The sequence below is a fragment of the Barbatula barbatula genome (genome assembly GCF_947034865.1).
Source record: "Barbatula barbatula genome assembly, chromosome: 22".
Lineage (NCBI taxonomy): Eukaryota > Metazoa > Chordata > Actinopteri > Cypriniformes > Nemacheilidae > Barbatula > Barbatula barbatula.
The window spans coordinates 12,878,032-13,022,210 of record NC_136785.1 but is presented as its reverse complement, the minus strand read 5'-3'; the positions used below and the strand labels follow the sequence as shown (position 1 = coordinate 13,022,210).

Sequence of the window (144,179 nt, the reverse complement as noted above, 5' to 3'; positions counted from 1 at the left end):
GGAGCAAAGCGCTCGGGGAAACGCGAGCTCACGCCGGCTCGCCGTGCCTCGCCTTCCCCGCAGAGAGATGTTTCCCCGGTCTGTTTCACCCGAACAGATCAGCGTCCACTGGCGGCCGCCTGTGACATAATCTCGTTCGGTGGAAATGAACCGGAGGATGACGACGCCATGTCGTTAGCGGCTTCAGACGGGGAGGAGTTAGCGGGCTCGTTGGATGACCCCGCCCCCTCGCCGTCTCCAGAACCCAGCGGACACGGCCCCGGCGCGGACTCCGAGCTCTTCCGGGTCCTCACGAAGGCCGTCAACGAGCTGGGTTTAGAGTGGTCTCCCCCAGAGGAACCCACTCGCAGCCGCCTGGACGAGTGGTTTTTGCCGGGGCGCCGTCAGGCTCCTCGTCAACGTAACTCACCGTTCTTTCCGGAAGTTCACGGCGAACTCACGAAGTCATGGCGCGCCCCCTATTCGGCCCGTCTTCGACCTTCTTCCTCCTCTGCGCTCACCTCCGTGGACGGCGCTGAGGAAAAAGGGTACGAGAAGCTACCCCCCCTCGATGAGTCTGTGGCCGCACATCTGTGTCCGCCCGCCGCCATCGGATGGAGGGCTAAAGCGTCTCATCCTTCTAAGCCGTGCAGGACCACCTCGGCCCTCGCTGGACGCGCATACTCGTCCTCAGGCCAGGCGGCTTCAGCGCTTCACTCCATGGCAGTGCTCCAGGTCTACCAGGCGAAGCTCCTCCAAGGCATGGATGAGTCCGACCCTGACCCTGCGCTCTTCAGAGAGCTGCGGAGCGCGACGGATCTTGCTCTACGCGCCACCAAGGCCACGGCCCAGGCGATAGGCAGATCCATGGCCAGCTTGGTGGTGCTTGAACGTCATCTATGGCTGACGCTCACGGAGATCAAGGATGCGGATAAGGTCCCCTTCCTGGATGCTCCTATTTCCACGACCGGCCTCTTCGGACCGGCGGTGGAGGGTTTCGCAGAGCGTTTCACGGCAGCGCAGAAGTCTTCGCAAGCCATGAGACATTTTCTGCCTAAAAGACCCGGATCTCGGCCAGCGGCGACCCATCCTAAACCCGCCTCGACGCAACAGCCGGTGAGAACCCCTGCTGCTCAGAAGGCCTCGGGAGCTGACAGCCGTCAGCGCTCCCGTTCTGGACGGCGCTTCCCGCACCCTCAGCGACAGGGTCCCCGGCCTAAGATCACGCTGGACCCCGCGCCTCAGGCCCCGTCCTGAGCCCGCTGTCAGGAAGAGGAAGGCTACAGGGCCCGCTCCAGCCGGCCCTCCTTCAAAAACCTCTCTCATCTGCCTGGTCACCCCGTTCAGTTCCGGGTGCCGGCAAAAAGTGTTTAATAAAATGCAATGTTGTAAGTGCGGGGCCTTTTCTAACGCCCACACCACAGTCTGCAAAATGTTTAATAATACACAAATTTGGTCAAAAAGAGAGCAAGCTTCCTCTTCCATTATTCCTGGGAGTCAAGCCCCCAAAAGGCGGCGCATCTCCCCTTTACACACAAACCCTTGCCACCCGGGCCGAGGCCTGGAGAGCCATCCCCGGAGTGTCAGATTGGGTTCTGGAAATAATATCCCAAGGGTATTCTCTCCAGTTTGCTCGTCGACCCCCGCGCTTCCGCGGGGTCGTCCCCACCCGAGTGCAGGACTCGAATTCTCACGTTCTGCGCACGGAGTTGAGGAATTTACTGGGAAAAAGAGCCATAGAAATGGTTCCCCCAGACCAAACCGAGTCAGGCTTCTACAGCCGGTACTTCCTAGTACCAAAGAGGGACGGCGGCTTCCGCCCCATCCTCGATCTCAGGCATCTGAATCACGTCCTTATGAAACGGCGCTTCAGATTGCTCACGATGAAGCAGATCCTCTCGCAAATACGCCCAGAGGACTGGTTCTTCTCTCTGGACCTGGAAGATGCTTACTTCCACATTCAGATAGCCCCTCGTCACAGACGATTCTTGAGATTCGCCTACGAGGGAGGATGCGGCTCTCTCCCCTCTCAGACAGAAGGGAATCCGCATTCTGAATTACCTCGACGACTGGCTTGTTTTAGCCCAGTCGGAGGACGAGCTAAGGTCTCACAGATCCCTCCTCCTCAGCCACCTGGAGTGCCTGGGACTCAGGATCAATCTGGCCAAGAGCGCGCTGTCACCCAGCCAAAACATTTTGTTCCTGGGAACAGTCTTCGACTCGAAACGCATGACCGCCAGAATTTCGCCAGAACGAGCTCTGGTCATTCGACGGCTTGCGGCCTCATTCACACCCGGGGTTTCACGCCCCCTCAGGGTTTTTCAGAAAATGCTAGGTCTTATGGCCTCTGCATCTCAGGTACTGAGTCTGGGCATCCTCCGGATGCGCCCCCTACAGTACTGGCTGAAGCCCAGAGTTCCTCCACACGCTTGGCGTCTTGGACGTCTACGGGTTTGGGTGGACCAAACTTGCGTGACCGCCCTAGCCCCGTGGATAGATCCCCTTTGGCTAGAGCAGGGTGTGCCTCTGGGCTCCACGTCCAGCCGGAAAGTAGTCACGACGGACGCCTCCAACACGGGTTGGGGGGCTCTGTGCGATGGCGAACCGGCCTTCGGCCTCTGGTCGAAACCAGGAAAGAAGCCTCCATATCAACTACCTGGAAATGCAGGCAGTATGGTTGGCTCTCCGCTACTTCCTACCGGTGCTAAAAGATCGTCACGTCTTAGTCCGATCAGACAGCATGACGGTGGTATCTTACATAAATCACCAGGGAGGCCTCTCCTCAAGACGCCTTTTTTCCCTAGTTTCTCACCTCATGGAATGGGCCCAGTCCAATCTGTGCTCACTGAGGGCAACTCATCTTCCAGGCAAACTGAACCGGGGAGCAGATATGCTATCTCGGAACAACGTTCCTTCAGACGAATGGACGCTCCACCCCATGTCGGTTCAGCAAATCTGGCAAATCTTCGGCAAGGCGGAAGTCGACCTTTTCGCCTCAGAAGACAATACTCATTGCCCGACGTACTTCTCGAAGGGCAGGGACGCCTTGGCCCACGCTTGGCCCAACCGGCTCCTCTATGCTTTTCCCCCGATCGCGCTCTTACAGCAGACGATCAGGAGAATCAGGGATCAAGCTCACCGAGTGCTTCTGGTAGCCCCTCTGTGGACGAACCAGCCTTGGGTCGCAGATCTCTCCCAGCTGCTAATAGCAGCCCCGTGGCCCATTCCCCTGAGGCGGGACCTCCTCTCTCAGGCAGGGAACACGATATGGCACCCCCAGCCAGAGCTGTGGGCTCTGCACCTTTGGCCTCTCGACGGGAGCCTACGGACCTCCCAGAGAGCGTACTGAACACCATATCACAAGCTAGAGCTCCGTCTACTAGACGCCTCTACGCCCTCAAATGGTCTGTCTTGGCCTCCTGGTGTACAACACGCGGCGCTGACCCAGTGTCCTGTGACATATCACTGATACTGTCATTCTTACAAGAGTTGTTGGATAACGGCCGTGCCCCTTCCACACTCAAAGTCTATGTGGCGGCTATTTCAGCCTCACATACCCACGTCGGAGGACAAGGAGTGGGCAAGAACGATCTTATCGTTCGTTTCCTGAATGGCTCTAGGCGGATACACCCCCCTCGCCCTCTTACAGTTCCCTCTTGGGATCTGCCCACGGTCCTGAGGGCTCTAAGGGTCCTCCCTTTGAGCCGCTGCTATCTGCGGACCTCCGTCCCTTGACGCTCAAGACCGCTCTGCTTCTCGCTTTAGCATCGGTGAAGCGTGTGAGTGACTTACAGGCTCTCTCTGTGAGCTCATCCTGTCTGGAATTTGGGCCTAACGACGCCAGAGTCGTTCTCAAACCAAGACATGGCTATGTACCTAAGGTGCTCTCGACTCCGTTCAGAGCACAGGTCATTTCGCTCTCTGCGCTCCCCTCCTCAGAGCGGGATCCAGAGCTCAGTCTGCTCTGCCCAGTCAGAGCGTTAAGAATATACATCGAGCGCTCCGCCCTATTCAGACGGTCGGAACAGCTCTTTGTGTGCTTCGGCGACCGCACCAAGGGGTCTTCGGTCTCGAAACATAGACTATCGAAGTGGATAGTTGAGGCTATATCACTAGCTTACTCTTCCTTGGGCCTTCAATGCCCCACGGGAGTTAGAGCTCATTCCACGAGAGGCGTTGCCTCTTCCTGGGCATGGTATAGCGGTGTCTCTATAAGAGATATCTGTGCGGCGGCCTGCTGGGCTTCGCCTTCCACTTTTACAAGATTTTACAATCTGGACGTACCGGCCCTTCAGGCCCGGGTCCTTTCTGCTTGAATTAGGTCGCTGAGCCATGGCTATGGCCACGCCAGCACTTAATTACTTTGGGACGATAACCGGTCTAGGCCACCTTCTAGCTTGGCCTCTACTGTTTTCAGGGTTTCCCTGCTTTTCTCCGTCTCCGAGCCAGCCTCTGAGACTATTTACGTTTTTCGTTCCATCCGTAGCACGGCGTGATTATACTGGTTCCCCATAGCGTCCTGCTACGCAGTACGAGTGAAGTATCGATAGGGAACGTACTCGGTTACTTACGTAACCTCGGTTCCCTGAGATACGGGAACGAGTACTGCGTTCCTTGCCGTGCTACGAGCTGCTGTGTCGTCGCTTCAGTCGAAGTAACCTGAAGACCCTACGGCGATGTGTCTGCTTATATAGCCATAAGCCCCGCCCATTTTGGCGGGTGCCATCGCCATTGGTCCGGCAGCTCCGCTACGATTGGTTTAAAGCTCTGCTTTTTTCCAACCAATCACCGTGCAGTTATCACTGCGCTATTGAATTGCTTCAGTCATCGGAGAAAAAGGAGTTTTCCCCATAGCGTCCTGCTACGCAGTACTCGTTCCCGTATCTCAGGGAACCGAGGTTACGTAAGTAACTGAGTACGTTTTCAAATACCGTGCATTACCCGCCTTTCTGAAACGCCCAATTTTAACACTCATCGTTGTGAAAAGCGCCATGTGCTCTGATTGGCCAGCTACCTAGTGCGTTGTGATTGGTCAAATTTACTCAAGAATGTAGTGGAAATGTAATGCCATTTGCCATATTCGGAACATCAGCCGTCAAAGCATATTGACACCTGATAAAGTCACCGTTACCACCGGCCCAAATATGATCCATAAAATGCATTTGACAAAGCGGATTAATCAACTTTTCCAGCAGAGCGTAACAGGTTTTATTTTAAAAACGATTAGGTTTAACAATTAGCTAACTATAGCTAACTTCTTGAGCTGTCTTTGACGCTGTGTCTCGAAGCAACGGGACAAAGTCAATAAAACATATTATAACGAAGCATGTGTTGCATCCAGCGGGGACATAGTTACTGAAAATAATGATTTATATTGACTTTTTTCATACAGCATCACGCTACAGGGGAGAACAGCCAGAGGATACCAGGCTCCCAATGGATTCAGCCTCGTAAATATAAAACAATTTCTGCATTTGTGATCGTGGGACCGACAAAAAAGCGTATGTTTGAATAGTAAGTAGCAAGTTTTTTAATAATGAACGCGTACTTACAGGTGTTAATATGCTGCACACAACCTGACAGTGTGACTATTTATTTTTGTCTCAACTTAAATAAATGAGATAAAATAGATAAATGATTATACACCACTGAGTGGTGTACTATCTGTATTGTAATAACATCTGAAGATACGAACACCGTACACTGTATGCCGTGACAAATAGTCCAAGTATAATACTGTTACTAGAGAAGTGTAAAAGTCATTTTTGTACCTATAAAGATATATAGGGGTGAAACCAAAATCTTTGTTCTAAAACGCTCTATGTAACAAAAAAATAAATTTTATTATTACTAAGGTATTAACAGTATTTTAAGTAAAAATTTTATTTTATTTTAATGATGGCCACTGAGAAACATCGTGCTCTTGTTTGAGCTTCTTGTTGATCTGTGTCTTCGGATGTTTCTTCCACCTATAAACGGTAATCCATTAATGATGATAGGAGTTCCATTTCGCGATACATCATTAACGTGTTTGACCAATCACAACAGACTACACCATCTGACCAATCACATGACACTAGGATCCTGGATAGGAGGGGGATGAGGCGGATGAAACGCGGAACATAAAAGTGTGTTTTTACACCTTGTATGTAATTAAACTTGTTGTTGGACACTCCATAAACCAAAGTAGGACCTTAAAAATCCAATGTTACGTAATGTCAACGTCCAAATCCTATACAAGTGCCAAGAATTACTTATTTCTCCAAAAACCTGCAGCACTCGGACAAGCAAATGTGCGTACGTCTGCTTAGACCCTGATGTGGTGCTAAGCACTTTCCCACGTCAAAGACCTTTTTTATAATACGAATGAGGCCCCAGGTCTGCAGCCCCTCATCTTTGGTCTGAAAATTAGCGACGACTGATTGTTCCATCACAGAGAGGCACCAAATCGCTTGCAATAACCTTTACACATCCGGTTCCCCTGTGATGGAATGAACTGCCAGCATCCTTCACAACTTTCAAAAAACAACTCAAAACACACCTGTTCCGCATTTATATGACTAACCGATAACTATGTTTTATGTCTAATAAAAAAATATTTATTGTATTTCATTCTCTCCCTTGCTTACTCCAGCTTTAATCATAGCATGGCCTTGTAAACTAATGGTACTGTTAAAGCGTGTTGACAAAAAATTCACTTTGGATAAAAGTGTCTGCCAAATGAATGAATATAAATGTTAACGGCAAGTGTGTAGTTTGGTTGAAATTACTGATGCGCTTTTACTATGGCTAAAACAAATCTCTGTAGTCAGAAAGGGGCAATAACGTTTTTTAAATATTTAATCAGGTAGCTCTCTAGCTCTAAACACGACAACGTAAAAAAAGATCCTCTTCAAAATGTTGCTCTGTAGTTGATTTCAAAGAGGAAGCTCATCTTAGAAAAGGAGCATATTTAAAAGAGGTGAAAGAATCTGACTGTCAGACTCAATTCAGAACATCGGTCTGCTGTTTGTTAGGAATGAAAAGCGCTTCAATGCTCACGCAGTTTTGTTCATTACAATGGCAATGCAGTAGCTGAAGTGGGGATTCTTTTTTAATCTTTCCAAAACCAAAGCTAATGATTCCAGCGCAAGTACCAATGACAACGAACGCTTTCCACTAAATTTGCTTTTTGCTTTCCAAATCAATGACAGCTCGGGAAACAGAGCAGACTTTATTTAGCCTGTTTGGCTGTTTGAATAAAACCTGCAGTTAGAATAATTCTTTAAGAAGTGAAGGTGTAGTTCTTATACAATATACACCCTTGAACAAAATCTTAAGACCGGGGGAAACATTACAAGTATTCGCATATCTTGCTGGTGGATCGTGACCAGCAAGAAATCTTCTTCTCTTGAACCCAATCTTGTGTCACGTCTCTTTCATCTTGTGGGGGAAGTGTCTCGTAATACCAGCCATCAAATTAAGAGTGTCGCTCTATTTTGCATCTCTGTGTGATTCCAAACCCCCTCAGTGCCGGAAAAAGCTTGAAGAATCACAAACAAATACTGTATAAGTGGTAGGTATATGTTATTATGTTATCCATAAAAAGTATGTCATGATTCTGCCGCATCTTGTCAGGTTTTCTTAGTCTAGTGGCAGGATCATGACAGAACCTAATGTTTAATGTGGAGAGAGTGATTTTTGGCCCTTATGGCTTGCCATACACTCTCTCCGGTCTCATCTCTGTTCCCATCCTCTCGTTTCCTCATTATTGCTTGTTAATTAGTTCATGCCCTTCACCTGTTCCCCTCTTTATTTCTCCCCATTTAATTCCCTTGTGTCTTCTGTCCTGTGCTGTTTCATTGTGGTTGTTTGTTGTCTGTCTAGTCTAGTCTATGTTAAAAGTTAATTTTAGTCTTGTTTAAGTCCAGTCTTGTCTTGTTATCATATTCCCCTGTTCTGTTATGTTACCCCCTCGTGGTTTTTGTTTTGTTTTTGTATTATTAATATCTTGTGTTAACCCCCTGTCTGCCCCTGGGTCCTCTGTCCTCGTCTCACCACCCCGATCATGACAAAGTAACTGTAGTCTGATTAAGAGTATTTTTAAAATGTAGTTTACTGTAATAACAAGTACTTGATTTTTGGAGTCTGATTATGGACACCATGTAATCGGTTACTACCCAGCTCTGCTAATGTATTGTCTTATTCTTTTATTTGACCTGAAGGACGCACTTGCCTGAGACCCAAGCACGAGTCTGATGTAAGCAGGATGACACATACCATATGACTAACTTGTCCTGAATATGTAAAGCGCTGTTCACAATTACACCACAAAAATAAAGTAAACCACAAAAGAGCAAACAGAAGAAACCAGTGCTTTGTTGTTGTTTTTTGCAGTCTGCTGTTTTCTTTTCTTGTTTGTGCAAGTGTAAAGCTCTGCAACCTCCGCTAAGCTGTGGTTTGGAGCATAAAACTGATAAACAAATTGTGGACGAGACATTGACTTGCTGGGGAAACGCTTCCCTTAGGGTTTAATAGCGAAGTCGTCTTTCTTGTGAAATAAACACATTTTATAAATGTTCACCATTCTCTTACCATCCGCCAACGTCCAGGCTACATAACAGCTGTTTTATTCATTCCTGTGCATAAAGAACATCTGGCAAATGTATCTAGCAAATCTATGTTTCCTACCCGAAACCCAATAGAGGACGGAGGTTAAACTGCTAATGAGCAGCAGCAGATGTCAATGTACTTTTGTGTAATAAATCACAGATCTCTTAAGACAATCTCCCATCTCAGGGCTCTTCGATTACGATTCTTTTTCATTGCTCCCAAGAGTCGATTTTAAACTAATGTTCTCAATTCATAAAGACGTGCAACTTTAAAAAAAGCAAGGCTAATGTGACTAATAGCAATAGCATAGGATCTTTCGATTTTCTATGAATAAAACTAATAAATCTTAAGTCTTTCAGCCAAGTCCAAAAGTTCCCTAGAGGACAGTGAAAATGATTCATATACATATACATACAGTTGCTCTTTCTATAAAATGTTTTCAATTGATCTGTGAAGTGTTGAGGATGTTCTCTTTGACCCCTAAATGCAAACATTTTTTCACCAATAGAATAAACCCGTCCTTAATATTTCATTAGCAATTATACAATTATAAATAAGATATTGTTATACTTTGACATTTTAATTGAAACTTACACGCCCAAAATAGACAGATCACTGCAACAGAGTTATTATAGTTTTGATTTTAGTTTTACTTTTATTTGTGCTAATTTGACCAATTTTGGTATATGCTTGTATAATTCATTTGTTTATTTGTTAAGTTGCTTTATAGGATAAATTAATTTTTATTTTAGTTTTATTTAAGTTATTGTTTATTATTATAATTTTAGTGCTTCAAACATATTTCAGTTTATTTTTGAGCCAGCATTTCAATTTTTCCTTTGGTTAAGTTTTTCAAAAAATGTTAAGGTTAATATTTTATTGAATTTCAATGAAAAGAAATGTTAAAAATTTTTTGGAGTAAACTGAAATAACCTTGCACTGCAACCCTTGTTGAAATAAAATAGTAAAACATTTAAAAATAAATATTTCAGTCAATATATCCATCATACTTTTCCAGACCCACATATTATATGCAGGTAAGGGGAGGGTCAGAGTTTCTTTCTGTAAACAAAAGTCAGACACAATTCTCTCTATATACAGTATCTATAAGTTGTTAATTGTATAATCTGCTGTGGCTGTGCTGTGACAGCATAACTATTTACAGGTCATATTTTGTCCATCAGTTAACAGTAATATTATTTCAGCAGAAGATTTTTCCTCACTCGGGAAAGTGGAGTGCAGTTTGCCGTTGTTTGCTGTTATTTCATTACCCTCCCGATTGGAAACCCTGACCAGAGTGGCATTGGCTAATGGAATTGATTTGCCTGGGAATGCATATCTTCTTGGGTAGACAGGAGGCTTTTTTCCAAAGCAGAATGAGCAAGCCAGGAATGGATATTGCTTACACAAGAAGTGTTAATACACATGCTTCCTTATACAAGCAATACTTCATAGTTTGCAGCAAAGCTCAAAACTGATGTTTTTACTGTCGTTTGCAGATATTACAGAGTAAAAGCTGAGCCATCACACTACACTGCGGTTGACTTGTCAATCAATGCCGATTGCTCGCGGGCTTCTCTGGTCCTTAAAACTTCATGAAGGATTTGGGGAAAAGACATCTCAGAAATGCTCTGTGAAAAGAAGAAGCGTAGGCCAGTAACTTGGGCAGATCGCGCTTCTGTGGAAAAGTCTAGAAAATATCCCTTAAACACAGATATCATGTGTAAATATGTGTAAGTAATGTTAATATAAAACATATAAACATATAAAACACACTGTATAAACAACACGTAAGAGATTTAGATTGATAATATTAATTTTTTTTAGCGTTATAAAAACAAACAGAGTGAAACAAGATGAATGCTGACAAACCGTAGCGGAGGTGCTTCAGTAACCCGGTGAGTATTGGAATTAGCATTAAACTAGCTAATCCTTCATTATGGTGACAAGACAGTCAGTTTTAAACACTTCAACAACGTTTCATTAGCTAATTATCATCAAGTTATATAAGTTGGTTCCTAGTTCCATCTTCCCAATGACATCACACACTTTATTAAATAAGGCAAGCAATGGTTGGTCAGAAAGAAACATTTTGCCTGACATGTTTCTTATCCATGACTTGACAAAAAGAAAATCGCAAAATCGCATAATCTGACTTGCAGATAAAATTATTGTGTAGTTTGTTCCCGGCATAGTACGTTTTTGCTACAAGCCCATTAGCGTGGTGAGCCCTCCATGTGGTTGTTGCTAAGAAACTGCATAGCGATGCTAGCCTGTACGCGTACTTCACGCGCATGGAATGGCTCCAGCGATGGTGTTAAATCGTTGACATCTGCACTCCATAAACTTCTACTCCATTCTGGCTTCTGGCTCTAACACACCCGATGTGCTCTTTCATTCGCTTAGCTGTCAGCACAGCGGGCCACTGGTGCTGTGGAGATTCACAGGCCATGTTCATAAGTAATTGAGACTTGTTTATTTTCCCCTTTTTGGATGGCGGGAAACAAGCCCCCTGATATCTTCTTCCGTTGTTCCTCTCAGCTAATCTGCCCGTTGTGCCAAAGCAAACAGCTTTTGTTTAATTTTCTGCATGAGATGAAATTTATTTATCCCGAGAGCGTGCAGATATTATTCACAATGGCCCTGCTTTCAACATCTGCGTGAAGACTGTGAATGTGCTCCTCACTGCTCATGGGTGAAATTTGATGTGCTAGGAAACACCCCATTATGCCGTGGCGCCACATGCACTTGTGTCCCTGCTGAACAACAAGATCCAGTAAGCATGCTTGCTAACAGCTCACTTTCTAACTTCGAACTGAGACTGACACTTTATAGTCATTTTATGAGGACAGACAATGTTTGGATAGCAGATGCAGAGGACACTGTACTTCACACACTTCAACACTGTATTGCCCGCATCGGATATCTTTGTCAGGTGGTTGAAAACAAAACGCAGTGATGCATGCATTAGCTACAATTTGGTTGCATGATGCGTTTATTTCAAACTAAAGATAACAATATTCACTGAATTCAGATGATAACATTATGTTTATTCTAAACTGGTGAGCTACAGTTTCACATTTTAAATATCAAAGCCTTTCATTTTAAGGCAACACATCGCTCAATGTTACAAGTGCTAAAAGCAGGCTTTTTCTCAAGATGTAGCCAGCCTTCATCCTTCACAGTATAGAAGAAACTTAACTGCAGGTAATTTGCGGCCCAAATCCATGAAAGGCTACTCATTCAGCCGGAACTAATTTACCCAGAATCACTTCTACCTTCCACGCGCAATAGCCCTGCCAAAAGTACTGAATGAGCGATGTCCTTATTATTAGCATCCACGTAATTATGCAAAACCGCGTAGTGGGGCAAAGCAGCCATGACAGACAAATCATTTCATATTTTTACATTTTTTACACATCCTTTCAAAATAATCCGTCTGCTCCATCTTCATGCTAGTGCCAGAGCGTGTGATGAAATGGGACGTGTGTGCGTTGCATGAAAGGTTACAGACTGACATTTTCCCACATGGCTGTTTCCATCATGTTGGATTATGAAGAAAAGGCTTTACCAGTTACCAGGGGTAAAACGAGACACTTATCCCACGAGACAAGATTTTTTGACTTTTTTTAAAGAAATCCTCAATCATGAAATATAAAGGGAAGATTAGTATTTTATTCACCTTAACACAAAATGCCATTATAAAATCAACTTTTAAAGTTGTGCTTTAAAAACTTCTTAACAGTTGTACCTTTTAGTAAAGAGCTGTGGTTGTTTTCTTGATATGCTTTTGCATAGTGCTTCAGTTAGCAGAGGTGGTGATCATATGACACTGTCAATCCTCCTTCCTCCACTGATAGCCTTCAGAGATACAGTTTAAACAACATAGACACATTACATTTTATGCAAACGTTGCACATATGGAATGAGAAAGATTATCTGTTTTTGAAGAGGTTTGCCTGTGAATGTATTTAAAATAACGTAATGTCAAGTCAAGTCAACTTTATTTATATAGCGCTTTTAAAAATTTTCATTGTTACAAAACATATAAGGTTATGCAAGTCAAAACAAAAAAAGGTAAAAACAGAGAAGACACACAAATTCAGACACACAGAAAACAGTCCACACAATACGCACCAACACACACAGACACACAAACAAACGCACACATAGACAGACACGCATAATACTACAAAATAATAATTTAGGCAAAAGTCAGAGAAAAAATCTGATCGTGATTAACCCTGAAGACAATGTCATAAAAACTAAACCAATTCATAAAGCTCGGCCTACTTAATATTTGATCACTAAATTCAAAGGCAGTTATTGTGAATTAAATCATCCCAAACAACAGTTTTGATATACTTTGTCTTACCGAAACCTGGCTTAAAACCAAATGACTATCTGGTCTAAATGAGTGTACCCCACCAAGCTACTGTTATATGCATGAGCCACGTCCGGTTGGTCGAGGTGGTGGTGTCGCAACAATCTTAAGAGACTTTCTTACTGTAACTCAGAGAACAGAGCATAAATTTAAATCATTTGAAGTGCTTGCGTTGAACATAATTGTTCCAAAGAAAAGTAAAAAACCATTGCTTTCTTTTACATTGGCTACTGTGTATAGACCCCCTGGTCCCTATACTGATTTTCTGAAAGAGTTCACAGACTTCTTATCGGGCCTTTTGGTTGATAAAATACTAATTGTCTCTAACGAGCAAATTGGGCACTATTTTCTCTAATACATTAGAAGCTGTCCCACCTATGAAGTCAAAAAAGAAAACATATGAGACAAAATAGTAAAAACTCAACCTCCAAGTCTGTCCTATGAATTAGTACCAAACATCACCCCAAAAGAAAGGCTACAGTGTTTTTCACCTATAAAACAGGAAGATTTAATTAAACATATTGCAACATCTAAACCTACAACTTGCTTATTAGACCCCATACCAACTAAATTATTAAAAGAGTTACTACCCATTGCAATTGAGCCCATTTATAACATTATCAACTCGTTAATTAAACATCCGTCAATAGTTAAGCAGTATTCTTGGTTGTTACGTATGGCGGTTTTCGGTCCAATAAGTAACACTTCTGTTTTGTCCGAGTTCAGTAACAAAACGTTGTTACTCATCAGATGTTTTAAATCGACTATACATTTCACTATTAGATGGAATTGCTGTGTTTCATGAGGCTTTGAGGAAATATAAAGTTGCATATCATCAGCATAACAGTGAAAGCTTACTTTGTGTCATTATTATATCTCCAAGAGGTAGCATGTATAAAGTGAAGAGCATAGGCCCCAAGATGAAGCCCTGTGGTACACCGTACTGGACTTGCGATTCGCATGACACCACATTGTTTATAGAGGGTTATTGAGATATCAGGATAAGTTAGCAATGACAGTGATAAGTAGCGATAATAAAATACACTAATATTAAAACAAACCGCCGGCAGCAATGAAGACAGGAACCGGAAGCAATACATAATGTGAGCTTGCAGTTGGTATACTGTTCTTGTGATACAGTCAGATCAGCTGCTGGCAGCACAAACCACCGTAAAAACTACTGCTTTTTTGTCAGTCTCTTCACAAAGGTAAATGTCAAGGCATTTAGGTTGTGTTATATTTTAGTTAATAAGTTCATGCTTGCTACATTACAATCATTGCGTAACATCATTGCGTCTCCTTATAGTCAATCAAAATGTTTTATATGGAAACTAAAATCACACAGGCTACTGATAAAAGACATGCATAGACTAAAAGGCCCCTGTAAGTCGCTTTGGATAAAAGTTTCTGCTAAATGCATAAATGTAAAATCTATTACTGTTCGTTCATCCTATTTATAGCATGAAATTCCACTGATGTGTGAGTTAAGGAGCAACAGTCAAGTGCAAGTCATTAACTGAATATTGATCAGGTTGATAAAAAATATCTCTCAATCCAGACTTTCCTTTTTTACTGACCACCCATTAAGTGCTGAAATATAAATATAAAAACTACCCAGCGACACAGATACAGACCAAGACCAACAATGTAAAAACTGTCCAGTGGTCCGAGAGGGCCTCGAACCGTCAAATGATTCCGTCAGCGCTGACAAATTCATCACGCTTAACACCAGGCTAACATACACAGTTCCAAGCAGTGTTAGAAATTAGCTTATACAATATTTCAAACGATTGCTTTTTTGCTTATACGTAAGCTATATGCTACATGTAATAAGCAGGATACATACAATGGAATTGGTTGACCTATATACAATTGCTGACTATGTCGTGTAACCTTCAATTACCAAAGAGAAGAAGTTGTTTCTTCAGAAAGCAAGTAATGTTTTGTTTAATGGTAGCAAACAATGCGCACATAATAAAATCCTGTAAGATGATCAGTGGTAAATTGGTCAGTTTATCAGTGATTGGTTGAGAACAGTTAAAATTTACTGGCTTTGGAAATCAGTGGGAGGGGCTCATTATAAAACAGACAAAATGCAGTAGATGACGAGCACTCTGTGAAACAAAAATGCTGTTTTTACGGCGTCATATGGCAAGACAGCGATGCAAAAGGCTGTGCTTTTCAGGCGCCTTAAAACGGCATTAAATACGCCGTTATGGACGGCTTTTCGCGTGGATTTTACGTCGTTTGGAATCGCAACGCCGTATTTTGAGGCGCAAACACTGTTTAAAATGCTGTCAAAAATGCCGTACGGAAATAAACGTGTTTAATCTATGGCCTAATTGTGACACCATCGGCTTGCCATACTGGTGGGAGTGTGCTGCTTACCTGTGTATATGCGGGCACGTATCTGTGTGTATATGTGTGCAAGCTTCGGTGTGGAACTAGATACGGAGAGCAGAGGAGAATTTTTAAACGTAGAGAGAGAAATTACATGTCGCCGTGTAAATAAGATACATACCATAATGAAATTTAGTTAGTTTAATACAAGATCAAGGTATTGACATGTTCTGTAGGAAAGGGAACCTTAAATGCTCTTCTTTTGTGAAATGCCGCTATATGGAAAATAAAATTAACATGACCTTCAAGGGAGGCTGGGGTGCCGTTGGAGGGGCTGGGCAGGGTGCCCCCTAAAGGTAACGGTAGGGGAAACACTGTAATGCACAGTCAGTTCATTAAAACGCTCCTATTTAACATTCATTTTTTTATTGCAAAGTCATTATATTACTTTAACATGATTCATTTTAGAAAATATTCTTTCTTGAACTTGAAATTTCACTTTTTTGCTTGTTTTTCTGAGTGCAAAAGGACACAACCACCTTCTCTTGTCATATGGGCCAGTGACAGCTGTCAAATCTCCAACAGCGCTGGCGGGGTGACAAACCGAGCAGCTGCGCTGGAACATGCTCGACAGCTGGACCGGCACCTTTACTAAATGGGAGGAGCCATTTTCAATGTCCACGGTGAGAGCGAAGTGCGTTAATCAAGATCTCCTTTTCTGACAAAGCCAGTTTGGATTGGACATCGGCACACGGGTCAAGTTTTAATTGGGCGACACATACTGTCTTGGTGTAGTGCAGTGTTTCCCAAACTTTTTTCTGCTGTGGCACAGCTTTAATAAGCAAAATGGTTTTCAGTTCATCCCTCAGTTCGCGACAAAAGTTTACCATGGGACAGCCATCGGACCTCAGAATGAAGCAATAAAGTTTTATGGTCTGCCACATCTCCTCACATAAGATGGCAAATAGTCGGCTTTTGAAAGGTCTTGTTTTTATAAATTTGACAATGCGCACTGCACTGTCGAACACATCAGACAGTTCCTTTGGTAACGTCTTGGCAACAAGTGCCTCACGATGCAAAAAAGGGGGGGGAAAGTGACATTCAGACTTTTTTCTTTGACTCTACTGATGAATCCCTTGGTAGCCCCAGTCATGGGTGCTGCTCCGTCGGTACACACACTTCTTATCCCATTTTAGTCCTCCTTGTTCAATGTAATCGGATGTCAGCCGAAATATTTCCTCTCCTGTTGTTTTTGATGTCAACACAAAGTGTACATTTGCTAATAGCTGAGCATTCCCACTTTTGTCTGATGATTCATCAATTTGAAGTGCATATTTACGCTAGTTTTTATTTTGTCCAGTACAACACTCTCAATGTCAGCGGACATATCATCAATGCGTCTGGCAATTGAATTGTTTGAAAGGGGCACTTTTGCAATTTTTTTGACAGCATTTGGACCCAACAAAGAAGCCTGTTTTTCCGTACGCACAAAATAGTTTATGTCTTTTTTTAACAAGTGATGGGTGTTTTGTTTGTAAATGGTGTTTAAGCTTTCTAGAGTTTTTCTTCACAGACTAAGCATAGGGGGTGTGCTGCCGAGCGATCCCCGGTGAAAGGGAACCCATATGACAGAAAACTGTCGCTGTATTGTCTCGAGCTCACCGTTTTTGCTTTTTTTCCTGTGTCTCCACTGCTAGAGGGTCCAGGTTCCGGATCAGTAGATTTTCTTTTCAAGAATTTATCCATGTTTTTCTGCAGGTTTTAGTAGCATGGTCGTAATTGTGTGGGACATGGGGTTACAGGGTCACGCATACGTAGCGTTGTTGGATACGCAATGAGGTCACAGGTACAGTTCTCACTGGGTTAAAAAAACTACTTTGCATTTACTTTTGATTGTAAAACATTAAACACCTAGCGACTTGTGTGCTGCTGCATAGCGGTTGGGAAACGCGAAATTCTTTTGTAGAAGTGGACGGGCAGTTAAACGTGAGAACAAGATATATGCCAATATATTACATGACCTCTAAACACAGCCCTTGAGGGAGAGAGGAGAGATGAGAGGACCCTGAGGGAGGAGGTTTTTGTCGAACGTTTATAATTTACACCGTGCCTTCTTATAGCGCATCTTTTGAGCAGCTTGGGTTTTTACGCAAAGTCTCACGTTAAGGTGAGAATGGCAGGCAGACGATGTTACATCCCATCTCACTTGGGCTGTTATTTCAAAATGACAACCTGTCCTTTTGTGAGTCAAGGGCATAAGCCAAGAGCCTGTGGTACTCATTGGTGTTGTGACCCACTGGCCCAGTGACTGCTGCCTTTATATTCCAAACTGTGTGTGTGGCTATGTCCCAAAACCTTCTGAGATAACCAACAAGACACATTTTAAAGACAAAAGAGATACGATCCTGATGCAAAAGCAGTTTCAAAAGGGTAGCTGGCAACATACACTGTCCAAATAATATTAAATGCTTTCCCAGTTACGCTCCTCTGTGTGCTGCCTTTGATATCACAGCTCAATAATAAAAAAGTCTGTTTGACTTCATGCAGCACTGTGCAGACTGATCGAAGTACGACATCAAAATACTGCGAGAAAGCATGAAGCAGTCTTCTCTCGAATACTCGGTACTTTGATGTTATACGGCAAAATGCCGCCATTTAACACCGCAATTTGTCTGTCCATACCCAGAGCCATTGATAGAGAGCTCTGCCAACGGATGTCCAAAACGCTTGAGCGTCACGTGATTCATGGGGGCTTCAGATAGTTCCAGGAAGTTATGTTTTCTCTTTAAATATTTTATTTATTTCATTTTATTATTCATTAAATGGCTTTCGTCTTAAAATGGGTTAAAAGTTTACCTCAGTTGGTCTGTTTAGTCCCAGCTCCATGCGTTACTAGTAACTTCTGGGAACTATTGAGATCCTCCATGAACCGCCACTGCTTTGAAAAAACTGTTCCATTAGAGTCAACGGAGTTGACGCGACTCTTGCTCTCATTGGCTCTGTCCATACAGAAAGGAAAACCAATCACAAAACACAGCCAATCAGAACGCGTACAGAGACAGACTGTTCTCGTGATGCCTCACCTGACGCTATGCTTTAACTTCAGAATTGAAAATGATGTATTCAAACGTATATAGCACGACCTCATCCATGTTTGGCGATTAATATTCATGAGGTGCAGAACTTACATCGAATGAGATGGTGTGTGGGCGGAGCTGTCAGCGCTGGTTAGGACAAAACCTCAACAGATTGTTTTGGAAGTCTCAGCAATGTCACAGACTACGCTCAGATTTGCCATGTCTGCCATCCAAAATCCACCTGCATAATATGCATGTATTTTATCAATCGGCTCTTTTGTTACTGTATTTATTTCTTCCAGCAATTTCAGTTGATACTTAAATGAAACGGCAGAGAAATCTATTAAAGAGTCTCCTCTGAACAATAACATTTTCATCTGGGATGCAACCTTCACTGACATTGGATCAGCACAAATAACATAGTGTTTTAACAAAAATACTTCATAAAATAATTAAAAAGTGGCACACGATTGACATTTTTGTCTTGTTTTGTCTGTGCATTTGTGGTCCACCACGCAAAAAGATAGTCCAGGTATCCGGTGAACTTTTGAACTTTGTCATTAAAAAGACAAGATGGCGGTAAGTGTGAAATATTTCCTCTTAATCTTGATACATTCACATTGTAATACTAATTCCCATTATATTCGCCTCTATTCCTCTTTATGTTTTATCTCTCTGTTCCAGTCATTACTCAGTCCAGGGGGCTTAACTGAGCGGCCACATCAGCGAATATGGAAGGCTATGTTTCTGCTCATGTCTTATGGAAAGCTTCACAGCACAAAGCACAGTGTCATGTTGAATTCAGGAGTTACAAATAAGCTGATATCCACAACATTTTGACAACTCAGCTGGTTTATAAAACAGTCCTCCCAAGGCTAAATGCATAACCCACTTCAGTTTTACACAGATTATTGGCACTGTTTGTTGACACATCATCTCGAACAGCAGAATGAGACGACACGACGAAATGAAACCATTTGTATTCGTTTCTGAGCTTGTTTTTCGACCTCCATACGTCTCCAAGTCATTAAATCCTCTCTTCTTCAGAGGCATCAGTCGCCACAGGGTGATAAACCATAGAAGCACCTCCAATCTATTAAAAGGTTGGAAAATCACAACGGTTGGCTCGATTGAAATGGTCCAGCAATAAAACTGTAGTCTTTTAGATGCTGCAGGACGGATATGATCGAATGAATCAATGCAGCACGGAAATGCAGCACCTTTCAATATTGATTTTATTATTATGATCGTGATGATTCTTATTCTAGTTATGGCTTTGACATTTTGCCTCCGGTGTGTTTGGAGACCGAAGTGTTTCCCATCTCATTCGAGAACATGGGCATGGAAAACGAATGTAAACCACAAGCAATTGAGATAATGGCATGCAATGCATGATAAACGCGTAGATATTTACATTATAAATGACTTTCACGCTCAGAAAAGTAATAGACTGGATGTTTTCAAAGCATTGATCTAAAGTACACATCAGTCTCTTTTTCCTTGTGCCTAATGGTTAATAAAATAAAATAAACGATAACTGCGGCGTATGAAAGGTTTCAGTAAATATTTATTGCTATGCGGTGACCTTGAGCTAAAAAATACAGAAAGATTTTTCATGCTACATGCAACGTTGATTTTACTGCAATAGAAAAACAAGTATAAATCATGCCTGGAGACTGTTGACTGCAGTTTGGAGGTACGCATTTTTATTTTATTTGAAGACCGAGTGTGTGTGTGTGTGTGCATGGCCTTATATTACCCCACCGTGCGGACTGCAGTCATTGAGTTTGGAGTAAATCTTTATTACATCGGAGTCGATCAAACTCTATAACCTTTTCTTCTCGTCTATTAATCCAATTCATCTGACACCCTCCCGCAGGCCAAAAGGGAGTGCGAGTGTATTTGTGAGTTTGTGCGTGTGAATGATCACTATCGTACGGTGTCTAGCATCAATAACTGATCAAGTTTCTGGAGAACTTATTAAAGCGAGGATTAACTTTGGGGCTACATCCATCTTTTTCTTAATACCCGTCACTGTGTTTCCATCTCTTTCACTGAGCAACGGCAATGACCGAGGTATTAGAGCTGCTATAGGCCGCAATATAGCTGTTGTTAATTATCTGGAAGATTGGCTATTGTTCTCAGACTTCGTGTTGAGGTAATGCCTTGAATAAATCACACTACAGTTAGGAAAAGAATGACGCAAGAGAGATTTTTTAACAGCTACCATATTTATAATGGCCAGATGGTGTGTGTTTTACTTGCAAATCCGTATTGATTTGGGAAAGGATAATAATTAAGCCAATATGATATGAAATATGAAGTCAGGTGTTCTTGTAGCCCAGTTGGTAAAGCATTGTGTTGTAGTGCAAGGGTTATGGGTTTGATTCCCAGGAAACACACAGTGTGTAGGTAAATGTATTAATGTAAACTTGGCATTATTGTGCATGAATGATCAGTGCACATTATTGCAAAGAATTGTTTGTCTGTAACACTTCATAAAAGCACCACAAATGACTCCATTCTCAGAAAAAAACGTGTAACTTAAGGTTAAGTTTCTACTGACAGCGTACTTAGAAAATCACGACCAAAATCAATGGCCAACGATGACCACTTTTTCGAAAGATGAGTCATCATTTTGAGATGTGAAGATGCTGTGACCTTCAGCTCACATTCATGAACTAATCCAATCCTGTTTCACTCAGAAATATGAAGGAAAACATTGATGACGGATGTTTTATCAGTTTGGAACTCTACCAGCGCTGGGGTAGCTTTTGACTAGTCCTGGTGATGTAAAGTACTGTACATTGGCAAAACCAAGGCCCTGGTATTAAGATGAGTTGTGGTTGTTCGGATCATTTTACCGGAGGTGTATACACTCACGTAAGACCTGCGCAGCTCACATTGCATAAAGACGCGCCTCACTTTATAACGCCCAGAGGAAAATGGTCGTCGTCCATCGCGATGTTTCACTGTAGACATCATCCGATGCAAATTACATAGACATCGCCCAACCCTACTGGCCTTATTTTGTCCATTAGATCAAAAGACCTGTAAAAGCTTATTTATTTACGCACCCACAAACTCTCCTCTCAAAGACATCAGGACAGAAGTAGTCAAAAGGAAACTAAATAGACGGGTTTAAAAACACCTGTAAAAGGGTATGTCTCTATGTATTGTCGATTTTATTTTTTATTCAAAAATCTTGCATGTCGCATTATGGAAGAAAATATCATTTCATTTTGACTTTAAAATGGAAATCTTGGTAAATGTCGAAGGCCAGACAGGTGACTGTAATTTACTTTTTCAGCTTCAATTTCCTGCATATATTTTTTTCAATTTGCAAGGAATGTGGACGGCGCAGTTGGTTTGTATCTCCGGATGAGCTGTAATTGATCCATGGTTTGATGTTTCCCATCGCCGGTACAATACTGAACAACAGGATGCCGTGTTTCACACCAGCTTGACCTTTACCTGCTGGGTGCTTGAAACCTTATCATCCCTCATCCATCCAGTATATGTGCGCCCGCTCGCTAAGCCTCGAGTCGAAAGGAAATCTGAGCTAATGTCACATTGATGTTCCCGGCCTTAGAGTCCCAGTGAATGTGTCCTGTCTAAAGCGGATGAATGCAATATGAAAGGAAATCCCAGTTCGGTGACCTACACTGAGTGCTTATATAACAGCGAGTCCTTTTGAAATGAGGCTGCCAGTGATCAACGCCAGCGGCCAGGAGGCAAATGAACCAACACACACAAGGGACTAGAAATATTATTTTCGTTGCAGATGCATTTTAGTACAGTTCAGAGTTGATCATTTACATTTGGCTGCAGTTGGTCTGTCTGCCATCTGATGTTAGCTGATGCATCCATTCAAATGATAAGGAGAAAATGTCAATATGCAATATGCTGAATTACAAAAATCTAATTCTAAATATATACACACGTCAGCGTTCGCATTAGATTTGATTTAAAGGAATAGTCCATTTATAACATCTGGGACATGCTGTTAATTACTGTACAGTAGAAAATAATACGTATTCTACGTATCAGTTTGAAAATCCGTCATAGACATTTCAATTATTTAAAGTGCAGAACATAATTTCAGCTTTAGATGCTGAGAAACGTATTCATGACTTTATGACGACAAGAGTAGATACTGTGCAAATCATCGTGTGTGTCCTGCAGGGCTCTCGAATAAGTTTCAGCTTGTTTAAAACAAAGAAGACAAATGATCAAACCAGCCTCATTTTACAGCAATTGCGCTGACAGTTTATTACGTTGTGTAAAATCATGCTTATATTTTATAAAGCGTCAATGGTTTGGACATCAGTATTTTCTTGAAAGTGATACAAAACATTTACTAATTTCATTCACGTTTGTCATGTCAAACCCGTATGACTCACTTTCTTCCGCAGAACACTGAAGAAGATATTTGGAAGAATGTTGTTAACTGGCCCCCGTTCACTTGCATTGGTTTGGTGTCCATACGATACAAGTGAATGGGGTCCAGTGCTCTTCGCTTACCAACTTTATTTAAAATATCTTCTTTTGTGTTCTGAGGAAGAAAGAAAGTCATACAGGTTTGAAGAAGGCGAGTAAATGATGGCAGAATTTTCTTTTTTTGGGTGAACTATCACTTTAATGATGTGCATGACAATGACGTGGTCTATGTGGCCTATAACTTTGCATCCGTAAAATGGCACATCACTTGTAAACATGAGAGAGTTCTCTCTATACTCTTACAGCTTGGTTAGCGTGGTTTCCTCCACTTTATTGGAGTTTGGGTTTCTGTCGCCTTTGGCGTGCTTACTGGGAGTTTGCTGAAATATATTAAGACACATACTTTAGAAAAATCACTTTTAATCTAACAGTCCAATTACAACAGTACGGACACTATGATTATTTTATCAGTTAATGCTAACGTACTTTTATAGTTTTATTGCAAATTTATCATAGATTTTTTACTTTTCCGGTTTGACACAAAGTATCATACTCTTAGTATGCATTGTTCTCTACTAAAGCAATGAGGTTGGAAAAGCCTTTACATGGATAACACGTATTTTTTCTTTTTAAATGTCATCAATGTAGCCATCTCATAAAATTTTGAAACATAGCATGCATGGAAATTGTCAGAAGTATGTGACCATACAGTACACAAAGACACATATACTTGCTATGAATATGACATCATGTTACAGTCCTATACACTTAGTAATGCTAATGCCATCTTATGAAAATGTGCAATAATACAATTTATTCTTATTTCTACACTGGTTTTGTCACTATTATTTGTTCAAAATATAATGGTGCTTTGGAACAATGCAACAACGTGGAAGGTGTATACATTGGAATAGAATCAGCTAGAATGTGGGCTAGGAAGCATGAACAATATAATGACAGAAGTCAAAATAGTCCAATATAATGTCTCATGTAAACACAAATAAATCCAGTGACTATACTTTTGAACTGTTCATTTTCCCCCGTAGATATCCGTTGGAAGTGGATTACTGTAAACACATATTTTTAAACAACAGAGACAAGATAATTTTTTACAATAGCAGTATGCATGTAACATGCTATCCACACAGCCGGATGAGTGAGTCATCCGAAAAATATTCTGATGTAAAATGACTACAGTAATATCTTGTAACCAAGTCCTCACATCCAGACAAACCACATTATTTCTTCTATTAAACGTAGAAGTGCTTCAGTGATATTCCGTACGTGTGTGGCTGTTTTTACCTCGTTTTCACAGAAAACATCAATCACATCAGGAAATAGCTCACCTCACATCACCCTGCATCACCAGGTATCGACAGCTCAATCACTGAAAGATGTTCATCTTCTCCTGTTTGTCCGTGCGTCATATTGATTTTCCAACATAATAAAGGATGGCAGGCCGATCGCTCGGAGGAACTCAACTGCCCTGTTGCTTTCATGTTAGCGGCGTGTTTTTGAACCCGGCATCACAGGGGAAGGAGCTGGCGAGTCTGTAGTCCTGTAAATGATGGATACGGTCTCCATGTGCATGTTGCCCCTTCACTCTCCATTCCCTGCCAGCATGTGGTGCTCAAAAAGAATAGAACATCACAATAATACATATTTCATGAAGGCAAGGCCGGCAGCAACATAACATAGCTGCAGCGGCAGGGAAGAGGGCTTGAGTGAGGCAGGGTGAACGACATTAGCCAGGTGCTTTCAACGGGTGGAGCTGGAAATTCAGAACAAGGAGATTATTTAACTTCGGGGATCTCAAAGGCTGCCAGAACGACGTTCAGAAAAGGTGAAAAGCGTCTTGAGATGAAAGTGGAGGAGGCTACAGGGAAGACTGGAAAGAACGTACGGGAAACCATGAGGTTGTGGGTTCAAACTCTGCAGTTGAAGGCATATCTTCTGGGAATAGTTCACTGAAAAATTCTGTCTTAATTCATTCATCGTCATTACTGGAATGTGTTTTTGCTGTTTTTTGAACAATGAACTGTCGGTTTCTCACTGAAGATCAGCTTAATGCATCCAAAACTAAGTTTGAGGGAGAGCAAGGTTATCAGTAGCTGCGTTTCCATTACCCTTGAAAATAAGCACAATGGAAACCCGCCAATTTCGCAGTCACGCGACATTCGCGGTATTTTTTGGCTGAACATTTGGAAAGATAGGATGTGAGGAATTCACATGAAGTAATATCTTTTATGATGGGCCAAATGCAGGAAAATGAGATTTATTAGAAACCAACTTACCAATGCAGTATGCAGATTTATTAGGAACCAACTTTGCTAATAGGAAAATGTATAAGGAAATAAAGACATTTCTCTTCACTCTTTCATCACAGTAGGTGACACTATGCACTAAAGTTGGTTTGCAACCTGCCATAAAACGTACAAAGAAGAAGTACGGCCAGAATTACACTTTAATCGAATAACATTGTTTAATGGAAACGCAGTCATTCTGCAATACTTTTCTAATAAACATTTAGAATATATCGTGTAAATCTATACACGACTTGGCTGATGAGAAGTTATTGTATTGTATGGCCTTAGAAAACATAGACTATACATAGAGGTTTGAGTCGTGTTTTACTGTAAAAGTATAATTGTTGTCTTTTTTATGGAGTTTGACAGTTTCATTGTATGGGAAATAGCAGCAATCTGCAAAACATCTTTTGTGTCTACAACAATGTGAACTCTTTCTTTGAATATATGAATACTATTTCATGTACGAAAACTTATTCAAATTTGAAATTGCATTTGTTTATTTTTTTGGGTAAAAATATTGAAAACTTCCTAAATGACGATACATTAACTTAAAAAGAAAAGTGACCTAAGATAATTAGTCATGTTTTATGAAAGAAAATGTAAGAAATAGGTAAGTTTATGTTGTAAATCTAAATTACAGTAAGTTACTGGTAAAGCTGCAGCAGTTTTACGGTGTGTTTTTAAGCTCGGTATGAGATAATCAGATCAATACGGCACCGTCTGATGAAATCAAATCATGTCGCATTCTCGAAAGAACGTCTTTGTTCAACTTACAGATGTTGAGATCTTTAACAGCATCTGTTAAAAAGTCTCATTACAAAAATGTCTGTTTTCAGTGCCTACAGTAGCAAAAAAAAGACGAAAAACAGTAGCAAGTGGTGCGAGACTGAAATATCTAAAGCCGGAATCAAGTCTGTAGGGTCCGTTCGCCATTCCATTTGTTAATGTATGTGTGATATTTGTGGAGTGTCCAGATGGAAAGAGTGTAAAGGAGAGGACCAAGGTCACACACAAACACTCTGCACCATCACGACTGAAACAAGAAAAACCACAAAGGCGAAGGGAATGAAAGGACCAAATCTTTATTCAACGTAAAGAACAGCAAACCGGAACACATAAGGATATTAAACAACACTAGGATACTGCTATTAGCCCAACAAACAAACTTCTACAACAAAAAGGAACACCTTGAATGTTGCAACATTTTTGACTTGTACTGTCTGTCTTACAGCTACAGAGTAGCAGAGAAAACAACGGATCAAATGAGCGAAACAAACTCTAGCATTCATGAAATTTGCTGGCCGTACATCAACACAATACTTTTTTACAATACTGTTAAGACACAGCAAAATGGTACACTTCAGAGAAATCTGCACACTTAAGCCAAGAACATTACCTTACAATCTAAAACATAATTTCCCAGGGTTCATTAAGTGTTGGCTTTCAGATGTGTTTGACAAGTTGACAACGGTTCGCTTTAAATTGCAACATGCATGCTAAACCTTTTGGGAATATTGTACAGTAGCTCTTCCTGTTTGTACAGTTCTAAGCACACGCACCCTTCTGACAAAGTTACTAAATGTGCGATAAAGCTGCAATCTGTAACTTTGGGGGGGGGGGTTAAAATAAACAAAAATCTTTTTGTTTGAAATGTTTCACAGGAACGTCAGATGCCATTTAACTTCAAACCATGTAAAGATAAGTGCATAAATACATTTTATATTTCAAACAATGATGACGATAGAGAGGCAAGTTACGGACTGTAGCTTTAAAAACAGGTAAGCAAGAAGCTTATAGACCCTTTCATCGGACACACGCCTGAACTTCTGGTCTGTGTTTTTTTATCGGTCTGGCAAGTGTCTAATAATATAACTATTTTTATATTATTTCTGTTAATATGAATTTATATTATTATTGTGTGGTATACCAATCGTATGAAATAAATGATTTTTTGAATTGTGTTCATTTTATTAAATAAACAATTTATTGAATGAGTCGCATTTTAAGAAACTTTGTGGTACATTGACATCTAGCAGTTAAGCTTGGTGTCAGAGTCTAAATTCTAAAGATCACAGAGTCAAGTTTAGCCAAGTAACGTTTTTCTTTTGCTTGGATTTAGAAAGAATCTACAGGCGCTCTATTGTTTGCAAATGTGTACCGGAAGTTAAGGGCAGTCCACGAACACTTATGTATGCAGTAACCTTAGTTTATGTTGTTGCTTTGAAACAGTCTATAGAAACAGCAACTATCAGCACAGCAAGAGAAACCTCATACTTAGAAACAGTCTGTACAAGACACAGATGCAAATCTTTGGCCATCTCAAGCATGCACCGATATGCATTCTGGCGTTGTGATCTCCGAAGGGCACTACACATACCTTATCATTCAGTTAATTTAGTTCTTCCAACTGTTGCTCAGCCATGACAATAGCTGACCTGAAAACTGACCACATAGAAATACGATTTTACGCTAGTGTCCTGTCTTTGCGCACCCAAAACACGTTACATGTTATTAATTGCGTTTTTGGCACATTTGGAACACAACACCAATTTGCCATCGAGCTCACATAGCTAGAACCATTTGTTTTTCATATAGTACCAGCTAAAGCAAGCAGTGTAGCTCAGAGTCTTGTTAATAATTGACAGAACATAGATTTCATTACAAAAAGCACAATCTAGCAAAAAGCAACCTCATTTCTACAGCTTCAACAAAAAATTTACACTTGGGTCAGTTTCAAAAATGCCATATTAGGATCTAAAACACAGATCTACCAAACTTCTGCGGTTTCTGCTGGGCAAAAAGAAATAAGATTTTACAAAAGGGGGCATTTGGGTCAATTCACTCAACTGTGTTTGACTCAATAGCATTGAGCTTGGCTGCCGATCTGAGAGCCTGAATCGGTAATGCAGTCAAACATATCAGATGTTTCACCGTTGGGGAAAGTCTCAATCGTTGCGGTCCGCCCCCAATGTGCTGGCAAATCACACGCTATGCAAATGCGACCTGTGTCATTAGCGCTTCTCAAATTGTCCAATCACAAATGCCCTCTTGACATTTTAGTGCAAGAAACTCAATTGCGGAGTAGCGACACAAGTATAAGTGTGTTGGTGTGTGAGTATACAATATACACCCACACGTGTCATGCAATATCCATGGGCAAATCATCCCCCCTTCACTTATCTCTAAAGGTCATTTGGCACAGCTGATAATTTGGCAATAATCATGATGTATGGCCCAGGCAGCAAGTCAAGTAAACGTAGCAGTTTGTTTTGAGGCAGGAGGCTTCATCAATTCACTTACGCTCCAGCACAGGATTTTTCTCGAGATTCCTTCTGACTTCTCCGACAGCCGCGGCGCGGCTTTGATTGCGAAGTTGTACTGTATTCACGGCGTAAATCTCAGCAACTGTGCATCTTATCTGAAAACCGCATCTATATCAAGGACATCGAATCAACCAGCGTGTCAGAGCAATTTCCACTGTTCAATATGACTCGAGTCACGAGCGGAGAAGTGTCGCACTAACAAGATTTAGAGAGACTTGAGTCGTTTCCTAGACACGTTCTAGGTCACTTGTCCTATCAGCCTTGTGGTATTAAATCACAGTGTAACACGACGAAACGTAATATCTAGCATGCGCCAGACTACATCTCACATGACGTGACCAACCACCAAGAGGCACGGAATTGATGTCGTCCAAACAAACCGACCGTCCTCAGTAGATAACGTTCATCTCGTGCCGTCTTTTACATTAACTGAAGTACTGCAACGTCCTCTGGGTTTCTCCACTGTTGTTTATTATAGCTTGTCAAGAATGAGGCTTCTCATAAAGAATTATTCGCTTATCAAAGCCAGACAGTGTGAAAGAAACCGGCAACTTTTAAAAGATAACATCTACCAGGAATCACTTGTCCATGAAACCGCAAGGTTGAGTCAGACATCTCGACGCTTTGGGACATGCAGTAAAATTGCTGAAGATTTTTTTTTTGATACAGTATGTACAGGGAGCCTGGCAGATTGAACATCTGCCTCTTCACAGTAAACCTTTGAAAAGTGCACACAAGGTGGTACATCTGGCAGAGTAGCGCTAGGCTAGACTTATTAGCCGATGCGATAAACATGATCCAGAATGATCCGGGTCGGTTCTGGAACAAGGGGGCAGTAAGATGCACGTTTAAAGCAAGACATGGAATAGATCAGTAAAGTTTACAGCAGTTTTTCAATTAGTATCCGGCAGTGATAAAATGACCAATTAGCATTTGTAGTCCATTTAGCTTCACTGAAATGATAGCGCTGAAAAACGTCGCTAATAAACGTTAACATCATTAAAATATTCTGTACATTTTACTGGCACCCTCTTGAACAAGTAATATTTCACTGATCTGTGTGTGAGAAATCCCACATAACTGACGAATACGTCGACGTTTACAGAACGATTACGGTAATCGACACGACTATGTTTCCCAAATCTCTGATTTCAAGTGGTCTGACGATATCTAAAATATTACAACTTGTTCCTATATTTCAATCGACTATCATGCCACTACATAGCTCTACCCATTATTGTTTTTGTACATTTGTACTGATGCTATAAAGGTTATATCTTATACGGTAAAAAACATAGATCATGTATGCTATTGTATATGCAGTTAGCATAAATAAATGCTTAAACTCCTATATAAATATACTTCTTAGATGTGGCTTTATTTATGATTCGCACTTATTGCGTGAACAATCAATGCTGAACCACTGTTTGATCTAGCCCTACCGTAGCTCATATAGGATGAAGAGGAGCCTACAGATGCGCACTCCAGATACACGGCTATTTAAGGGCCACTACAAGATACAAAAACATGAACCGTAATTCAGAAAGATAACACATTAGCGTGTGTGGAGGCGATGTAGCTAATGAGGAGATTGTCATGCATTAATTTATTCTTTATACATCCCATGTATTGTGTTATGGAAAAAAAACTTCTCATGTCTTATCTGTACTCAAAAAATAGATGGGTTGTTCCAACCCACTGTTGGGTCAAAAATGGACATTGAAGGTTTGAGTTTGCGCAAATTTACCCAACCATGGGTTGAAACAACTCCATTTTTTTAGAGTGTGGGATATTAAAAGAAACACAGGCCCTATTCTTTCTCCTGCTCTTAAATATTAATATTAAAAATGACGAGTGAGATTCTACGTAGTGTGTCTAAAGCTATCGATCAACAGCTACGTTAATGGTTTGTGAAATGAATGAAATGTTAAAGTTAATGCTTTTTTGCTTAATATAGCTTGCTGTCACATAAGTACATACTTTACGCAACTTTTTTTGTTTATCTACAAAAAATGTCTGGATTTTAAATTCACATGTAAACCTGGCACTTTCTACGTGAATGCAAAGGATATTTTTGTCCAAACTCAAGTTCCATAAGAAAGTCGATCACACCATGTGAAACAAATACATACATGAATAAATAATAAATATTAATAAATAAATAAATACATTGAAAGAGGACCACTTGTAACACATAAATATGTACACATCTGTACTGAGTATGTTCTCAGATTAACACATTAAAAAAACAATAAGAACACAACTCGCAAAACATCGACATACGGCGGTAAAACAACGATGGTGGCTTACTATTGCAAAAGTAATGACATTATACAATTAAAATACTAATAGCAATAAAAATAGTGCATTTCCAAAGATGAATACTGGATTGTTCGATAACGAAATGAAGAAATCGGTATGCGGATCAAAGCCAGCAACACTTCAGCATGAGGTAATGGAATTCGATGCATGAACCTCCATGTGTGGCACTGGCCCGGTTCTAAAGTCAGGCCTCGAAATTCCTCACAACTGAAATACTTTACAGCCGCCTACGGTGAAATAATTGAAACCGAACACTTTCTCCCATCCAGTCGGCCATGATCAAAACATTGCGTCCGGCCCAGCGCCTCACCGTTAGCCGTCAGCATTAAATCAACTCGCATGCAGCAGAACACCGAGTTTAATACCGACCTGTGAGAGTTCATTCAACGCTGACGTTTTTCATTAGGTAGGCGTACGCTCGAAGACAATGTCAGCATGTGCCAAACTATTCATCTCTGCGGGCGAGAGATTAAAAAGGCACAGTTTCTTTATCTCGCAGCCTGCTCAGGCTGTTTAAACAATAAGAGTCACTGCACAGGTAAATGCACAGAGAGAGAGAGAGAGCCGGGACAACATGATTCTAGATGATTTTGCTTTGCGGTGTGCTGGGAAAGGACGGTTATTAATGACGCTTACAGACATTGCTACTGGCTGCTGAGAGGCTGAAGGTGCTCGCAGGGACGGAGACAGCCAATAGCGACTGGAGTTGTCCTCCAGGTAATACACAGTGAGAAACAGTGGGTATGCAATGATCATCCGTACAAGACCGGTACTAAAACCGTAATCATACTTGAACTCATGCAACACAGGAAACGACAGTGGAAATCCAATTAAAAAAACATTAAACCAGGACTGTGTATCTGCACACAAACCTATGAATTGTAAAAAAAACAGTAAAGTGTGTTTTGAAAGCAGTAGCCTCATGTCGCCAGACTGGACTGGCAGTTTTTTGCAATTTGGTAGCTGCGTTCATTTTTGAGGGCTGGATCGATTGATGGTCGGCGTTCTGTTGACGTAAGTGGCCCAGTACCCCAGGTTGAATATGAAGAAGAGGACGGGAAAGATGATACGAGAGATCTTGTCCACTTTGCTGACGCGATTGTACGACTTACTCACTCCCTCCGGCACGTACTCGCCATCCATTTTGGGCAACCGCACCTCTCGGACCGGCTGGGACGGAGTGGACGTGGCGCTCTTGGCGACGGTGGTCAGTCCGGGGTCTTTGGCCACGCCCATGCTGTAGGTGGTTCCCACGATGTTGAAAGTGTTGTTGGTCTTTTTGGAGAAGGATGAAGACTCTCGTCTCTGTGGAAAAAATGAGGATGATGATGAGAAAAGGGAAAGTGCAGCGTGAGCTCTCTCGTGCAAAAGTTCAACATTGTTTGTCTAACTAATAGCTCGTTCTATTTTCCCCTTGCTGCACAAAATACAACAAATTAAACAATTTCTGGTAATGTTTGTACAATTTATCTACTTTATATTTGATTGGAGAGGGATTCGCGTTACTGCAGCAGAAGAAACAATTTATTCACGATAGCATCTGATCTGACAGGGAAATTCAACGTTTTATTCATTCTGCTGATAACTTATTTAAAGTGACATTTTGGGAATAAATCTGCGGCAAGATATAAACATGTATATTACTGATTTCGCCAAATTGTAGCATACACAATGGTTTAGTTGCGATGGTTTAACTTGCTTGCGTTATGCTATTATCCCTGCCCCGCGCCGGAGGCTTTGCGTGTTTGCTATTGCTTTACTGAGCATTTATATACTGTGTGGCAATACATTCAAGCTAAAATCACAACGCGCTCATACAGTTCTCCAATCAGGCAAAGATCTGGATACTGTTATGACTGCAGGCCGATAAAAGTACTTTTACAGTTCGCTTTTGACAACTGCTGTGATTCATTGGCCAAGGCTATAGAAACCCTGGGCATCCTCAAATTCCAGATAAAAGGCCTGAGATTTTGTGTAGGTAAATGTAAGTGGAAAATAACAGCAATCTCCCCCATGGTCTGTACATAAATCAAGTGCGAAGAATCCCAAAGCCATCACGGAGGCTTATAACAAGAGTACAGGTCAAAAGTTGACATGCGTCTTGACATGCTTTTCCATTCGGCTAAACACGGCCTGTATATGTCCACACCGTAGGCTAATTTAAGGACAAAACCTTGAGTAATTCTTCTTCTGTAAGCACCTGTAATCCAGTTTAGGCAAAAACTATCAGCGCTGACATAGTCCTGCCATGTCCATAGTCCACATATTAGCTTTATCAATTTGTAAACATCAATATTTCGGCTATGGCATAAAGAAGGCTCATATAACAAACATTTTTAAAGGATTGTTCACCCCAAAATAAAAATTCAGTCATAATTTATTCACCCTATATTGTTCAAAACCTGTTTTACGTCTTCTATTGTGACACAAAATGAAGAAATGTCTCAGTGGTTTTGTGTGCATACAATGGAAGTCAACGGGGGCCAATGTTTGGTTACCAACGTCCTTCAAAATATCTTCTTTTGTGTTCTCCAGAAGAATGAAACTCATACAGGTTTAGAATGGCATGAAAAAATGAGGGTGAAAAAATGATCATTTTCATTTTGGGTGAAGTATCCCTTTAACTGTGTGAATGTCTGCTGCATAATCCAATATTTAATCATAAAAACAAAATGAAATTTTTACACGATATAGTTACAATATAGTTAGACATGCATCTGAAAATATTAAAGTATTAAGCCCAAGAAGCCAAAGAGCTTATACAGAGGGCAGGTGCTGAATGAAATTTGGTTTAAAAGAGACATTTGTGTACATGTCCTATTGATTTTGGCAGTAAGAATTCATTAAAGGATGATTAAATAATGAAGAACAGTATTGTAACCGGGCATATATCCAGATGGGAGGTGTAGTCCAGCACACTTTCTGCATTTCAAAGATCTGATTCAGTTTTCTCAGAGCCGTTGAGAGAGAGAGAGAGTTTGAAGTTCACGCTTTTAGAGTGTCACATGATTCATGGAGCCTTCAGTTGGGCCTGGGCCTCTGGGGTGGAACCACGCTGCACGGTCGCATAAAGCTCCTGAGGGTCCGGTGACGCTATCAGCGGGTACGTTTAATTCTTAGTCAATTCCCAAAAGTGAATAATTTTTTTTGTTATTTCGCGTGTGATGATATTTCAAAGCGGGGGCGATTCAGACAGAAGGCACGACTCTAAGCTGACAGCTTGAGAGAGCTAAATGAATGCGTGTCCATTGTAAATCACGGAAGCTGTTTTTGCTGAAATATGACAATACGCTAAAGAAGCCCTGGAACATATCATACAGTTACACACACACACTCTGTGGTGGTCTGGGTAGTCGGTGCTCCCACGTCTCTGAGATTATCTAACCAAGCTTCAATTTTTGTGTCACGACCAGAGAAGACATTTGTATGGATTGCAGGGCAGGAAATGTGATATGCCAGTAAACAAACAAAGCCTTTATAAAGCAGACCTACAGGAGAAACAAACTGATGGACTTTCTCGTCTAACCATGGATGCCTAGTATTATATTTTGTGCTGCTTTTAATTGGCTCAAAGAATCTACAGTGTTTTTAAAGAAATAGTTTACAAAAATATATATTTATGCTTATTTTCTGTCTTTCATGAAAAGAAGGTATTTTCCAATCATTAACCCTTTTAATGCATATGTATTAAAGCCTCAGTCCGGATTTTGTCATCATGCATTCTTGTTGCTTTTAATGCATGAAAAAACAAGATTTGAACTTTTTTAAACACATATTTTCAACACTTGCACATATTTTCGAAATACAACAGCTTATAGGATGACGCACTAGAGTGTTTAAGATGTGCAACTACTGTATGCCATCAAGAACAAAGGTTATTTCTATTAAGTGATTATTTAAATTAATTTATTTTTATTGAAATCAAATAAAATATTGCCCTAAAAATGATTGGAAAAACTTAAAATTTAAATGTTGCCTAAGAAATAAACTGAAATAGTTAATTTAAAGTACTTAAATTATAATAATAAACAAAAACTAAAATAAAACTACAATAAAAAAGTATTAATCTTATATAGCAACATACGATTATTTTAAAGGAAATAATAAAATAACAAAAACATAAAACAAAATGGCTAACCATGTCACCCAAATTAACATGAAAAAGTAAAATCTAAAATTATAAGCTTATTTAAAATATTGATAAAACTAAACAAAACTAAAAACAAAACTATTGTAACTCTGATCAAAACCTATGCATATACATAAAATAGCTTATTGTATGGGTATTGACTGTATTGACCTCTATGTGCAGTATGAAAGGTTTAAGTTTATATGATGCCCTTTAAAAGGTTAAAGATAACCCAAATAAAAAATCTGTATTAAGTGAAAGTACTTTTCTAAAGCCACACATAAGGATGCTAGTTGTATATGGACTGTACTTTCATGGTGCGGTCTGAAGTCTCCATCCACTTTCATTGTGTGGAAGAGAACCGTGTGAGCACAAACAAATCACGTCATATGGGGTTGGATTGACATCAGGATGAATACATGATAACAGAATTTCCACTTTTGCAGAGCTATTCCTTTAATCTATAAAATAGCCTGGTGTGAATAGGCAAAATATCAGCTTCAAAGGCTGGTTTCACGGTTTCTCATGAGTACGACTCAAAAAGGATCTCCAAATGTGTCATTTAGTCACACACTTTGGACACAATAAAGGATTTTGTAGCCATTAAAGCGGCAGGAGAATCTGATGGTCGAGTATTTGAAATGCCAAAATCGTCCTCCATGGCACGGTAACTGCGTCCATACAGTTAAAATGCCTATTTAAGCCTCTGATCAGTTCAGAAATGAAACGGTAAAGCGCAGTGGATAACAGACGCTAAATCCAATGTGGCAAAGAGATTTAGTATGCAGAGATTAGCTATAGAGGACATGAGTGATTTGACAAAGTTACAAGAGCAGCTTGTTTGACCGTTATAAGAACAATCGCGTTATGCGACGTGATCTCACAGAAAACCGTAACTTTAAAAAACGCATTAAATTATCCATTGTGACCAAAGTCCAGATATTCCTCTTTGTAACACATTGTCAGTCCTTCCAGAACATGCAACACAAAGCGCTACGTCCACGGAAGAACAAAAAACAATAAATGTAAAAAACAATGTGTTGTGGCCCCAGTGGACCTCCAATAAGAGTCAAGAAACGCTTGACACCGACACAAATGGGAGACTGGAGAGAAACCGCTCAGCTCAGCATTCTGCAGTGGGAGATGCCAGAACCATTGGCTCTGTTTTCTAATGCCGATATCTGTGCGAGCGATCTCACAGTGAGGACTGGAGCACGCTGCTTCCACAATCACACGCCATCGATCCCTGCTGCTACATCAGCACCTGAGTCTCTAAATCACAGTCTTGGCTTATGTCAGCATTAGGAGAGGATCCCTGGTACACAAGCCGCACTGATACACACTCACTTTTGGCTTAGGTCTCATTTGCATTGTGTGTTGGCAAGATAAGCTCTCAGAGTACACCGAGAACATACTTTGATGAGAATTAGTACGTGTTCCACACTGCAAATGCTGCAATACAAGTGCTTTTGTTTTGGGAGAATCAACAGAGAGACAAAAGTAGAGAGAGAGAATTATGAATATAAGTGCTGAGATTGTTTCTTTCTATTGTAAAAATCCTAATAAAAATCGAATTAAAAGTATATAATGCCCAATGTAATGCACAAAACAGAAAATTACGTTTTATTAGCAAAGTTTTTTAGGAGCACATGCAGATAACTAACCCGGCCTGCTTTCTATAACCAATCTTACCAATTTTCTTTTAGCCCGGGAAAAAAAACCTACAGATAGACAAGACGCCTTACCCTCATTCTCTCTACATTTCCGCAGCATCCATCCTCCCCCCCAACTCCTCACCATCAGCCTATTTTTACCGCAGTAAGACCTGAGTCCGGGCACACACAAGGGGTGGGCGCTCCGAGGAACTACCAAGCTCTGAGCCCTCTCCCACTTATTATCTGCGAGACGAACTCGTGAAATGTAGATGCAAAGAAAGCTTGGATGTAAAAAAATAGATCTGAACAATTACAGTTAAAGGGACGGTTCACCATAAAATGAAAAATCTTTCATCATTTTTTCACCTTCTTGTCAATTCAAACCTGTATGACTTTCTTGCTTCCAAAGAACACAAAAGATGATGTTTTGAAGAAAGTAGGTAACCGAACGGCACTGCCCCACGTTCACTTCTATGGACACAAAACCAATGCAAGTGAAGAGGGGGCAGTTAAAGGGTCAGGTCACCCAAATATGACAATTCTGTCGTGAATAACTAGATGTTCCAGACCTGTATGCATTTCTTTGTTCGGTAGAACACAGAGAAAGATATTTGGACAAATGCTTGTAAACAAACATTGACTACCGTAGTCGGAAAAATTACAATGGTAGTCAAAAGTCCTACATTCTTCAAAATATCTTCTTTTGAGGTCAACAGAACAACAACAACAAACAATAACAATGATGACAGAATTATAATTGTTTGGTTAACAACACTTTAAAGCAAATGAACTATGGGAACTATAAATGAAGACAAAAGTTGCATTTTCACAACACTGTCATTTACAAAACAATAACGTTTTGGGGACAGAAAATGCAAACTTTTGAAACCGTCTCCTTGAAAACATACAAGTTAGAATGGTGATGTAATTCACATTTCAATCTACTTCCTGGCATACATAAAACATTGTTTTTAGTGTTTACATGGATGCGTATGAAAAGGGATAGTTTTGACCACATTGTTGTATGTAAAGCTAGTGTTCTGTTTAAGGGCATGTTTAGAGCAAAACATTATAAGTATATTTCTGTAAGCAGTGAGGTTGTGTTATACAGTATAATGAATATCTCCAGCACTAGCATCACCCATTTTAGCTGTAAGATAATTGACATATAGCTTTTACAACCACAGAAAAGCAATGGATCCCTACAGTTTGCATTTAATCATCTTTAATCAAGTTTTGTGGCAATTCCAGAACAATGTGTATTGAATTTAAAATTTCCAACAGCAATGTGAAAGAATTCAAGTAGTAAAAAATAGGCTTATTTCCAAATAAATGCAAAAATACATTTTTATTCTGCATTTGGCAGAAATTTTGTCAATAGTTCACAGAAAAAAATGAAATTTTACTGAAACGCGAACCAACAAATAGTGAAATCTTAAATAGAAATTAAATTACTTTTTATATATATGGCACAAGATGTGTTTATCTAAAATGAAATATAGTTGACTTTGTTTTTTATTTGTTAAGCAAACCATTCAGTCTTTTTGTGATACACAATGATCCCATATTCAGTTAGTGGTTCAGTTTCCCCGGGGCGATCTTGGATTAGTGGCTTGCTCAGGGCAAGATGGAGATGATTCCAATTGAACCTGCTTCCTATTGTGTACCAGGCCAGATTTTACAATACACTCCCCTAATAAAAAATGGATACGGTCCAATACAATAAGTGAATGCAGAAAAATAACTGGTTGGTGTTATATTAGCAATCCTTTAATGTCCCTCTTCGCTTCATCAAATAGCCAAAATGTTGTGTGTTTTCCTTCACGTCCTGACAGCATCTCTGGCTTTTCCTGAGGCCATGCTCAGATTAACGCAGGCAGACACTGCATTCCTGCTGTGCAAAGTAATATCCCCTACTTCCATGTGCATTTGTTAAATTTCTCATGTGGAGACACCATCTACAAGACCACTGGTAATAGGAGCTGAATATAATGCTGAAGATATCTGTAGGCGTGTAAATCTAATGACAAAACCCATAAGCGGTCACTGGGCAAATATCACATTTTCATATATTACCACTGTAATATGCTCCGGTCAATTTTAATTAAGTGAAGAACGTACCATCAGGGGTTTTCAACCCTGCCTTAACCTTGAGGAGGCCAAACATCTAAGAAAGAAATGATACTTTATGACACTGAGCCGGGCTACACACATACTTTATCTTTGATACCGGTTTATAGCATTTCATTTTTCCTGACAGCTTTGACAGCCATATTGGTGATTTTGATAGGCAGATCACTGTAAAACAGATTGCAATGTGCTGATTTCAAATCTTGATGGATTGCTAATAAAATCTGTATAATTTGATAACAGCACACGTGTCTGTAATAGAGTATCAACTATGTTTCTTCAATTCTTTGGATGACAAATAACAAACTATTGAGATGGGCTGAAAATACAGAAATCTTCCCACATTAATACGTTTTCATTTTAAAACACTAGCGTTTTCCAAACGCTGCAAATCCACACTGAACCACAAAAAAACGCTAACATCAATGTACTGCGCGCATGAGTAAAATGTAAGCCTGAGTCATTTCTGTCTTATTTGCTTTCTGCCTTTTTGTCGTGGCAATGTGGAGCAAGGCAAAGAATTTTCTTAATGGACGGGCAATGCGGTAGTGATGTTTCTGCGGGCAACACAAGACTATATAGCTGCGAAAGCTAAAGTGAAACTATCCTTGCACTCCGCGGCCAAACAAAATAGTAATTCAATATATTCAGTCTCCTTAAATGCAATCTGAAGTATGCACAAACTGAGCAAAACAACTGCATCACATGACGAAAAACTTCCTCAGTTTTTCTCATCCACAGTACATGTGTCAACCTTCGAGTGCGTTTAAAAAAGTCGTTGACGCAAATGCCATCTCTGTGTGGACGAAAGGCCAAAACCGAGAGAAAAAGATGTGTAGACAGGGTCTTACAAATGACTCCATACGTTTTAGAAGAGATCCCAACAATGTTACAAAAACATTGACTTTACAGCTCTATACTCTCATTTGTTTATATTTGTATTTCTTCTAAGCAATTTTAGGAAAAACATCTCAAGCCAAGTTGATACTTCAATGAAATGCAACTGAGAACTCAAATGTCATGAATTCTAAAAGAGCAACATTTGAGCAATAAAGTAAAGTTGGGATGTTGTTTATTGAAAATCTGTCAGCGTCACAGAACAGCTAGAAACCACATCGAGGGAGGACTTTACTAAATAATAAATGTAATAAAAGTCCAAAAGAAACCACAGGAATAAACACATGTATAACCCCCCCAACATGTAGGCGCACAGCAAGCAAAACAACATAAACAGTACGCAAGACAATGACGAGGCTCATGACGGCAGGTGCGATGACTACAAACCCGGGACAGGTGTGGGAGCGTGGGTCAACGGAGTCACATGGGACGGACGGAACCGTGACAATAAGACATACTGTATATCTTAGTTCATATTTAAATTATGATTTTTTACCAGAACACTTTTTGAGACAATGAGAGCTTTTTCACCATCGCGCCAAACAATTCTCGTTGCTTAATCGTTCCAGTTCGTGCTAAAAAAAAAAAGTCCTTTGCAATTTTTCTTTCCTTTGGGTGGCACCCATTAATTTTACAGTCATGCATTCAGCCTGCATATTAAATTAAAAAATGTGCCAAAGCACAGGCTCAACTATATGCTAAGACAGCTTCAGTGGGCGACTGGGATAACAATGTATCGTTTCCTTATTATGGGGCTCTGTGTAACATACTGTTTGTCAGGCAGAATGAATTAAACATGCTTTAAGTCTTTCATCTAGGTATCCGCTGTCTCTTCTGCACGGCTATTCCATTTAGTCCCCTTCTGCTGTCTCACACACACGCTTAACCTATTTTCAGTGTGTATTTGGGTAAGCATTAGCATAGATGCAACAATCGAAATTAGCATTTCCCATGTCACAATGCATCCAAATCCCTCTACCACTCCAAATTTAAACAACAAATGGAAACAATGGCACTCTTCTGATGGCTGATGGCATAATTTATGGGAACTAGCTTTAACTGTATATGTCCAGGCAGAGAGTTAAGCTATAACAATAATGTGTATTTAATTAAATATTTGTACTTTTAATCTATTTAATATGAATCTATATATCTATATACTAGTAATCTGATGGTTTATTCTAACCGGCTAGTAAAATTTTTGGTTTAATATTTTAATACACCGCCATTCATTAAGGGATGAAAATTATTTTATTATTTACTCAACCTCATGTCAATTCAAATTTAAGAATTACTTTCTTTCTTCCGCAGAACACAAAAAATATATTTTGAAGGACGTTGGTAACCAAACAGCATCGACTTCCGTTTTATGAACACAAATCCACAGACACATTTCTCAAAGTTTCTTCTTTTGTGGTCCACAGAAAGTACTGTAAGTTATAAAGGTTTTGAACGAGATGAGGGTCAAAATAATTTTTGGGTTCCTATAATTTTATGTGGGGCACAGTATATTGCGGGTAACTTTGCTTTGGTATGGTTGAAGTTGAGTCAATCCGTTGAATACTATCTGATCAATGTGAGGAACAATGTTAGCTATACTTTAAAAGACTAGCACGGCTAGTTCCTAGGGTAAATCACATTGAACCCAATCTGTAATGTCATTCTATGCCTTAAAGACGAGTGAACTCCATAGAGCACTGGGGTCATCAGTGTCAGACTCAAACCAGTGCTGGGAAAATACAGTCTGCTATGAGTGTAGTAAGCGGCCTCCAGTTAGTGTCAAGTTATGTTTAGTAACATTTGTAGTTACAAAGCTCTCACACACCAAGAAAAGGAACAAGTCACCTCGCTCCGATCACACCCTATTGCTCAGCGAAAACCATGCGACCTCATCAACCCTTCCCGTGAAGCGAAAGCCGGTTCGGTTTCTCATTACGGGGCCAACATTTGATACCAACCCATTTCTTGTTCTTTTCATCCTTCTCTTTGCTCTTTCCTGGAAACATATTCTTTTTCTTCCTGCTTGTCTCATCTAGTTCCTTCATCGCTTGCGCTGCCCTTTCTTTCTAACTATAGCAAATCAGTTTTCGGCTTTCTTTTTAGCCATAGACCCCAGTGAGCCTGTTTTCAATTTATCTTTCATCTGTGTGCTTTCTTCTGCTTTCTATCATTCTCTTTTTGGCTATAAATAGCCATTCAATTTTCCTCTATCGCAAAGGTCCAGCAATTTCAAACTGTCTCTTCCCATAGTTCTGTTTCGGGCGGACCACCGGCACAAGAGGCCCGGGGCCTGTCATTAGAGGAGCTTGCTGAAGCTTATCGCATGTAACCAATTATTACCAGCTTAACAGAGACCACACAGGCCTGTAACACAATAAGGAAAAAGAACCACTTTTTTTAAATAAATATAACTTTTTCTGAAAAACAGACGTCGTCTCTCTTTCTGTCATGCTAATTCCTTTCTGGGCAAAAATTTGCGTCCTGATCACCCTGCATCTTTGACGTGAGTAAATCATGACAGGATTTTCACTTTTGGGTGGAGTATCCCTTCAAAGGAATAGTTCATCAAAAAATGCTAAATTCCATTATTGATACATTGAAAACGTTACATGTCTTTAGTTGTTCAAGTGGCTTTTATTGTAATTTCAACAATATACAGTGCAGTACACAATGAAACGAAACAACGTTCCCCCAGGACCAAGGTAAACTATAAACACACAGACTACATAAAGATCACATGTAAAACAGACATTTAGTGCAAATAATTAGTGAAGCATTGTCCATGTAATCATACTGCTGTACATGTTCAATGAGTTCAATGAGGAACTAGCGCAGTTATGGGTGCAAAAGTGCAAACAGGGTGTTACAGTGTAAATGTGTTAGTCCTGAGTCGTTTTATTCAGGAGTCGAATGGCTTGAGGAAAGAAGCTGTTGCACAGTCTGGAGGTGAGGGCACGAATGGTGCGGTACCTTTTTCCAGAAAGCAGAAGGATGAAAAGTGCCTGAGAGGGGTGAGTGGGTTCAGCTACGATGCTGTTAGCTTTACGGATGCAGCGTGTGGTGTGTATGTCCATGATCTTCTTAGCTGTCCTTACTGTCCGTTGTAGGGTAGTGATGCAGCTACTCAGGATGTCCCTCTGTAGAACGTGGTCAGGATGGGGGAGGGAGGTAGTCTTTTCTGAACCTTAGTAGGAAGAAGAGATGCTGTTGGAGCTAGTGTTGAGGGACCAGGTGAGGTTCGCAGCCAGGTGGACACCAAGGAATTTGGTGCTCTTTACGATCTCCACTGAGGAGCCGTTGATGTATAGTGGAGAGTGATCACTTTTTGTCTTCCTGAAGACAAGAAGCATCTCTTTAGTTTTGTGAACATTCAGAGACAGGTTGTTGACACTAGACCAGTCCGTTAAGCCTCTGCACATCCTCTCTGTATGCTCACTCGTTGTTTCTACCAATGAGATCCACCATGGTTGTGTCATTGGCGAACTTGATGATGTGTTTCGAGCCGTGCGTTGCTGCACAGTCATGAGTCAGCAGTGTGAACAGAAGTGGACTGAGCATGCAGACCTGTGGGGCTCCAGTGCTCAGTGTGGTGGTGCTGGAGGTGTTGTTTCCGATCCGGACTGACTGAAGTCTCTCGGTCAGGAAGTCCAGGATCCAGTTACAGGGGAGGTGTTCAGACCCAACTGGTTCAACTTCCCAATCAGGTGCTGAGGGATAATGGTGTTAAATGCTGAACTGAAATCTATGAACAGCATTCCGACGTAAGTGCTTTTATTGTCCAGATGACTTAGGGCCAGATGCAGTGTGGTAAAGATGCCGTCGTCGGTGGAGCATTTTGGGCGATACGTGAACTGCAGCGGGTCCAGTGAGGGGGGCAGCATGGTCATGATGTGCCTACTTGTGGGTCTCATGACAGTATATTATATGACAACTGGTTATGAGACATGCAAGAACCAGATGAGATTTGAAGCTATCGGAAAGGCTCCATATTGAATTTTAGCATTAAAATGTGCGTGTTTTAATGTCAATATTGCTAAAACCGAATTATTTGCTTCAAAAGACATTTATTAACCCCCCAGAGTCATTTCTATTACTTTAATGCTGGATTTCATTTAAGATAACAAGACGTCATTGTTAATACAATATACATTAATATACATGTCACAATCACCATCTGTAGTGCCCTTTCAAGTCACAAGAGGGCACCCTCCACATCACCCGGACTTCCAGTGCACTACAATTCCCATAAGCCTTTGGACTCATTATTCAGTATTGCATTCACCTGTGTCTTGTTATCTGTCGCACCTCTGCTTATATTACTATAGTCATTTTAGTCACTCATTGCTAAGTCTTGATTGTTTTCAACTGCATTTCTGAGCATTTTATCCTTGTTGGATTACCGTGTTGTGGCCCTGGATTGTTCTTTGTTTTCTGTGAATGTCTGCTGACTGCCCTGACCATTGCCTTCCATCTCGCCTGTGTATGCCATCTACCTGTCCTGATTTTTCCAGTTATGTGGATTACTGCATTTACAGTAGATCCCTCAACCCGTATGTGTCTCGGCACAGTTGGTGTTCGAGTGAGTAAATTATGAGAGAATTTTCATTGGTGTGAAAATGTTCCTTTAAAAAATGAAATATCGACTTTGTGATGGAACATTTCACATAACTGGATTTAGAACTGAGTGAGGAAGATTTTTCACTGAATTTCAATAAGTTTGAAAAAGTTCCACTTCATTGCTATATTAAAACAACATTTAAATGCTACGTTTTTCCTGTCAGCTTTGACTTCAAAGTCCAAGTCTAGCCTTGTTATCAGTATTGTACTGTTCTCTCTCGTCTTTTGAGAGACACAGCAGCTGCTCACCAAACTTCCTGCAGGCACACAAAGTTTCTGTTCTATTGAACAGTTAATGAGTAAGTTAAGTGCTTCTCGACACTTACACATGGGTTACTACAGCGGGATGAAACGGGAATCTATATTACCGGTTCGCAGGTACAATATCTCCTCATCCTGCAAGCGATACAGCGCCTCATTCAGCTTTCTCTACTGCGATTCTCATCCATTAGCTCTAAGCACTTCATTTTTCTGAGGTTATCAGGGCCAGGAAAGAAGCTGGCAATAATCAAGAGTAAGCAATGACGCTGGAGAGAGAAAGATTGCTGGCAGCCTCCAACTTATTGAACAACCTCAATGAAAATTACAATGGTGACGAGCTTGCTAACAAGAAAGGCCGCTTTTGTTTGGGATTTATGGCTGAATGTTTATCTCTCGTTGTGATGTATGCTGTAAAACTAGCTGGAATATTAAACCGTGATTGATCACGTAACTGAAAGTACTCTAAAACTTGAGCTTTTTCGGATTCTGAAAGTCTGCAGTCCCCCGCAATCTCACTTTAGGCAAATTCACAGGAGGAAAATTATGCTCTTAGAAATAACAACCATTTTATTAGGCAGTGAATTTGTATTATTTTCTATTCTGCACCTCTGTTTTTTGCAAGATGCCGAGAGCTGCGTTTTAAAGCTGTCGTGTCAAGTTAGCAGTTCACCTTTAAAGCAGTTATGCGTTTTGCTCCATTCTGTTGCATTCAATCTAGTTTGAATGCGCTTGTGCGAACATGTCCTTTACTGAAGAGCTGTAATATCTAACAGCGGCCTGGATCAGGATTTGGTCTTGATGCAAACAAGAGTGCCGAATCCCGAGCAGGCGACAGCACAAACAATAGAACAATGGAGATTTTTTCAAAACAAGCATTAATTTCACTTGAATTACACACTTTATCTTTTTATTCATTTATTCATTTACTCATTATCTGGCACTAAATGCTACTTACCCTCTGCTCCTGGGCCTCTTTCTGACCATCCCAGGCCCAGCTTCGCTTGGTGAAGTAGTTGACCGTTGCAAACTCAATGAGGGCAGAGAAGACAAAGGCGTAACATACGGCCATAAACCAGTCCATGGCTGTGGCGTAGGCAACTTTTGGAAGTGAGTTCCTGGCACTTATACTCAGTGTTGTCATTGTCAGTACAGTTGTAACGCCTGAAACCAGAAAGAGGAAAGGTACCTTCAGATCAGTGATGCATCCGAAGATGCAACAAGACTTTTACATTTATGCATTTGGCAGATGCCAAAGCAACCAGTTAGAGCCACAGTACCGGTGGACTCTCTTACATACTGTATGCCAGGTGCTTTTTGATAGCGGATGTTGTCCACACACACCATTAATGTAACAAATGTTCCATGAGCGTGGAAACCATCAGACATCCGCATTTAGATTTTTCATGGAACACTGTAAGCTCTTCCCATAGGAGAGCTCCAAGATAAATTAAAGATAACCTCCGTATTGGTAACAGATAGAAAAAACATTGGTCTTTACAACGCATTAGGATGACGTGAGCCACAAGAGTGGTGTTTGAACATAGGTGTTGAATTGCATTTGATAATGTTGTTGGGACATTCAAGGACAGACACACTTAGGATATAAAGCTCTTTATTGTGTAAAGCATTGCAGTGGAGTTCGAAATAAGCTCTCAGTTCTGGGGTGAATGCCAATGTGCTTGAGGGTCAGAGGTTAAAAAGACGCATCCTGGTAATAGATGGGAGCTTTTAAAGGGAAGCAGGATAAACATTCCCCCTGGAATTGTTCTCCCCTGAAACCACAATGAGATTCATAAGCCTATACTGCACGGCACTTAAATCGAAACATGTTCTCATTAAACGTGGTGTGTCCTTGTGTACGAATCCATACATTTTATTTATTAGTATACATTCCATTTACTTTATATTTAGTTAACAGACAAGAGTGCTGATATAGTCCCAAACATATATTTTGTATCAGCCCATCGAAGTATCTGTTGAAACTATATTCGGACTATTCTAAACGCTTTACTATAGTAACAAAACCTGGGATGCACAAAACATCAAAGTATGACTTTCTTCCTGTTACGAACCAAGGTTATTCTAGACAGTTTTGCTAAATGTAAACAACAATGGTCCAGAAGCACTTCCTGTTTTAGTTTATTATTTTTTCACACATAAAATTTAATATAAGACCTGCTTCTTCACCAGTGATGTTCGTATTGGAAAATGATATATAGTTTACTAAAACTCTTCAAACTTCTTCTTTATTGAAATCAAATAAAATATTTGCTAAATAAATAAATGCATCATAAAATAAAAAATAATAAAATGGTTAAGTCACCTAACAAAAATGCTAACATTAACTAAAACTAATTTGAACTTAAATGATCAATTAAGAAAAATATATTTATATAAAAAAACCTCAAAACGCTGTTGCTATGTCTCTGTACTTAGAATCTTGATCTAAATGTGTTCATCTGCCATTTATTTGCAATAATATTTTCAGTTTAATCTTCAGTTTGATCATTCTTTGTGATTTATATACCTTTTTAAAATGTAACCTATTGTCTATATAAACAGGTGAATCTTGGCAAGAACAGACTTCACTGTGGACCACAATGTCTGGCTACTAGGGCCCTGGTGACGACACAAATCTAAACCTTAATAAAACACTTGAAAAAAGATATATCAGTCGTGCTATGAAATCATAATGTTCCACAGGCCCTGGAGTTCTGTTGCAAACAATTAGATACGCCAAAAGGAACTGGGGAAACCTCCTAAATGTTTGTCAATCAAAGCTGAAAAAATGTAAGTTTCAGTTTGTTTGTAACTATGTGCCCACTGGCAGATGACGCAATATAAAAATTACAATGAAACGCTACCAGGGGGACGTGTTTATTGAAGTGCAAACATACTGCAATTGTAGCGCACAAAATAAGAGCGCTATTTAAAACAAGGTAAGGTGTAATATACGGTGGGCTGCTGTTACAAATGAATAGCGAGCACCATTTGCTTCCATAAACGTCAGCGGAGAACAATTAAATTGGAATCTACAGCTGATGTGGAGCTGTAGAGTGTCAAAAAGTCAAATGGTAGTGAAGATTCTCATTAAACTTTTCATTATGCTTCATCTCCATCTGGAAATTGAGAGAAAAGCTTGAGGGACATTAGAAAGAATGGCACACGAGTTGCTATTGTCTCTGCAGAGACAGACGCCTATTGTGTGCCGCGTGTGTCGAAACCATAAATTGAGCATTACAGCGTGAAGCTATGATGAAAATGACAAAACAGGATTCTCTGTGTGAAATTTCATGTCGGAGCCATCATGAGAAATCACAGAAACTGGCAGCCATCCAAGACATAAGTGATTGATTAAATATCAGTCTCAAGGTCTCAAAGCGTGTGACAAGATCCATGAGACTTGAAATGGGATTCCACTTTTACAGAACGCATACGTTTTCCTTTCTAAATGATTTAAATAATTTTGGTGGCCAAAATCAGGGCAATTTAAAACAATAAAGGTTCTTCGTAGGTTCTTTGAAGCAAATAATCTTATCAAGAAGATTTTTTTGCTTCATTAAGTTCTTGAAATGGTCCTATGGTTCTATGCATAAATCTGATTACCCGCTTAAGGCAAGATTCCCAGATAGGATAGGTAGGTCTGTAAGATGTCTGCTAAAGATCTTGAAAACCTCTGCTTTGTAAAACATCTGCTTAACGTCTTAGACAGAGCCATTTTAATTTTGGTAATTTAGCAGATGCTTTTATCCAAAGCGACATACAAAGTAGGAGAAAACAATAGAAGCAATATGTGCCACAATAGAACAACAATGCATAGGTACAGTAATAGTGGTCTTAGCTAGCCTACCAAGATATATAAAGGTAAGAATATCCTTTTTTTGGAGGGGGTGATAGGAAAATAGAAAAGAAGTAGAAGATTATACTAATGGGTCAGATGTTGACGGAAGAAGCCCCACCAGGCTGTGCACTGTGCAGTGCACTGTATATTGTTGAAATTACAATAAAAGCCCCTTGATTGCAATAGTCCTGTCTGCACAGGACAAGAGCCTGGGCAAGAACTTGCGTAGCATGCTCAGACAGGAAAGGTCTTATTCTCCTAATATTATAAAGGATTAATCTACAGGACCAGGTGGTGTTGGCAACCTGATCTGTGAAGTTCAGATGATCATCAATTACCATTCCCAGGTTTCTGGCCACTTTGGGAGGCGTTTTGGTTGATGAATGTAGTTGGATGGAAAGGTTGTGCTGAGTCTTAGTGTTGGCCAGAATCAAGAGCAGTTCAGTTTTCGCAAGGTTCAGCTGCATGTGATGGTCTTTCATCCAAAGTGAAATGTCATTCAGGCATGCAGAGATGCATGCACAAACCGTGTGGTCATAAGGCTGAAATGACAGGTGGAGCTTTTTGTCATTCGCAAAGCAGTGATAGGAAAATACATATTTCCGAATGACAGAACCTAGGGACATTGTGTATATGGAGAAGAGCAGTGGTTGAAGAAATGAGCCCTGGGGTACCCCTGTACAAAGATGCTGGGACTCTGAGACCTCACCTCTCCAGGATACTCTGAATGACCGATCCGAGAGGTAAGACTAGATACCCATTGTCTTGAGGGTCGACATGAGGATGTGGTGGTTGACAGTGTCGAAAGCGGCAGATAGATCCAGGAGGATGAGTGTAGATGATTAAGAGGGCAGGTAGTCAGGTGAGTAGAATCAATGACCATGGAAACGACAGCTTCAGACAGGAGAGGAAGAGGGGAGCAAGCAGGCTCCGGGAGTTTGTGCATGTTCAGGAGGCGGCGTTACAATGAACTGACTGCTAAGTCCTATACAGGTGGGGAGCAGGCGGGTAAAGAAGAGCAGAGAAGGTCTTAAAGCGACCTAAATCATAATCTCTTAAACCAGGGCTATTCATTTGGCGGCCCGCGGGCCACATGCGGCCCAGAAGCAACCTCAGAGTGGCCCAGCCCGTGGTCCCGCAATAGAAAGTTTAAAAGGGAAAATAGGGTCCCGTCAGCGATATTTTTCCCCCCACTATGGCCACGCCAAGACCCGCCCTTCAATAGCATTCACACACTACTATTGGCCAGGTGTCCATGTGAAATGCCTAACCCCAACCAATCGAGCTGCTTCGTAGGGCGGGTCTTGGCGTGGCCATAGTGGGATTGGTAATTTTGCGTCCCGCCAAAACTACCAACATGTAAACAATGCAGAGCGTGCTGTGCCGGTAGTAGCCTACATTACTATCAATATGTCTTTCTCAACACTGAAACGTAAAATTGACAATGAAAACCGTCAGTTTAACCCTGCCTGGACTGACAAATACTTGTTTATTTTACCGCCACATCCAAATGCCAAACCGATGTGTTTAATTTGTAATGAGTGCGTTGCAGTACTTAAAGATTACAATCTGCGGCGGCACCACATTGAGAAACACCAGACTTTCCGCAGCAATTTTCCTGAGGGATCTCAAGAGAGGGCTGCAAAAGTGCAGAGTTTGATTGCATCTTACAACCGGAGCAGTGTTACCATGGTACGGTCATTTACAGCCCAAGAGAGAGCTACCGCAGCATCCCTTCGTGTTTCCTGGATATTGGCAAAAAAGAAAAGGCCATTCACAGACTCTGAAACCGTGAAGGACTGCTGGCCATCGTGGATGAGGTGATAAATGACGATAAAATTAAAACGAGCGTGGCATCTGCTATAAAAAACGTACCCCTGTCAGATACTTCCAACAGTCGGAGAGTTGAAATTCTTGCTGCAGATGTGTATGAAACGATGTTAGGAGACCTGAGGAAAGCTGACACTATGTCTATAGCAGTAGATGAGTCCACAGACAAAACTGATACTGCTCAGTTGTGCATATATGTCCGTTTTTTTGACGGCAAATGCTTCCGAGAGGAGCTGCTCACCCTACTGCCGTTAGAAGGACACACAACTGGCGATATAGTCTTTGGGAAAATTTCTGCTTTTTTTAAAGACAATGGTCTGGATATGAAGCGTGTGTGCATGCTTGTGACAGATGGGGCTCCCTCCATGACAGGGAAAGTGAATGGTTTGGCAGCACGTTGGTCCGCTGTAGCACCTCAGTTGATCTCCTTACACTGCATTGTGCATCAGGCGGTGTTGTGCGCAAAACTAAGTGGGGCGCTCAAAACGACAATGGACAGCGTGATGGCTACAATTAATTTTATTCGCTCCACATCAAGCCTCCAACACCGCTTATTCCGCATGCTGCTGTCAGAAATGTCTGCTGAGCACCAAGACCTGCTTTTGCATAATGACGTGAGGTGGCTGTCCAAAGGCAAAGCACTGGAGCGTTTCTGTGGTCTCAGAGAGGAGATCATAACTTTCCTCCGCAGCAGCAAGCAAAAAAAGGCAGAAACGCACTTGAGTCGCATACTGGACGACAACTTCATGGCTGATGCTTGCTTTCTGAGCGACATATTCAAACACCTGAATGATCTCAATTTGGGACTACAAGGCAGAGACAAAACTGTCATCGACCTTGTGGGACAGATGCGCGCATTCCAAGTTAAACTGGACCTTTTCGCAACTGATTTGAGCACAGGCCGAATGCTGCATTTTCCGACACTCCGCAAATGCATCTCATCCCCCGCACAAATCACGGATGTGATGACAGATTTCATTGCGAGCCTGAAAAAGAACTTTGCTGGTCGATTGGATGCACTTGTTCTGCCCACAGAGGTGGCCGTTTTTGCCAGAGACCCGTTCACTGTTGCAATAGAAGGGGACTTATCCGCCAGAGCAAAGAAAGTGGTCCCTTCCATTGACGAGGGGAAATTCACACTCGAACTTGTTGACATGCAGTCATCTGTAACCATGGCACAGGAGCTTTGCACTAACGGGCCTGTAATGTTTTGGACTAATGTCAACGTACATCAGTTCCCTAACATTAAGAAAGTAGCGATCGTCATGCTCAGTATGTTTGTATCAACATACACATGTGAATCAAGTTTTTCACACATGAACTCCATAAAAAGCAACTCTCGTTGCGCCCTGACTGACCGTACTCTCCACCAATGTCTTCGGATTGCATTGACAACTTACGAGCCTAAAGTCACTGCTCTCGTTCAAAACAAAAAGTCAGCAGGGTAAATGTAGCCTACCTACATCAATATAATGTGGGAACAAAAGGCATGCATAATCACACATGGTGGTGATTTAAAATATGTTCCCTCAATGTGCAGTAGTAGCCTACACTTTGTGTAGTTAGTTATAGTTGTGAATACTGTGCACTTTTTATTTTTATGCACTTTGAGATGTTCCTGCATGGGTCAAATATGAGCAAGATGTTTATTTTATTTCAAAAGGAAACTTAATGTTATTGCGAATTGCCTACTGTGCACTATTTTGTTTTATGCACTTTGTGATCAGACAGGTCAGATATGTAGCCTAGGTAGGCCTAGGCAAGAGGTGCCTAGGTCAGTTTCTTTTCTTTTGTAAGTGGAAAAAGTAGGAGCTACCTCAGATTCTGTTCAGTTAGCTCTTTTATTGTTTTCTATGCACCTTTTGCTGTGCAAACTGACCAAAGTTAAAAGAGAAACAATGAATAAACCTTACATGTTTTTCAATAAATTTGTTTGTGTTGGTTTTAAAATGTGTCATTACGAGCTGCTTCGCCGCTGCTATGAGTGGCCCAACTAACCTTTCTCGGTTTGAAAATCTGGCCCAACTGAATTTGTAATTGAATAGCCCTGTCTTAAACCTTACAGCAGAAGACCCGAAAACGTATTGCAGGTGAGCAAATAATAAACAAAAATACATCTTGCAGATGTTAACAAAAGCGTCAAATGGACGTCTCCCAGATGTATGTGTGCTATCAGGGTAAATTAGCATCATACCAAAATTTCACAGGTACTTCTGTAAGATGTCTGCTAAAGATCTGGTAAAAATCTGCTAAACGTATTAGAAACAGCTGTTATAAAAACATTCTAGATGTCTAAATGATGTCCCCGGATTGCTCTGCAGTAATGTGCCACTGTATAACACTACTTGTAAGTCGCTTTGGATAAAAGCGTCTGCCAAATGAATAAATGTAAATGCAGACGTCAAATAGACGTCTCCAAGATGTATGTGTGCTATCAGGGTATGACATTCTTCTATAACATTACAGGACCATCCTATTACATCAAGCAACTTTAATTTGAAGAGGACAGGCAGTAGTATCAGTTCTATAGGCAGCAGAAAAAGGGCAGGTGGGCTAAAACTGCTGGTTTAGTGGAGTCCGGTTTGGATGTGGTGTACACAAGTTTAAGGCGCTCTGGAAAACACTGTTTTTATAGCGGCTTGTGTAGCAGCCTGACTGCACTGTTGCTTAGGCGTTTAGCCTGCGGCCTCAGCCTCGTGCTGCTTTATCAAGTCTGCAGACACTGTTGTGCAAGCACTGTAGAATATCAATAAGTGTCCGCTCTGAAACTCATTAGTACCTTTCCATTAGAGCCCACCAACTTATCCACAGTGATTGTCAACCAGTAGAGACGCAGCCGAGAACCTCAGAAAACACCAGATTTCATGTGCACACAATATCTGACAAGGGCTTACGGTTTAAATAAGTTATCATAACATTTTAATTTTAAGGACACAATCTCCTGTCGTACATTTCGCATTTCTTTTACAATTCATAATTAACTGCTGATTCCGTAACAGTTGGTAATATACATAATATGCTGTCCAAAATTGACATTTAAGTATTTAGTAGTGTAATATGTGACGATTCAAGTCGGTTGAGATCTTAAATGAATCGTGATACATGTTTTGACACAGGGCTGCTGTGTTTACAGCAAACTTGGAAAACGTGGATATGCAGATATGTGGATATGACTTTCATTAATAATTTATATTTCACATAAAGGAAATTAAATATGCAGTCTGTTCATTTTGTCTTTCTATCTCCATCTCTGTTTGAATCCTAAAATTGCAGGTTACTCAGATGAAGACAAAATCTCCTGTGAAATCATGCGCATCAATTATGTAAAAATTATTATTACTAGCTTATTGTTGTGATACAGAGTTATGATACGACAGTTTTGACTGTGATGTCCATGCTCACGTGTTTATTTTTAACATAAAAAGTAACTAACTGCAGCTAAAATTAAGCTTAATAGGAACCATGGTGTTGGAGCACTGGAAGACTGTGACACTGAAACCACCAAGACGTCTCTTCATTAGAAGAAACATTGATCTGGGCTTTTGTGTCTTTATACTATTCGTTCACAGTCTACAAAACTTCACAAGCCACAGAATTTAAGATGATCCTTCCCAAGGCATTTTCTTTTTTTCTCTGTGAGTTGTGACACAATGACATCTTGCTGCTACATTTCATACCAGCTAAAGCTGCTCCTCCAGGGCATGTGTTTGCACTCTAAACAACGGCGGTCTCCGGATCGCTGATTAGCCTGCGCATACGCTGCCCGGCGGGAGGCACTCAGGGTTGCTATGGCACACTCTTCAACGCCTCTTTTCTGGACAAGGTAAACAGGAGGGAATGAGTTGAAAAAAAGAGGTCTGAGAGACACAGTCACATGAGATGGAGTGGTGTTTCTGAGAGGTGGAGAGGACGCCTGGTGGGGCTTCTTGGTGAGAGCGGCGACCGGTTAATGATGCCATTCTTACCCAGAGAGTGAACGCTGATTAGTCCCGTTTATAGACTTGGCTAATGTGAAATCCATTGGATACAGCCTCCCTCTTGTCTTTATGAAATAACGTATGATATGATACTAATTACTGCATCATTCACTGCAGTCACTGCTTTTCATTCAATCCACACAAGTATTTAAATGAACATCTTCATGTATTTTTGACACATGCATCTTTGCTGTTTCCTAGTGTTTACAATGTTAAAGTTTTGGGGGTAAAAACAACAAAAAATCTGTTATTGAGCTAGATCATAAACAATCAAAACTGTCTGCTTACCTTAAGTCGTTCAAAATGTTAAGCTTATAATAGTGATTTACTGTTTACAGTGGGTATGATTTTGTCATTTTAAACTAGTAGTATTATTAACAATAAAAACAAAAAATATGATATACTTTAGTAAATTATAGAAAATGTGCTAGACAAATTACTAAAAACCAACAACACTGCAGTATCAAGCAATTTTACTATAGTTTATGAGTAAATACTATAGTATACTGAAGTTATATTTATTGTATAGTAAAAAACAGAAAACACAGACAATTAAAATGAAAAAAATTTATTTCATAAGGCCCTATTGATGGAGGGGATACAAACCTTAAAGGGACATTTACTCACCCTCAATTTGTTCCAAAACTGTATAAAAAGAAGACATTTCGAAGAGTGTGATAAACTAACAGTTCTGGGGCACCATTGACTACAATGGTAGTTGTTTCCCCCTACTATGGATGTCTATAGTGCCCCAGATCTGTTGGTTACAAATGTTCTTCCAAATATCTTTCTTTTTTTTACAAAACTACACAATTTACAAAGGTTTGGAACAACTTGAGAGTGAGTGAATGATGACAGAAATGTTTGGGTGAACCGTCTCTTTAACTGCTGGAATACAATATACTGTACAGTTTTTTCTGAATGACAAAAGTCTGTTTTTACTAGTTATACCTGTAAAAGATGGATGATCAAAATTGGAGGTCTTCGACTCACAGAAAGCTCTGCAGATATAATGTTGGTGTTTTATTTATATAAAGGTCTCTCATTGAAACAAATGCTAAAAGTTACGATGTAGCTGCTGTTGACCATGCTCTCATTGGCGGTTGGTTGCCGGGAGTGGTGGCTCGTGTTGCTAAGGTGTCCTGAATGGCTGCTTATTGCCCCAAATCTTTAGGATGATACTTCGATTTAAGCCTATTTTTGTCATCGATTTTATCTTCCGAATCATCCGTGATACTCAGGGTTTGTTTGAGTATTAGTACTAGTAATGTTTACTTCAAGCAATACAGTTTAGTATTGAAATATGGGTAGATATCCGTGTGAAGATATTCCTTTGAAGACTGTGGTCGTGCATAATGGATAATGGAGAGGGCGGTCAGCAAAAAATGAGGGGTTGAAGATGAATAATGACCACACACCTGGGCGAGCCGTGCTGCACGCTTTGGATTTAGCGTAAAAATGATAGAGTTAGCTCCGGTTTAAAGACGACGACAAATAAAGCAGAGCAAAGAATTATGAAGAACGAGGGATTCAAGAGAAAAGACTGGAGGCGTGTGAGGGTGCCAGAGGCGTAACAGAAACATGAAGGTGTAATTCAGTATTTACTGAAGGTAAAAACTATGTTTGGTAGCTGTAGAAACAGTGGGGATTTTGAAGGGGACTGATGGGTAAAGGCATACTGGATGACAAGAGCTCAGAATACCTTGCTGTCTTAACTCCCTGCTTTCTAAGTGTGCATACTAACTAAACTGTTAGCAACTAATGGAACTTCTCAGGGATCATTATTGATGTGGACTCGGCGGCCATATTTGCATTGACGTCGGGTAGATGTCAATAAGGTATCTTGTTCTGTCTTTGTTAGGAGTCTATGAGGCTGTTCAGGTATAGAGTTAACAAGCTAGTTTGGTGGCTCTGACATTGCAACTTTACATCAAAAAGACCACTTCAATATTTATTAAATAATGTGACATTTCTGTATCAAAATGTCACATTTGTTCCCAAAACGAGGACATGGCTTTCAGTGGAAAGTTTCTCATTAAAAATTTGCCCAGAAAATTCTATTGCATAAAAGGAATAATGAGCAAAATGACTATTAACATACTGTATACTTGGGTCAGCAAAGCGAGAAGAAAAATATTTTTAAAGAATACGCAATTAAAACCTAAAATCAGCATTCATATTTTTAGCTTAAATGACCTTAAACCTGCGCTGCAGTGTTTCCCCGGGTTTTGTAGAACAATATGTCGTCCTTGTTTCTCATTATTGACTTACACTATAGCAGCCCGCCACAGTCTAAACTGTCTATAAACATTAACACTTGTCATAATAACATTAAAGGGGATGTCTGATGGAATTTCACTTTTTTAAATTTAGTTAGTGAGCAGTTTAGCTGTTTAAGCATATAAACAACATCTATTAAAATGTGTGAAATGAATGAAATTGATCCTGAATAAGAAAATATTTTTTTATAAAACATTATTCACTAACCTACACTATTTTAATGTTGCTGTGGGATAATGTGAGAGACACCTATTACATGTAATATTTTATCTATTAGTTTATCATTGGAAAAATAAAAGACAATAGACTGTTTAAATTTTTTTATATTTATTTCACAGACAACTACTGGTCAGCAAATAAGTCTAAAAAAATGATGCTCCTTAAGACCAAAAAATATGCGTAAATTCTTTGTTGTGCAAATTTAAATGAGAAAACTGTCTCATCCCTATTCCATCCATTTCTCCTTTCGAGTCTCCGTGCCTTAGCTTCACATTGCCATGACATTTTAAGGCAGAAAGTAGGCTAAACAAATGCCTAAAAGAAATGACACAGGTTGAAGCGTCATACGTTTTTCTTATGCACAGAGAGGCGCTTCATTAGATAAGAAATACTTGCCAACGACGTGGAGCATCTTTCTTCCCGAGAATAAGTTGCACGATACATACACATTCTTGCCTTTCACGTAGTGAGGGAAAGTAGTGCTTTTTTCCACTTTGCAAAAGCTACATTTGAACTAGGGGGTTTTGAAAATTGAACTTTCAAATAACATTAAAGCCTGGATGTAAATACAACACAACAATGTCACCAATATTCTAATAAGTATGCGACATAATCCATCGCCATATTCTCAAAAAACTGGTGTAGACCTTTAAACTGATTTACATTGCACAACTAAGCAAATTATGGTTTCTTTAACCGCGGTGTTGAACATTTGGCAGCAGTGAGAGACCACGCAGGAAACCCTGCAGCACTCGATCAGCCATTGTGTTCAAAAGGCTCCGCTTTTCTTATTTCATTCCAAATCTTCGCAACATCAACATTAACGTCTTCCAGAGAAATGCTGGCAAGATGAGCCCTGCTCTGCACCTGATGCTCCGGCCGGGGCCAGAGCAAAGTTGATGCGAGCTCAATAAGCAATAATCTCTTAACACCGGATTGGATGTGAAATGCCTGCCGGGGCAGATTCAGTTCCGATGCTTTTGGGTTTATCTTTCCTTGCGGCGTCCCGCGAGAGGCCCATCAGCATCGCTTTCTCTGACTTCATTTCGTTCCAAGTTCGGTTCGGACTAATCTGTAATTAATTAGGTGCTTGCGCGGTGGCCGAGGTAATTACAAGTCAATCCTGTGATCCTTACACAGTTTCAAAACAAAATCCATCACTGTCCAGGAGCAGGGCTGCTTAGTGACCGCACTCACCCAGGGTTTGGACAGGCTTGTAAGAGTGAAATTCAAGCACTTTTGCAGCATTTAACAGCACCTACACGAGGTCAGGTTCATTCCCCTGAATGCTCCCACACCACCCAGTAGAATTAAACCTAAAAACATATAAACCCTCTGCCAATGATTTGAAGTCCAATTCTACATGTTTTCTTGTGCAAAATGACTAAATGCAAGTATTCACACATTGTTACAAAGTGACTATTAAGCCATTTTTGTTTTTGAGAATAAAACGCAAGTTTTAATGACGTCTCCTTACATTTAAGAGGTAACCTTTCAAATTAAAATTTTCCATTTAAAGTGTGTGTAATGTTATTAAAATCCTATAAAATATTTCCAGCCAATAGGCAAGAAACCTCTTTATTCACGGAAAGCAACCCGCTCTTGCTTGTAAGCAAGTTTTAATGAAAACAAGAACTGTTGTTGCTTACAAGGTACAATGAGGTAAACGGAACTAAATAAAATGTTTACAATTCCAAATAATATTTGTTCTTTTATAAAACGGTACATTCTACAAAACCATAAAAGATCCAACTTTTCAAACTCTGTACGAACTTTCATACAGAACACAAACTTTTAATTCCCTCCCTGGTGCTCTCATTTACTCAGCGCTTCCTGTTGTTTCATGATGGTGGATAAAAACAAGGAAAAAAACAGCCTTCTTACGACTATCCAAAGCACAGCCGCACGGTTTGAGGTCGCCTCGAAATTTAAACAGTATTACTTGCGGAGTGCATCTGTGCATTAATAAACAACAGGAATGAAAATCCTCACCGAAGACGGTGCGCGCCGGAACGGACTCGCGGTTCAGCCAGAAGGACACCTGAGAGAGGATGACGGTCATTATGCAGGGGAGATACGTCTGGATCACGAAATAGCCAATTTTCCTTTTCAGATGGAAATACGTTGTCATCACCACATATTCTCCTGTACAAGAAATGATGAAGAGAAGAGAGAAACCATAAGAGACGGAATGAATTATGGATAAGCATCGCTCGCACAACACACTGACTGAAATATTCCGATTTTATTCACGAGCAATCACATGAGCGGAGAAAAACATGGTGTTATTGAGGAAGGTTAACAGATTGCTTCTGGTATATACAGTAACAGCACGGACGTTTGAATGAATCAAGCATTTTCCACGCATAGTTGGGAATTAAACATGGATGTGTGGATGTTCTTGCATTAGCAGCAGGAAGAACGTGACAGACAATTGCTCAATCCCAACATTCACCTCTCGCTGAACCTCTGATGGGCCTCGAGGGGGACGTGATTATGTCATTAAGGTTGAGATTGAGGTTGAACGGCAAAATTTGCAGTGCTGACATCATACAGAAAAGATGGAATTTTTCCACGAATTATCCGAATTAAGTAAAAACTAATGTTTCTTGACCATATTGTTACACTACACCAAACAAGCTCATTATACGGGGTTAAGAAAGATGCGAGCGGTCGAGTAAACAATTACTGCACTTTTGGCTTTTGGGTCAGCTATCCCTTTAAAAGAGAGCCGGGGTTGAAAAGCGGAGTTTTAATTGAGTCAACAATCTCTCTCTGCACTGGAAGGCAGAGCAGAAAACAATTAAAATGACAAAATGAGGAACTAACAGATGCTTCTCGTGCTCTACAAACAAACACGAGAACATTTGTCTTTTCCATTTCAGCTGAGGGAGATGCGTCTCATCCACAGGCAAGTCGATGTGAAACCCTTTTTACTGAAGCTAGCGTACACCCGGGGCTGTTTGAGTGCATCTTATATAGTGTCTGTCTCTGAATAATCATTGCCACAGAGCCTTGACATATGGCTTTTATTAATGCAGAGGTTTGTCGTGAGATCAGCCGGGCAATTCAAAGCAGGCTTTATCTATGGAAACAAGGAGTAAAAAAGTTTGCAAGAAGTTATTCTGCACCACGCCATTCTGTTTCACAGCAACTGCTGTTGGCAATCTCATCGAGCCGTAATATGAATGAAGCAGAAGACTGATGGAAAGAAACTTGGTTGTGGGCGTCAGGGGTTAAAGGCTAACAGGTCAGCGCAGCTATCAGAATCTTAAATCAAGTGTTCAGAGCTCGATCAAAGCAGACAATTGTTGATTCGCAAAATAAAAAAGTGGACGCGCTGTCTGGAAGCGAGGCATCTTTTGTGTACTGTGGGGTACAGGTAGAGAAGGAATATATTAGTGGAACACAGATGTTTTGAGAAATATCTCAGTCGAAGTTAGTGTTGTTTGTCATACATGAGGGTGGGTAAATTATGATTTTTTGGGGGAGAGCTATGCTTTAAATAGAGTCAGAATCGTAAAATTGTTCCTATTTATATCTTTTTTGTATTTTTATCTTCTTTTTAACTTCTCAAAGCTGCAATCCTACATTTCAAACATAGGTGGCGATGAAGAGGTAAAAGTTACTGCAGCTGAAATAAAAGGTTTTTGATAAAACAAGGAATTTCACTGGTATTTGACTATAAAGTTTGGCGAACCCCTACAATGGCCGAGTGACTTAAAATTGCAACATTTTGTTTAAAGTGTAAAATAAACAATTTCCAGAACTGCTGGGTCGATTTCATCTCGCTTTCATTTCACTTGTGCAAGCTGTCGTATTGCACACACACTTTACTTGTGCGCTCGCACAAGAAGGTTCTTCCTGCTTCACGGAGGTCACGTGACCCCAATAACTGTGACAGAATGCAATCGATAAACTTGCAGCTTGCAAAGCAGACCAGATAAATGACTTTACAAACAGGCAAAATGGAATTTGCAAGCGAATGCCAAGCTGGAAAAAATCTGAGTGGGAGGCAAGCGAAATTATTTCATTCAGGTTGTCAGGTGCAAAATGAGAGATTTCATAAAAGAAGCGCTGGTGAATGTGTACAAGAGAGTATAGATTCATGCGTATAAACAAACAGCGTTAAAGATCCAAAGAGTCTTTTTTTCGTTATGCAGCATGCATCTGTATCCATACACTTCAAAAACTGACAAAGAGAGGCAGATGTGTTCTTTATACCTTTTAAAAGAGTGACTGCTAAATGTATTATGGTGGTGCATATAAAGGGAAAATAATAGGGCTGTGAATTGCCAATCGGATTGTGGCTGAAACTGTGCCAAATGTGCAAATGACCAAGTTTGAGCTTCTTTAGACAACAGACTACGGATTCTTTACCAATCCGACTGTATAAAATTAATGTTCACACATGCTACCCGTAAAAAATTTTAGCACATTTTAGTGTCCAGTCCTAAAACTGATCAAAAATGTTGAGCGTATCTTTTAAAGCAGCTCTTTGCCTAAATTACACCTCTGATTATTATGGGCATTATCACAACTAAATTTATCTCTGATTGCTCTTTGAAAGTGCATCCTGGGATGCTTTTTAAAATCGAAATTTTGCTTACATATGAATTTCTTTTAATAAAATAACATTTTAATGACTTTTTGATGAGTTGGAAAATAAAGAAAAGCAGCCATGGGAACTCCAATATTGTTGAATCATAAGCCAGAAGACAAAAACGCAGCCAAATTACCTCAAAACTGACAAAAATGATACATGAAATTAATGTAGCATTGCTATTTAACAAAATATACCTAAATATAGACGTCATCTGAAAACGAAAAGTATTAATATGCTATTTAAAGATCCAAATGTAGATCGTGTCACTCCATGTCTACGCAGTTATGGATATCCATTAAGACGATGTGCTTTCGCAAGAAGAAAACGTATTACCTGTACTGGAGCTGATGGTCTCTTTTCCAATGACATGGCCCAACAGGTCATACTGGTTGAGTCTAGAACCATCAGGAGCCACAGAAACAGATTTCTCATCATCCGCCGTCCAAATGTAGACAACCTCATTGTTAGTGTAGGCATCTAAGGAAGACAAACAACAGCAGATGAGGCATTGGTTTGGTCTGACTGGATGATTCTCACAAAATCTTGGTTTCCACAATGTCAAACATGATTTTTCTAAACACTTGCATCAACAAATTGCTGTTTCAGGGTCTGTCATGCTTAAAAGCATTATTTTCAAAACCTTTTATATGTTTTTGAATACTTAAAAATAAGACCTAAGGGACGTAACAATATAAAAATCCCAAAATCTTTTACATGCACTCAGACGCTGAACGTGATGAGATTTTCAGCAGAAAGTGCAACAACATACAAAATAATGAATTCTTATGTTAAAATGATCATTTGTGCAAGGTAGAGAACACAAGTAACTCTATTGTGTAACTGAATTAGGTTTTGCATTTAAAATCATGTTGGTCATGATGTTTCATAGGTTTCAAGAGAATGACCCGCCTAAACATGGTGTTTTTGGCATATTTTGGGCATATGAAGTTTTGCAAAGAAACTTATTTTATTTTGACTCATTCGTTAGTTCAGTTGAACGTTTTGCATTTCATTTTGTTGTGTCATCTTCACTGCCCCAAAGGTACAGAAATGCAATAGCGAATATTAACTCATTCAAGAGGGTTAAACTGCACACAAAAAAGAAAAACTTTCTTTTAGGAAAAAGCAGTGTTGCCACAATTGTATTTCGGTGTACGGTTCGCTTTCATTTGTGGCGTGATGAATGATTATAGCTATGAGAAAAGAAAATGCAAATGTGCATTGCTTTTCACCATTTTCCACCCTTGGCACCAACAAACTTCCACAATGCTGAGCAGTAAACACATAATAATGATGCGTTTGAACTAAACACAATGAGAAATTATGCTTTTAATAAAAATAAAAAGTAATATTGCTCAAAGACCAAAGCTTAGATATTTCAAATAATAAAGTTTTATTTGTTTACGAAGGCCAAGATCTCGTCAATGCCAAAAGAGTGTAGCCGTAAGACGTAGATGCCTAGTGACTGAATCAAATCATGAAGGCATGCAGTTGTTTAACGATATGAACACAAATAGTTACACATATTCTTTCCGTCTGGTTGCTTTGCGAGATCAAGCCTATACTTCCATTAAAGATTCAGTCTCTGGGTTGGAAAATACCATTTTAAATTCACACGCTAGCACAAAACAAAGCTCATGAAGAAGAAACGGGGGGCATTAGTGTGAATAAATGTATCTCAATGAGAGCAATTTGAATGCAACTTTAATAAAAGCCGACTGCCCATGGGTCAGCTGCTCTCTTCCATTAGCCTCTGGTTCTGGTTCATCGAGTCGAACGTATATTTATGGGCGAACGTAACTTAAGACTTATTGTGTTTGAATACTCGAGAACGAACTTTAAAAAGGAAGAAAAAACACCAAGGACCGTGCGAAGAGACAAACAACATGCATACAGAGGTTTTTCCGCATGTGCGCCCACACGCTTCTCGGAGCAACCGGGGGCAGAGCTGGCAGACTTAGAGCTAGGAGTATAATTCACGCAGCAGGCAGAGGTTTGCTAATTAAATTTTGATGGCCAGAGAGAAAAGTTATTGTTTTATTTTGTCGGAAGGCCATTAATCAAAAGCTAAACACATCAACTTTAATGCCACTTCATCCATAATGAATAGTAACCGATAATGAAGCGTATTATACCGCATTCCAATATGTATTTGCATGGCGCGGCAGATGTTGCTTCTTATTTACGAGCGGACGTGCGTGTAATGCTACAGGCTGTAAAAGGTCAGCTGTGTCACAGGCTTTCAACGTGTAATAAGGTGAAAATAAGTCACATTTATTCTCTGGAGTAAAACTCAATCAACTCTGAGGGTGGAAAGGAATTTGAAACAACTGGAATTAGATTGGGTTTTTATTGTCCGTCGCTTTTCTGTTCAACTCAGATCTGTATTCCTGTGAATGACCTTGTAAGTTAATAATAGTCAGTTCTAGGTTTTAGGGTCTTTTCTGGTTTAAAATACTGCCCCACAAAATACACAACATCTTGTTTAATCTAGTCCCTTAAAATGAAGGAGCGAGGAGCTTGGTTTGTTTTAGATTTCGCTCTCGTTTGGCCATTATGCGTCAGCCTCGATTATAAATCATCCCACTTGACAGCTGTACAAAAGCTGGGCACTCTTGTGCTAGTGTGAAATGAGCTTTTTATCTGTTTACTAGAGCAACTAATGGAAAAGAAATAATAATTAGTAGAACAAGAAACAAAACAACGGAAGAAGCCATGACAAGATTTGTAGACTATGGGAATGTTTACGCACCGCCATTATGATTCATTCAAGATTAACCAACAAATAAAATACTAACAGATATTCAAAACGATATTCTAGGAGATATGTCTGAGGCGTTGCCTAACCTCAAGTCAATTTATAGAAATAAACTGACAAAAGAATAAGACTCTAAAACGCAACTGTTATTGCTATTTATAATTACTATTCAATGCTAAAACTATATCGTTGACAGTTAGACGATATAATAAAACTAAGCTACCATCAATTGTTTTTCCACTTGTTTCGTGGTTGAAATATATGAGAAAATACAAAAAATAGCACAGTCATTCAGGAAATACATGTTTAATGCTCATTATAGACCACTTTGAAAAATGTAAACACAGCACAAATGTTTAAACAAAATACAACAAACAGAAAAATTATAATCGAATCAAAATTCTAAATGAATATGTTGAAGATTTATTTATATACATGTAAAATAAACAAACCCTGAAATTTCTAGACCAGTGCAAATTGGTCTATACGATGCAGACTGACCAATCAGCATCAAGTATTCCCGAGCGTCATGTAATAATGGCACTGCAATACTTGGCAGATGCCGTATTTTGACAATTGAGAGATTAATTACTGCTATAAAATGACAGCGTACTTGACAAAAACAGACTAAAAAGACAGGGAAACATTTAACTAACATCAATCTAAACATATTTACACACTGTTACGTTCATGCTCAGAGCTATTCATCAAATATAATTTATGATTTCTGAATACTCCCATGCTTAGTTTATAAAGAATAAACAAGCCGCTATCAACATTGATGGAAATATTTCCAGTAACGCAAAACGGAATCAAAATCAAATCCGACCTTAATCAACACTTTTTACTATCTCTCACATCTTTAAACAGAAGTGAGAAAAAAAGGCCTGGAAACATGACAGAGAGAGACGAACTTCGGATTTGCAATGAAAGGGAGACCACAAAAAATAAACAAATACTTAAAAGCAAATGACTATCTGATTGGGGGATTGAGGCGAATCATAGACGGGTGCGGTTAACAAAGCCCGTAATTACACCACCCACAGTACGAAGTCTTGTTACGGAGCCAATTGTTCGCCATCTTTCTGTCGCATGCGATGCTGATCCAGCGCAGGGTCACCGTGCTGTGCCTGTCAAAAAGTGGCATTCTGGGAATGGAGGTACTGCTGAAAATGTATGAGTGGAGGACTTTTGTTTTATTGCCCGGTGGGATGTTTTATTCATGCAGACGTCACCGTGACCTTTGCTGTCATTGGCCGGGCTATTAATCTAAGGTTCCCTATTGCAGGAGAGTTACGAAAAACGCTCGCCTTGTTTCACAACTGATGACGCAATTTAATGTTGCATTCAGAGGACGACGTTGTTTATGGTGAGAAGCAAATGCAGATGGGTAACGGAGTGGGCGTGACATTTTGTATCGCTCTGAAGCTTAAAAAAGGCACTGTGTCATTGGGTCCTGTGAGATGTGTCCAGAACGTAAACTACAGCAAAAACTCGACTATCTTTGAGAGAAAAGAAGATTCACAAGAGACTAACATGTTGAGATCATCACCGACCTAATCGTACAGAGCTCACATGTGCACAAGTTAAACATGTTCACATGCTCCTGAAAATCAGACCAGCTAGTGAGAAAATCTATAAAAATGAACTGAAAATAACTAGATGGTGAAGACTTACAGCTCCCAAACTTTAGTGGGCAGGCATGGGCGTCCATGGGAAAATCCTCCAGGTGCATAGGGCACTCAGCATGGATTGTTAATCTGTGTGGAGAGAGAAATAGAGATTTAAAGTAAGCATTTGTATTTGCAATCCAGATATTTTTGAGCGAACTTTCAATGTGATTTTATTAATCAGGAATTAATCAGATGCTCATATACTACATATGAGCCAGACTTCAATGTTAGTTTGCAATGCAACATTTTATTGGTAATCTAATAGGCTGGAATATAGTTCTACATTTACATTTATTCATTTGGCAGACGCTTTTATCCAAAGCAACTTACAAGTAGTTTTTTACAGTGGCACATTACTGCAAAGCAATCAGGGGTAAGGTGCCCATAGACTAAACACTACGATGGCTAACACAGAACTAAAACTAAACACTACGATGGCTAACACAGAACTAAAACTAAACACTATGATGCCTAACACAGAACTAAAACTAAACACTACGATGGCTAACACAGAACTAAGACTAAACACTACGATGGCTGACACAGAACTAAGACTAAACACTACGATGGCTGACACAGAACTAAGACTAAACAGTATGATGGCTGACAGAAAACTAAGATTAAACACTACAATGGTTAACACAGAACTACGGTGGTTGACACAGAACTAAGACTAAACACTACGATGGCTAACACAGAACTAAGACTAAACAGTATGACTGCTGACACAGAACTAAGACTAAACACTATGATGGCTGACAGAAAACTAAGATTAAACACTACAATGGTTAACACAGAACTACGGTGGTTGACACAGAACTAAGACTAAACACTACGATGGCTAACACAGAACTAAAACTAAACACTACGATGGCTAACACAGAACTAAGACTAAACACTACGATGCCTCAAACAGAACTAAGACTAAACACTACGATGGCTAACACAGAACTAAGACTAAACACTACGATGGCTAACACAGAACTAGGAATGAACACCATGATGGCTGACACAGAACTAAGACTAAACACTACGATGGCTAACACAGAACTAAGACTTAACACTATGATGGCTGACACAGAACTAAGATTAAACACTACAATGGTTAACACAGAACTAAAACTAAACACTACGATGGCTAACACAGAACTAAGACTTAACACTATGATGGCTGACACAGAACTAAGATTAAACACTACAATGGTTAACACAGAACTAAGACTAAACACTACGATGGCTAACACAGAACTAAGACTTAACACTATGATGGCTGACACAGAACTAAGATTAAACACTACAATGGTTAACACAGAACTAAGACTAAACACTATGATGGCTAACACAGAACTAAGACTTAACACTATGATGGCTGACACAGAACTAAGATTAAACACTACAATGGTTAACACAGAACTAAGATTAAACACTACAATGGTTAACACAGAACTAAGACTAAACACTACGATGGCTAACACAGAACTAAGACTAAACACTACGATGGCTAACACAGAACTAAGACTAAACACTACGATGGCTGACACAGAACTAAGACTAAACACTAAGATGGCTGACACAGAACTAAGATTAAACACTACAATGGTTAACACAGAACTAAGACTAAACACTATGATGCCTAATACAGAACTAAGACTAAACACTATGATGGCTGACACAGAACTAAGATTAAACACTACAATGGTTAACACAGAACTAAGACTAAACACTATGATGCCTAATACAGAACTAAGACTAAACACTATGATGGCTGACACAGAACTAAGATTAAACACTACAATGGTTAACACAGAACTAAAACTAAACACTACGATGGCTAACACAGAACTAAGACTAAACACTACGATGCCTCATACAGAACTAAGACTAAACACTATGATGGCTGACACAGAACTAAGATTAAACACTACAATGGTTAACACAGAACTAAAACTAAACACTACGATGCCTCATACAGAACTAAGACTAAACACTATGATGGCTGACACAGAACTAAGATTAAACACTACAATGGTTAACACAGAACTAAAACTAAACACTACGATGGTTAACACAGAACTAATACTAAACAGTACGATGGCTGACACAAAACTAAGACTAAACCCTACGGTGGTTGACACAGAACTAAGACTAAACACTACGGTGGTTGACACAGAACTAAGACTAAACACTACGATGCCTCATACAGAACTAAGACTAAACACTATGATGGCTGACACAGAACTAAGATTAAACACTACAATGGTTAACACAGAACTAAAACTAAACACTACGATGCCTCATACAGAACTAAGACTAAACACTATGATGGCTGACACAGAACTAAGATTAAACACTACAATGGTTAACACAGAACTAAAACTAAACACTACGATGGTTAACACAGAACTAATACTAAACAGTACGATGGCTGACACAAAACTAAGACTAAACCCTACGGTGGTTGACACAGAACTAAGACTAAACACTACGGTGGTTGACACAGAACTAAGACTAAACACTACGATGGCTGACCCAGGACTAGGATCTCGTCATGTGTTTCTGCTTCTTTGCTGAAGGAGATAACATATTTACAAACACTCTGTAGTTACAAACACGTAAACTGTCCCATAAAGGGACAGTTTGTCCCATATGGCTACTGTCGTGAGGGAACGGTGCAAGGCCGGTGACGCAAGTGATAACCAGACCTGGTCCTATCTCGCCGTTCCCTGTTGTCGCTCCTATCTTATGCTTTTCGGAGATCCTCTGTGAGAAATGGAAGACCAGTCCGCACGCAGTTTATGGTCTTTATCACTTGCATCACTGTTTTTTGCAAATATAACCCAATTAGCAGCTCGTTTCAGAGGTTGCGTCCTCCGGAGGTCGCATTTACCAGCCATATTGCTGTCTCGTATAAATAACCGTAATAAAATTGTATATTACTCCTTATAAATTGTAAAATAAAGTTTCAAAGTTTACAACGTAATAGTAACGGAAAGGGTGGGTCCAAATGCTCAATAAGACAATGCGAGCTGCAAAACTATTGGAAAACCACAATCCTAACCTTTATCTCCGTAACAAAATCCCACATGGCCAGTCAGGGATATATTTTTCATTATATATATTTCAAATATTGATGTTGGAGATTCCGTAAGCCTGGAGACAACAGTGTATAAATGCTCTGCTTGAATATGCGATGTGAGTAAACAGTGCTCATACAGCTGTTTAAGCTGTAGCCCCGCTTGAAATTAATAGTCCCTAATGTCCCACTTAAAATCAGAATATGCTGTGATTGTCGCCAACTGGCAACCGAACTGTCGAAAAACACTAGCGGGTAAATCATCAGTGGGCCGTGTCACAAGGACCGAAACAAAAACAGATATTACGGAATGCACATTTCAGAGTGGAATACCTGGCTATAGCATTGTTTTTTGGACAAACTAATATATGAATTAAGCATGTTTCCTAAATGTCTATGAAAATATTAAGGTCTTGTTTTGATTGAATACAGTAAAATGATTACATACAGCTCCTTTAATTCACCCAATTTCTATGAAATATCCAATTTATCTTACTTAAAACTGTTAATATAACACTCAGCTAAATGCACATTCATGAATAAGGCCTAATTGCTTAAAAGTGATGATCTTAACCGAAGTGTTTAAAAATAAGGAGACAAACAAGCTACAGGACAAGGTCTTGTGTGAGTACACAGAATGAGCCCTCGCTGGAAATGAGATGAGTCACAAGCCGACAGCTCCTATGGCGTTCGGTAAATTGACCTATAAATAGATCCCTGAAGCTTTTAATTAGCAAGTATCAAGGCCTGATCCATTGAGGTGAATCAAAGTCGTCTCGCAGACGGTTTAATAGCTGCGAGGTGCCTAAAGCTTGTTTCTCATTCACTCTGCGAACGTCTGCGCAGAACCACAGGTGGTAATTCGTTCCGTTCTCTCCTCGGCAGATTGATGTAGTCTCGTTGGATTATGCGTCGGTTTTCCTGGCTGCAAGGCCGAGGCTGTGAAACCCAGGGCGAAACTTTGCCGTCGTGTTAGATGATCTAAAGCAATAGGACGGATGTGACATATATTTTCTTGGAAGGGGGGAATGTGCAGAGTGAATGAGTGTGCGAGAACAGTTTAGGTCACTACATTAGATGGAGTGTCGGAAGCTCAAAACACGACAGTTCATGAGTCTGACTATTCACAAAGTCAAGGGTGTAACTGTTCTTTAAACCGTCAAAAAATACATTTGCACGCATGTTTGATTCTTCATGAGACTCGCTTTTTTCATCAGTTGATGAATACTGTAACTCAGAGGTCACCAACCATTTTAAATCCAAGATCTCTGACCTCTCTAAGGCAAGAGCTACCAATGGAAGAGCCCATTTAGCGGTGATCTTGGGAATTGCAATCAACGACTCACTCCACTGCTCCATCCCCCCTTTCCAAGCACTATGGTGGGTGAAAAAGGACTAAGATGTCATCACATTTTCGCTGCATTGCCGAAGGAGATTAAATATTTATGAAACGCGCTCTGCCGTTGGTCCGTTTAGGGCTACTGTAGAAACAACATGCTGAATTCCATTTAGGCGGACTCAAGGTGTACATTCTAAGGTAATAAAAATATAACGCTTCCTTATGTAAGGTCTTCATACACCTCTGAAGACATTGTAATGTACTGTATATTATATTGCATTCTCTCAATAGATTCTCCCTAATCTCACACATGGCGCCTTCAATGCTTTTTCGTATTTTGTTTCTGTACACACTCTATACTGTCAGACGGCATGAAAGGATGCTTGCAAAACAGCGTTAATGCGATGAGCACATGTGTGCACATAGTCACGTAGCTCAGCTGGCTTGTCAACATGCATGCACGCCGCTGCGGCTGCTTTACTGCCCATTTGTCAGTTTCACGGTCAGCGAGCAGCGCAGCTCTCTTGGGCTTTTCCTCCAGCTTTGCGCTCTGTCTCAGGTTCTCTGAGCTTCTGCGACTCTTCCTCAATAACGTATCGACCCAACATCCCCGACACATTACCTGCTCCCAAAGCAGCTTTGCCAAAGCCAACGGCAGGGATTTGCTTTCAGAAGTCTCTACCCCGGGCATAGCAACCTCCAAGCAGGGTACAAAATTAACTTTTTACCTCGCCTGCCTGAATTGAGAAAAATGACCTGCCATGAATACTGGAATTCTTACCAGCTAAGAAATATTATTTGCATTAGAATAACATTGTTTTGTTGAAAATATGTGTGTTTTCTAGGTAACGCTTTGGATTACGGCGGGCAATGTACCACATAATTAAACAGGATTTACAGCATAACTACATGTAATAATAATGAACCTCTACCTCACACATCTGTAGGTGTACTATATGTAAAGTTTGGGAAATAAAGGAAAATTAAAAAAAATATTTATGAGTGAGCTGAATGCCATATAAACATTCAAATCAAACTGCTCTTGAAATATTTGATTAAAGTCTCAAAATATCAACATTGATTTTGCGCATTTAACACATTAAAACTCATCAAACGAACTCATAACTCATAATAAGAATCTATTATTTGTGACCAAATAAATAAAAATGAATCCTAAAGTCAAAACTCAAGTCAAATTTCCAGTTGACCGTCTTTGCATGCTTTATTCGTGCTATTTTGCATGCGCATCATTTCCCCTTATTTCATGTGTGCTATAACCTACTTAAACCTACTTATGGTTTCTACAACAAAATAACTATTTTGCTGCTTTTCTTTTGTATACTTGCGGCGAACAGTGCAAGAATCAATGTCAGAAAACATTTAAATATGGTTTAGTTCCTTCAGTTTTTGTTGTTGGCCAGGGTGGAAAGAATCGGTCAGTACATGGAGTTACACAATCATATATTAGATGTGGGTTGATCTATCCTGTGCAAACAACGCTGTCACGGTGGTAGAATTTTCTTGTTTCTTTTTCTCACGAAAGAATTGCTAGAGGTGGTAGTGTAGTCGCTTAGTGACAACCCATGTCTCTATGATATACGGCTGTCTCAGCAAACATCACCGAAACATCCACCTTTGCTACCACTGATCAATTATAGATAGATTATATCCTGTCAATCCAATTTAGAAGAAAAAAAAGAAGCCAGACAGTAACAAACATACGAAATGTTAAGTAAAATGTCTCTGGTCTGGGTGGAGTTGCTCCTGATCGTACAGTATTTTTTTTACATTTTAAAATTCACATCAAAAGCTCATTCTAATGACTAGTACAAAACAACGTTAGTAACACAATATAAAAGAGAATTCTAAAGCTAAAATCCATATGAAATTTTACATGAGGTTGTACGCTTGACGTTCTTGCTTTTGGTGCCCTTTGTAGACATTACACAATGAAATCTACCAATAATGATAAATTAATTCGATATCTTGAAAAATGTAAACACAAGAACGTAAAAAAACATAAGGATATTAAATCACTCTTTATAGATTCACATGAGCCTTACAATGCAGCGCAGATCAGTGAGTTATAGACTTCCCAACATTTCCTGTATAATGAATGAGGTTGTCTACATGGAGCAATACATTTCTTATTTACATCGTGGGCCAATTTCCAGGCACTTTATGGACTTAATCTTTTTTATTGACGAAATATGTTTTTACTGTCGACTCGAGAATTGAATTCCACCACCTAAAACGGCGAACGACATTGTTTTTGTTAAACATCTCATATGGGTTCCGTCTTATGAATAAATTGTACGTTAGGAAGCACTATTATTTACTGATAAACAGAAGCATGCACTGTGACTTTACGTGGGGTAAAGTATGTCAATGTTAATATTTTATTGTTGTGACCTCAGAACAGGCTGACATAATACAGTCTTGAGTTTACTCCTGCCAGTGGATGACCTTATTATCTGCGCATCCTTGTTTTTGTTTTTTTGAGTCGCTTTCTTTCCTCGCATTCTAGAATAAAGGATGAGACGTGAGGAAGATCATTTCGAAATCACTTCAAAGACACCCGTTGTTATCAGTGTAGCATGGTTATTCAATGCAACCTTTATGAATCCTAATAAAGCAGGATGTACTCTTGAAGTTTTTGAAACAGCAAAGATAAAATGAATATTTTAAATGTGCCAGATGTGATGGTTGGAGAATATGTGTGTATCTCAGGTGTGAGTATGCACCCCGCGTTCTCTTGTTGCACCTTCACCAGAAGCTTTCTCTCATTGTGATGCATTTAGAGAATTTATGTGTTCCTACGATGGCAGATATCGATTGATTTCAGGTCGCAGGCTGGAGGAGCGAGAAAAAGAGCGAGCATCAATTACAGTATTGAGAAGCGCATACTGTTTTTAGCTTTATCTTCTTGTGTCGGTGTCATGTAGTGCACTTTTCATTTGACTAGACCAGATCTCAGCTGGTCTTTAATTTCATATTGAGAAGAAATTATAGATCCAATTCAGTTGGCTATAAAAATATACTATTACTATCAACATTCAATATGTAGCGGGATAAAAGCATGAAATCAGACATCGTAACTGCACACGTTTTGCATTGATGCAAACGTTACATTTTTTACTAGCTTTCCACCAAAACACAAGTGCACCAGTCACTTTTATTTTGTAGGCCACCTGTATCATCTTGATGTACACATCAAAAACACCATCAAACCACTGACAAAGCTCTTAACTTGCGTATGGTGCTTGACATTTAAAAGGTTTTCTCACCAGACTAACAAAGCAGGAAAAGCCTTTTATCTCCTATTAATGTGTTGTCTTTTCAGTTACAAACTAAAATCAAACACATTGGATGCTTTATTCTGTTGGTCTGTGAGTCAAAGGGGAGGCGGGTTGCATAAGCAGCACCGCAGCTAGCACACAGCTGTCTCTCCTCCAGCTACGTTCCTCCGTGCTGATTTAAGGTGAGAAGCCCCTACAGCCTGTGAGGACGAGTGAAACCATCTGTCCATCCTACACCTCCAGCTAACTGTACCCTAGGGCCGGAGAAGTGAGCTGTCTGAAAAACGCAGAAAACTGGTGAACTGTGTAAAGTGTAAACTGCCTCTGTCAGAACTCATGAGACATGTTACTTATGTAGTGGCAGTTCTTGCTGTAAAACATTTCTGTAATTTACACAAAACCTTTTTTGCGTTACTAGATTTCCTATTGAATATACACATATTTTTTTAGGAAAATTAAGTTGTGTGGAATAGAAGAATAGGCTGTTCAGTTGCTTATTATGCTTTGAACATTGGTATATCAAAAAGTCCAACCTGAGATCGCACAGGAATTCACAACTATTTTAAAAGGGCTTATTCGTATGAATGTTTATGTTGTGAATCATACAAAAACGTACGATTACTTTACAATAAGGTGCTATTTGTTAACAGTAGTAAATGTATAAGCTAACATTAGCTAACAATGAACAGGTTCGTTTTTCAGTATCTATTAATCCCTTTTAGGGTTAGTTCATATCAAAACCGTTATTCATGTTAGTTCATGGTGCAACTTATGTTAACGTTTGATTTGAAATGCAATTTTATTTTCATTCGTATCTATCCTCCCTGACTATATTCATGCATCACTGTGTTGCACCAGATACAGTATTATTGTTCTTTTACAGGTTGTTCTCAATATGTATACCGGAGCCGAATGGAGCAATGGATTTTTCATTCAATTTAAGGAGATAACCTAAAGGGCTCGCTGATTTCTTGAGCTGTTGGTGCTCAGGTGCACCATAACTGCACGGACAGGACTATTTTACATTTTCAGAATCATATCTGCTATCCACAACTATAATGCAGTTTGACACGCTGAGCTATGAAGCAAAAGGAACAAAATGAGAAGCTGACAGTGATATTTCAGCCAAGCTCCCAACAAATGCAGCAGACCGAGTGCTAGAGTTTGCAGCACGTACAGATTGCTTAGTCATGGCGTCTGCGCTTTTTCCTCTGTGTCTTTTTTTCTTATACTCGTCTTCGGCAAAATCTTTGAACCTTTAACAGTTTAATGAGATAAAGTCGGTGCCTCTCGGGTAATCTGGCCCATATAATGGTTATGATTTTCTGGGCCCTGCAAATTAAATTGCAGTTGCATGGAAAGGAGAGCTTCTTGGGATGAGCATACGGTGAGGTCCTGAAACCTTCTCTTCTCTGGAAAACCACAATGATACAAATATCCCCTGGGAAAGAACCTCAAGACTGCCTCAAAGTGTGTTTGGTTACCAACACACATCATTATTTGCAAAGGTTGAGTAAAATGTTTGTTATTGTTAATATTGTCTCCTAAAACATTGCCTTCCAAACATTGCATTTTTGGAAAGACAACCATTGTGTCCATCCAATGGTAAGAGGTGTTTAAGTAACCGTTTGAAAACATGGATTATTTGTGTAATTGGAGTACGTCATTGCACCTGTACCTCTCTACCTCTTCACACCACTGACATAAATCACTCCGTAGGCCTCCCCATAATCTCACTCCCTTTTATCGTCCCGATCTGAAGGTCCCATCTCTCACTGCCTGCCTCTGAGGCTTCACAGGTGTCACTCAATCCATCAACACTATTGTGACCGCTAGGGGTTCATTCCTGCCCAAGTAAACTCTTCATAGAGAAAACTTTAATGCTGACCTCCGGCCTTGCTTTTGGGATTTTTGCACCGCTGATGAGATGTGGAAAGCGTTCCTGACATGTCACAAATCTACCGTCGGACCGGCATAGCGCTGTCTGTTACACTTATCATCATATCCCTGGACGCGGAGGTTGATCAATGAGGGTTTACAGAAGCTAAAACAAGATTCCCACTGCACTGTTTCTGCTGTACTTAATGATGACAGCTTTTGGATGTAGGACTTTGATTCTTCGACTCGTCGGCCAGTCTGCAGTCACAGGAGAGACATGCGGGATGAACAAAAGCCAGACGAACAGCAAGGACCATTAAACTTGTTCTAGAAGAGGAAAACTTAGAATCTTTGGGTCAACAGGGAGATAAGGGTTTTTTAAAGTGATTTTAGACTTTTTTTTAACATGGTATAGAGATTTAAAACATTTACACAGAGAAGGTAATCCAATTAAATTGCTATTGGACAGGTAAACATCCGACACAAGTTATGTCAAATGAGACACAAATTATTGTAAATCAATGTTTTTTATGCTGCACTTGATACAAGTGTAAGAACTGCAATTACAGTGTTCTTGGACCTTATACTGTCACCTCTAGGCTTGAATGGAACTGGGGATGGAGGCGGGTGATTGTTAGCGCTCTGATAGCACCCTTTGCCATACTGCTTACAAAACACTGGTGAGACTATTTGAATGTAGATGTTGAAGAAGCATGCATTGCCGATGGCTAGGAATAATTTGAAAAGCCAATCAAGGTGGAACATTGCAAAACATATAAAACTACACCTCTAGAATTTCAAGACTGAGCTAGGTTATATAATATAACTAAAATTGTCACAAAACAGGAGTAGAATTGGGCTGGCCAAGTAATCAAAACATTGCAAATACACACTTTAAAGAACAATGTAGGTAGGATTTAGGTAGGTAGGTCTCCATTTTTTGACTGTTTTCCAGACACCATTAATATTGATCACCCTACGTGTCAGTCTGTGGGTTTTGGAAATATTTAACCAATAAAAACTATTGACAAAAGCTTGTCAACTTTGACCATGCACTGTTTAAGTACCGAAAGAAAATGCAGCGTTTTTTCTTTTCCAATAAAGGGGTGAGTTTTGGAGATATGAGCTTTCAATCCTAGAGTGATGATGTAGAATAAAACAGCTTTTTTAATGAGCATGTTTTTAAGCATGTCCGTCAAGTGATCTATTTTCATAACACTATTATTTCATCAATCTTTGATAGAAGACTGTCATTGAAGTATAATCAATCAGTTCTCTTTACACAGGTCAGCTGGGACTGATTGTATTCACAGCACTAAGCCGAAAACAGGCATCACCCACCTCTGGGGTTCGTGGATCAAGGACTGCCAAAATTAAATGACAAATAAAGCTGTAGTTTCAAGCACTGGGCGATGGACCACCGGAGCTGACAGATGATGTTGAATTGCTGACAAAATGAAAACAGTTTCTCAGTAGTTCTTCAAGCTCTCAAGGTCAACTATGTCTTATTGCAGCGTGACTATACACTGAGATCTCAGATGTTCTCTGTTTCCACACCTCAACAGGTAGAACTTACAACACCTGTCTTTATAACATTTATAAGCCTGACTGCTGTATTTTGCCAAAATACATGCCGTGACTTCTGAGTCACAGTGACTTAAGAACCTGACACATTATGCTACAGTGTGTTAATCAGAAGTTTAGCTTGGATTTGGTAGGATTTTGATGTCACTTTCTTGAAGACCACAAAGAGATGGCCCTCATACAAGCCAATAAAATAGCACACACATTTAAAAAGCTGCATTTCATGTAATCAGTTATTTTACAAAAAAGAAAAAAAAGCATTTCAATTTTAATTTGGAGGACAATACTCATGTCACCTTGTCATGCTACTTTTTTAATATACTCCCTTCTCACAAACAACAAGAAATCAGTGCAATGTCATAATTCCCATTATAATCCAGAACACTGTATATCTGGATTCATATTCATATCTGACATGTTGTTTTTCATGCATTAGGCATGCTACAGTTGGATGTTATCGAAGTCCTGCACCAGATGAACATATTTCCAATACCTCCGGGCTACAAGAACGAGATTGACTAGAAAGACTGATATTTTTAAAATTGCTTGAGAATCACAATTAAACTCAATATTTCTGACCAACAATTTATCCTGACGTTATGACCTAGTTTTAACTAAATTTGACCTTCAAGTTTCTCCAGCTGCTTCAAATATTTAAAGTCCTTAACGATTGGCTGTTTTTACTGAAAGGCATAACTTTTTTGGCTTTAGATGACTTCAAAGCAACAAAATAAACTCACTCTAAAAACTCCTGGGTCAAAAATAACCCATAATGGGTTATTTTTTACCCAGATCCTGGGTTAAAAAGGGACCAACTAATTTCTTGGTTATTTCAACCCAGAAAAATGGGTTATTTTTTTTGACCCAACTTCTGGGTTAAATACCTGACCCAAATGTTGGGTTATAATAACCCAACATTGTAGTTAAAATAACCCAACTTCTGGGTCAAAAGAACAACCCCAATATCTGGGTTGAAATAACCCAGAAATTAGTCCCTTTTTAACCAAAGGTCAAATATAACCCAACTTGGGTTACTATGCCAGTATCCCTTATTTCAGAAAATAAAACTTCAGACAATTACACACTTCAAGCACTTTTACATTTTTATTGCATTAAATTAAATTCATTATAAAAAACACACACTTGGACCTATTCATTTTTAGGTCACACTGAAACAACACTAGAAAAAATAGAAAAATCAACAACTCTCAAACATTCTTAACTTATTCAAACACAGCTTAACACAATCAAACAGGTTTGCAATTAAGCAAGGCAGTCTTAAGAAACTTTACAGGTTTAGATTCCGATCCCTCAATCTGATCAACAACTTGCTGGAGAAACTCCCATGCGGGAGCACACTGCTTGGGGTAGTTGATATCAAGAACATAAAATGCCTTGAAGCACACGTCAACTGCCCCAAGCAGTGTGCTCTGAGGAAGTGCCTGACCAGCTAATATGACGAATGCCTGAGAAGCACATTGATGGGGATCTCCCAGCACCCAGCACTAATGGGAATGGCTTTGCCTGCATGAGGTATTCCACCATATTTGTTCCAACCTAAAACAGACAGAGACAGAAAGATAGACAAAAGAAAGTGAATATTGTGTAGAAGGTGAATTGTAAGCAAGATAATAGACTACCAGTTTGTGTTATAATGCTGATACTAACTGTACAAGGAATTCAAATGAACAATGGTTCTTTGGTGTGTTCAATGTGTACAAGAACATGTGGATTGAGAACCACTCAGAGTAATAAAACTTAACATCTTTAACTTCACTTTCTAGTCAGATTGCTAACTTAGATCAAAAAAAATTATATTGCATATTTGACTATTGAAGATTAATCCTATTAAACTAACAAAAGCTATTCAATCAAGAGCAGTGAGTGATGTCCTTGTCTTTTGATGTTTGACATTAAACAGACAGCAGTAAAGGCTAGTGCCCCTTTAAGACCTAATGCACGAATATGCGTATTAATAATATAATATGCGTATTGATAATATTGAATATAATATAATATATTATAATATAATGCGTATTGAATATGCGTAAACATTGTGTTCCCTCGTCGCTCTAGCCGCGGCTAAAGGGTGTCGCACACCGGACGAGAAGCGTATTTACATTTTAAACACATTATTTTCTATGAGTGTAAGTTACACACACCGGCGGCACCATTCAGCGTCTGTCCGCGGCGCCCAGCAACGGCTAAGGACCTCGTTCAAAATCCTGCAGCGCCACAGAGTGCCATGTACATAGTTTTATATTAAATGTACACTTATTTGTCTTACATCGTCGTAAATGTATATACTGACTTCACCATGGGCTGCAATATATATTTAGTGATACATTCATTTACAGAAATCAGTTGTGCGAATGAAAATTGCTGATGTTATTGTATTTTCTGGTGATATTCTCAATTCATTCAGTTAACGGACGCTCTGAGGTAAAGTGTTCAGACTGCAGACTCATCAACGGTTGTATTTAATTATACAGTACAATCATAACATAGTAGCCTACTGACATTATCTTAATTCTGCAATGTCCTTAAACATAACAATATAGCTGGCCATAAACGGAGATACCTCGAGTAGGCGGCGCAGCGCGGCGCTTCTCGTCCGGTGTTCGACCCCCTTAGCGCGGCATGAAGTCGCCACTAGCTGCACTGTACTTATCGTATTACTACAAGTATTATAACAATGAGAACAAGCATAGTTTATTAAAAATATAATTTAAAGACCGTGTAAAGTGAATTCAGTCATTTTCTTCTACATTAAATAGGTCATAAATCTAACGTATATCCATGTGTAAAAAGCATATTAACCATTTTGACAGCTAATTTTGTGAACTTATCTTTATTTTAATCATTCAAATTTGTCTGGGTGGTTAACAACAGTTTATTCTTTAGTGTAACAAACTCAAAACACATATTTATTTTTACTTTACACGGACTTTAAACTAGTTAGATGTTGTTGTGATATCCGCGGGCGGCTTACATGCCGACCACTCTAAGTCATGGTCATTTTTTCAGCAAATGATGCCTAAACTAACAACGGGGACATGTACACAGAAAAGTTAGGGTTACATCTACACTGAAAATACTTGCTTACCTTGAATACACGATGAAGTTGTCCTGAAGATTCCCAGGCCAAAACTATTCGAGCGGGTAGTGACGGTTATTTCAACCGTGAGAAAATTCCAGAACAACGGGGGGTAATTTGAAGCGGTGAACCCAGAATATGGGTTAATCCATGAAAAATAACCCAGAAACCTAAACAACCCAGGAATTGGGTCAAATATTAGCCCTATAACCCAGAAAATGGTTACTATCTGAAAAAATAACCCATAATTTTAAACCAACACAAATAACCCAGAAAATGGGTTAAAGAAATAACCCAGGATTTTTAGAGTGCTATTGCACATGGGCGTTTGTGGACGGCCCTTAACTTCCGATACACATTCGCAAATAATAGAGTGTCTGTAGATTTCTGGTAACAAGCCATGAAACCGAGAAGAACCGTTATTTAGCTAAACTTGCCTCTAAAGTATTTTGAATTTAGACTGCCATACTAAGTCCCATACGGTTTAAATGCGACAAAACTACAGAACCCATTTGACAAAATGTTTGTTCAGTAAAATGAACATACAACAAAATTCAACAAACCATTTACTTAAAGGGGTCATAGTATACGGCTAAAATGAATATTGTCATTTGTTTGAGATGTAATGCAATGTGTATACACGATTTAAGGTTAAAGGTTAGGTGTGCTATGATTGGCCAGTTTACCAGTGATTGGTTGAGTAGTGCTAGTGTGTGACGGAAATGTAACGCCTCTTACCATATCAGGTTCCAAAGCAATTGACAGGTACGTCCATCTTACTTGCGTTTACATGTGGCGTTCTTAGTCAAATCATACCACGAACCGACGTAGATTTGTGGGGGTGGGGTGACGTTTCAGGCAGATCTTGGTGAGCATTCGCTTGTAGATAGAATGCATCTTTTGTTTTGATACTTTCATTTTTGCAATTTTACGTGTCTAATACATGCATGGGCAACTTATAACACACCAAAGACGCAGAAAAACATGAATTCATGCCATATGACCCCTTTCATACAATTATTATACAATAAAATAATAATATGCTGTAGATTAATATGAACATAAATTAAATTATATAAATAATTATATTATTAGACACTAGCCAGATCGCAGTTCTGCACTTTCCACCTTCCACAATAACAACTGCACTGTCTTTGATGTGATATCAGCGGACAGCAAATAATACGATTTAAAAAGCATAACAGGACAACTGACAGTGAGAAAAACGTTTTTTCTCCGCAAAAATTTACAATAGAAGTGAATTGGTAGCTATTTTTAAGGAAGAACTGTAGCGCATTCATTTTAAAAGTTCCCCAACGCCGGTCTCTGGTGCACTAGCCGAGGGCGGGTCTCACAAACAAACCCTCTGTAGCTACAATACCTTGCGGTAATTAGCACAAAGCGATCATAGTAATGACCATTATTAGAAGTGACTGGTGGGAATGCTTTAATATCAGGCAGCCACACACCAAACAATTAATTTCCCTCTACGTTCAGGAAATTGTCATTATCTGGTGCAAGCGCTCAACTGGAGAGGAGGCGATAATCACTCATGGAGCTCGGCTCTTCCATGACCCGGCAGGGAGCGGTGGACGTGTGGGAGAACATATCAGGGCCATCATGATTCAGGGCCGTTCTGAGCATTCTGTTAATCTGTGTCAAAAGCCTGTTGCTTGGAAACCTAGCTGAGAGAAGTTTTAGTGCTTATTACAATAAGGGTGTTTAAATTGAAAAATATCTGCGATATGGGCCGGTCTTTATTATAGGTGCTTTATGAATTGTGTGTACGGTGGGTCCTGGAAAGAAAGTAGGGTGGTACAAAAGGAAATGTGCAATGAATGAAAGATAGCATTACAATCCAATACAAGCCTGGTGGAAATATGCTGTCTAGATAAAGCGGAACATTTTTGAATGAGATGCTATTTAAAAGCAGTCTAAAAATACTACTGTACATGTACCCGTGCTGGGAGAAAAACAGCTGGTGCTTTCAAGCTTACGTGGAAGATTGTGAAAAACAGATGCATAGGGGTTTTATTATTATGAACGCTCTGTCTGGGCCGTATTCGTTTTTTCTTAAGATATTAATTGGAACAGGATACAACGTGACTGCCAACACAGAAATGCAAATGTTTTAAATGGTGCTTTTCTGAGAAAGCACCACTATCACAGGTAAACTGTATACTTAACACTAAGGGCCAGATTTTACTAACAGCTTGCGGTAGTGCAAACGCCTCTTTGGCGTCTCAAACCCTGCGCTAGTGATGTGGGGATGAGCTCTAACGTCACCCTAATTCGCTTTTAAAAATATATTACTCATCTCTCCATGAGCTGCTCAGATGGAGGGATGGATTTCTGCAGCGGGTGTCAGTTTGCATTCCGTTATTCGTAGATTAATGGGCAAAACGTCTTCAAGAAGTTTGTTTTGCTTTTGAGCATAAAACTTCCGCATTGCTTTTTTGACCGTTTGTAGTGTGCGTTTTCCCGTCATTTGTAAACACAGAGAACTCGGGGCAAGCGAACTGACGGGGACTCTCTTGGAAGGAGACTGAGAATGGATGCAAGGGACGTTTAAGTCTCCCATATTCTGTAACCATATGTTGACAGGTATGGTTAAAAACAGAAAAACAAACATATTGGGCTTTATTTAACCCGAAAAGAGAATTAATTCATTCAGTGCAGGGGAGAGTGACAGCGTGATCGCAAATTCACACAGTTTGAGGAGAGACTGTACAATGCGTTTGTAGGTTTTAAACACGTTTTCATTTTAGATAGTGCTGATATTTTGATCATTAATCATTTATCTTATCCACCGGCAATTAATCATCATGTTCATTTTTATCAATTGGTTCTCCCTTCCCGCGGATTATTAGCATCACTACCCTGCGCTAATTTGCTCAACGTTTCATAGATTGCGTTGGTCATAATGGGAATAAGATATTGTGCCCGTGTTTTTTTATGTGCGCCTTGTTTCAACTCCCATCTGGCCCTGTTTAGTAAATATGGCCCTAAATGAGGGATCCAAGCCATATCTAGAGATAAGAACACTATCAGAGACGGGGGCGAGCTCTTGATTTGTTATGGGTTGCCACTAAGAAACCATAGAGAACACCACAGTGACCACATCACAACGTGCAAAAGCAAAACAGTTAACCACGCAGCACTACAGCATCAACACTTTCGGCAGTGAGTTTTGTATAAACAAAGACATAAAAGAAACAGTAAAAATTAAACAAAACTAATAAAAAGAATAAAATAGTTCGGCACTCAGTCAGTAAATTGCACATGCAAGCGCCACCTTTTTTTTTCAAACATCTTTTTTCAAAAGATGTTGACATTCAAAATGTCAACATCTACTTTTAGAATAATATGCTGCTTTGTTTTATGCGGGGTTGTGACTTATTCTCAACATGACGTTTTGAATTAACTTACAATGAAAAAACAATCAGTTTGTATTTGTTTGTATAGCACGACTTTAGGCATTTTATTCCAAAGCAGTTTGATGAAGTATCGTTCCTTACAAACCTCTCAATGAATGAAGCTACAGGTTAAAAACTATAAGCAGGCGTCACGTATTTGAGCCGATTTTGTGCCATTTTTACAACCCACAGATGCTGGCAACGACCGAAATGAATAAACTCAAGTCAGTTTGTTGAGGGATCATGCACCATTCTTACCCGGAGAGGAAAAAAGACAGGTGGGTTTTTTCTCTGTGCTCTCTGTCTAGTTCTTTCATAATCATTTGAGAATCTGATAGTCTGACACCTTCATTGAGGATTGATTGGGCATGTAAGAAGAATCTCTTGTTGAAGTGCATGTCAGTTATTCATTCAACCCCATGAGGTGAAACAGTACAATCCCACACACTTATCTCCAACGTCATAATGACTTCCGCTGTTCTGTTCTGTTCTCTCAAAGGCCTCATTAGCTCACCACACCTTCAGCAAAACCCCAACAGGAACACTGATGAAAGAACAGGTCGACATAGGAGAGACTCTAGTGATTAGCTTTTGTTGGAGGTACGGATAGAAAGGCAGTGTGACCTCTTCTGCCGGCCTTCTGCAGAAAGCACATTGTGTTTGAAATGTACGCACAGCTAACACTCAGAATGCACACTGTATGCCAGCAACTATTTATAACTACACTGGGTCTCATTCACTACGAGTGTAAAGATAGATCAAGCAAACGGCTAACAATATCGTGTAGCGATGTAACATCGAAAATAGACTTTGACATTCTTTACCAAGTTTTATTGTTATTTTATTCATATTTGAATTTGATTTTTATTTCATGTTAATCCATTTTGTAATGTATGCACTTTTTGTCATTGTATTGACACATTAATTTTCAGTATTGCTATACATTTTTATTTGAATTTTCTTTTGCCGCTTTAGTTTATTGTTATATTAAATGAATAACTTTAGTGACCTTTTTAGTTCATTTCTAATCCAACATCTTTTATTAGATTTCAATTAACAGTTAATGATAATAATCCTGCACTCACATCCTCATTCAACATCTGTATAAACATTTCAGGCAAAACATGGAAAATGTTGTCTCACCAGTTGGGTGCAATATATATAGGTATCTGATATTGGATTGTGAACGTCCAGTTTATATTCTTGTCCTTTGGTAATGCTGTGTATGCACAGATTTAGCTAAAAATATTTTTCACGCAGAAATCTCGATGAACCAATAGGTTCTACTAAAATGTAAGCCTCGCCTATAGTATACAAACTAGGTTTGGACGATGTCTACCAAATTGGCATTGGATGATGCCTACAGTGAAACATCGCAATGAATGATGACATTGGGGGCGAGGCGGGGGTATATCAGTTTGCTACATTTGCCAAAACACTAATAACAATGACATGATTCTATTATATGATTCAGTGAATTACTACGATTCACTGTTTGCTTTCACTTTCTACGTTCGTCTCGCGCGCACACTCGTTGCGCAGCTTCCAAATCATAATCGACCGCGGATAAGCACGAATGGATGAGCTCGACACATGCGTAGAATGTCATACTGTGGACTACTTGGCTGTCAACATTTGTCTTGGAAATGTGCTGTACGCGTACGACCGTGGACCCACCAGATGACAAACATAAGCCTCCATGCAGGAGAATCACGATGCTGGCCCAACATCGTGGTGGCTCTTAGCCATCAGAAATGGAAGATGTCATCGTCTATCGCCCAACCCTTATACAAACGTATTGGTTTAGTATAAAAACAACTGGCATATATGTAAGCATACCTTGTATACTAAAATGTAATCCATGCATACAGAAAAATGACATATTCCCAAATCACAAACCCCTAAATCCTTAACACTAGTGCACAACAACAAACGCCATATTGCTTCCGGTTCATTTAACTAGGAATGGAAAGTCAAGCGCATTGCATTTTGGGATAAAGTGTCCCACACAGCGTGCTCGGTGGTATACTGCTTGTTTTTTCACAGTGCCATCTGGGTACTCCACATACACGGAAAATGTAGCATACTGTGCACTGTATAGATACAGAACAACAAAAAAACAGCAGCGGTCTCTGACTGCAGTCTAGATAAAGATGAGCGAAAACAGATCTGAATGGCAACACAGAGTGAGATATCAGGCACACTGCAGAGATGTGAATGTACGCTCAGACCATCAATCTAAACAGCTGTGGCATTGATAATTGCAATCACGGAATGTGATTTGGGTGCCCCTGCTGTTCGAGTTAGAGCATACAAACATCATTAAACGGAGCCCTGAGCCCTTTTTTTGAATACAGAAGCAGTCTGATAGCCTTTGAAAGTAACATCAGTTTTTCTCTTTTTTAATCAGTGGCCCACACTGAAAGATTCCATATGAATAATACCTTGAATGCTCATTTATGAGATTGTCTCTGCTAAAGTGGTTACCATGAATTTAAAAGAGGCCGGATAACAGTTTTATTAAGAACAATAACAAACATTACATGATGCTCAAACATTTAAAGTTGCGATCTTTAACTTGTGCCACTTTATCACCACCTCAGTTTGAAACGTAAAATTGCAGGTAACTTTACATTACGTCAAACTACCATTTCCTCTGAATTGCACTGACAGCTGAACTTATGAATCACTATAGTCATGAAACTTTGATTCATTTATATTTTTCATATTATTATCTGTAGGCATACACAAAAGAATATCAACTACGAGTCTGTTAAGTGTCATATAATGTTTGCAAATGGCTCGTTTAAGAAAGTTATAAAGTGTTATGAATGGCTGTATATTTAGCCACTAGCTCTGCACGGAAACTTTATTACTGGCTTGCCATGAAGTCTCAGTCTGTAAAACAGCAGAGTAAATATCAATTACGTGTCTGCGCCTCTAGAGATGAATGCAGGGAGAAAGCATTTGTCAAATAGTGCTGACTTGAGCATATCTGACTGCAGGGACTTCAAAGCTGGCTGAAAACAAGTCTAGATGTTTGGTCTTGCTTACATCTCTTGCTTAAAACTGTTAGAAAATGTCTTGATAGTTGACAGGTTGATAGTTGATTTTTATTAAAGATTATGCAGCGTTACAGCAAATAGGGAGAAATGGGTACATCATAAGGTCTCCTGAATACTCAGAAATCACCTTCATGATGATGCAGAAAAACATAAATACAACATATAAGACACAAAATATTTGGTTACTAATGCCAACAACGTACAGCTAAATACACTTTAAAATTAACAATTAAATGAAATAATAAACAAACCAGCAAATACATAAACGAGTCAAATCGATGAATTGTGAAAAATCTATTTAATTTCCAAATGTAAATATTATTTATATTATGCATTAATACATATTACATATATTTCCTAAATTGTTTGTTTGAGTATAAATATACATGGCACACACAGAAGCATATTAACACAACCATTTCTTTTGAAATCGATTAATTGCGAATAATCGATTCGATAGCCCTTCAATAATAATATTACTAATGTAAATAGTCAATTATTTTCATATGGTGGTGAAAAGTATGCTTTTGAATTTAAAACAATATCATTGTTATCTTGCCTTTGAATCCAAAACAATTATTGACATCGGTAGGAGGCGTCATCGACTGATGTTCAAAAGTTTCATCGAAACATCAATTTTAAACTTGAAAAATTATTTTGCTGGCAGCTTTGCTGTGCCCTACAGTTTCAAATGTCATGGGAACCCTTCATAGCGCCATACACGCGTGACACTAAATATGGGGTTCGGTTATCAACACTGAGGACCACACAGTGCAAGAGCAAGCAAACATGGTGCCCTCTCTTCAGCCCGACGCCCCCGGAAGCGCAAAAGACCCCAATTTGAGACCCCAAGACTGCAATTAATAACTAGCTCTAAGCCTTTGTGTCAGTCACCTAGGCATGATGGGACATCCGTTCTCTCTTGCTCCCAATACAAACTCAGTATTGCTTCTCTGCCCACCACCACAGTGACTTTTCCCCTGGTGCAGGGGGTTAGAAATCAGTATTGGCTCCCTGATGGCAGTCCGCCAACTCTCTCCAAAGAGAGCACCTGTTATAGCTCCGAACATGCAATTAAATCCTAACCTGAGCGGCTTGGTATTGAGTCCTGGGTTGGAGCCAGCGTGTGTACGGAAGCTGTGAAGAAAAGGCTGGCTTCTTTTTGTGAACTCATCCGCCGGTTAATCCTAAACGAACAAACCGCCGTGGCTGGATTCCCAGGTAAGATACGTATGTCATTGGGAGGTCAGGGAGCGTCAATTCAACCAGAGGGTGAAAAGAAGAATCGTTTCTTTTATTCCGGGTGGGCTGATACATTAGATTCAGTTTTAAATGGCTTGCTTCGTTCATCGCTGACGTCAGGTGGAAAAATAAACATAAAATAACATTTGGAAAGTAAAAGGGCATGTTGTTAATGTTATATAAGACAAACAAATTTGCATTTTACTTCTGTATTTACATTGTTTTACTGCACTTACGTAAAACACGTAGACATTCTCTATAATAAAACGATACAATTCCATGAAATATATTTTTTTAATATTAACTATATTATATTTGTATATTACATATATTTTTTAAATGCAAAAACATCTGAAGGTAACTCAATTTGAGTACTTCAAATTTAGCGCAATTGAAACTTTACAACGCAAATGATTTGTTTTGCCAATTTCCACTTTAAATTCAGTATGATATAATTTAAATTCTAGTGACTTGTGAGGCCAATTTGAGTCAATTTAAAAGCTTTAGTTCAAAGCTGCCTTAAATTTCCAAGTAGATTTTTTATATGCAGGAGAGAGAGAGAGAGAGAGAGAGAGAGAGAGAGAACTACGTTCGCGAAGTTCAGCTGTGTTGTTTGTTCACTGAATTTGGGTGAAGAATATTATATAAAAATGGTGGATATAACTCTAGATTGGGAGATCGTTTGAAAAATAGATGGAGTGGCGTTCCCAGCCCTAAACGATGCCGTACATGAATGGCACACTGTAAGTGAAACTTTCTGTGTTTTGTTGGCAATGTGTGCGCACGTGCTTTAGTTCAAGCATTTATTGTACATCTGTGTTCTTGCAGAAAGTTTCAGGGGTTTTTAACTAAAGAGAAATGCTACCATTTTCCACTATTCAAAAACGTTAATGTTAGAATAAACAGAATAAATCAACCATGAATGACTGACTAAGAACAAACTTAATCTAACAGTTGGCAGATAATCTGCAGCAATTTTGCGTCTGGCTTTGCACTCAGTTCCTCACATAAAGCTATTTCATGCTTCCAAAAGTATTTTGGCAGTATAAATTACCATCAGTTTTCACTGTATGGCCCACAAAAGCTCAGACATCTCAGTGCCTGAGATCTCCCTTTATGTTAAACAGAATGAAGTGAGGTAAATGACAGCAGAATAGGAGAACTGTTCCTTTAAGGGGGTCCCGTTGACAAAAACGATCAAAGTAAACATAGACTAGGTGTGTCTATAATCTGATATGTTTAGGAGGTAAACATTGGTTCCAGCACCAAGTTCATTAGGAATGCTTTTCCGTTATTGCCGTGTGACATGGGTGGATGTAGAAGCGATCTGGCAACAGCCATGCTGAATCCCTCCCCTCATTAATTTTCAGCATGGGCCCGTAGACATGAGCATAACACTTTATCAAACTCTCATGTCATTGACTTTGTCTCGCCCCCCAACAAGAGCATAAATGAATCGTCACTCATCTGATGGTAGGAACCGCACCGCTCTGCACGGTATACAACATATGCGTCACCAACCGGAAGAGAAGGGGCTGAAGCAATGCCACCTGTGTTTCCCCACCTTGTCAGTTTAGCCTGCACCTGTAATGGATGGAGATCTCTTATGCAGATCTTACAGGCCACCGTGTCTAATAAACACAGATGTCGCTTGTGTATGAGTTGCCCCTCAAAACTTTAATGCAATACATTAGAAAGAGAAAACTACTAGTAGGATTTACTTAGTTTTTTGCGACCGTTTTTGGACAATGTTTTATTTAAAATAAATGTATCTTTGAGTTAAGTTAAGTTTTTGCACGCAATATTTTAAATTAAAATAAACTTCAAATAAACGTGTCCAAAAACTTAAGTAAATCCTACCGATTTTTTGTAGCTGTACATTTACAATCTAAGAAATTAGGCATAAAAAAATATATAAAAAAAAAAGACTGCATATGCGATATCGTCGTAGTCCTTAGAAAACCCTCTATGTCCAGATTTAATGTTTTAAAGCAAGTGGAGAAAACACTTTATTTTTTAAATGATTAAATACTGTGTCCAAGATGACAAGCACTTTTTATACATTTTAATGGTACGATTCTTTATGACAAAAAAATCACTATGTATGGAGATACATGGTTTTGGAAGCCACAATGCATATTTACTGAATTCATTCTTAAAGATTGCTTGACATTTTGATCATTTTTTACGCCAAAGATATTTTCTCCACAAAATCGTCATCAATTCATTTGAGTGAATACAGTTTTTGCTGAAAACTGAAAATAATGCTGGAGGAAAATGTGAATGCTCAGAAGTTGCTCCTTTATTGCTCAGGAGATTTGATAAAGTTTTCAGTTTAATTTAAGTATCTTAACACTTAAGAGCGTTTCTACGTGCAACCTTGCAAACGTTCGTCATCATTTCACGTGTGTTTCCCAAAAATGCAGTTAATAAGACTGAATGTAGCAGTGCTTTAAGTGCTACTTTCGAGTCGCTGTCTGTTTGTAAAGTACTGATTGAACCTTATACAATGGCTTGTTTTTGTACCACTCGCTTGTTTTCAAAATGTTTTGCCGAATACTTTTTCTTTGGTTGATTGGAGTTAATCTTCTGTAATTGTGCAATGAATTTTGGCACGATCTAGGTCAAATCAAAAGTTAAAATCAAAAGTTAAAAAAAAATGTTGTCAATTGTTGAACCATATTTTATTACACTTTTGGGTGGTGCTGAGGCAATTTCATGCATTTATTTTATTAGGGCCTAGGTATTACATTTAGTCATTTAGCAGATGCTTTTATCCAAAGCGACTTACAAAGAATTCAGGGAGCAATAAGGGATATGTCATAAAAGAGCAAAAGTACGATAGGTGCTAATACAAAGTTACTAGTTTCAACAAAAGCTAGAAGAGAGACGTTTAGTGTAGTAGTGTAACAGTTTTTTATTTATTTGTCTGTCAAGTATTCACAGTAGAGATGGGTTTTAAGTAGTTTTTGAAGGTTGTGAGAGATGTGGTTGACCGGACCGCGTCAGGAAGAATTTGCCACCAGGAAGGAGAATGAGCGGGAAAGCGATTTAATGCCCTTATGAGAAGGCAATACAAGGCGCCGCTCGTTTGCATAAGGCAGGGTTCATGATGAGTGTAGGAGGGTGTGAAAGTATGCCGGTGCAGATCCAGTGGTAGTCCTGTAGGCAAGCATTAGTGACTTGAATCTGATATGGGGTTCAACCCATAGCCAGTGGAGAGAGATGAAAAGGGGTGTCACATGAGACCTTTTGGGCTGTTGGAAGACGAGGTGCGCTGCTGCGTTTTGAACCAGCTGAAGTGGTTTAAATGCCTTTGCAGGAAGACCAGCAAGGCGAGCATTGCAGTACTCCAACCTTGAGATTACCAGGGCCTGGACAAGGAGTTGTGCCGCATGCTCAGTGAGGTAGGGTCTAACCTTTCGAATGTTGAAAAAGACATATCAGCAGGATCGCTTTGTCTTTGCAATGTGATCATTGAAGGACAGCTGTTCATAAAGTATGACTCTGAGGTTCCTGGCTGATTCTGAGGGAGTGATTGTGGAATTGCTAAATTGGATGGTGAGATTGTGTTGCACCGTGGGGTGTGCCGGAAACACGAGTAGTTCTGTCTTGGCTGGGTTCAGCTGGAGGCGATGCTCTTTCATCCAAACTGAGATGGCATCTAGGCAGACTGTTATGTGAGCTGCTACAGTGGTATCGTCTGGGTGAAACGAGATATAAATCTGGGTGTCATCAGCATAACAGTGATACGAGAAGTGGTGTGCCTGTATGATGGGTCCTAAGGATGTCATGTATATTGAAAAAAGCAGCGGTCCAAGCACCGATCCCTGAGGGACCCCAGTCATCATGTGGTGAGCAGTGGACAGCAAGCCCCTCCATATGACACCTTGAATCATCTGCCGGAGAGGTAGGATTGGAACCAGCGGAGCGATTCCTAAGGATGACAGGGTTGCTAGCAGCATTTGATTATTGATCGTGTATATAGGTCTAGCAGAATCAGGACAGAGGATTTGCCCTTAGCTAGCTGCAGTTATTCTGTGACCGATAGCAGTGCAGTCTCAGTGGAGTGGTTTGTTTTGAAGCCAGACTGCTTGTCATTGTATTATCTAGCTTACACATTTCTATGTCCAAACTAAATGTTTATTGTACACATACATTACCAGCACTTTATTAATAATAAGCACAACGTTTGGTCTTTATGAATATGAACCTTTCAATTATGTTTCAGCAAATCAGGCATTCGGATTCTTTAAGTATTGCCTTCTGCAGTTGTTGGAACATATGATAGGCAGTGTGTGATAAATAAGGTTTGTAACAGTATGAAAGCTTTAATAACATAGTTCCTCTAAATAACTAGAGGATAGTTGGCTGCACTACAGCAGCGGGAAAGAGAAAAAGACCCTGACAACCACCAAGTAAGCATTTTGACCATTTCTCTTTTAAACACAACATTTTTACTCTGCATGAAATATGAGGATTAATTTGAATACCAACAACAAACATAAATCCTTTGTTAGAACTTAATTATTTACTTTATTAATGTATGTTCAATCATTAAATTTTCATTTGGTTTAGTAATTCAAAGTAAAAAAAAAAAAAAAAAAAAAAAGTAATAAATAAAAACATGAAAATTCACATACAGGAGTGTTTAAGTTTAGGCGCAATTCTCCGGTTGTGCTGCAGGTGACCTCATAAATCTATCTTATTACCATGCACCATGCAATTACTCCAGAGCACCCGTAGATCTACAACGATTTTTAAGTCCTACTTAAGTTACGAAGCTTTTGGGAAATGGTACGTACGTCTAAGATGATTCGTACGATTGATTTTATGATGCACATAGCCTTACGATGCTTTTGGGAAAGGCAGCTCTGGGCATTTCTGGAGAGTTTCCATAACACTCACCTGAGTCTCTTTTTCATACCTCACCCAATAAAAAATACAACTCTATTTTAAGCGTATTTTCACACCTTCCCCATTTCCCTCACAAGTGTTCTCTGTATGTTGTGATAAGATGTGCTCTTCAAATGAGGCGAGGATGTTTATTTGCCTTCTGTTGTTATTCAAGAATGCCGCCCCAGGTTTCAAGCAGACAGTGAAGACAATGAATGCGCAACCTTAGGTAGTCTCACAGCCAATGTTCAGCCATGCACGGCCAAAAAAAGCAGGCAAAATAACCTAATCACAGTTCCATGACATGTTTGAGGTTGGTGCATCATCGCAAGAGTAATGTTGGTCTGAGATTTAATGAGATTGTGCCACACAGACTGTCTCAGAAAACAAAACAACAATCACTTCCTCGTTCTTTTTTGTGTCTTGGCATATTGATTTTCCTGCCACATATTTCCTGTTTCTTGTCCAAGAGGAGAGCCTACGGCTGCACATCCAGCAATTAAATGAAAACACGTACAAAGCCTTTCATAGACTATTAAGCCTTTCATAGACTATTTGCGACTGTACTATTATCTCCAACAATTATTGGATTTTCTTTCTTTTCATTATTATGTAGAAATAAATGAAATAACTTGCAAAACTTCTTCATTCCGAGGACAAATCATAATCTAAATAGGAGATATGGAGCTAAACTGCCTTTTTTTCTTTTGATCTACCACGTAGAGATACTGTAATGTTCACAGTGCCCCTTCCCTCTGCCCGTCCAGGGGTGCGTTTCCCAAAAGCACCGTTTGCCAACTATGGCAAAGTATCGTTAGTTCAGTCGTTCTACAGGGACTACAGGGTTAGAGCTATTGTAAGAAGTATCGTTCCTTATTATTTTGTTACGTAGAATTACATACATCAAGCTTTTGATCAAAGTAAGCAAGCAACATGCAGTGCATTCCATATCCATCATTCCAAATATATACAAATTTAATTTGACATCTTTTAGTTTGTCAAGAAAATAAAAGCGCTGTTGTTTGAAAAGTGCGCATGCACATTCGTGCTCTATGACCCTAGGGAATCCCTTGGCGTGATGACCTATGTGGAAACTTATAAATGAATAATATATCGTGAAATAAATCAACAGATAAAAAAATTGAATAACAAAAGTCGTCCTTAAATGTAATGTGTGTTATTTACAGCAAGAATTTGATAATCATTTGATCTAAACATAGACTGCTACGGTTACTACGGTTTCAGGAAACAGTCGTAACTACATCGTAATTTCCCCAACGATGCATCATATTATGGTGGTTAACCAGCGAGTCATGTCGTTGTTCGGGAAATGCACCCCAGACTGTTTATGAAAGCCGCACATACAAATGGATCTCAGGGAGAATTTCAAATAAAATGCCACAAAAATGAAGAACACAGACATTTCAGAACAGCACCAGGTTGTGATGTCAAAGCGATTTCAACTGATTCAAGGCCACAAGGGTGGAAGGAAAGGTATTTGAGATTGAATTTAACAATTCAAATCCATTCCGGTCCATCCATGCACCACAGTAGTTTAGGATCACTGAAACAGAAGGCTGTGGGCCAAAACAGATGCAAAACCCCCATGTTTCAATTAACAACTCATTTATGGAATTCAAAGATTAAAGAGCACCGCTGGTGTTCAGTGTTTCTAACATTAAAGCAAAGAGACACACAACATTCCATTATCCCTCCAGGACACTGGAACGGTCACAGCACCGATGTGTGCCTTCCAAAGGCGAAAGAAAAAGTGTTGTAGCAATGCTTTATAGCGAGAGGTTGTTTTTCAGTTGTGCAATGCAGTACTGTATTTATTCCGCATGTAATCGCACACAAATATATATATATATATATATATATATATATATATATATATATATATACAGTATATATAAATTAAGTTTGGTTCCAAAATTCTATTTTAAATTTTATTATGTTAACATGCTTTATACTGTTTCATTGTCTAAGCTTACTGTATTTTTTGTTATTATGTCTCAAAACAAACCAACTGCAGTTTGATTGACATTAATTGGAATGCTCAATATAAAAGATGCTTTTAAAAATGGAGTTTTAAAACTTCACTTTGGAACCAAACTCTTCATTTATATTGTATATATATATATATATATATATATATATATATATAGTCTATCTACCAAGACTCAAACTCGGCTTGCTTAAAGCACTGCTGCACAGTATGTTAGCGCACAGTTTGCCCATTAGGAGATATTTTACATTCTTCAAAGTACATTTAAAATGCAAACAGAGCTTTGTTGTGCCAAAACCCATCACAATTTTGTTTTACATAACTGTTTTCTAGCTTGTCTTTGACTCCAGGACAGATGTTTTAGGCAGTGTAGCTTTAGATAAATCACCTCAATTACAACTGGATCACCTCTTCACATGACAAACATGCTGCAGTGCATTTGTCAGTCGGATCAGGTAATTGTGAAACCAACCCCAACCCTGATGAGAAATGTGGAGCAAGAAATATCCTGTTTCCATTAAAAGTCTCATTTATTTTTGGCTTGTACTTGAAGGGATAGTTCATCCAAAAATAAAAATTCTGTCATCATTTGAGTTACAAATCTGTATAAATGTCTTTGTTCTGAGGAGTACGAGAAAGATATTTGGAAGAATGCTAATAACCAAACATTTCTTGGACCCCATTGGCTACCATGTTGTATATGTTTTTGTTCTGTTGAACACAAAAGAAGATATTTTGAAGAATGTAGGACAGCAAACAGTTCTGGGGCACTTTTGACTACCATTGTATTTTTTCCTATGGGGTCCAAGAACTGGTTTGGTTACAAACATTTGCCCAAATATCTTTCTTTGTGTTAAACCAACCAAAAGAAATGTGTACAGATTTGGAACAACTAGAGAGAGAGTAATTCATGACAGAATTTTCATTTTTGGGTGAACTGTCCCTTTAAAAGCAGGACTATCACCATAACACATAATATTTGCCCTTTAGAAACTATATTAATCAGATTATTGTAATAATTGGGTTGTATCAGCACAGGGAGTAAACAGGCACACGGATGAGTGTCAACTCATCTGAATACAGATTAACATCAAATGTTTCATACGTCAACATTTATTCAGCTTTACCCTTGACCCAGTACATCATAACAGATTATTATAACAGCCAAGGCAGTCCTACTGTACGTCAACTTCATTTACAAAAGCTGTTGTGTTAGCACTTCTCCAGACACTCGTTTATTCGCTGTAAAATGATCAGGATACATGACGATTACACTGTTGTCTTTTAGATTGCATGGACCTTTTCAACCCGTCCATTTTTAGTGGTGAATAAAAGCGAGGACTTTGTTTTTCAGACAAAACACACATTGTAACCTCCCCAGCAAATCTCCCTGACTCTGAATCTCCGCCACTGAGATTTTCCGAGCAGCAGACATTGGTATTAGTCACATTCTCTACCGCCTGACCCTGGACCAACTCTTCTTTAATGCATGAAAATACATTGTAGACTGTTAAAAAAGGTGTTGGCACTGACTTCACTCTGGAAGACATCAGCTAGGCTGGCACATAGCCTGAAACAGACTCGTCGTCGTGAAGGAAGTGGTCATTAATTATTTAGCTTTCTCATAACTCAGCACGAAAGACACAAATGAGCCTTTACGATGTGCTAACCAGAACAAAATTAGACATTGCATTCTTTTAAAATCTTTGGAGGAGAGCTTCTGTTTTCCATAATGGTAGCATGCGAGCAATCCATTGAGATATTGTGACAAAACGTACTTAACGGACGGCAAAGGCGCTAAGTTTCTTGTCACAGCGTGGTGTTACAGTGGGAAACCTCGTTCTTGTGATTACATTAGGCGTGTGAGGCCATACGGGCCTAGGCAAATCACAATAACTTCTTGATTTCCTGAGAGGAGAACAAATGAATTTGGTGACAACCAAAAGATTGGGTTTTTGCATGCCATGTTCATTAGCGAAAGATAGTCGGAGCCAATTACGGCCCCATTGCCTGGAGGCACCCGATACTTTAAGGTCTTATTTGTGAATAAGCCTGTTAAATTCAGATACAGTGCAGGAAACATTGGCAAATAAACCCCACACTTATACAACGCAATTATGTCCTTGGCCATTATCGTCCTGAAACATCAACTTTCTCGTCCCTGGGAGCACTAGCTAACAACTTCCCTGCAACACGCTATCCCCACGGGCGAACACAATGAGAGCGACAAGCCTTCATTAAAGCATCCAAATTCAAATGTTATTCTTAGCCCGGGGAGTGCTGAAGCCATATTAAATGAATCCATAAGAGACCCGGCCTGCAAGAGAACGGATCAGCATCGCCCTTCCTGTAAAATATCCAGTGTGCCCGAAAATGCCACCAGAGAGGGTCTATTCCATGTCACCTTCATTATCAGCACCATCCCTGTGGAAATGCGCGACTCTGAATTTTTTATGCTTTACTTGAATTTGCAGTTCTGATTAAGGCTCGAATGACCACGACAGATGAGAGATGGGGTGAATAAGCGATTCAATTAGTTTTCACGGAGGTTTGACACCTTACATGAGTGAAAAAAAAAATAGTGGAAACGTTTTTGACCCGATGTCTTGAATACAAAATGTGACGGTTTCAATGCTAATTTCATAGTCTCACTGGCTGACAAAGTCTGTCCCTTTAGTGCAAAAGAATGAATCCTGCAAAGTTATATACAGTATGTAGTTAATATGTGAAAATCAGTTTAATGCATCAGCACGTTACTTTTAAACTCTGAACAGAGCCGAGTCAGCATTGACTTTCCTACTTTGACCAGTTGCTTTGAGTTCCTTATGCGTTAGATACATATTTAGCATTGATCTGTGAAGGTTTTCAAGCACATAGCGGCTTCTCACGATCATTTAAACAGCAATTCTAAAATCACCATTCCTCATACATTCGAGAGAGAAAGCATTTTCTTTTTAGGTTATGGGAAACCTCAAGGTTATGGCAGTCTGATAAATTAGCAGTAATATGATGATATAGTACCATCTTCCTGTAGTGTGATGGCCATTTATAACATTCAGGATGAGGTTAAAGTTTTGGAGATATAAATCCTACCTGGGTAGTGATATAGAGGACCAATCTTTCACGGCGGCTATGCACTGGCAGCCAGGTGCTAAGTCAAAATGGCTGGTGGAATTGTCTATTTTCTCTCTGGCAGTTGGACACATTGCTCTGGACAGCTCCTGGGCAAGCCAGTCACAATTCAATTCCTCAAATCATTCATCAAGCACTTGGGTTGTTTAGGGTAGGCAAGCTCCCCGCCACCCCTGAGTCCTACTTAACCTCCGTCGATAAGAAGACACTACTTTATGACTTCATGTACCTTTGCCAGCTTTTCTGAAGAAGTGGGGCGGGATTTTGAGCAGACTGACAATCGCCTGTCCACCCGAATTTGGAATGACCCCAAAAGTATTGGATGAAAGTAAACTATAAAAATAATTAGGGGTGACCCTGAATAGTCAAAGACTTCTCAAGGGTGTTATGCAATGGTGATCATGTAATTTTGGTTATATGGGCGGTGGTGTAGCACGCACTGCACTGCCAAAAATATTATTTATGATGTCAAGAAATGGGACATTTTTAGCTCATATGAGCGCGAGGTCTGGCTATGACCCAGCGCAGGATCGTATCTCTCCTCGTCTTCTGCGCACCCGCAGATGCAATTGCATGTGTACACCATTTCCAGTAATGTTTCACTTATTGAATATTTGGGCATATAAATTTGTCTGTTAATGCACATGGTTTGTGACTTACATTGAACTTTGCTCTGCATGTGAAAAAATATATAATAAAGCAATATAACCAAAATCACTGCAGACGGTGCAGACTGTCGGAACTTGTCATTCTCTGCACTGAAAGCAAGCGTGCGTAACAGCAGGATGGAGAAAGAGTGTGCAGGGAAAAAGCTGAAAGGGACTTGACTGTTTAAATGGTAAGATGCTTTATTGCATTCCTCCTTTACATGCGGTAAATAAAGTAACTTTATTGGTAGTTCATTGGTAATGAACGTGCTGTATTCCCGATCTGGTCTAGTAAGTGGCACAGCATTGTAAAGTGGTGTTTTTGGAAAATGTCCGTTCATTTTACTATTTGTAACTTGTGTTTTGAATGTTCCCCTGCATTTTAGACATTTTGTCTAAACACATTTATTTGTAAATTTTTATTATAAAAGTATATTCTACTATAAACAAATTCTGTAAATTAATGTTTTATTGTGTTTTGGTGCATTAATGTTGCGCTGCACTTAGCGCTGTACCCTTGTTATTAACCATGTGCTGTCGTCCCTACATGAACGCACACGTGCACACACAAACACACACGAGCGTGCGATTCGACTATCAGTCAACTATATGCAAGACGTGATAATTCTGATTTGAATCATTTATCGAGGAACCCTAAAAAATATTATATAAAACAACGTACTTAGCAGTCTAAACATTATTATTTAATTATTATTATTTCGTTACATATAAATAATTATTTGTTAAATGATTTAAATGTTTATTTAGATTCTTAAATGCTCAATATACTTTTTTCTTCATCAGTTAGTTTCTTAAAAGTAATGAAAACATTATAACTTTATATACAACTTTATACAAATTCCCTGACTTTCACTATTTAAAAAGCTGAATTTTCTATAATGAATGAAACCCAGTGTTTGGATTGATTGTAATTTAACCAAAGCTCTTGAAATGTACATTTTCCTGCCCTTTTGCCTTAGTTATGAGCTACAGGTAACTGCATTTGACTTACAGTAAGTGATTACCAGGTGACAAGTGGGAAGGGAATAAAATGGCGCTGAAGAAAAACATAACAAAACGCAAAAATGTGTACAAAAACCCACAATAAAAATACAGTAAAGATAGTATAGCTTTGATAAATGGAAACTAATATTTAAAGTGACAGAAAAACTCCCTGATATTCTATGACTTCAACAAATAATAGTTACAATTCCATGACTTTCAATGTCATTACATGAACCACCTTATCCACATTGGACACAAGTGACACTTAACAACACGAAAGAACTGGATCACTCCAGTTATAGTACGTAAAGAACGTTTGCCAATTTGAAATCACCAATTATTTTCAATTTCAACATCCATTCAAACTCTTGACTATTAAGAATTTAGTTGGTCTGAGCAGGCCGTACCTCATTGTGTAGAGAAGCGTTCCATTGTCCACCAGTCGCAGAAGTTTATTGGGTGTGGTCATATTGTGGGCAACTGACTTCTTCCCATTGTGGAAGAATGTGTCCGGAGTCCAAATCTTACTGGCGAGAAGGTTGTTAAGTGGAAGGACCTGCATAGGCCCATCGAACTTCAGCCTCTCGTCCCTCCAGCTCTGGCGGAAGAACACATCAATCGTGTACTCCTGTAGGAAAGAGACAGATTGAGTCAAGATTCTCTGACAGGCCTTTTAAAACTTCACTTCACCCCCCCAAGTTTCCCCACTCATCTAAACTAATGCCCTCTCAGCGAGAAAGCCTGCGGTGGTGTGTGAATTTCTTGACCAATCTCGCCAATTGACTCAAGAGCGGGAAAATACTTTTGCTCAGTTCTTGTACTTAACAGATATTCCAGTTTGGCTGTTCTTGATTGGGCGAGGTTTTTTTTCTTCTCTGTTGTACACTTCAATAATTCATTGCACTTTAAAGAGAGAAGGAGCCTGGCTGGTGCGGGATCCTTAAGGCTCCTTCAAAAGTTCAAACTCCAATGATTGGGTTTTCACAGCTGTCGCTGGAGGGATAAAACAAGCTTTCTCCAAGAGTTATCTCTCAGACCATATTGCCATCATGGAACAAGGGACACTGTCCTCAGTAAACCTTTGCTAAAAAACACACTATCTTCTACAGGCTTGAGTATCGCTCATGATTTGAGATCTACCTTATGACAGCGGCATCACAATTCTCCACAGGTTCTCCACGGGACATCAAACGCAATCTTATCCGCTAAAGTTTGCAATTCATTTTCAAGTCATTTCATTTCAGATTGGCTGCTTAAGTCGTGAATAAAAATAGAGGCTTGACGCTAAATTCTGCATGAGATCAAACCCAATCTGTATAAACATTTTGAGCGTCGCATTAATCACCGAGAAAAGTCTGTAGCTTGTAACAGAGTACGTGACAGCAAACAATTACAGGATGTGCCATTTGGTGGTTTTATTTTCTGCATTACCAACTGAGTGCTATGAGGTTTTTGTCACGCTCCAAAAGGTTCAATTTGCTGGAAAGATACTTGCGAAGCATCAAACAGAAATCTATGTTGCCCAGTCAATCAGAAATGTCAAGACGCTCTCAAAACGAAGGCAGAAAACAAGTCAGATAAAAACATTCATTACAAATGTCTTCTAGTCTTTAGTACACTTTTGCTGCGACGACAAGAAAATGACAGGGAAAATATTTTAGGCTGAATAACGAATGCCAGTTTCCATTTTGAGTTTGCTGCAATAAAATGTGTATGCTGCTCATGTGTGTCGCTGTACATCATTTATTTAGTAAGCTTCAGACTTCTATCTATAGTTGCTTTCGTATTAAAATTCTGCGGGCGCCGTCTATCGCCAGTACCTCGTGGGAAGCGATGAACAAAGTGAAAGTTGACATCAGGTGACGTCGACATCAGAAGGCATACAAATAGGCAGACTAGATTTTTTTTAATGATTTGTCTTATTATGCGTACAGTGATCGTATAAATTCTTAATTTGTCTGATGAAGACAGCATGTTTTTTCCGTCTTTTAACAAACAGGCTGTAAGGGCATGCACATTAAAATAGCACATAAACAACTGCAGGACCCCAATGGCGATGAAGCTTCATGTCTGGTTCTTAATGGATGTTTTTCTTCTTTCCCAGCAAGTGTCCTACAAATGCACAGATTACATATGTTTTGTTTGTGTCATGTGTAGCACAAAAAATAATGCTGCTTGCTTTATGCCAGAAAATACTACAGGGAGCTATGAGCATGGTCGTAAAAGGTTGGGAGTTATTCCAGATATTAAAAAAGTGTTTCTATTTTTTCTATAATCTTATGTTGTGTCTACAAGACTGATGTCCTCTACATGTATACATATGACATATACTTACATATACGAGATATGACAGTAATCTTCCCAATGTGATCAGACAAGCACAGATGCTTCCATAAAAGAACCCAATTATGAAGTCATTTGGTTAAAGCTTTCATTCATAAGACTGTATGAAATGGCCTAAAACTGTAGCTTTGGTCAGATAAATGAATGTCATGGGATATCGTCCCCCAACCCAACATTTTTAAGAAATGGCACTCGATGGATTGCAACAGATGCTGTGTTTCTTTATAGCCACTGATAAAAATGCAAACTGATGATATTAAAAAATACAGAGAAAGAACATAACAAATGGACTAAACAAAACGGGGTGCCGTAAACACCATAGTTAAATCAACAGCCTCACAGATTGAAATGCAAATGGAAACAAAAGATGTGTGAAACAATGCTGCAGATGACATTATGTTCACATATCACCAAGATGTTGTCAACAAGACTTCAGGGTGACCATGTAAAGTATCTGTACACGGTTTCATCGTTGCTCTGTTCACAGTATTGACAAATGTTTATCCTGGAACATATTACTGTTAAATAAAATCACGGATGACGATAAAACATGAATGATAAAGCTTTCACACAGCACACTGTACATACTTAGTATGTTTGTCTTGTTTTCCAGTACAAATGGCTAAAATTCTTGAATCAAGATGCATTTTCTTCATGAGCTAATTGACCTGAGGAAATAAGTCTTGTTTTTAGAAAAAAATGATTACATTTCAGTGAATTTGTGCTGAAAACAAACCAAAACAATCTGGTAATTTGGTAAGCAAAATATTCTTGAATTAAGGTTCACCTTTTTCTTATTCACTAAATTCAATCTTATTTTTCTTACCCCCTTGGCAGAGTTCTTTGGCTTTTTTAAGCACAAATTCATTGAAATTTCATAATCTTTTTTCCTGTGCAATCCTTCATCTAAACATCTACATGCCTTAATTCTGTGAACCACAGCTGAAATTGCTACTTCGGACAACAACTGTATGAACTATTTTGACAATGAGAATAAATTGTAGTTGTAAATAAGTCCAAGAGCCCATGTGGGACAGTCAGAAAGTTAGAACGTCAACACAATTGCCGGGATTCAGTCCTGATATCCGGAATTAAGTTACAGATTGCAAACTGTCGATCCAACTGTGTGGCACCATGCAAAGAGTTTTAATAAGACCTGAACTGCCAGCAAGACCATGACAGCTCTCAGCTTAATGACAAGATTTAAATGCACTGCTTTTTCACATATCTGAAAAGCGCACATCTGCAAAACTGTGTGAGCAAAAGTGTAATTGTGAAGTTGAAAATAATGTCATTGCACACCTAGTATGCAGGAGCAGATCCTGCTGTTCCTGAGCTTTAGCAGCTCTCCACGGGTGTCCAATATGGACTACATACTCTTCTTACAGAGTTCAGCAGTGAGTTATCCAGGTGTGAACGGGTTTCCTGTCGACGTTAATGTAAAGAGTACTCGCTTTCATCCGTACCTCAGTTCACAGTTCATGCGTTATGTTGTAATTGTATTTGTTCTGAAGAGGATTTTCCTCCCGGTTCTGATCTTAACTTGCTCGCAGGGAGCCAATCCTGTCCTGCCCCAGTGAACAGTATCTGTATGCAACTGGGCAAATAACCTACAGCCGCAGAGAAAAATGAAGAGACCTATTCTAGATGTACTGTGGCCATTCCAGTCAAGTGTAAGACACGACAGCACGACAAGACACATGGAAGCTGTGATAAAAGTCCAGGTTTTCAAATACAAAATCATTTTTGAACTTTTCCAAAATATTCCATTTACATTTACAAATATATTTACTGTCCTAATTTAACATTACTGTTGCTTAATTGCTTGAAAGGGAATATGAACTTGTTTTCTTTGCAGTAGGTGTGAAAAAATACTGAGCATCTTTTCTGTTATTTTGACTTGTTTCTCAAGTTGTCATTTCCTGCAAATAAATACAAATAGAAACAATGTATTTTTTGAAATTCAGTAGTTCAATGAATGAAACAAAATGACAATCATACCTAAACACATACCTATAAATAGTCAATAAAAAAAACTCGGAATCATTTTGAACGGGGCTCTTCATTTTCCCTGCAGCTGTATAAACAAATACTTTAAGATGAAATGTTTTTTGAGATAAGAAATACATTCTCAGTCAAGTGATCCCGAACGTTGGAACGGTAGTGTACACGTTTACGCAATAGTTTTACCTCTATAATCCAGATTACAGAGCACGAGAAAATGCGATTTATCAAAATAGCGGCTCCTTTGTAAGTGCATTACTGTTACTTTAATTTTTTTAGCATTTTCACAAACAAAGTAGCAGACCTGCGCTGGGTCACGAAATGTTTCAGTCGGTTAATTGTGAAATTTTCAAGTCTGTTCAGTGAGCTTTCTTTAGCGCTTTAATTACAGTCTTTCCCACAGCCCTTTCCACACGCCTAAGAACTTGCTTTATCCCTTTTGAGTAATCTGTATTAATTATAGCACATGGAATGTGTTCATTAATCCCGATGGGGACGAAAAAAAACGTAGCTTTCAACAAATGAGTGCGAACATATTGTTGGTCGTTTAATCCAGAATTGATAAACACGTTAGTGTCCTTGTGTGAGTTTCTAGTCATTTATGAGCGCTTTTCCACCATCGCGCCGAATCCTTCTAAGCACAGTCTGAAACGGTTACAGCATCGTGCTAATGAATGCGCGGAGGCGTCGTATCTCAGTCTCTTGTGTTACCAAGGCAGCGCGTGACGCGTTTGTGTTTACATTCTAAAAAAATTCGTTATCAGCCCTGCAGTGGAAAATGATACCATTATCAACGATTAAGCAACGAGAACGATTCGGCATGATGGTGTAAAAGCCATCTATGATTACCATACACATGAAGCTATTTTATAAAAAATATGTCTAACACGCTTTTATTGGTTGTTATTGTTTCACAATAATACATCACACACAAGGTGTAATCTGATAGGCTAGAATGAGCAACCACATATGATACATAACAGTACTATAGGAACAAGTTAAAGAATACCCCAGGTTTAAGCTCAACAGTATATTCCCCTGATCACTTTCCCCACGGTATCTTCAAAGGACCAATTTCATAAAACACAATCTGAGGGACCTGCTAACTCTTTCTTCTCTTTGAACATACAAGCACACGAGTATTTCTTCAAAGAAAAGTCAGTAGGGGAAGCGCATTGCCAAAACAAGATTAATATAAAGATCAAAACATTCTGGTTGATCCATGTGGAGCCACGGACGATACAGTACAGTGTTTGGAGTTTTCCTCACACTTGCCCTGGTGGGGCACTGGGTTTTGGCCTACTTTTGAAAGAGTGATGGAGGAGAGGAAAATAAAGAAGACCTCAGGAGAAGCGTGTTCTGCTTGAGTCCATGACTACTGAAGACACTACAGAAAGGTGTTGATAATGCCAAAGAACTTCAAACGATGGCACCCATTGACTTCTATTGTATGGACACGAAACCAAGTGAAGGGCTGCCATCGCTGTTCGGTCAACAACATTTTTCAAATTAGAAAGGTGAACTATCACCGCAAGAGAAAACAAAATAACCACTTAGATGAGACGTATTAAAACGGTTGAACATACATCTGAATGTAATTCAGTTTGCATTTAAAGAAAAGACCTTTAATGTGAGTGTGATGAGGAGGCGGGAACCGACGAACGTAAAACAATCTTTAATGAAAATAAACAAACAATAACATGGAAGTAAAATGCCGGGAGCCACCTCAAGGTAGACTGCCGTCCACAAGAACATAAATACAAACATAACAAATGTCCGGGTCCGGTCCTCTCTCATCAACAGTCCTGCCGCTCGTCCTCTTAAGCTCCCGAGTTCCTCCGTGAGATATGCAGGACCGGTGTGCGCACAGCTGATTCCAACTATCACTCACGCCACCCTCTCTCCTCTCGCCTTCCTCACCACAGTGAGATCAAATATTAAACGAAGGAAGTAATGTAGGGACTTTAAATAATAATATTCAATCCAAACCTGAATGTGTGATTTATTGCTATTTTTTGGCTCTTTGTTAACATTATTGAATAGTCTGTGCAGCCTAGGTCCCAGAGCACAATATTATTGCAAAGATTTAGGTATCAACAAAGTCTTAAGCGTCCCATAGTTGCTTTAGGCTTAAATACACTACACGACTTTTACCCAGATCTTTTTTTGTCTGGACTTCTTACAGAAAGTCTGTGCCAGTCTGCAGAGGTGATCAGTTAGTGGGTTTCTATCTGTAACATTCAAAAAGTCTGCAAGTGTATGTCTAGTTTTTAAATCTGAACATTCCAGCCAGTTGAATGTGTATTCCAGCCATTAGGAGAAATAAAAACATAATATTGACTTCTGATTACGAACTAGGACTCAGTGTGTGATATTGTTGAGATCCCTACTTAAACTGTAATGGGGACTTGAGTTTTCAGGGTTTTTCTTCTTAATGTATTAACAAAGTATATGGAAAATTTCACTACACGTAGACTTTAGAGCTTTTTGTAAAATGGATCTGATTGATTTTATAGTTACATTAAGATGAGCTGTGATCATCTTTATCCATGTCACATGAGAATAAAAGCATAGCAGGACGTTCCTGCAAAAAAATAACCACTGATTTCCCATGACGTTCCATTGATGAGTCATTACTACGTTCTGGTCTACTTTAAATGAACACAATTAATTATTAAAACCAATTATTTTAACCAATCAGAACGTCTATTTAATACTCTGTGAGAGCTGACAAACGAAATAAAGCTTTCCAGTTGTATTTTATATGTACATGTAGGCTATATCTGAGGGCACAAGCTTGTCGGCAGACCACCTTAGTTTAGTTCCTAATTGAAGCCACTTTGAATATGTTTGTCTGAGCAGCCGGATGAACCAGGCCACTGAGCCGCTCGCTTGTTTCTGTGGGCTGTGAAGTCATCCACGTCCCGGTGCTTATCTGCAGGGTGCAGGCTCTACAAGAATGTCTGACACAAGCAAGCACTGCCAAATAACAGGACACAAGCTACTGCGCAAACTAAATCGCGCTTAGATGCTTAGAAGGCGAGCGACAGACATGTGGTTGCTTGGAGACCGCCCAGATACAACAGGCAGGTGGCTGAGAGTTTTGTACTGTTTTCGGAGTGGAACGGCGTCAAACGGTGCGATCAATCTAATGATCTGTTTAATTCACTTCAATCCGGCGAGCCTCTTTAATCCACTTAAGCAATCAAATGGAGACTTTTTTTTAGGAGAAGTGAAGAAAACTCGATGGGTGTGAAATCAGTTTTTTGTGCTTGCTTGGACTTTAGGAGGAACGTTACAAGTCTTCATTTCTTGAAAACAATTCATTTCTATCAAGATCGTATCTCAATGCTTTCAATTGCAGTAATGGTGCCTTGTAGCGTGCATCTTATTTTTAGTTGCCAATTTTCAAAACCATCACACGTTTTTAATACACGGCAGTTAAAGCGAATGGGTTTAAAAGAAATACGAACACCAGCAGGTTCGTTTTCATTAGTATTCAAAACGCTGCTTTAGTGTACTGGGTCTTCTGAAGTGTCAATTACTCATGGCCAAGTCACAGTGAAGTGGCCTGTGACACAATCTGTGGCTTCTAATTCCCTGCTGCTACATAAGATTGGACCGGCTCGTACTCCAGCAGCTCTGGTGGAAAGCACTTCATCAAAGCGGAATGCAACACAGCCTCATTTCTGTGATTCCTGAGATTATAACCCACCACCAGTAAAAAGCTCTACGATGAGACTGGGACGTCTCTCCCTTATTCATCCGTCTTAAGCCATATGCAAAATGATCAAGGGCGGCGTTAGGAAAGCTTAAGTCACAAACTTGTCACATGACTCGACAAACGTACGATCGCAGCTTTGACATCCGCATGCAATTGTCGGCATTGTAGACCCTGACTTCCACTCGTCCGATGCTTTTATCAAGTGCATTCAAGCTACATGTTTCATCAGGACTGTATCAGTGTGTTTCCGAATCAAACCCACAATCGCCCCCCCCCATACGTTTTTTCTCTATTTTATGCTTTTTATGGATGCGGCTCTCACAAGGCCTAAAAGGTTAAAGGGGTCATAACGACACGGTTAAAATGAATGTGTATAAGCGTTTTAGGGTTCAAAAACACTGTATTTTCCACATACCGTGCATGTTTCTATCTCCTCCTTGCCCCGACTCTCTGAAATGTGCAGATTTTTAACAAAGCTCATAAGTGTGCTTTGATTGGCCAGTTAACCAGTGCGTGGTGATTGGTCGAATACTGCAAGCGTGTGACGGAAATGTGACGCCTCTTATCATATTCGGAACATATTCAGGTTCCAAAGCCATTGTACAGACAGGTACGCCCACCTTACTTGCGTTTACATTTGGGCGGTCTTAGTCAAATCATACCACGAACTGACGTAGATTTTTGGGGGTGGAGTTACACGAGGCATTTCAGGCAGGTCTTTGTGAGCTTTCGCTTTAGGATAGGATGCCTCTTTTGTTCCGATAATTAAATGTTTGCAATTTTACATGTCTTATACATGCATGGGCAACTTACAACACACCAAAGACACAGAAAAAGACGTATTCACGCCATATGACCCCTTCAAAACAGTTGCTGTTTTAGACAGCAGTGTTAGAAAAGGATTTGTAAAAACACTGCGAATAGGTGGGCAACAGTCCTCGCAAATCCCCCACGCTCTCTCTTTAACATATGAATGTGTGTTATTCACACTCAAGCACAGCTCTCGCTTATTAAAGAGGTATGATAAGATCATATATTCGAACAGGTCATCATTTCAGCATGATTGCTGATTATTTCATAACGACCTGCTTGTATTACTTGCGGACAGTAAGTGTGCTGGTTACAATCACCTGCCATACTGAAAGGAATTACCAAATACGAGCGAAGACGTCTCTGTTCGGAGCAGACAGAGAAATGGGCCAGTGAGTAATAGGAACAAATTAGGCTGTTTGTTATTTTTCTTTGTCTCACACATCCTCAACTCCCTTTCTCGTTGCTCAAAGTTTCTGCTTTTACCTTCTACCTTAGTGGCCGTCTCTCCTCCGCTCTGTTTTTTTCCACATAAGCTCTAATGCATCTTTTGAAAGCTTTCTTTACTCTGACCTGTCAGCATGTGATTGGCTGTCACTCATCCATTACTGCCACTTCTACTGGAAGGTCTTCGCATTTGACTTCCGGGCAAAACACAGCCCTGAGAAAGCATTTGTGTAGAGCAGCAGGGGTTTAAAATAGTACTGGGCACTAATATAAGAAAACATGTAGTGTCAGTTCATCCATTTTTCTAGGACTGAAGAATAATGTAATCGAGTTATTACGCTGAACGTCTATTATTGTTATCTTTGCAAATCCAAATGATTGCCAGATTGCCAACTGAATCAATAGTCTATATATAGTCATTTTCATCATCGTCATCGTTCGTATAGGGTCTTATCAGAGCCGGCCCTCCTTATAAACGAACTATGCGGCTGCTTAGGGCCTCGCCACCACTAGGGGGGCCCAAGATCACATGGAATTACAGGTTTTTTGTGATATATTCACGACACACATCCGTTTTCCCACGTAGGGTCGTGCCCACTATTTTTCGGTGGTGTATGTCATCATTTGTGAAATTACTGACTAAAAAGCAACATTGTAATATCAAAATAAGTGAGGCGGCCAATCAAATGAAAGAGGGCGGGAGTTATTGGTTACAAAGCCGAGCAGTGACCAATCAAAGAAGGCAAAGCTACTGTCACGTCTTTAGTTGTAGTTCAGCAAGACGCTTCAGTTTTAAGTTGAAAGAGTGCTTTGCAACAGATGTCCGTGACTTAAAAATTCAATATTTGACAACTTTAAAGTGTTTGACGATTGAAATGTTGATGCAATTGCAAACAACAAAATGCTGATTTAGATTAAAAATATGTAATTTATGTGATTCGTGTAATTTATAACTATCTGTCAATTCAGCAGTTTATTTGGGATACGGTTAAGAATAATTGTGGGCATATTGTAAATTACTTTAATGGTTATCAAGTAATTACACTAAATAAAAAAATTAAAAGGGAATTAAATCATCATCAAGGGCTGTGTCTGGCTTTAAAATTGTGTTTAACAGGTTGTGGTTAAAGTAAAAGGAAGTTAAAAATGAATTGGGGGCACAGGGGGACCCCAACTACAACTCTGCTTAGGGCCCTGTAAAGGCTTGGGCCGGCCCTGGGTCTTATTGTGAATGTGTTTGTGAAGAATCTTAAGACATGTCTGGTAGTGGAGCACAAACATACTTTTTAGCTTATAGCTCATACATATTTTCCCATCCAATATGGTGCTACATTAATACAATGTTTTCAATTAAAAGGATAGTTCACCAAAAAGTTCATATCTGGCATCATTTACTCACCCGATGGCGGTACCCATTCACTTGCATTGATTTTGTTTTCCAATACAATAAAAGTAAATGGGTAGTGCCATTGTTCCGTTACAAACTTTCTTTCCAATATCTTCTTTTGTGTTCTGCAGATGAAAAAAAGTCAGTTAAAAATCACAAGAGGGTGATTAACTAATGACAGAAATGTCATTTGTTGGTGAACTATCACTTTAACTGTTAAAAATAGTATCCGTTAACTTTTGTTTTATTAGCAGTCTTTTAATTTAAACGGGTCGGTTGAAAACAAGACAAGTGAACGTAACTGCATTATTTCAGCAACGGTATGGCTATTTATAAACCTTAAATAGATTTCAGCATACTGATAGCACAGGTGTCAATATTTGCCCATAAAACAAAAATAAAATGGTTGTACTAACTTATATAATAGTTATATAACTTTTTATATACATTTACTTTCAGTACCTTTAGTAAACAAACACAAATGATTTCCAGATTGCACTTTTTTGTAAACCACACCGAAAGATCAGGCGTCATTTGCATTCTGTGATTTCAACAGGTGCTGCTTACCTCTGCCCCTAACTAGCTTTCTTAGCGAACTGTCACATTATCCTCGCTTATAATTATTATTGATTATGTGACATGTCGGATTAAATCCTTTGAGCCCAGAGTAATGCCTCTACGGCACTGCAGAATGTTTCACACCAAGGTCAAAAAGTTTGTCCAAAGGTAAATGACAAAGTTGCTCACCCAAGAGTCGGGCCATGCTATTAAATCATAAAGCACTCATTATTCAAACTCCTGATTGCAATCAAACCAAATGATTTATCACAGCCAATCACAATGAAAGCTCATTAGAGATCCAAGATTGAGTAATAGCAACAAACAAAATGTAAGAGAGAATAAGTATCTAAAGACTGAGACTTGGCAAACAAGGTTCTTCTTCCGCCTTGCAATTACGCAGCATGGATTTGTGCAAACTGGCGTAACGACTTGTAGCTATGGAAACACAATACCAGCCCTCATGGGTGCCACCCATTAAGGATGCAAATTGTCCTCTTCTAGACACTGCGCGGGAAACATTTAACACTGCAACAAATTATAAGAAAGAGCGTAAACATGCTAGGAGAAAGATGAGTTATTGTTGTAAAATCAAATTATAGACCTTGTGTTTGGTTGGTGCACATTGCTTAAGATGCTTTTTTCCTGAAAGAATCATGCCAACAATGGCTGTAATCCTCACTTAACTTTCATCTGATCCTTCTTGGAAACTTAATTTGATTATTGCGTTCCCTTAAGCGAGGACACAGAGTGACTGATATGGACAGCCCACACATCCAGTACTGTAAGTTGGCAACCCAAACCACTCAGAAGGCTTTTGTCTCTTCCCGCAGGAAAATAAAATAAAGTGGTGACTAGAATAACCCACTTTCAAATGAAAGTATTAAAGCGTTAAAAACACTGATTTGAAAGTATAACCACATGACATTACACACACAATTGCTTACTAATGTTATTACAGCTAACATTCCCATTCCAATAACCCAAAATGCGAGAAAACCAGCAGAGGATTTTTACAGAAAAGTTATTTTTAGAAAGCAAGAGAAATGTAAGTGTTTTAACAAAAATACACGCTTCAGATTTCTTCTAAGTGCATGGCCCTGTGTGCTTCCGCACATGTTGAGGTGTGAAGTGAGCAGAACAAACGGTGAGCATTTGGAAATGTTCAACTTTATGAGAGCGGAAAATATATCCAAGCCGGCAATCTTGGCAAAGAGAAGCTTTTTTATAATTAAATTATATAATTTTTGGTTTTGTGAGCATTCATATTAAAATTATAACGTATTAATATTAATCATTGTATTTAAACTATTATTTAAATGGGTAAGATATCCAAGAAAGTATTATTCACTTAACCCCCATGTCATTCTAAAGCCTACTTTCTTCTGTCGAACACAAAAGAAGATATTTTGAAGAATTCTGGTTCCCAAACAACAGTGCTCACATGGGCGACACAAGTTTGAATCCAGGCTATGACAAAATATCTCAAGCTCTGGGCTAGTAATGTGGCAGATAATGGTGTCCTGAGCTTCAAAATTGACTCAAGGACTTTTTATGCAACGGGACGAGCCCCCGACTAACAATGTCATCCTCAATTTGCGCGAGGCTCGACACATCACCTGAGGCAGATTAGCTTGGCCTAAATTGTCAGATGAAGCCCAAGATAGAGAAAAGGGGGAATGGGCAATGACAGTGCAGACGAGCGAAAAAATTGGACAGAACAGCAAAATCTTTTAAGAGACAGGTGGAAAAAGCAGAAACAAAAACAGAAAATGGGGGATATTAAACTAAACAGCACTGAAAGCATGTAAGATAGATTTGTATGAACAACGAGAACGAGGATGTTGCGGGAGGAGATGGAGGACAGAGGTGAAAGTGGAACTGGTTCAATCAAAAGAGCGATTGAGAACATAGCGACAGCTCATCCTCTATATTTTAAACTGCAGAAATAACCAGCAGTTAATGGCTGAACTGAAGAAAGAAAGAAATGCAGGATGATAGAAAGGTCTGTCGATAGAAAGATCTGCAAATGATGTCGCCGCATAAGTGCTTTGCTTTTTATCCGCCTGATGAGCATTTTCTTGACCTTGTTTCAATTAATAGCTCCATTTTAAAACCTAGTAGGCTTCCTTACTGCCTAACAAGTTGGCATCCTAGAGGTCGAATTTCGGAGTGCTCAAGACAGACACACAGATGGCACAGCTGCATCCTTATTCGCATACTATCTGTCCTTAATGTTAATAAATATTTGAAATCAGAATCTGTGTGTTGCAAACTGTACTATGTATGAGTATCAGTGAATAGTTTAATAGATTCATGGGTTCAAAGAGCAGATCCATGAACACTTTACCAGCTCATATTACCCACAACTCAATGCCACAGAGAGGAATGAACCCTTTGATGCACAACATGGCAACAGACTATTTCTATTCTATCTCTTTGCAAGAAAGAAATTGTATAATTTAGTATTACGGGTATTTCTCAATTAACTTGGATTTAACTGATTTGAATTTTTTATGAATATTTTTGTACTTCTAAAATGACACGTTTTCGTTTCTAATGTTATTTCAATCATGGTTGAGTCTTTCTTTGCTAAATCTTGTAGGTGTTCATTAAAAATCTAGATTCTGATTTACTTTTATCTTTTTTATCTACACAAATACTTTTAGCCACCTTAGAATCATGCGGTTCTACCTCCACTCTTAGCACGTTTGAGATATTGAGATTCAAAGATGCCCAGACATGTAGAAAATATATTGAAATAACATAACAATGTAAATAAGTTGTCACAGAATAAGAAAATGTGAATAACTCCGAATTGACAAGATAGAGCCTTCCAAGGTGATAATTCCAAGGTCCTTTCATATTTTATGAACAAAACAGTGTTTGTATTTCTACATACATTTTACACACATTGGTAAAACAATTACAGATATAGGAACCTCTTGCATATTTTTGCCTCATCTGCCACACATTTCACAACTTTTGCTAAATTGATGCATATTTTTAACCACCGGAAATTTCTGATATTTTCTGAAAAATAACTTGAAATAATGTTTGAATGTTAGGCTAAGGTTGCTTAAGTCATTGACCTTGAAATCTACTATTCTTACCGAAACATGTTTAAATAGATGATCTTGATATATTCTATTGTAGCTAGTGAATGTTAGCTTCAACAAAGCAGAATAGAATACAATTTTACACGTTTATATTGTTGTTTTTGGGCAGAAACCTCATATCTCATTCTCCATATTTCTTTATTTTTGTCCTATATCAATGCAGTTAGCAGGGCTGGACTGAAACTTTCAATCAGCCCTGGCATTCCGATGGACTTTGGTTGGGGGTCGGGGGGTTTGTGGGTTGTGACGGTTATATGCATGCGTGTCTGATGTGCATTTGAAAATGTTCTTTACATTTACATTTAGTCATTTAGCAGAAACTTTTGTCTAAAGTGACTTGCAAAGAATTCATGGAGCAATAAGCAATATGTCATAAAAGAGCAATAGTACGATTGGTGCTAATACAACGTTACTAGTTTCCACAAAAGCTAGGCCACTACCTGTTGAGAGAAGAGAGAGGGTTAGTGTAAATTTGTATTGCCCTTATTAGAAGGCAATACAAGGCCCCGCTCGTTTGCTGAACGCAGGGTTCTTAAATAGGTGTCGGAGTGTAGGAGGGTGTGAAAGTACGCCAGTGCAGATCCAGTGATAGTCCTGTAGGCAAGCATCATCAGTCATGTAGATGGAAAAAAGCAGCGGCACAAGCACCAATCCCTAAGGGTGATCATGTGGTGAGCAGTGGACAGCGAGCCCCTCCATGACACCCTGAAGGATCTGCCGGAGAGGTAGCATTTGGAACCAGCGGAGAGGGGAGCCTGAGATTCCTAAAGATGACAGGGTTGCTAGCAGTATCTGGTGATTGGCAGTGTCAAACGATGTAGATAGGTCTAGCAGAATCAGGACAGAGGATTTGGATTCCATCTTGGCCAGCTGTGACCGAAAGCAGTGCAGTGTCAGTGTTCTTGTTATTTTATGTTAGAATGGCTGGTCCCAGTTATTCTAGATTGTATGCTGAAATGTTTTTTGAGATGAACAGGATGAAGAAGATTATGTCATGCTTTGTCCTGATGCAGAAGCACAAACATGTATTTGTCAGTTTTGTGAGGCATGTAAGCACTGAGTTGGCAATGTGAGGTGGCACTGGAAAGGTGTGATTTTACTTTATCTGTTTATTTTCTCTTATTTGGTCACAACAATTCACGGAAGTTGTGCTACTGAAAAACTACAGTTCAAATTAGTGTTGTCAGTTTTGATATATTACTTATACAAATTGACAAATAAATATATTTCAAGCTGTAAATGTGTTGGTCTTAATATGTCATGATTCTGCTGCATCATGTCATGTTTCTCTTGGTTTAGTGACAGGATCATGACAGAACCTCATGTTTTATGTGGGGAGAGACAATTATTGTTCTTATGGCCTTCCATACACTCTCTCCGGTCTCGTCTATGTTCCCATCCTCTTGTTACCCTCGTTATTGATTAATGCCCTTCACCTGTTTCCCTCTTGATTTGCTCCCTTATTTAATGCCCTTGTGTCTTCTGTCTTGTGCTGGTTCATTTTGGTTTGTGTGGTGAGTTCTTGTGTCTTGTACTCTAGTTTAGTTATTTGTAGTTCATGTCAAAAGTTAATTTAAGTCTTGTTTAAGTGTAGTTAGTTTTAGTCCTGTCCTGTCATGTTATTGTATCCCTGTTTTGTTCTGTTACCCCCACGTGGGTCTAAAAAAATATTAACCCCTTACCCGCTGTCTGCACCTGGGTCCTCTCTCCGTGTCTCACCACTCGAGAACCATGACATAATAACTAAAATGAATATTTTAACAAAATGTGGTCTTCATTCTTTTGGATTTGGAAATCATGGATTTCATAGATCATGGAATAATAAATGCTGAAATAATTTATTTTTAAAAGATGAAACAAAAACCCTCAGCCATGCATGAAAAATTATAGCAAATGAACACAGGTCATTTTAGACCCACTTTGTGCATAATAATTGTTTTCAATAGCTTGTGCATCAATGCAAAAGGAATAAAGTATAAAGAAAAGCTGAATTCAATAAGAAGTAGTATTTCGATGTGACTGATCACATTGTTGAGTGAAATATACTGTACATTTATTTATAATGTACTGTACATTTCTTCGTCTCTTCAGTTATGTGACGTTCATGCAATTTCACTGAAATGTCATCTATCGCATGATAATAATCTAAATCGACCCTAAATCGACCTAACTGACCACTGAGTAAATTGTTTCAATGTTTATTTTAATCAGGTCCGTAAGTACGTTTACCAATCTGAACTGGATTTGTCTGGACAAGGCAGGGGTTTATCATTACACATACATTTCGAGCATGATATTTTGGTAATTGCGTTTTCTCTGAGAAGTTAAGTTTCTTGTTTCGACTGCAAATGTCACATCCGTACTGCTGGAATTGGCCATTTCTTTTCACATGTCCTAATTTCTTCCATAACATTGTAATATGACTGACAGCTCAGGCACCCGGTCGAGGCTGTGGTCTCATTCTCGGTGATATAATGGGACTATTGTCAGACCCAGCGGACGCAGGGATGCTGATTTTGCCCCAGAAAATTTTAAGAAGTCACACAGCTGTTTAACAGAACAGTATATTTAGAAGGATTTTTGACACTGTGCTGCCCCTCAAGACAAAGATTTAGAATATGGATAAAACTGGTGACGGAAGAAAAGACCAAAGATGTTACTAGAACTGTAGAGTGAGTATGATATGTGCATTCCATGATTGTGTTATGCAGATCATTTGATAAAGTGATCTAAGTGTTACTGATAAAAAAATGACAAATCCCTGGTCTAGATGGTGTGGTTTCATACCTTACAAATGTTGTCCTTACATTTCTCATCAACACAGTCTCTGTAAAGCATCTACTGGGTAACCATATTACATAGATTCATGGACACAGCTTATTCATGATCAGTCCATTTACAATAACACAGACACTTACAGTTAATGTACAACTTACATCTAATTTGATACAACTTAACCACTAATTCATGTTTAATAGAGCTACTAAAAAATGTATATGTACTTTATATAAAAGCACAATTAAAATCCAACAAACAATGATCTATGCAGACATTGTTTCTAATGTAAATTTTTTGGAAGATTTGTATTTATAATTTACAGTGTTTTTTATGAAATTATTTACAATATGCACACAATTAGTCTTATCCCAAATAAAATGCTGAATTGACAGATAATTATAAATTACATGAATCATGTAAATGACATATTTTTAATCTAAATCAGCATTTTGTCATTTGCATCAGGGAATACTGTCGGATGTTCAACATTTCTAGCGTCAAACACTAAACAGTTCATTATTATATTATTAATGTTAATATTGAATGTTTTTAGTCACCTGCTAAAACATTACTAAGTCACTTAGTATGTCATTTGTTGTGTGTTAAAGGCAGTGCCGATCCTAGACGTCTGGGGACACTAAGCAAACCATTGTGGGGGCCATTTGGTTTTGTAAGTCATTCCTTGTAAATGCTATTGAGCTTTAAATAGTGGTATATTTTGTGCATGAACCCATACAGCACTGAAATAGACACAATATATTATTTGACAGTTTATTGTAATAAATATTGAAAATGTAAAAGGTTTTCATTAAAGCTGAGACCCACATGAACCCCGTACAGGTGGTTTGTGACTGTAAGTCATTCCCTTTAAATGCAATTGAAGTTAGAAACGTGTATATTATTGTGAAGCCTATGTAACTTTTGAGACGGTCCCTAAATTCAGACTATCGAACGTCCAGTCAAACCAACTTTTTGCTAGTGGATAAATGCTGAATATGTAAATCTGTACATGCATAATTTGGCAAAACTAAATAAGACTGAAAATAGTACAAAAACACATGCCTTCTTGTTCTTTTGGTAACGTTGTGGACGTTTTTATCACGCTACAGAGACAGACGGGTAGCTCAATTTTAAAGCCATGGCCATTATGTAAAGTCGCACGTCACGCGCATGTCGTCACCTGCCACGCACTACATGATGTCCAAGACCGAGTAAAGTAATGCAATAAATGAAGTATGATTACTGTAAAGTTGAATCCGCTCTGTAGCAGTAACTCCCTCCTCCTTTCATTTGATTGGCCACCTCACTTATTTTGACATTGCAATGTTGAGCTTAGTCAGTAATTTTGACACACACCACAGAAAAATTAGTGGGTATGGGCCTACGTGAGAAAATAGATGTGCGCTGTGAATATATCACAAAAAAAGCTGTAATTACTTCTATATCCTGTATCAACCTTGATTAGTTAAGTGATTCCAGGATAGACATGATACGGCTCTTTTAATTTATTCTAATAAAAACTTTAGCTGCACTAAGTTTTCTTATTAACTGACCAAATGTGAGAAGGATACATTAAAGCATGCAATTTAAAGTTATACTTTGAATTTTTACTTTTGATGTCAATGCCACTATTGTGTATATTACATTAAATTACAAAGGTAATTCAATTACAGTTATTAACTACATCCAACACTGAATTTAACACAACATTTGGTTTGTCACTTTTTGACCCAGTGTGTACCTATACATGTCTATTCATTTTACAACATGTTTTCTACTAGTACATATACAGTGTTTTATTAAGAATATGCAGATTAATAAATCAATATCTTAGAGTTATAATCAGCATGTAGGCATGTATGAAAGCTGTTTATCATCATATCAAAACAGTGGTCAAGTGGCTTTGAGACCAGCATACTCATCTTTACTTGAACATCTTGCATCTGTAGCATTGGAGTTGTGCAGAAAGCTCTAATAAAAAAGGTTCAGGTCTGTCTAATGCTTATTACCATGTTCTTTAATGATTTACATTAGAACACAATTTATATTACATTTTGATGAATGCGAGCTATTTTAAACTATCCTAAAGAACGAAAGAACTCAAGTTTAAACTACGTGATTTTGCTGTTGTGGACAGATTTCCTAGGTCTTGTTGTGTGACACTGTGGAACTAATCCAGCCAATCACAGCGCAGAAGGTTTACGTCAAATTATTGCATGGAGGAATTAAACACTGCTGGCATGTATTCATTAACATCACAGAGCGTGTTAAATGGCTGGTAAAACAGATATAAAGCTATTTTAAACTATCCTAAAGCAACAAGTCCGTATAACAGAAAATGGAAAACCCTTTAATAACACTTCATCTGCTCCTCGACCAAGTGCTGCGTCCCAATTCGCATACTGTCCGTCTTAAATAGTATTAGAAAAATAGAACTAGGATGTCCAAAAGCATAGTATATTGAAATGAGTCTCCTCAAAGTACCCGGACGGTCTACTGTTTCTGGTCAAAATTCGAAGTGTGACACTTAACGGCTGATATTACCCACAACTCACAACAAGAGGGCGGAGCTTATGACGCTCCACTGCATTAATAAAGTTAAATAAACGATGCTTCGCTTAATTAATAAATGTAAGTATACAGTAAACATTATATTAAATAATGAATGAATAAATGTTTAAATGCAAGGAAGAGATGTATTTTGATGTTTGTGACATTTAAGGATCGCAGTGTCGTCTAGGCAACAACGGCCACTTCCGTTTCGCGTTAGTATGTCTCAGTGCGTGCATAAAGCTTTGCTACACACTAAAATGCATATACTTTTCCATAACAAAAACAGTACAAACTTTAAGGGCATAGTATAAGTAGAAGAATTGGGATTTGTTGTTAGTGCACTTCGTCTGCGTTGTGTTGTGTAGTGTGCGTGCTGCTACAAAAAGATGATAAGAAACTTTGTTGTGTGGTGTAAGTGCCATAGCAATTCAAGTAATCTCACAGTAGGCTACTGTAGTGTCAGCTCGGCTTAAATGAGACCTAATAAACACACATCTAAGAGAAGCAGATGGATATCTGTGTAACGCTAGAGCAACGAGGTAAAGATGTCGAGCCGTAGATGTCAGAACAGTTTTGTCTTAACACTGCGAGCTCTGTGATGTACTCTGGTGCTAATCCACACAAAGTTATGTGAACAATGAGCCTGTGACAAATCTGGATAAGCGTGAGCGGAATCACGGAAGAGACTCGCTACAAAGCCTGACAACAGATAATGTTATCAGAGGCAAACCTGACATTTGCACAAACTGTTGAAACAGCTCTCGACGTGCAAATCGGGGGAATGGTTTGAAACTGAAATAAAAAAACTTGATAAACAGAACCGGAACGGGTTTGAAAAAAAACTTTAGCTTAATTGGTAGTAGCTTCAGATAAGAGCCTCTGCCAGATGCATGAATGTCAACATAATGTAAATTGTAGTGAATACGTTAAGCAGACTGCAGGAAAACAGTTAATATAGTTGTGAATAAATACAGTCTAGGACCAGAAATCTTGTACAGGGAAAACAGCCGCCAGTTTAGATCAGCGAAGTCATGACTTCAGAGATACAAGTCTATTCATCTACAGGACTTGACATCTATGGCCATCTGATATATCAATAATGCATTATGAAGAGTTTTTCCATTCAGACCTTCACAATAAGATGAATCGTATGCAAAACTTCAAAAGATGCTGAAGCGTTGAAGAATGCAGGCTCAGTATATAAACGTCAAAATGTGATTTCCGTAATACAGCAAATATCCAGCGAACTACATTAAGGAGGGCTGACGTTGCTGAGGCTGTGCATATTTGAAATACCATGAGGCAAAGGTTTCCCTGGAGATCCTGTAATGAATGCAAAAAGTTGTGTGACGAACAGGATGTATGCAAACTTCTGCAGAAATACCAGTGAACATTTTGGGGACGGCAAGTGTTGAAATATGAAAAGATATCAAGCGGAATAGTGGACTATTTAAAGGTCCTTCTAGGTCTGTGATGAAAGGTACACCTACAGAGTAATGTCCCAGGTCAATTGTCCAGGGATTGACCATTCAGTTCATATGCTCACATAGGTTTGATGATGAGGTTGACCTATTAATCCTCTTGGCTGGAACAAAGAGATCATGTGGTCCTCAGCCAGTGGAGAGATGGTTATAATGCATCATCATTTGACTTTTCTGACTCTGGTACTTCCTAACCAGAATCTGGGTGCTTGGGCTGTGCCCAAACATCTTGATAGAGACACTTTGGGATGCATCTGAGAACATTTCAAACGGTTCATACACCACAGATTACATTCCCCGCTAAACTTTCCTGAGACATTGTACTTTGTGCAACAGAAATTATGTAATTTAATTGGTCTTTCACAACAGCTGTTCTACTTTTTGAAGTGGAGCCCCATTTTTAAATTTTCTAATTTTGCAACTTTATAGGTCGATTACGTTAACGTTAACCTTGATAATTATCGCTGCGTAATTTGAGTATCATCTCACGCTCCGTATAATTTGACAGATCGTGATGTTGTCTTCTCGCTATTAGAAATGACATCTCATAAAAAATACAAAGTGCTGCCGCACGGCAGTGCCGATTCTTCTTGCGTACCAGAGCCAATTGTGTGTGTGATTGAGACGCATGCATTTCTCTGTGCCGTCTCCCGACCAATTAGCTTGGGTCTTAAATGAGTCCATAAAGGAAAATAGAGCTCACACAATCACAGGGACAGAGAGAAATTAAGGACGGTACTGTGTCATATCCTATGACATACAATTCTTTCTAAATTGGAATCATCTCATTTTCTCACATGCAGTTATCTGCCACCATCAACAATAAACCATGCCGCATTCTGAAAAGCAATAAATCTGAAACAAATATTGACACTAGCGCAGATGAAGATTTAACTAAGTATACAAAATTTCACCAATGAAGCTAATACACACGTCGAAACTGAAGAGTTATTATGGCTTAAATCAAAACAAACCAATCGCAGTTCGATTGATATTAATTGGAATGCACAATAAAAGACATGATTTTTGAAAAGAACTGAGTTTTTTATTTTGGCACCAAAGTCTTCATATATAAATGCAACGAAAGAGTTCACGTACCATATCGGTGTCGGATACTGGTCCGAAGCTTGTCACATAGATGTTTGTTCTCACTTCAGTCACACTCTCTGAAATGTAAGAAAGAGCTAAATTAAGACATGAAATAACTATTATTTTATGATTTCATCATATAGAAAATAGTTTTCTGCAATGTTTTATTGTCTATTAATAAAAAAAATTCTACATTTTACAAATCAAATGTAAAAGTACCCCTTGGTAACCTAACCTGGTTAAGTGCACCCTGTGCTATGCGTTAGTGAATGGAGTCATTTTGTCTCAGTGTTCCAGTTAATAGACGTGAAAAGTTGTAAAAAAGATTTAAAGTTGTGTACTGAACTTTAAAACAGGGCTGAAACGGAAGGATTTGATGGAGCTTGAGAGAATTGACTGGACGGCGGCCAGAATTGCGCAGACAACAGGAAGAGAAAAGTCTGTCTGAACAGTCGATGGAAGCCATCCAGCTCCGCCGTGGCAATGGGCCACAGCTCTCAGTGCGCCAATGTGAATTCACCCATTCATCAAAAATGTACATCACGGTTTTTGACTGGCCACCACTGGGCTCACAGTTGAGGCCCTGTACTTTTAGAGGTCACTAGAGATTCACTCTGTCAGACCTCCGTGGTGAATTATAAACATACACAGAGGGAGATGCTCTAATGGATTTCAGCTGACCGTTTCTGAAAATGTCATAAGGAGACTGAATATGACACATTCATGTCTGGAAATCAGAGCATTTAAACTTTGATGCTCTGACTGAATGCGATTTTACTTTCGAGAGGATTACCAGTCACTAAAACCAACATATACCGCAAAAGTAAAATAAACTTAAAAGCGTTGCCAGAATAGGCACCATATCACTGATCCTCAGATAGCAGACGAATCAAAATGAGGCCCTTGACCACAATGATCAGGGGAACCGATCAACTTCTTCATGAAGATTAATGGAGCATTCGGTGGTCGTAACATCACAGTAGTGGGCAAAACTTCTTTATTTTTATCAGAGTTCTGTAACACAAGCGTCTCCTGGGGCTCCTTAAACTTAAGATTTGTAAGTGATCTCAAGAGAGCAGTGTTCTGCGACAGCGTTTCCTATTGATAAAAATTACAGTGCAGAGAGAAGATGAGTAATTTCACTGCTTCAAAACACAATCTGTTATGGATCTGAGAGGTGCGAGACTTCCGAGAGTGCCGCCTGACAAAATATGTCAATAATGAGAGCGAGGCTGAGGACGGCTGAGGAAGGTCACACTCGTCCCACGAGGCGATCAAGCAATTCATCACTGTTGAGCAATAAGGCAGGGATATTTACACTGGGGACCGTGTGGAAGAAAAACCGTTTAGTTACCTCCAAGTCCTGGGCGCAATCTGTTGTCGTAACCATCCAGTAGGCGGTCCAAGATTCGAGTGAAGATGGTGATGTTGTCTTTGCTGTCATCTGGAATGGGTTCTCTATGTCCTGTTACGGCCCTGCGGAGAAGAAAGAAAAAACGGTCAGGTTTAGAGACTGAGGAAGTTTGGAATTCGATGCTTACAAACTAAAGCAAGATAACAAGACAAGTGTGAGGCTCAGGGATGGATTGAAAGAGATCTTGGTCAGCATCTGGTTGATGCCGCCTCAGGTGGAAAATGCCATCACTGTGAATCACTTTGACCAGTCTAAGGAAAAAAATAACATCTAACGTATCTAACGATACAAACAACCAAAGCCTGAACTTAAATGGGTCTTAGATCTTTTTATTATATACCTGATTTCTTGATTCTTACATCTTCCTCTGAAACAAACGATGCAATGATCCAGAAGGAACAGTAGCTGATGACCAAATCCTTCTATAAAGTAATATGTCTGTACAGCTAGGGCTGTCACAATTATACAAATTGGTTAACGATAAACGGTCCAAAACATTATTACGATTTGGCCAAATCATTGACTATTTTACAGCTTTGACAACCTTTAACAAATGTGAAAATTATGTAAATAACCTAAATAATCACCTAATAGTGACATACAGTATCAGGAAAGACTGTAAAGTCCAAAGAACTAAAATGAGATACGAAATAGAATTGCTTTAATCAAATTGATCTACACACAAAAATGCTGAGCTGATTCAATTCAAATTATGGAGAAATGCTAAAAAGTATTTAACTAAAGTATGGGCTCTCACTGTATCACCCTACTTCCTTGTAAACATGACATTGAGGATAGGTGGGCTGACTCGCTGAAGTTGTATGCAATCAGCCAATCAGATAGACTGCTGATTTTCTGCTTATACTTGACAGTTTTGTACATATATCATACGACAAGTGGACGGATTGTGGGTGGTCCATGGACTATGCTGCTACCAGGCTGCACACCAAGAAAATGCTACATCAGTAAGAACTCGAGTGAGAAAAAGGATATACATAAAACAGAAAGAGTGACAGATTTGAGAAAAGTTCAAGTGGATTAATGAAACCTATCACAGTTGAATATGGCTTTGCAAAAATCCCCGCTCCGGGATTCGGTCGCATATTATTCCCTGAGTTGCAAATAGGTTTTGAATATGGAGTCAACCCCTGGTTCTTTAATTACCTGAAATATGCAGAATAATTATGTCTTGCTGGGCTTGTGATTCCCCCATGAACAATGCAGTGCCACGATGGAGGGCATGACATACAGAAAGCTGACAAGATAATGAGTGCTGTCCTCAATCAAATCAAGCTGCGATGGAACCGACCTTGGACCAATTACATGCTGACCTTTGAAGGACGAAAATAGAACCCAAAACAGTCTATCAAAATTTCACTCGCGAACATACCGATCCATGTGACTGTATTTCAAAAGCCTTTCTGATTCTCTTGTGACAGGAAAATAAAGCACTGCAAGACAGTTTTACCCTACGAATGAAACTTTTGAAAGGCGGGGATGGATAATTTGTCTTTTTGCACATCTGAAAAACATTCACAAGGGTCCATTAAAGAGATCATCACAATGAAACATGACCAAAATGCCTCTTCCTGTTGCTGCAAATAACAGAAGCCCGCAAAAAAACAAGCCTTTCTGCAGCGCTAGAGTGTGTTTAAAGAGAATGCCTGCGCACCGTTTTTTGCCAATAAAGTACTCTGGCATATTTTTCTCTCAAGAGGCTGTCAACTTTATACTGGAGCTGAAAAAGCAGCAGCGCAGACGGCAAACATGGCAGCACGACTACCACCGGCTCGCACCAAGAGTGGTCCAGGCTCCGTCCAGTGTTAATTTGTTTTCTCTATGGGTTCACACATCTTCTCACCCTGCATCTCGCTTCATCCGAATGTGGCGGGGGCTTAGCAGAAAGCGCCGCATTGATTGACTGATAAGGGGCCTTTTGCATCTCACCCGCTGCTTGAGTATTCGTAAATCACAAGTGGAGATCTGTTCGTGTCAGCTGGCCGATGGGGGGGATCAACCGGACCCTCAGTGACATGACATTTTGAAAGCTGCAGGCCTTCCCAGTGTGTCATCATTAAAGGGGGTCCTGATAACGTATTCATATCAGGGAACCGTTTTCAAAAACAGACACAAGCCACCCTGATTGATAGCACACTCCAAGCAAGGCAATATTTTTATGACACTCAAGTGCGCTACTTGCATATGAAAACTTGTTTGCGTCCGTTCCGCCTCACGCATAACTAAATGTCACTCACTGCAACTGCATCTTTGCATATCAGCGCATTGCTATTAATAGACGGTGGACGATGCAGTCCATTCCCCTTGACATTTACACGGCCGCTGTATTTAGCAACTCACAATATAGACAGGCTCCTTTGTTCCTGCGTCTATGACCATTCCTGACATTGCCTGTGCGTCGAGAAGATAACGTGTACAGGCAACCAAAAGAAACCAAACAGGTTGAACAATAGCAGCTAACGTCCAATTGATCGACTGGGGCAATGGGTTTGCGCTTCATTCCTTTCCACTGCTCGCAATTTCTCCAGATTGCATTTTTCAATATCGACTTGAAGCTAATGAATGCCTGGTACTTGCTGGAAAACCTCACTCTGTGAGGAAGGCCGTTCATTGAACTCAAACCAGAGGTTTATTAGCAGGATTCATGAGGCTACGCTCCAAGTCTTCCTTCAAGTTAGCTCACTAGATTTTCAGAGGGTTTATGTAACCCTCTGAAGCTGAATCTTTAAAGGTAATTTACAGCCCATTAAAGAAAGAAGAGGCGAATGAGAGCGAGTGAAAGAGGGAGGGAGTATGTGAACTATGAAGTGATTGTCGGGGTAAAACAGAAGGGAAAAAAAAGACGATCAGATTTTGTTGCTTCCCACGCAACTCCTCACTACAATCCTTATGGCAAACCTTTGAGAAGTTTAACAAAGGTTTATTCGAATGTGTTCCTCTCTACATGCCTCGTGCAACGTAGGGCTCCAGCATCGATTGTACACCACAGAGGAACATTTACAGCTACATAGGTTTTTACTGGAGCCGTGGCAAAGTGGTTATTTCCCTGATTTGGAGCTTAGAACGGTGATGAAAGATAAAGTCTGGCTAAAAAGATCCCATCATTTCACGTGCTCTCTCTCTCTCTTTGCTATCCCTCCACATGTGGCAAAAAACAAGCAAGTACGATAACAATCTTACTAAGGTGTTTTTAAACACGTTGCTATGTAATTGCTCACTGGTTGATAGCATGTTCTGGGAGCATAAAAGGTGGTTGACAGTGTGTGTCAAAGGGGCTGCAAGTTTTCTAGTTTACTGGCTCAAGTCAGAATATGTTGAGAAAAAGAACAGCACACAGAAAGCCCTGGATTTTAGATACTACACTCAAAAAGTGCTGGGTGGTTTTTGACCCATGCTAGGTAAATATGGGACAGAACACACAGCTGGTTTAAAAGTGACCCAATTGCTGGGATGTCTTTACCTAACCATGAGTGGAAACAACCCAGTTGGGTTGAATTAACCCAGCATTGCGTAATTCTAACCCAGCAGTGTTTTCTTTCCAACAGTCACCCAACATGGGTCAAAAACTAAAGACAACCCAGCAATTGGGTTAAAAATGACCCAGCATTGGTCATTTTTAACCCAGCAGTGTGTTCTGTCCAATTTTTCCCCAGCATGGGTCAAAAACAATCCAGCACTTTTTTAGAGTATGCTCATGTACAAAGCATGCCAAGTTAAAGTTTATAGGGTGATGAACTATAAAAGGTTATTGTACTATAAATACATCTAGTGAGTTTCAGAGTTCAAAACTTTTTTGTTACTCCAACAATTCTTGTTTTGTCAGATTTTGTGTCATTATGATATCATAGTGTGACAAAAGACCACATCCACTTCTACACCATTGCCTTGTTATCCCCAGCGACTGATTCATGCATACAGTAGATAAGTCAATACGAGACACAAACACAGGATTACTTGAGCAAAAAAGCGTTAGTGATGTCTCAAAGGATTACAAGATATTGTGCAGTGTCTTTGAAATGCCTTCCTTGTGATACTAATATTAGCACAATCGAGGATGAAGCTTCAGATCACAACAGTAAGACGCTGTTACCCTGTATGCTTCATTTTACTACGGATTCGTTTTTTTTAGGACACAGCTGGACACAGACCTTTGAGAAAATCTGAAAACAAAACATGATGCAAACATTATAAGTAGACCTTGGGTGTATAAATCATGTTGGATCCCAAATACTATCAAAAAATCCAACAATGAATAGATTTAGCAAATGCTTCTTGATTTCACATGACACAGTCAGTCAGATAGCAGATGTGACAGGAAGCATGTAAAGGCTGTGCGCAGCCATACGTAAGACATATGTGTCCCCATCTGGTGTTACGAGGTTAGACTCTCTCTCTCTCTGTCTCTCTCTCTGTCTCTCTATAATGCGGGGCTGGATTGCTGGAGGATCACGGGCCTTGGCTGCAGCTGCTTCATCCCTCTTCATTACCACCACATCATCCCTGCAAATAAAAAATTGACTTTTCCCCGTAACACCCTTCCTTCACCCCATCCCAAGCCTCCCATACGTTGCTCTACATACAGTAGTAGTTATTCTCTTCCCCTGTATTTTTTGTAATCTTCTCTCCCTTGACAGCACACCTCTCCCTTTTCATCTATCTGTCAGTAAGTGGCAAAGAAAAATATTCAGAAGGCTCGAATAGTAGCAAATGTGATTCATTTCAGTGAGACGCACCATTGTGTGTGTACACACATGTAATGTTTCAACAGAGTGAAGTGGTGTCGAAATGAAATATTGTGTAACGTGTTTGAATTATACAGTAGATTACAGGCTTGAGAATGTTGCAGGGGTGCTTTATAATTCAGGAAATGACTGTCATATGAATGTTGATATACACCTGCTCAGGGAAGCAAAACAGATATAAAAAAAACTGTTTCATTACGATAGTCTATTACAAAATATAAAAAGGCAAGGTAGGATTTACCACAAAAAACATAAGTTGTCTGAATATTAGAGACCTTGTTTTTGATAACTATTGTTTTAAACTGTATCTGTGTTTCATTACAACCCACAAAAACACATTTTTATAGGGACCTCAGTTTGATATTATATTATCTCAGATCATCATCATTATTTCAATAGTGCTTTTTTAAGAATTTGTAATGCAATTTAAACAACAAATCAAAATTCTTGCAGCTAAAAATGAAGATTCTGGGGGGCAGAGCGTTTCTATATAAATTGCCTTCACTGTCTCCGCTATCATTGTGTGGTTGCTTATTTGCATAATATTTCTCTTCCAGATTTTGTCGGGTTGCCGGACATGCCCACATCAAATTTGCAACGTTTACCTGCCCTGCCTCTTATCATCAACTCTCCGTGAAAATATCCGTCAGGGCGAACGCCCCTTAAAGGTTGCACAATGGCACAAAGTGTCATTAAAATATATCAAATGCTAAGCTGTGCTGATGTAATGTTTCTCACTTGAAAGTCTGCATCTACATTTCTTCATTTTGTCAGCATAAAACACTTAATGGTAGTCTAATGTATTAAAGAGCCTATTCAGTCCCTCATTTAGACATGTCTGGGAGTACAAATCTCTGAAGTAGTTTAAAAAGAAGCTGAACTGACACTTAAGTGTGCAACCTTTTCTTTTAAAGCAATTTTTTATCCTCGTTCATTAAAAACTTTCGTATCCTTGTGTCAAGATATTGTCTGCTAAATTAGGATAATCTGCGTATAGGAAAATTATTTATAAATCTACTAAATATCTAAACTGGTACAGTAGAGTTAAATAAGTCTACATAGGACAAATGCTATAAAGGCGTTAATACCAATAAAACATTATGCCCAGGGTTTCGTTTTTTTTATTCAACCTATATTATTAAATCATTCATGGCATTTTCAACAAATTGTACTTTTAGTGTTTAAGGATTTTTTTACCTGACGATAAACAATCGTCTTCAATCGCCACTTGATGACCAATGTCAGATCTGAGCCTGAAGCAAAATCCATTGAAAACCACTGATCTGAATGATTATTCTGTACAATTCCTTCAATTTAAATGTCTTTCATCCTCCTTTTATTTCAGTTTTTATTCTTTATTTCACAGATGGTTTGTAGCTTTCATTAGGTAGCCCAAGGATGTCAGAGCGAACATTGATTTTCCACCCAGCCTCAGACAGGTCATGACTGCCCTGTAATATTTTATTAGTGTCTCAAATTGAACTTTTCGTGGTCATGTATTAGCCATGTATATGCCGTTTTCTCAATGCATGGAATGATTTTACTACTGTTTACTGTTTGTGCATCAGATATAAGAGATAAGACTATACGACTGTATAGATAAGAGATATAGGTGAATCAAGACAGGCATTTTAGATTACATGAATCGAAAATATTACATTACATGAAAGATCTTTATTGGTTAAATAGGTCTCTATAATCTGACATCTTGTTAAACTATAACATAAGATGGAACTACATTTTCTGCTGAGGCATTGTTTAGGGCTACTAGAGGCAATGCAGCCATTTAAAAAATGCCAATTGTTAATGCTGTAATTTAATGCAAGATAACATAAAAGTAATTTAATCTTAAGAAAAGCAAAGAAAACAGTTCAGACAAGAATCATTACCATTGGGAAGTCAAGATTCTCTCCAGGGTGAACTTGACTGCAAGCCTTCACATCTGGGTCATAGTCTCAGTTCACAGAATAGAGGCTTTAAAAATTTGACCTGAGGTCTAGCCAAAATCAATTTTGTACGCAGTAAAACTTTGCTGTCGTTTTGCTGCAGGTTTGTCAGTGACTTGCTGTAGATTTAATTTACAATTTGTAATATTTTCTTTCATGAAACAATACTAAATATGTTAGGTCACTTTTCCTGTTATGTAATTGTTTTGTAACAAAAATGCTTAGCAAGAATGTCCTTTTTGCAGCGTTGCTGTGCTTATGCCAGTCTCTTCTTGCTCATTTTGAATCTCAGAAGTCAAAGTGATTTAATTTTGGTTGAAGTAAAGTTTAACTCAAATGGAAAACAGTACTTATAGGAAAGTAATTAAATCGACAGTAAGTTACTGGCTACCCTGCTGCAAAACTACAGCAAAAATGTTGTGTCCGACAACAAGTTTACATACATACACGGAGTAAAAACATTTTCCTTTTATAATAATAGGCAGTTATTATTCCCTTACTTCTTGGCTGACTCTCAAATTATTCGTTTGGTGAGTCATCTGTCTTATCCCCTCCTTTCTGTCAGCCTTCTCTGATCTGATTGGTCAGATGGTCTAGTCTGTTGTGATTGGTCAACCGCGTGCAGTGTCACAAATGGACCGTAGTTGGGCATTACACAGAGTGACGCAAATCTGACCATTCGAGTGATTCAACTCGAGAGTCGACTCCTTTTTTCCCATGCCAATAAATGTGTTATTCCTTCACTTTACACACTGCATGTAGTGAATTTTAAGGACATTGTAATATTTATTCTTTACACCTACTTTTGAGTATTTTATTGATTGCAAAAACAGATTCAGAACACATAAATGCCATGTGTTTTAACTGTAGATTGTGGCTGCAAGAAATACATCAAACACAAAAGGGGTTCAAATTCCATTTCAAAAGCTCAGTGGGAATGGCACTTACTGAATATACATCCCAAGCTGTACAGAAACATGCAATTACTATGATTGGAACGCCGAACATGTCACTGCTCACATATACTGCTCTTAAAAATAAGCCAAAAGTTGTCTTTTATTCAGCTGATCATCAGTGCTGTCTGTACCAAAGCTTTCTGATAGACCAGTGTTTCGCAAACAGGGGGCCGTGACCCACCAGTGGGCCTCAACAACTTCCAAGAGGACCAAGCATTTATTTACAGAAAGATAAATGGACTTTCTTCTAGTTATGCGAAGCTCTAGAAGGAGGAAATTGTGAGTAAAAGGACCTGCGAATGTTGTTGGGACCTTGAATTCAAAAGCATTGCGATCCACCGTATTCCCCGTAGCAGCCAAGTAAAAAGAAGCAATGAGGAACTGTAGGAGGAGGGTCTTAAGAGACCTTGAAAAAAACCTAGAAATTTAAGGGGGAAATAATTTCATTATTAAGGTTTAATAGGCTAAATAATATGGCTACAATAAATCTGGCTGCTTGACTGAATAATATGGGATTTTGAATGAACATATTTTTGACTTTTTTATATTTTTTGCTTCCGAGGCAGTTGACAACTTAGTCACAATTTAAAATCATGCTTGACTCCATTTGTTGTTTTTAGATTAAACTGTAATATTTAATGCTACATTAGTAATAGTAATACCAATTTCATTTTGTTGATACTGATGCCGAATTATTTGCATTAGCATTATTACGTTATAATGGCGGCAATTTATATCACAGTTAATATTATATTATCGTCATGTGTCATATTTTACCCCCAAAAGCATTAGTCCAACAGATACGCTGTGTTTCAATACTGCATAGCTTACCATACAGCAAGTACTCTGATTCCCCCCAAAAACATGAAACATTACTGTCAAATATGACAAGGAAGACAGACGCTTGAAAAATGGAAAAGTGCTCAGAACGGTGCAGCTGTATTAAACCTGTGATTTTCCCTCAGCGCAATTAAGAAGCAAATCAGCGGGGAGGATTAAAACATCCACATCTGACATTACCATCTAGACAGGAGCTCCAGAGCATCGCTGCACATTTTAAAAGTCCTGCAGAGCACCCTGGAGGAAACGGACTATGAATTGAACATATTATAATACTGTACTTAAAAAACAAAGAGTGGCCCTTCATAGGTTATCTGCACCTCAAATCTTGACAGAATCAGACCTTGTTCCCCTTCTTCTCTTGCATGACATACTTGATGCATGCCATCCTCCCAACAAGAAGATCCTTGCTGTGGCAAAAAGGAGGTGCTGTTTGTCCCTTGCAGCGGGATGGTGACTTTGATTTCCTCTTATTGGCCTGCAGCCCTTCAGATATACCCACTGCTGGGCCAACAGGGAGCATAATAAGATTCTAGCATAGCCAGCTGAGACCATCAGCCACTTAACATTTGTGATGTTGACAATGCTATTACTCCGTTTATCAACAAGTGGAGTAATGATACAATGAGTCGTGTAGGAAAATATTGGCTAATTATCATGCGAATTGCAGCATTTGGAGCGCACTATATAACATTAGCATGGCGTCGGTTATTATCTCTTTGCTGAATCCCTGCTACTTAATGACAATGGAGAAGTAGCAACATAATGTTGCTTTTTTCAACTGGAAGTTTGCATAGCTACTGTTGCTCCGGTATGGGCGGACGTAAAAAAAGGCTGATTTAAAATATGTAGCAAAAGTTAGCTAGAGTCAAAGCTAAATTAATGGTTTGTTTTTTATCTTACAGGAGTTCATCCAAATGTCCGTAGTTTTTTATGACAGAACTGGAGCCGTGCAAATTTTGTGTGAAAATATGCAGCGATAAGTAATTAAAAAAATACTGTTTCTAAGAACAGTACATCAAATTCATATGCCACACACGGAAGCCATGCAATATTGCTTTTGGCTTGTTTTTGTGATTCTGACAAAATTGTGATAAAATCTTGAGTAACAACTCAAATACGGAGGCGGTGGAAATATTTTTATATATTTTAAATACACATTATATTAAATGTTCAGAAATATTCTTCTGAAACCTCGTATCTCCTTATTTCATGATTTTAATATTTTGCCACTCAAAACAGTGAATTTGGACATGCAAGGTTTCAGAAGGACAGCAATAGTATAACGTATATATATATATATATATAATATACATTTATAGTGTTATATAGGCCTTCAATCATAGCTAACACTGTGTCCTAACTAGACAAAACTAATTATAGTGTATGAGAAAGGTTTTGCTCGGCACAAACGACTATTAACAAGTCCATTGCTGTTTAACTGGTGTACTGTATGTTATGCTCTCTGTGGTGATTGAACTGTATTTTGATAAATGGACCAGTTGGCGAAGGACGAGGGCAGAGGATCTGTCCAACATTTGATTGCTAAGAGACCCGTTGTCCCTCACCTACTCTTTCCCAACACCCTGTAACAAGTTAACCTTGACAACCTCACTCCAGCCATTGACAGTATATTACGTGTTGGTTGGGTCACATCTCACAAAGCCACGCAATCCTCCAGAAGCTTGTGAATAATGCATGTGTGAAGAGCTGGAGAGAGGGAGAGGAGAAGTTCAGAGGCGATCCATACGGCACTCTCCCTCACTCTTCCATTGATTTTGTGTCACTTCGGACGGGTGCGTTGAAACTGATTCCAAACAAAACAGAAAACGAAAGAAGCTCAACCCATTCGCAATCGTTAGCCCTAGATTATGCCGCGAATGGGCTGTTTATGTGTGCATTGGGGATTGGGGTCTGTGCGACACTTTGTTGGGAAGGCAAAACACAGGCGGCTCATTCATATGTAAACGTTGGATTGTTGAGAATAATGGTTTAATCAAAGCCCGGAGCACACATGGGCAATGAGGGTAACATAAGCTAATATGAGATTTTTGTTTGTGATGGAGCAAAGCTGATTTGGAGTCGTGTGATGGTATCGTTGGACATCACCGAGCCCGCAGGACTCACAGAGCGACAGTGCTGATACTCATGAGGCACAAGCAATCTGCTGCTCTGAAGTCTAAACGGATTATTCCAAAACATGGTCATGGCTCCTCCAAGCCATCTAAATTTTTCGAGAAGCCACGCAAATATGTTCAGATACACGCTGTCCGTGAAGATTGCATCCCTCTGCAGTGCAAGGAGAAAAAAGTGCAGAGGAAAACACTGTGGTCAACGTCAAAAAGCCTCTTCCTTGCTTGCCTTTCCTGTGATTGAGGTCGCCGCCTTGTTAGTATGCGCAAGGGGATTGCGACTGTTTGATCTTCCGTCCAGAATAGATTAATATCAAAACCTGGCAGTCAATGTAGAATTGTCAGTAGTCATTTAGTCTTGTTTAACAACATATTTGTAGCTTGCCGAAGCATCACAGGCAAATATATTTGAAGGAGGGAACAGCAAGGACACTGCGCACAAGATAAAGAGCCCTTTTGTTATCATGTCGTCTTCCAGCAGTATCTCTGATATGCCGATGTTGGATTGAGATGTTGGCTGTAAGTGGAGTACTGACACTTACCGATCTCGATGCATGAAACTATACAATCCAATTTTCAAAAAGTCTCCTAAATTACATTCTAATCTAACAGACAAGGTTGAACATGTTTTCTTTAAAGTAGAACACTATCTTTAATGCCCGTAGCTCCATTTTCTCAAACTACCACATTTTTCGAATGCTGTTCTGCATTAAAGAAAAAAAAAACGTTTTATTTGGATAGCCCTGGGAAGGCTGAAATCAAATTTACTTGGGATGAGGCTAAACAACAAAGTGCCTACGAATCACAATAAAAGCTTATAAAATCCAAAGAAACCTCTCTGACTGTACGGGAAATGGGTCAGCGGAATAAACGGCGTTATTGAAGTCCATTACTTTAGTCGCGAACGTATTCAGCATAGGAATGTAAATAGCACCATGAAGCAAACTGTAACAAGGGCCCGGTTTGTCTATTTAACAGCATTGTTTGTTCTGGTTGCTTTTGTATTTTTAATCTATATCAATTATTTACAACAAAATAATAAGCCCTTGTTTCTGGGACAGGCCAACAAGCAGAAACAAAGTCCTTGATGAAAGATCTTGAAGCCTGAGATAATACAAACAAACTCTGTGTTAGATTAAAGGTTTGAAAGAAACATTTCACCCACAAAATGAACTCCCATGAGCTCATTAAAATAACATTTTAAAGTGGCTAGGCTTGTCAGGCTAGGCTTGTCACTTATGTAATAAAAATGTGCAATATCTTATATTTATTTGTTACCCCTCCATCCTAGTACATCCCTGCATCTACTTAATCCTATCCCATTATAATTTCTAGCACAATTGTTTATACACTTATTTATTTGCCTATTTTTGTCTGTTTGTTGTCTCTGTGTACTGGAAGGTTATGTCACAAAAACAAATTCCTTGTATGTGCAAGCATACTTGGCAATAAAGCTCTTTCTGATTCTGATTCTGAAAGCACTGTACACAAAAGTATTGTAGATGTAGATCATATGACTTGTCTGCTCTTCTAACGCCATCCCATTGCTTTGTGTGAGGAACAGACCGCAATCCAAGCCATTATTTGCCAAAACGTTCCCTCAGCTCTTGTACTCAAATCTATTTGTGCATGTGCATATGCAAATTTCATTGACACTAAACAGCATCACTTCTCACAAGTCCCACAACAAGATTTTTTATCATCTGAAATTGTCGCCTGGCAAAAAGGTGGTGTTGTTTTTGAGGTGGTGTGATGTACTTGAGAGGTGGATAAGGGGAGGGATGCTCTGTCACACAGGATTAAATTCAGTACAGCGCTTCTCTGCTGACACAGTGGAAAATGAATTGCCTCTCACAAAGCAAGGCGACCACTTTCAGTGACCCCCGCTGAATATTATGTGTGCGGGACATTAAACGAACGGTTGGCACCTTTCTGCTTCCTCCCTAAATGCATATTTCTCATTCCCTCTCGTTCATGTGTTTCTCATTTGCTTGCGTTGCTGGCAGATGGAATTGGTAGATTCCAATCAATGTTCTTCTTTGACTAATTACTCTGACAACGCTGGTGAGGATCCAGATGAATAGATGCCTGCTGAGCATGCCTGGCACCACACGCACTCGCTCTACCAACACGCAGATATATCTTCATAAGCGGAGATAAATAGCTGGAAATCTGCAGTATAATGATTCCCTTTTAAACACCTAACAGGAGATGATCTGGTATGATTGAAGATCTGGATTTAGGCCATTGTTACAAACGTACACCAACCGCACACTTGGTCAGGAAACACTGAATGTTACAGTATATTGCAACAGTAGTGTGATTTAATGTTGCTGTAATAATGACTAAATAAATACAGTGCAATAACCTTCAGGACACTGCTAGTCCAGACGTTTGACATTGATCGCGAGCTCAGAATCGTCTTTTTCCCTAAATCCCCGTCTGGATGTACCTTCACAATTATGACATGTATGAGTGAGCTAATGAGCAGTAAAAGCCGTCTGGCATCGCTGGTGTGCAATCTAGGCTAAACCCGTCTCGATGTCCCTCAGCTCCGGCATCCGTTTCTTTCCAGGTTTATTGAGTCACACTTGTAAGCGAGCCGAAATCCAATTCGTGGCGGTTGGTGCCAACGATTTACACCCAACTACGGTTAGTTCCAATGGCATTTTGCAGATCGTAAAGCCCCTGATACAGTAATAGAAGCTTATTAATGAACGTATTAGCTGCAATGCATCCCTGGAGCCTGCAACGGGGGAAAAAGGAAGACAGAGAGCATAGCAAGACGGGGAGGGGTGATGAATCATCCTACCCAGTTTGCGAGCTGGGGTCGAAAAGCATGAGGGCGATCCACACGCAAGGGATGTGCGCTGCGAGCTTGCGAAGAGCGCCAGCCATATCACTCAGAGCCCAGAAAGCCTGCAGAGAGAAAAGAGGATGGAGTGTGAGAACAAGCAAATTAGATGCCAAAGTGTCAGACACCATTTCGTGATTAATTGGCAACTGTTTTGTTGACAACACCCCTCTGCATTCGGCGAGTGACACATTAGCATTTCCTGAACACATGCTTGCAAGGAGCTTGTCCTCCCACTTGGAGAACTTGGCATGCACGCTCCTGCAATTGCCGATGCATTTTTGAAGGGTTGAATGTGAAAGACGTCCCGTAACTTTGATGCCCACCCTTGATGACCCACGGGTGAACAACCATAATCAACCAAGAACTTAGTGTGAGTACTTATGTATTTAGTAAAGCTGTAATTTTTGCTACAGCGCAGTGGAACTCATCATGGGTAACTAGACCCTCAGGCGGACAGCAGAAGGTCTGGACTCCATAGCACCTTTTACTGACCAAGGACTGCCCAAGAGGTCACATCACTGAAATGCAACCAATCACAGTTTGGCAACACCGAAAAGTAAAATTAAAATATTTGAAGACTACAGTGGGACTAAAGATTGAATTTGTTCATATTTCAACTCCACTAAATACATGGCATCATAATACTTCGATTAAGAAAGCCACGAGGGTGCTGAATGAGTAAGCTGCAATAAAACACACAGCAGAGAGAAAGAAGATTTCTCTTCTGCTCGCATCTTCTCTCCAGTAGCTTTCAGAAAGTCCGAGAGTCACGATTTCTTGTCAGCTGAGACAGCTGACAAACCAATTCACTACAATTAAACAAACTTCCCAGTGCTACTTGAGATAATAAACTCGCTTAATACACTCTCTCGTCTGTATCTCTTCGCGAGTTCAAAGCACTCCACGCGCTTGCTCACACAACAGCAGCCGAGAATATTGGCAATGAATTAACGTCACATACATCCTAAAATATCGATACACAGCTTCTGAAATATCTCCAATCCACTGACGATCCCTTCCGCAGCCGCTTGTTCTCTATGTGACAATGTTTACCCAACAAACTAGTTTTAACGAGTGCAGGAACACGAGCGCAGTATCGGATGCATCCCTCGACGTGCCAGTATTTGAGAATGCAACCTGTTTGTGACAAGTGTTCGCTGGAACCTACTGTGCGGAGCAGCACTGTAGAGAATTTGATAAAACTGTCTGGAGATTTTTGCTCTGATAGTTTGCCAAACGGAAGCCTGCAGTCAAATTGTATTCTGTTTACTTTTGCAGTACTTTTTGCGGATCTGTATCTAGAGCTACTGGGGGCAAACGTTTCACTGATAGGAGGCTTGAAAGAGGTTTTCACGTTGTAATACACTGGGGGAAAGATTAACATGTGCATTTATATTGCACCGGCATTAGTATTTCGCTAAGTGTATAGTTGAATTACAAGTGGACTTTAATCTAATTGCAAAGAGCCCAAAACAGTAATAGAATCCCTTTGTGAAGCAGCACTTGAACATTGCCAACATTAAGTAATTTGTTTTAACAAACATAATATGCAGAAAACAAATGTATTCAGAGACTGTATTATTTTCTGTTATTTGTGCGGCTGTTATTGCACACACAAACCAAATAGATTTCAAAGATTAATGAAATCACCCTCAAATCGATTTAAGTTAAGAGCTGAAGTCTCAGCACCTTTGACTGATCCACGATCAACAAGGAAAAAATAAGATAATGCCCACACCGGCATCCCACAGTGGGCCGCTTCTCTGGCTTATCTTAAAGTAAAAGGTGAAAATACATTAGGTTCTGTGGTGTTTGTGGGCTTGCAGTAGTGTTTTCTTGATTTTATGCTGCCAGACGTATACAGCAGAAGAGGTGAACTGTGAAATCATGAGGGTAGTAAATAAGTCCTTCATCTACCCTATTGATCTGGCATTTTCCTTAAGGCTGCGGGAACTCGTGTTTCTAGAGCCTGCATGCATTTAGGGTAACGTCTCGGGTTACTTGGCTGTAACCCTGTTCCCTGAAAAAGCGGGAACGAGATGCTGCATTTCAAAGGCTATGGGAGAACATCTTTGTTTGACCGGTTGTGAAGCACGTGTGTCAAACACGCCAAAGATTCTTTTGGCTTTAAATAACCTCGGCAGGTAATTTGGTTAATTACACCAGCACCTGCAGATTATAAATACGCGTGGCGTGAACGCGTCTTCAGGTTCCAATTTTGTCTGAAAGGACGTCCGGCACGCCTACAGTGCGGCATTGAGGCGCAGCATCTCGTTCCCGCTTTTTCAGGGAACAGGGTTACAGCCAAGTAACCTGAGACGTTCCCTATCAAAAGCCACACTCGATGCTGCGTTTCAAACGCTATGAGAACGAGAATACCAACGCCGCCGCAGTGGAGGTGTCTGGACCCCCCACGGTTGTGTGGTATGTGTGCACAAGCCAAGAGAAGGCATCAGACGTGACTTTGGGATGTAGACTCCAGGACTTGTGAGCCTGGAGTAGCGTGGACATCCAGACTATAAAATCTGACAAATGTGTGCGGAGAGGACCAGCCCGCCGCATCACACACTTGCTGCAAGGGGACACCTCTTGCTAAGGCCATAGAAGATGAAACCCCTCTTGTTGAATGAGCTCTGATACCCAGAGGTGAAGTTTGACCACGCGCCTCATAGGCCGATGCTGCGTTTCAAACGCTATGAGAACGAGAATACCAACGCAGCCGCACTGGAGGTGTCTGGACCCCCCACGGTTGTGTGGTATGTGTGCACAAGCCAAGAGAAGGCATCAGACGTGACTTTGGGATGTAGACTCCAGGACTTGTGAGCCTGGAGTAGTGTGGACATCCAGACTATAAAATCTGACAAATGTGTGCGGAGAGGACCACACCGCCGCATCACACACTTGCTGCAAGGGGACACCTCTTGCTAAGGCCATAGAAGATGAAACCCCTCTTGTTGAATGAGCTCTGATACCCAGAGGTGAAGTTTGACCGCGCGCCTCATAGGCCAGAGCAATAGCATCCCTTACCCAATGTGACATTGTTTGCCTGGTGGCAGCCACCCCTTTGTTGCGGCTCCCATAACATATGAAAAGCTGCTCTGATTTACGCCACTGGCTAGTGTGGTGGATGTCATTCTGAAGAGCACGTACTGGACACAGTAGGTGTAATCGTTCCTGCTCTGACGTCGTGAACGGCGGAGGACAGAAGGCCTCAAGAACAACCGGATGCACGGTGGAGAACGGAGCTTTAGGCAGATAACTCGGGTGAGGATGCAGAATAGCTTTGACCATCCCAGGGGCAAAAATTAAGCAGGACATTAAGGTCGAGATTCTCTTAAATAGGTGATTGCCATTAGAAAAACCATCTTAAAGGTCAGAAGCCTGATAGGTGCTGACTCCATAGGTTCAAAAGGGGCGCTAACCAGACCCTCGAGCACTATTGCTAAGTCCCATGACGGAATAGTCCGTCTAGAAGGAGGCATTAGCCGCCTCGCTCCACGAATAAAGCGGGCGACTAAAGGGTATTTTCCCACAGAAACCCCATCAATCAGGGCATGGCAAGCCGAAATAGCGGCCACATAAACCCTGAGAGTACCGGGGCTTGTCCCTGAGGACAGTTTCTCTTGCAGAAACTCCAGCACTGAAACAATCTGGCAGTGAATTGGGTCTGCATGGTGTACCATGCACCATCTTTCAAAAACGCTCCATCTAAGGGCGTAGCTCCTTCTAGTGGAGGGAGCACTTAAAATAGTCTCTATTACATCGGGCGGAAGCCCTGAACCTCTCAGCTGGTGCCCTTCAGGGGCCAGACATGGAGGTTCCACAGCTCGGGATGGGGATGAAACACTGTCCCCTGTGCCTGAGACAAAAGATCTCTCCTGACTGGGATGCAGGAGGCCCAGAGGTATTACTGTGGAAGCCGCCGCCATGAGACCTAGAACTCTTTGAAAGTGATGATTTGTCACTCTCTGGCCTAACCTGATGCTCCTCAGGGTGCTCTGAATGGATTCGACATGTGCAGGTGACAGTTGTGCCTGCATTGCGATCGAGTCCCATATAATCCCCAGATACGTTGTATTCTGTGTAGGGGAAAGAACGCTCTTTTTGACGTTGAGTCTTAACCCGAGAGTCTCGAGATGAACTAGGACGACATCCCGATGTCGAAGCGCTAGCTCCTGAGACTGAGCTAAAATCAGCCAGTCGTCTATGTAATTCAAAATGCGGATGCCCTGGAGTCACAGAGGAGCCAGAGCTGCATCCATGCACTTTGTGTATATGTGGGGTGACAAGGCTAGGCCGAATGGAAGAACCCGATACTGGTAAGCTTCGCCGCCGAAAGTGTTGTGGGAAGATCTCTATGTAAAAGTATGCGTCTTTGAGATCGATCGTCACGAACCAGTCGTGACACTGAATTTGAGACCCAATCATCTTGATTGTCAACATTTTTAACTTGTGTGTCTTTAGGTAGCGGTTCATTCCGCGAAGATCTAGAATTGGACGCAACCCCCCCATCCTTCTTGGGAACTAGAAAATACCGGCTATAATAGCCTGACATTCTGTCTGATGGGGGAACACGTTCTATGGCGCCTTTGTACAGTAGAGCTTGTAATTCTTGTGTTAACAGATGTGCTCGCTCCGGTTGGACGGAAGTGGAGACCACTCCGTTGAAACGCCGAGGGCGATATGCAAATTGAATTCTGTAGCCTTTGGCAATAGTTCTTTCTACCCATGGAGAGATACCTGGCAGTAGTTTCCACGCTGCCAGCTTCTCTGAAAGGGGTATCAGTGTTGACACCTCCTCTAGTTGGGGGATGCCAGACATTCGGCGTCCTGAATCATGGCAGGAGACGACCGAACATTTAGCATTTTTGAGACCGCCAATCCCCGAAACGGCGGTGGCGGCTTTGATTGCAAAGCGGCCCTGTGAGGGTGCCGAAGAGGAGCCTCTAATTTCTCTTGGAATTTTGAGCACCCCTCCCTGGGGGGGCACACCCCCACAGTCCCGGGGACACTCATCTCAGGATCTCTTCTTTTTAGAGGAGATGGACTGCCTCAGGTCCGGCCTCCCCGAGGTGGCCTGAGGGGCACGGTGGGCCGCTCCCCTGCCTCTTTGAGGGGGGGCGCGATTCGCCACACTCTGCCTGACGATCTCACGTCTCAGGTAGACCGGACCCACCCGAGACTGTGTGCCTGGCCGGGACTGGGGAACTGGTCCGGAGTGGGTGGCCGACACTCCAGACGCTTGAGCACGACAGGGGAGATACCTCACGAAAGCGTCCTCGTGGCGTCTCGACTCCCGGAACCTGGTGACTACGGTATTAACCGCATCACCAAACAGTCCAGAAGGCGAGATCGGGGCATCAAGGAGGAGCGCACGGTCCCGGTCCCTGATGCCCGTGAGGTTCAACCCCAGGTGTCTCTCCGTGGTTACCAACGCAGCCATAGAACGGCCGATGGCAAGGGCCGTCTGCTTGGTCGCACAGAGAGACAAATCTGTGGCCCGGCGTAGTTCTGAGAACGCTGTTTCATCTATCACCCCGTCAGTGCTCACGTCATGCAGCAGGTCAGCCTGGTATGCCTGCAGAACCGCCATGGTGTGCAGGGCAGCACCAGCCTGACCGGCTGCCTGAAAAGCCTTCCCCACCAGCACAGATGTAACCCTGCAAGGCTTGGTAGGGAGAGAAGGCTTTTCAAGGATGACGATGTCCCAGGGGAGAGATAACTTGCCAGTGTCTCTTCCACACGGGGCACCATTTTGGCGGGGCTCTCCAAACCCGCAGAAACAAGAGATGCCTCGTCCTCCGCCCGATCCGAAGAAGTGCCGGGACACGGTTCGGAAGCGGACGCGAGGACGTCGCGGCTCGGCGAGTGCACCAGAGAAACGGCTTCCGTCTCCGTTGAACCGCGAACCCCATCGCTCTTAAAGAAAGAACACCGAGCACGGAGAACTCGAATGTCGAACACATCACAGAGTTCGCACTGTCCCTCCAGTCCCAGGGTGGCATGATCAACCCCCAAACACTCAAAACAGAATTCATGTCTGTCCAGTTCGTCCAGGTACCTCTGACACGGAGGCACACATTTCCGTTCTGGACTAGACATGATCCTTTATTTTTCACTCTTATTTTAATTTTGAACTTAAAGAAACCTTTGGTGCTTATAAGTACAAAAGAATATCGAGCCCTAATTTGCTTTGCTTTGCTTTGCTTTGCTTTGCTTTGCTTTGCTTTGCCTTCTTCTTCACGTGCACACATGCATTCAATGCGGTCCTTGAAGTCAAAAGAACCTGAAGACGCGTTCACGCCACGCGTATTTATAACCTGCAGGTGCTGGTGTAGTTAACCAAATTACCTGCCGAGGTTATTTAAAGCCAAAAGAATTTTTGGCGTGTTTGACACACGTGCTTCACAACCGGTCGAACAAAGACGTTCTCCCATAGCGTTTGAAACGCAGCATCGAGTGTAGCTTTTGATAGGGAACTGCAGAACACTTAGCAGAATATCAGTAGTGGGTATGGTGTACACCACAGCAGAACCGTGCCAACCCCACCAATCTGTTTGCATGTTGATTATATATTAAACTTGGAAATTTCTTCAAACTACTTAAAACACCATTAACATTTACTTGCCCAACCGGCCAAATTAAATCAATAATGAAAAAATGGTGCGTATTCATGATATAGACATATACCTGCACCATGTTTTACAAAGTTCATATTCTTATTCTGCTGTTGAAACTAATGTTGTGTCGGGTAAAAGCCATAGGTGCCTTTCGAACATGCAGGTTAAAAAACATGCAGCCAAATGCTTAGACACAGCAATGCCTTTGGGCAGAAACAGTAAGTCACAAAGTTTTATTTTTCTAATTAGCTAGCGATCTAGTAATAGGCTACAATGTTTCACAAGCCTCTGTATCCAAGCCAAGTGCCGGGTAAAACAGCCAAACCCCAAATGGGAACCACTGAATCAAACACAGCAGGTTATAACACCTAAAGCGGAAAAATACATTTCAGGAGGAATTTCAACGAGTATATACAACATACATAGTAAGTAAAGATAACTAAAATGAGATTAGTTTTTTTAATCAGTCAAAATAACAGACAATGCCTGCAGTGCTTTAAAGCAACGTTACCTAAGACAGAACAAGCAATCAAGTTCATATGTCAAACAGTGACCGTGCATGGAGGAGAGTTTTGTGTAGCTGCTGAAAACTGTCAAAGCATCAGCAAAAGGTCAAAGACCCGGTCCAGCTTTAAGTACATGGCAAGCTGTGTCAGTAATTCAGTGCGGGTTGCTTGCCTGTCACTCACTGTCTTTTAAATGCTTGGGTGCATGCGCGCGCACACACACACACACACACACACACACACTGGACGTAGTTTGATGAGTGCCTGGCTAATTGAAGCCCATTAAATACACATGGCCCCAGGAGCATTACTGGCATGGTAGATATTTAATAATTTAAAAGCAGTTCATCTAAATGGCAGTTTCGGAAGGTAGCTGCTCTTATAATCAACAATGCTGTATTTGTGTTAACACACTTGTTAGCTCAAGAGCTACGACTGTATAAACAACAGAGTAATTACTAAAAAAAGAATGGTGGGGTACATCAAAATAGTGCACCAAAAATGTTGGGTTGTTTCAACTTAGCGGCAACTATTC

At 39.8% G+C, this 144,179-nt stretch overlaps 1 protein-coding gene across 1 annotated transcript; it reads right to left on the bottom strand.

Annotated features, from left to right (window-relative positions):
- Positions 1–31,735: 31,735 nt before the first annotated feature.
- gabra3 (gamma-aminobutyric acid type A receptor subunit alpha3) lies at positions 31,736–136,559 on the bottom strand (the record flags this gene model as incomplete). The annotated part of the gene is made up of 9 exons (XM_079487484.1): positions 31,736–32,071; positions 45,411–45,616; positions 58,595–58,747; positions 61,542–61,685; positions 65,644–65,726; positions 99,728–99,948; positions 121,623–121,690; positions 122,968–123,089; positions 136,474–136,559. 9 exons carry the CDS (start codon positions 136,557–136,559, stop codon positions 31,736–31,738), a joined length of 1,419 nt encoding a protein of 472 aa, XP_079343610.1.
- Between the last annotated feature and the right edge of the window lie 7,620 nt (positions 136,560–144,179).